Source organism: Cinclus cinclus, chromosome 4 (genome assembly GCF_963662255.1).
Source record: "Cinclus cinclus chromosome 4, bCinCin1.1, whole genome shotgun sequence".
NCBI lineage: Eukaryota > Metazoa > Chordata > Aves > Passeriformes > Cinclidae > Cinclus > Cinclus cinclus.
The window spans coordinates 60,899,620-61,002,301 of NC_085049.1; the positions used below are offsets into that span (position 1 = coordinate 60,899,620).

At 44.8% G+C, this 102,682-nt stretch overlaps 20 protein-coding genes, 1 long non-coding RNA gene and 1 pseudogene across 27 annotated transcripts; 12 read left to right on the plus strand and 10 right to left on the minus strand.

The window, feature by feature from the left end:
- Positions 1 to 526: 526 nt before the first annotated feature.
- Positions 527 to 1,349, plus strand: LOC134043674 (histone H2A type 2-C). Of its 2 annotated transcripts, XM_062492293.1 has the most exons (2): positions 533 to 613; positions 719 to 1,349. In XM_062492293.1, exons 1-2 carry the CDS (start codon positions 533 to 535, stop codon positions 920 to 922), a joined length of 285 nt encoding a protein of 94 aa, XP_062348277.1. In that variant the 3' UTR covers positions 923 to 1,349. The 2 variants fall into 2 exon arrangements, with proteins under 2 accessions (XP_062348276.1, XP_062348277.1); XM_062492292.1 differs by having other exon boundaries at positions 527 to 1,349.
- A 354-nt stretch (positions 1,350 to 1,703) lies between these two features.
- Positions 1,704 to 2,015, minus strand: LOC134043795 (histone H4). The gene has a single exon (XM_062492526.1). The coding sequence runs from the start codon at positions 2,013 to 2,015 to the stop codon at positions 1,704 to 1,706; it is 312 nt and encodes a 103-aa protein (XP_062348510.1).
- An 812-nt stretch (positions 2,016 to 2,827) lies between these two features.
- On the plus strand, positions 2,828 to 4,578 carry LOC134043692 (uncharacterized). Its single transcript, XR_009933178.1, has 3 exons — positions 2,828 to 3,261; positions 3,683 to 3,773; positions 4,102 to 4,578. It is a non-coding gene; the product is annotated as an uncharacterized LOC134043692 (long non-coding RNA).
- A 3,516-nt stretch (positions 4,579 to 8,094) lies between these two features.
- Positions 8,095 to 9,028, plus strand: LOC134043662 (histone H1.03). The gene has a single exon (XM_062492277.1). It carries the CDS (start codon positions 8,095 to 8,097, stop codon positions 8,794 to 8,796), a length of 702 nt encoding a protein of 233 aa, XP_062348261.1. The 3' UTR covers positions 8,797 to 9,028.
- Positions 9,029 to 15,909: 6,881 nt separating this feature from the next.
- On the plus strand, positions 15,910 to 17,721 carry LOC134043687 (histone H4). The gene has a single exon (XM_062492312.1). It carries the CDS (start codon positions 15,922 to 15,924, stop codon positions 16,231 to 16,233), a length of 312 nt encoding a protein of 103 aa, XP_062348296.1. The 5' UTR covers positions 15,910 to 15,921; the 3' UTR covers positions 16,234 to 17,721.
- Positions 17,722 to 18,132, plus strand: LOC134043670 (histone H3). The gene has a single exon (XM_062492286.1). It carries the CDS (start codon positions 17,722 to 17,724, stop codon positions 18,130 to 18,132), a length of 411 nt encoding a protein of 136 aa, XP_062348270.1.
- Positions 18,133 to 22,089: 3,957 nt separating this feature from the next.
- LOC134043669 (histone H3) lies at positions 22,090 to 22,712 on the minus strand. Its single transcript, XM_062492285.1, has one exon. It carries the CDS (start codon positions 22,498 to 22,500, stop codon positions 22,090 to 22,092), a length of 411 nt encoding a protein of 136 aa, XP_062348269.1. The 5' UTR covers positions 22,501 to 22,712.
- A 1,098-nt stretch (positions 22,713 to 23,810) lies between these two features.
- LOC134043796 (uncharacterized) lies at positions 23,811 to 48,816 on the minus strand. The gene is made up of 6 exons (XM_062492528.1): positions 48,485 to 48,816; positions 47,398 to 47,557; positions 47,236 to 47,346; positions 46,864 to 46,877; positions 45,882 to 46,224; positions 23,811 to 24,212 (listed from the first exon to the last, which is right to left on the minus strand). Exons 1-6 carry the CDS (start codon positions 48,786 to 48,788, stop codon positions 23,885 to 23,887), a joined length of 1,260 nt encoding a protein of 419 aa, XP_062348512.1. The 5' UTR covers positions 48,789 to 48,816; the 3' UTR covers positions 23,811 to 23,884.
- On the plus strand, positions 34,635 to 36,552 carry LOC134043663 (histone H1.10). The gene has a single exon (XM_062492279.1). The coding sequence runs from the start codon at positions 35,745 to 35,747 to the stop codon at positions 36,411 to 36,413; it is 669 nt and encodes a 222-aa protein (XP_062348263.1). The 5' UTR covers positions 34,635 to 35,744; the 3' UTR covers positions 36,414 to 36,552.
- On the minus strand, positions 36,734 to 38,201 carry LOC134043682 (histone H2B 1/2/3/4/6). Its single transcript, XM_062492307.1, has one exon. The coding sequence runs from the start codon at positions 38,181 to 38,183 to the stop codon at positions 37,803 to 37,805; it is 381 nt and encodes a 126-aa protein (XP_062348291.1). The 5' UTR covers positions 38,184 to 38,201; the 3' UTR covers positions 36,734 to 37,802.
- Positions 38,460 to 44,348, plus strand: LOC134043671 (histone H2A.J). 3 transcript variants are annotated; one of them, XM_062492288.1, is made up of 2 exons: positions 38,460 to 38,814; positions 43,449 to 44,348. In XM_062492288.1, exons 1-2 carry the CDS (start codon positions 38,515 to 38,517, stop codon positions 43,521 to 43,523), a joined length of 375 nt encoding a protein of 124 aa, XP_062348272.1. In that variant the 5' UTR covers positions 38,460 to 38,514; the 3' UTR covers positions 43,524 to 44,348. The 3 variants fall into 3 exon arrangements, with proteins under 3 accessions (XP_062348272.1, XP_062348271.1, XP_062348273.1); XM_062492289.1 differs by lacking the exon at positions 43,449 to 44,348 and having other exon boundaries at positions 38,501 to 38,595; positions 38,701 to 40,189; XM_062492287.1 differs by lacking the exon at positions 43,449 to 44,348 and having other exon boundaries at positions 38,460 to 40,189.
- LOC134043685 (histone H4) lies at positions 44,477 to 44,970 on the plus strand. Its single transcript, XM_062492310.1, has one exon. The coding sequence runs from the start codon at positions 44,492 to 44,494 to the stop codon at positions 44,801 to 44,803; it is 312 nt and encodes a 103-aa protein (XP_062348294.1). The 5' UTR covers positions 44,477 to 44,491; the 3' UTR covers positions 44,804 to 44,970.
- Positions 47,065 to 47,659, plus strand: LOC134043689 (histone H3). Its single transcript, XM_062492315.1, has one exon. It carries the CDS (start codon positions 47,071 to 47,073, stop codon positions 47,479 to 47,481), a length of 411 nt encoding a protein of 136 aa, XP_062348299.1. The 5' UTR covers positions 47,065 to 47,070; the 3' UTR covers positions 47,482 to 47,659.
- Positions 48,817 to 51,722: 2,906 nt separating the features above from the next.
- On the minus strand, positions 51,723 to 61,363 carry LOC134043676 (histone H2A-IV). Of its 2 annotated transcripts, XM_062492297.1 has the most exons (3): positions 60,754 to 61,363; positions 59,243 to 59,369; positions 51,723 to 55,441 (listed from the first exon to the last, which is right to left on the minus strand). In XM_062492297.1, the coding sequence occupies exon 1, from the start codon at positions 61,235 to 61,237 to the stop codon at positions 60,848 to 60,850; it is 390 nt and encodes a 129-aa protein (XP_062348281.1). In that variant the 5' UTR covers positions 61,238 to 61,363; the 3' UTR covers positions 51,723 to 55,441; positions 59,243 to 59,369; positions 60,754 to 60,847. The 2 variants fall into 2 exon arrangements, with proteins under 2 accessions (XP_062348281.1, XP_062348282.1); XM_062492298.1 differs by lacking the exons at positions 51,723 to 55,441; positions 59,243 to 59,369 and having other exon boundaries at positions 60,745 to 61,051; positions 61,157 to 61,363.
- Positions 61,364 to 61,579: 216 nt separating this feature from the next.
- On the plus strand, positions 61,580 to 62,088 carry LOC134043681 (histone H2B 8). The gene has a single exon (XM_062492305.1). The coding sequence runs from the start codon at positions 61,631 to 61,633 to the stop codon at positions 62,009 to 62,011; it is 381 nt and encodes a 126-aa protein (XP_062348289.1). The 5' UTR covers positions 61,580 to 61,630; the 3' UTR covers positions 62,012 to 62,088.
- Positions 62,089 to 63,151: 1,063 nt separating this feature from the next.
- LOC134043666 (histone H3-like) lies at positions 63,152 to 73,163 on the plus strand. Its single transcript, XM_062492282.1, has 3 exons — positions 63,152 to 63,493; positions 70,392 to 70,401; positions 72,846 to 73,163. The coding sequence occupies exons 1-3, from the start codon at positions 63,165 to 63,167 to the stop codon at positions 73,161 to 73,163; spliced, it is 657 nt and encodes a 218-aa protein (XP_062348266.1). The 5' UTR covers positions 63,152 to 63,164.
- Positions 73,164 to 73,435: 272 nt separating this feature from the next.
- On the minus strand, positions 73,436 to 74,259 carry LOC134043695 (histone H2B 7). Its single transcript, XM_062492322.1, has one exon. The coding sequence runs from the start codon at positions 73,814 to 73,816 to the stop codon at positions 73,436 to 73,438; it is 381 nt and encodes a 126-aa protein (XP_062348306.1). The 5' UTR covers positions 73,817 to 74,259.
- Positions 74,260 to 74,319: 60 nt separating this feature from the next.
- LOC134043696 (histone H4) lies at positions 74,320 to 74,660 on the minus strand. The gene has a single exon (XM_062492323.1). The coding sequence runs from the start codon at positions 74,629 to 74,631 to the stop codon at positions 74,320 to 74,322; it is 312 nt and encodes a 103-aa protein (XP_062348307.1). The 5' UTR covers positions 74,632 to 74,660.
- Positions 74,661 to 74,708: 48 nt separating this feature from the next.
- LOC134043694 (histone H2B 1/2/3/4/6-like) lies at positions 74,709 to 78,438 on the plus strand (annotated as a pseudogene).
- A 672-nt stretch (positions 78,439 to 79,110) lies between these two features.
- LOC134043693 (histone H1) lies at positions 79,111 to 82,371 on the minus strand. 3 transcript variants are annotated; one of them, XM_062492319.1, is made up of 2 exons: positions 82,022 to 82,371; positions 79,111 to 79,348 (listed from the first exon to the last, which is right to left on the minus strand). In XM_062492319.1, the coding sequence occupies exons 1-2, from the start codon at positions 82,369 to 82,371 to the stop codon at positions 79,147 to 79,149; spliced, it is 552 nt and encodes a 183-aa protein (XP_062348303.1). In that variant the 3' UTR covers positions 79,111 to 79,146. The 3 variants fall into 3 exon arrangements, with proteins under 3 accessions (XP_062348303.1, XP_062348302.1, XP_062348304.1); XM_062492320.1 differs by lacking the exon at positions 79,111 to 79,348 and having other exon boundaries at positions 81,691 to 82,185; positions 82,291 to 82,371; XM_062492318.1 differs by lacking the exon at positions 82,022 to 82,371 and having other exon boundaries at positions 79,111 to 79,847.
- Positions 82,372 to 83,824: 1,453 nt separating this feature from the next.
- WBP11 (WW domain binding protein 11) lies at positions 83,825 to 94,981 on the minus strand. The gene is made up of 12 exons (XM_062492324.1): positions 94,895 to 94,981; positions 93,696 to 93,814; positions 92,870 to 92,901; positions 92,169 to 92,262; positions 91,566 to 91,762; positions 90,599 to 90,732; positions 89,680 to 89,879; positions 88,678 to 88,872; positions 87,514 to 87,615; positions 86,321 to 86,632; positions 85,544 to 85,726; positions 83,825 to 84,919 (listed from the first exon to the last, which is right to left on the minus strand). The coding sequence occupies exons 2-12, from the start codon at positions 93,757 to 93,759 to the stop codon at positions 84,486 to 84,488; spliced, it is 1,947 nt and encodes a 648-aa protein (XP_062348308.1). The 5' UTR covers positions 93,760 to 93,814; positions 94,895 to 94,981; the 3' UTR covers positions 83,825 to 84,485.
- A 4,161-nt stretch (positions 94,982 to 99,142) lies between these two features.
- SMCO3 (single-pass membrane protein with coiled-coil domains 3) lies at positions 99,143 to 99,820 on the minus strand. Its single transcript, XM_062491394.1, has one exon. It carries the CDS (start codon positions 99,818 to 99,820, stop codon positions 99,143 to 99,145), a length of 678 nt encoding a protein of 225 aa, XP_062347378.1.
- Between the last annotated feature and the right edge of the window lie 2,862 nt (positions 99,821 to 102,682).

A 102,682-nucleotide genomic window follows, 5' to 3' on the forward strand; every position in this document is an offset into this window, starting at 1 on the left:
TGCCTTGCCAGTCTGCGCATCCCATCCGTCTCCTGTTTTTGCCGCTGGCTGCCGGCCGGCCCCTCATCTCCCTCTTCCGGTCTATTCCCTCGCCTCATCGCTTCCAAACCATACTGTGCAGGCATGGGGCCTTTAAAGCAACTGACAAAGCCCGAGAGAGCAAAGACGGCTCGGGACGGGGCAGCGCGGTCCGGGCGGCGGCGGCGGCGGCGGCGGCGGCGGGAACGAGCGGTCCTGGGGAGCGGGGCCGGGAGGCGGGGCCCGCCCTCTGCGGGTCGTCATTGGCCGCGCGGAGAGCGCGGGCGGAGCCTGTCGGCGCTGCGGCGCTCGGGATTGGGCAGCGCGAGATTCGTCGCGCCATTGGGCTGCGCGTGCCCCGATGGGCGCCTCGGCCTATCAGGAGGCGGCGGCCGCGCGCAGGGAGGGGATATAAAGGCGGAGGGCTCAGGGCGGCTCTCAGTGGTGCGGTGTGTGCCGGTGTTGGTGGTCGTTGTCGGCAGGAGCGAGCGAGCGAGCGAGCGAGCGAGCGAAGATGTCCGGGCGCGGGAAGCAGGGCGGGAAGGCGCGCGCCAAGGCCAAGTCGCGCTCGTCGCGGGCCGGGCTGCAGTTCCCCGTGGGCCGCGTGCACCGGCTGCTGCGCAAGGGCAACTACGCGGAGCGCGTGGGCGCCGGCGCCCCGGTGTACCTGGCGGCCGTGCTGGAGTACCTGACGGCCGAGATCCTGGAGCTGGCGGGCAACGCGGCCCGCGACAACAAGAAGACGCGCATCATTCCCCGCCACCTGCAGCTGGCCATCCGCAACGACGAGGAGCTCAACAAGCTGCTGGGCAAGGTGACGATCGCGCAGGGCGGCGTGCTGCCCAACATCCAGGCCGTGCTGCTGCCCAAGAAGACTGAAAGCCACAAAGCCAAGAGCAAGTAAAGCAGGCGGGGGAAGCGTCGCGAGCCCAGCAGCGAAACCCAAAGGCTCTTTTCAGAGCCACCCACAGAGTCGCAAAAGAGCTCGAGATGCTGCGAAGCGGGTGCCGCTTGGGCGGTTGCTGCGTTCGTGTTTTTCTCGTGGGGGTTTGCGTTGTTGGGCTTGTCTTCACTGTGTGCAGCCCCGGCCGGTTGAGCGTGGCCGAATTTTCGTCGCCGACGGGGATCAGTGGGAGCAGTGTGTTGCCGGCGCGCGGGGAGCTGCTGGGCTGGCATGAGCGCGGGAGGAGGGGAGCGCGGAATGGGATCGGCGCAGCCGATGGTGGCCTGCGCGCGGGCTTTTGGAGATCGCCCGGGGGTTTTAGTCTCCCCAGTCACGGGCCCGCGTAAGCGGTGCTGCTAGCGGCGGCCGGGAGGAGTTGGTGGCCGTGTTCTCTCCAGGGCTTTCCCCTTAGCCGTGCAGCGATCCCTTTCCGAGAGTAAAGGGAACAAAGCTGCGGCGCCTGGTCGAGAGGTTAGGCTAGCGAGGTTTTCCGAAAACTATGGTTTTCACCTGTCTGGGTTGTGGTGGGTTAAGGGCTGCTCAGGGGCCGCAGCGGGGCTTACCGGAGCTGAAACACACGGGGCTAAGTAAAGCAGTTGTCATGGGAGGGAGAATACTGGAAACCAAAGCGCTTATAGACGAAGCGCTAGTACAGCAACGCAGCTCTTTTGAAAGACAAAGTGGGTGGCTCTTAAAAGAGCCTTTGTGTCTTTGTCGCGGTGATCCGGGTGGAGCGCAGAGTTTAGCCGCCGAAGCCGTACAGGGTGCGACCTTGGCGCTTGAGGGCGTAGACCACGTCCATGGCCGTGACCGTCTTCCTCTTGGCGTGCTCCGTGTAGGTGACGGCGTCGCGGATCACGTTCTCCAGAAAGACCTTGAGCACGCCGCGCGTCTCCTCGTAGATGAGGCCCGAGATGCGCTTGACGCCGCCGCGCCGAGCCAGGCGGCGGATGGCGGGCTTGGTGATGCCCTGGATGTTGTCGCGCAGCACCTTGCGGTGGCGCTTGGCGCCGCCCTTGCCGAGCCCCTTGCCGCCCTTGCCCCGGCCGGACATGATAACGCTGCTGCTACTGCTGCTCTCAGCACTGCTGCTGTAAGGCAGCGCGGTCCGCGCGGGAGTTTTTATGTGGAGCGGTCCGACCTGGTTGAGAGCAGGGGCGGACACGGCGGGCGGGGCCGGGCCTGCGCCTCCGCCCCTCTGGCCTCTCGCGGGCGCCTCCCCGGGGCCCCCGCTGCTCTCTCCGCGCCCGGCCCCGCATCCGTCTCCGTCCCCCCCGCCTCGCACCGATCTCTGCCGCTCGCTGCAGCCTTGCTCTGGAGTTCGGCCGGTCTTGCCGTCTCCGCGGACCTTAAGCGTGTTTTTACCCCGCCTTCTCCCGGTGCCATGTTCTCGAAAAGCCTTTGGAGCTGCTTTCCTGGACTTTGCCTTGTTCTCGTCTATCGCTAGGTGCGCATCGTGTCATTTTCTTTTAGCTTTGTCACATCTTATTTTCTACTAGTTGTCGAACAGTTAGAAACCTGTATATGCCTTCCTGTTGTTGTTGCTCCGACAGATTTACAACGAATATCTTCTACCTTACTGTGCTGTTTTACCAACAGCGCGATATATTTTTTACACCTGTAAAATTTGGGTATAAGTAACCTATCTCCTGTGAGTACTATTTTTTTTTTTCCAAGCATAGGACAGGTCTTATGCTGTGATTTTTTTTCCCTTATTGTGTAGCACTAAATCCTCTTAATCTCATGTTCTTCTGATGCTCTTAACTGTATACTGTAAACTCATAGACAGTACTTTATAAAAAAGCTTAACCAGGTATAGTTCACAATGAAACAATTGCCAGAAAAGTGTATTTCCATTTCATTGGACTTTCTCCTTTTGTAGGTATGTGTTTTGGGCCTATATATGTTCTGGAACCCTTTTAGGCATTGTTTCATGCAAATATATGTATACTTATTAGAAAGTAATGAATAATTTAATAATTTGTAAAACCATAGGATAACCATGGTAAGTATTGTGTTAAATAATTGGAAAAATTCTAAGAGAATTTCCTATGGTACTCCTTAATTCGTTCCCCCTGTTTAAGTTTTCCGAGATGTCATCTGTCTGGTAGGTATTCTGTTTTTTGAGGGGTCTGGTGGTGTTTGATTTTTTTTTTTTTTGCTTGGTTTGTTTTCTTTATTTCAGAAAACCATCACAAAAACATTATTTTATGAGGAAGATACTTTGAATTGTGTGTCACAAGCACTAAGGTGATGTCTTTATATTTTGCCAGTGAGGACCAGAACTGAATATGTGAAATGTGAGTATTTCAGCTGTAAACTGAATCCCAAAATGACTCCGAGGCACAGGAAGCAGTGGAAATCACAATGAAATGGCTGCCTTGGGCTTTATATGTCCCTAAATATTTACAGATATATAGAGCCATATAAAACAAGGTTTCAAGCTTACAATGTATTTTATCTAGTGCTTTTTAAAATTATATTTTCACTTACGTATGAGCAATCTGCTTATCTTCCCCCTTTTATCTATTTCGAAGCATGCTGAAGAATCCAACTGATAATCTCCTTTTAATGTGCAAGGGTTAAAATTTTCACAGAACTGCAAAGTGGAGGGGCACACTTTTTTTCTCTGAATTTTGGTTGTTTACTTAAAAATTCCAAGGACTGGATTAAAGTTCTCTTGGAAGTTTTGCTTCATTCATCTGCAATTTACATCCTTAGGTTGAAAAGAAATCTTCCCCTTTGGTAATGCTCAGTAAAGAGGTTTTAATGCAGCAGTACTATGACAAGAGGAACATAAAAAATAAAGGAGGTATGCAAATCAATATTTTAAGTTTTTTTAATAGAAATTTAAAGGGAAAAAATGTCCTGTATGTTTTAATGTCACAATGCAAGGTGTTTGTATTTTGCTGAAACTAGAGCATCCATTTAATAAGCCTTCAAACAGGCAGGCAGACATTTCATTCCATGCAGAAAGATGTGCAGTGTTGTCACACAGGTAGAGGAATTCAGATAACTGGTATTGACAGAGCTGGGGAACACCATGAACTGGTTTTACCATATGGAGGAAAAGGAAAAAAAAAAATCCACATAGGTGAGAAATTGTGCAAACATCCTTGACTTCCCTCACTACACTCTAGGAAAACTTTCTGTGCTTGTGCTGTATCCAGAGTTTCCAAAGGGCAACTCTTCTTCATCGCTTGTAGACAAGAAGACCTCGTTCACCTCCTACCCCTACAGTTCTGGAAGGAAATCTAACACGGTTCCTAGAAAACCTCTGGAGGTCACAGCGTTCCTCAGTCAGCCTTGGGACTCTGCCCTGGAAGCTGGATCTTTCTAGTCCACGCTCATTTCCAGATCTGCGCTGTTGACTATGCACCAAATATCTCCTCATAATTTACATCTTTTTGCCAGCTCCAGCAGCAGATTTAGGTCTAATGCTGTGTCAGAAACTCCTTGTGTTCCCAAAAACCCTTAGTCAATTTGTGTTTCTGCATGCTGAGCAAGAGGATTTCTGCCCGTAATAAATATTAGTAGACAAAAGCTGACATACAGTGATGTAGTTTCCTTATGTATTTGAATGTTGTGGATTTGAATTTCTGTGATTTAGAAATAGTTTCATCCCTTGAAACTTGGGCATATTCTATTACAAGAGGGGGGGAAAAATAAATAAAATATGTCTTTCAGATGTGGAATACGGACTTTTTAAACATTCTGAAGTCCATATCTTTAGATGAGCCTTGGCCCATACCCAGAAATTTTCAGGTAAATAGGATTGCTGTAGAACCAAGCCAAGACCCTCACCAGTGAGGAAACCACAACATTTAGTGGAGAATTTGGGTGCTGTTCATTTAGGCATGGTGTATATGAAAATACCAAATCAATACTTCTTACCGGATGTTTTGGCTTTACTTGTCATCCAGGAAAAAAATGCCAGTAGGCACAGAGGAAAATAATGGCAGCCTAGCACTCTTTTAAGCAGAAGGAGCAGGGATTCATTATTTATTTTACATTAGAACACCTGTGCTAGGCAACAGCTTTGAATTTTGGCATTAAAATACAGACAAACAATCTTTTTTTATAACCTACCTATTCATCTTTGGAACAGGAGCAAGGGTAGATGTCCTATTTCTGTAAACAATCTGCATAAAGTTGAATTAATTTACAGCATGTGTGGGATTTTGATGCAGAATATGAACCCACTTGACAATGTTTCTTATTTCCCCCCTCCCCTATTAAACTTCTAAAAGAATTCTGGTTAGAATATCTGTAGGCCTGTGCTAATTCATAAACCTGTTAATGTCCTGGAAGGAAAGGCAAAATATTTTACTAAAATATTTCAGTGTTTCTATAGACATTTACCGATTTTAAAAATATGGGGAAGGTGAATAGGGTAATAATAGCCAAATACAACTTCTATGTGAAGACATGGACTATCAGAGCCTTGATAAGCTTTCTTGCACCAACTTTCATTGTTGAGCACATGTTCTCTTTGTTGGTTTTTGTGGTTTTTTTCAATAGTTGCTGAAAAAATAAATTTTAGTCTACAGTGGCTGAAATATTAAAACTCGCTCGATTACAATACAAGTACTTGGATGATTCTAGGCTATTGTGCTTGAATACCCAAAATCAAAACACATCTGTAGAAAAATCAGGCAAATTATCCTTGACTTGCATCAACTCTGGGCTCTGCCCTTCCTGTCTCCAGGTTAATGCCCACCTTTATTTTGGTCTCCAGTGATTAGGAATTCATAATGGTTCATTTCCTGTGAGCATCCACTGCCTGACACTGCCCACCAAGCTGTCATTTCTTGGTCTCTCAGGGTAGGGAGATATTATCTCCAAGGCTCAGTGATAACTTACGTGAAGGAAAGATGAGTTTGGTGGAGTAGAATCACAACTCTGAACATTTCCCCTTTTTCTAAGTAAAGCAATACACAATCACAACAATGAAAGTAAATAAAAATACTAATGTTCTGTTCATATTTCCAGGAATCTCAGAATCCCTTTCTCCCATAAAAAAAAGTAGGAAGAAATACACGGATTACCCAGTCTTTCAATGATTGATAAAGATTACAACATTTCTTGTACAAGCCCAAAATGTTCACAGGAAGGTGCTATTAAATGTTACTATTGTGACACAAACAAACCATGTATACACTAAGATCAAGGGACTTGAGAACTACAAATTTTATCACTAGTGCCTCTGGAAGGTTTTGAACTCTGTCTTGGCTATGGGGTTAGAACTACTAGTTTAGGAAAAAAAACAACAACAACAAATTTTCAGCATTCTGATAGTGCTCAGTAGTGTCACAGAAGGCCTTAATCCTCCCCCAGTACTGGACATTGGTATCAGATTAAATGTGCGTTAAATGCATTTTCCTATTTCTGTATTTAATCAAGAACCAACAGAACATTCTGCAGGGTCACACTGCAGTTTTGTTTTGCTTGTTATTACAGCCAGATCATCCAAAAAGTGCATTCACCTTTTATTTTATAGGTTTACCGAGGGAGACCTTACTAAGCTGTATTTTTTTCAACATTTATCTTCGAGCGGGGGGGGGGGGGGGGGGGAAGGCATTTCAAATTTCAGGGATAAATTCAGTACTTCCTCTGATTTTAACAGTTTGGATTTCACAATTAAACTCAAGTAATAAGAAAAGAATGTGACATTTCTCAAACGACTCAAGTCACTGTGTTTCTTTATTTTTACACTCTGAAACAGCGGGGACTCTATGTTTTACCGGCATTTCATCCATCGTTCCTCACCTGCTTTTAGCTCTGAATATAGCAGTTCACACTTTTTTTTGGGAAGTTATGATAGGCCGGATATGGAGGGTATGGAACACAATACCGCTGCAGGCAGACTGTTAACAGCTTGGTATTTGAAAGAAAGCAACATTGCATTGAAAAGGAAGAAAAAGAAAAAAAAAAATAGAGAATTCATCCATTGCTTGTAATATCGAGCTGCCACTTCCCGGGTCAGGAATCCAATTTATAAGGTGTAGGTTCTGCTCTTCTGAAAGTAGTGAAGTGGTGAATCACCACATAGTGTTCTAAAAAATAAATCCACAAACAACATTTATTAATAAAAACCGAGAAAGCAAGTTTGCGTAAACTGGCTACCCAACATACCCTCAAAGGAGGAATTTTCTGGTTCAACTCCCTGTACATTTCAAAATTCAGTACACTCCAGATTTTGCTTCCCAATCGGTTTGAAATAATTACAAGGCGAGGGCGAACAATCAGCGTACGGATTAACACTAAAAGCAGTTATACTATAACTGAAGCTATCCTGATTCCCGAATTTCACAAACGAATGCCACTTTGTTAAGGTTATATTGAAAATGCAATGACAAGAGTATCAGACCTCACACGGGCACGTCGCTGCTTTGTTCCACTGAAACCCCGAAGCACAGGGAAAGTAAAAACGACTCTCAAACACGATGGTAAAGCAAAAACATCTCCCCAAAAGGCAGTAGCAGAGAAACCGAGATTGCTGAAGGGACACACGGAGCGGGGTAATTTCGGAGGGAAGCGGCTCAGCCGAGGGAGTCAGCTCTGAATCAGCGGCTGGGACCATGGGCTGAAACTGTGTTACTTCCTCGGATTTAATATCAGTTTTCTCTGAGACCAACTTTTTAAACCGCCCTGGTTTTTACGTGCTCTGTAGAGAACCTTCCAAAGAACAAAATTCCATGCCGGTTGCGCCCATTTAGCTCACGGTAAAATTTTAATTGAAAATATAAACCGAAGATTTCTCTCTGCCGAGGTCTCTGCGGCTGGCCGCCGCCGAGTTTCAGCGGTCGCGTTTCCCTCATTTTTGCTCTTTCTGAGGAGAAACCCCACTAGCTCGTAGGACAGACTCCCCCTTTTCTTCCCATAAAGAAACGGGGTGCACGGGCGGCAATTTTTGTAAGGAAAAACTCCTTTTTGCATCCCGAAGAAACACAGCGGGCGCGGCGGCGGGCGGCGGAGCGGAGCGGCGCGCACCAATCAGCGCGCGCGGCGCTGCTATAAAAGGGAGCGGCGGCGGCCGCGCTTCCATTGTTCGCCTCCATCTCCGGTCGGTTCGGATCGGATCGGTTGGGATCGGATCGGATCGGATCGGATCGGATCGTGCAGAAGCCCAGATGGCCGAGACCGCTCCCGTCGCCGCCCCCGATGTCGCCGCCGCCGCCGCCGCCGCCGCCGCCTCTCCGGCCCCGGCCAAAGCTCCCGCCGCCAAGAAGCCGAAGAAGGCGGCGAGCGGCTCCAAAGCCCGCAGACCCGCGGGGCCCAGCGTCACCGAGCTGATCACCAAGGCCGTGTCCGCCTCCAAGGAGCGCAAGGGGCTCTCGCTCGCTGCGCTCAAGAAGGCGCTGGCCGCCGGCGGCTACGATGTGGAAAAAAGTAATAGCCGCATTAAGCTGGGCATCAAGAGCCTCGTCAGCAAGGGCATCTTAGTGCAGACCAAGGGCACCGGCGCCTCCGGCTCTTTCCGCCTCAGCAAGAAACCCGGAGAAGCCAAGGAAAAAGCTCCCAAGAAGAGAACTGCTGCGGCCAAGCCAAAGAAGCCGGCGGCGGCTAAGAAGCCCGCCAGCGCCGCTAAGAAGCCCAAGAAAGCGGTGACAGCGAAAAAGAGCCCCAAGAAGGCGAAGAAGCCGGCGGCCGCTGCGGCCAAGAAAGCGGCCAAGAGCCCCAAGAAGGCGACAAAGGCTGCCAAGCCCAAAAAAGCGGCGGCAGCAGCGAAGAGCCCGGCTAAGGCGAAAGCGGTGAAGCCCAAAGCAGCCAAGCCCAAAGCGGCCAAACCCAAAGCGGCCAAGGCAAAGAAGGCAGCGCCCAAGAAAAAATAAGTGGTGCGGAAGAAACCCTATCTGCTTTGCAGATAAACCCAACGGCTCTTTTAAGAGCCACCCACTTTTCCACAAAAAGAGCTGAAATTATTTTAGTATTTAAATGCCCGTGTAACGCGTGTTCATTTCAAACCTTTTTTTTTTTTTTTTTTTTTCTTCATTGCAGTTTCTTAGGTCCACCGGGTAATATTTTTGCGCTCGTGTTCTTCGCCGGTGCAGATCAGCATCGCAGCGGAGCTCAGCACGGCACATCTCATTTAAAAATAAATTAAATCCCCGTGCGTGGGTGCAAATACATTCCCTTTAGCCGCACGAAATCGGTTCCAACCGAAATTCCTCTGGGTAGCGAGGCACCGCTCCGGGCGACCCAGGTTTTGGGAAGGGGGAATGGAGGTGGGAATGCTGCGTGGTGTCCTGCAGGCGGAGAGCTGTGCAGGGAAGCGCCTCGGACCGCCCCCAGAGCCCGGCGGATTTCGAAAAGCCCGCGCTCCGCCAAGATTGGCAGTAGCTATCGGGCTTTTCTTCTACCCGGCAATTTTCAGGTTAAAAAGGGGGCTCCACCTTTTTCGCCGCGTTCACTTGGAGGAAGACGCTTACGAACTCCCTGGTAGGTTTGCACCGCCTCTCCCACCTCCCCAGTCCCCTCGGGCATTTTCACTCCCAGTCCAGCTTTGTGCCCGCTTTGGATACCGTAGGGCCAGCGGGGGTCTCAGAAATTCGAGGCTTCGAGCTGCCCTGGTGCTGCGCAGTGCTCCACTTCGGTGCTCACTCTCTCGCTCATTTGGAGCTGCCGCGCTCAGTTCTTTGCCGGGTGTTCATTTTTGCACTCTTCGAACCATAAAAGCTTGGTATTTCCTGCACGCGTAACAACCTATAGCTCTGGTCACTGGCAATTCTCCAGTCTCGGTTTGAAGGTTGCACAGTGCACACTTCTTTTTACCGTGATTGCTCTACGAGAAACTGGTTTATTGTGAGTATGAGGTGATCATAGCTTATGTGTAGGGATTTAACTCGTTAATGAACACAAAGTTCGAGAAAAGTTGATCTTTCCGTTCAGAGGTAACTTAAATATTTTAAGAAATTGTTCCATGCAGCAGCAAAGTGAGTATATGCGCAGGAACACTGAATGCACTGTGTATGTAAGTTCCAGTGGTTATACTGTCCATTACAGGAACAAAATTACCATCAAACCAAAAATTCCTGTTCAACCTGTAAAGCTGAGTTTGGCAGCATAGCACAGATACCCTCTGGAAAAAGGGACTGCAGTGGCAAAGAGCAAGAGTGGTCTGTGAAAACTCATGCTGGGGGAGGGATAAGTGTAATGTCATCTTTATGCCAACTGCACCACTGGCATATCAGTCAGTAACCCTTATTCATCGTTTCTCACCTGCCTTTCCCCTCAGCTTCTCCACTGCTAGCCCTGTCTCTGCCATCTCATCTCATCTCAGCTATGGGAGAGCAGTGCACAGTTTCAGACTGATTCTCCCTCACAATAAGCTTAGGTTAAATTACCAAGTCGCTGACATGGTGTCTGATCCCTGTGTGTCCCTCAGGACACCACATCACCTGCAGCATGCTTCTCTAGCTAAGTAAGTTTCCTAATCCAGACAAGAAGAGTTAATATCCTAAGAAAAACTCGGGATATTATTATTTGGCTATCATGCCTGAAACTTCTTGCTAACCTTCTGGCTGACGTTCAGTTGTAGGATTTATGATTGCAGTGGAGTGGGAAGACATCTCACTCTTCTATAACATATTTCTTGGACAAATGGTGGTTAATTTCTTTAGTCAAACATGTCAAGATGCCTCATGATACAGGCAAAAGAAAGAAAATGTAGGAGATCTGCTCAGTATTTTCTGAGGTGTGCTATGTGCTGGTGCTTAGTGTCTGGTCATACTTTGACAAAAAAACAAAAGTATATACTTTATGATTAAATGCTAAGCTGCCCCAAAATTAGAAGGAAGGTAACCACCCCCAGAGTTCAGTATTGCAATTTATTACAGGAAAGACCTGTTTTGATTTGTTTTCTCTTCCACAGGGTCAGTTGTTTATTTGACATATGTACTTCCTCAGTAAATATCAATATCAAAATCTATGATGTTCCAATAATGGCAAATGAACCACTGAATTAGATAAAAATCTACATATAGCAGAACAGACATAGGAACCTGTCAAGAATTTTGTTTAAGTTATTCCCCTTAGAATAACAAATCACTTTCTACTGATGAACACATTTTTAAGATGGGGTTACAGAATTTTTCATAAACATTAGTCACCACAAAGCCGAATTGCCTGTCAAATTACCACAAAACCAGGTAAATTTAAAACATGTTTCTTCATATCTTCCTTCTCTTTTACTGGGTTATGTTATTCACATACTTCTTGTGTACTTCTCTGTCTTTTATGGTTGTTGTCAGGTGGAAGAGTTCATTCTTCATGGATCATCACATCTTTAAAAAACAATTTTAAAAAGTCTCCCTTAGGGACTCAATTATTAAAAACATCACAGGTGGAGTTTTGTTGCAAGGGAAACTACTCCACTAATTTATTAAGAAATCTTCTGTGTTTGGTAGAGAAAATTAGAAGCTAGACTTCCATATAAAGCAAGCTATGTTAGCTCAAGCACAAAGATGTTTAAAATTTGTGCTGGAGACAGTGCTGATAAGACAGGGTTGTTTTACTTGTTGCTGAGCAGTGCTTACACAGACCCAAGGCCTTTCTGCTTCTCCCACCACCTCACCCATGAGGAATCCAGGAGGGCACAAGGAATTGGGAAGGGATGCAGCCAGGACAGCTGATCCCAATTGACCAAAAGGAAATTCCAAATCGTACAGTTTCATGCACAGCAGATAAAGTTGAGGGGGAAGAAGAAGAAGGGAGGGGAATATTCCAGTGATGGCTTTTGTCATCCTAAGTGAACATCACGCATGATAGAGCCTTGCTCTCCTGGAGGTGCCTGAGCTCCATGGAAGTGCTGAATCAATTCCTTGTTTTCTTTTGTTTCCATGGCTGTTGCTTTACCAATTCAACTGTCTTTATCTCAAGTCACAAAGTTTTTCTCTTTTTTTGATTTTCTCCCCCATCTCTGGGAATCTGTGAGGGAGCAGCTGCATGGTGTTTAATTGCTGGCTGGGGTTAAATCATGACAGCTGAATAAAGTGGAAAAAAACTCCTTCCTATAATCCTGGGCTAAATAACTTGTAAAATTATGCACATTTAAGTTATGTACATTTCAAGACTAAGTTTGCAGGTTCTCAAAAGGAAGGAGCTGAGTGGTGAAACACCTACAATGTATGGGCAGGAAGCTGGGGACAGCCAGTGTGGAGTCTGGAAGAGTGCAACATAAATAGCATTAATGCCAGGACTGTTCTGTGCTGCTTGCATGTCAGAACAGATTTGAAATAGCTTGAATTTGGGTACAGAACCACTTCTCAACTAGACACCTTTGACACAGTAAGATTCCACAGCAGAGTTTTCCTTCCACAAGTTTCTTTTTTACTATCTAGATCACAATGCACCCAGTGTACTGCTGGACCCAGGGTTATCAGATACTTTTTTCTGTAGGAATTTGAGATTTCTCCTTTACATAACATATTGTCAAAGCATAATGAAGTCATCAGTGTGACTCCTCCTGGGATCCCCATTCACCCTCCATACTCCTTTTTGGGCAATTATTTCTAGATTTAGAGTTGCATTCTGACTTTCATTTTGCACATAGTGTTTTGTTGAGCACTTTGCATTTCCATTCCCATATGAGTTTTGCTCATTAGTCCTGCATGAACTGCTGAGACACCAGTGAAACCTCAGTGAATGCAGGATTTTTATTTTTTTTTCCAATGATTTCAGGGTTGGGCTGCCAGCAGCTGTTGAAAAACTGAAATGTAAAAAATTAATAATAGGATTATGACTTATATCAAACATTGACACTTGATCGAGTAAAAGAAGTCCCTAACTACAGCACAGAGGTGTGAGATGACAACCAAGGGCTGTAGCTCACTGTCTGTGGCCTGCACTGTATCTCCTATGTCATCTGTGCACAAAGGGATCTGTGCATTGCTGATGTCAAGAGAGGATGACTGGGTTGAAAGGCTAGATCCTGTGAAGACAGGATGGTCACAATTTGGCTCAGAAGAACAGAACAAATGGAACAATGTCATGATCTGAACTCTGAAGTACCCAGAGCCAAAAAAGTAACTTTTGCCTGCTAAAGTCAGTTATATATTAAATTGCAGGCTACTGCATGTACTAATAACTTTTATGAAGTGTCTGCTACCACATATATGACTATATTACTCAATTTTCCACCTAGATCATGCCACACATAAGAGGGAGAGTGAGATGAGATTATGCTGTATATAAGGAGGGCAGAAATTTAAGCTGTTTGAGAGGAATACAAAAAGACTTTGAAGACAGTCAACAGGCTGCTCTCCTCTCCCTCCTCCCAGCTGGGCAGGCCTCCTTGGTAAGCTTCTTCACATAATAATAATAATAATAATAATAATAATAGTAATAATATCTGGGTTAACACAACATGAGTGTTCTTGTTGGAGCTCTATCGTTGTGCATTTAGCACTGATAGTTCTGAATTTTAGTGCTGTTGCTTCAATAAACTTCACTGTTCTCCAGTTGGTGATTACAGATTTGCAACCAGATCTATAGAGCTGAAGTGGTTAAACTGCACTGTTTGTGAATCTGTGCTCATTCTTCTTATTTGACACTACCAGGCTAACAGTGCTGAATTTGAAGGAATCAGAAGTTGAGGGCAGCTGCACCCATCCCCTCTGATCCCTGAGGACCAGTTGGAATCCAGGGGTGTTCATTTTCTGCCGAGTTTCTGTACTCTTCATGCAACACAGAGGTTAGTCTCTATGATGTTTGAATTTTCTCTTCTAATGGAAATGATTCAATGTAGTTTAAATTACTGTTTCAATTTTATCAAACAGACCTCACAGAACAGAAGATATTTGATGTATAATTTAAAATTAGCTGTGAGTCAAGAAGAGCAGGAACTCAGCTCAAAATTTGCTCCCCTTTTTCAATTGTGTATTTCTGTCATGGGTTTAAAAAAATAATGCTATGAACAAGCATATATCTATTATTTCTTTTTAATCCTTTTCCAAATGATTTCTGGTATTTAGCTAAGCAAACAGTCAGCAAGAGACAGAGGAAATTATATATATATTCACAAATCATTGGGCAGAAGCAGCTCATTATGGAGCAGGATTTATGTTATGAGGATTGGCTTCATTTTATTCCACTGCAGAAAAAAAACAATAAAGCAGCAGAAAGAAAAGCTCAGCTTTACAGAACTGGACAACTTATCACAAGCTGCTCAGGTATGTGAATTTTCCAGGATTTTGTGACAGCCTCATGGCAGGCATCTGCAAGTGGTAACAGCTCTTAGAGAAGAAAAGACCTGTGATAGAGTCAGTCCCTGAAGTCTGATTGATCAGACTGAAGATATGGATTTTCATAGCAGAGTAATTTCGGGGAGCTCTGCAGCAGGTAGTGCTAAACTATTCTGTTGATAATTTCCTGGGGACTTGCCTGTGTAGTCAGAGATTGGAAAACCTGCTGCAAACGCGACAACAAGTGTAGGCCATACCGACCTTACTTCCAAAATCTGCTGGAAGTGAGAGAAGAACTGACGACAGAGTGCCCATTTTCTTCTGATAGCCTGCAGCAGTCCTGTCACGGTCCCTGAAATTCCCTCCCTGAAAGGACAAAAGTGGCCTTAGGAAAGACAGCACCATGACCCAAGCCATGGCACCTCACTGGATTCCAGGAGTATCTGCGCAGCCCAGATGAGAATACTATCAAGTTCCTCGTGGAACAGAGCCTTTGTTGGAGGTTTGAAATGCTAGGATGTCTCTTTCAGAGTTTCGGTGTTTGTCTTGCCCCATTTGGGATTCCCTTGGGCCTGTGCTGAATAGATGAACATGTGACAGATCCCATTATTACCATTTATCAGTGAGAGAGGGGCCACTGAACAGTGATTTCTCTGCTAATAGGTGCAACATCTCTGTCTGTGGGAAGATGCACTGGTTTTTGTTCAATCTTTTGTTGTATTCTCATGAAAGCATTCATTACATAAAGCTGCCCAGCCAGTAAGATAAAAACCACGACCAAGCAATCAAAAAACATCCATGAGAGCGCAGCAAACACTCAATAAGTGAAACGTTTTCATCCTTGCAGACAATTTTCAAGTAGAAAATATTTTAATTAATAATTTCTTGCTAAATACTGCTTGATTTCAGCAGCAAAATCTCATAATATTTTCCTCCGCCTAGGAGAGCAAACCTAGAATTATTAAAAACCTGAGAAATGCAAATCCACTCGTATTTTTGATCGCTCTAAAAATAGCCATTCTCTTCTCTATCCTACTACTGCACTGGAAAATACTGTAAAAATATTAATCCAAAAGAATACTTTCACCTTAAAAAAATTAAAGTGAAACATGTAAAATCTCAGTTAGTATACCTGTACTGCTAAATTCACCTTGAGATAACATTCGGAGATGTCGGAAATTAAAACATAAAAAAACCCCGAGGATAGGTAGAAGTTCTGAGAAACACAACTGGACAGAATTTGCTGCAAGATTACCCATTTAAAAAAAAAATTGCAGTAACTGTATAAACGGAGAAGCCACACAAGGGAATCTATACGAGCAAGTAAACCTGAAATACATAAGTCATACCTCTTTAACAATATCAAATCAGAGCATAATTTAAGTGAATCAATGAAATGCGGTGACTTTCTATGAATGAGCCTTTTCTTCTAAACGATCAGGACACGTAAAAACTTTTAAAAAATACACCAATCATTATAAAAACCATCCGTGGAGTCCTTACTGTCTGAAGCACAAGAAACACACGAGAAAATCGACAGAAACACCGAACCCTTTGTGCCTCGGGAAAGGGAAATTCCCAGAAATCCCGACATTTTCTGCTGGCGGGTCGAGCGGCGCAGAAAGAGCGGAGACGCGGGCGGCGAGATGGCAGCCCCGCCCCACCCCCCCCCCCCCCCTTTGCTCTGCAGTCCTCAACCAGGTCGGACCACACCCTAGAAAAGCCGCGGCGCGGGCAGCGCTGCCTCACGGCGGCAGCGGCAGCAGCAGCGTTATCATGTCCGGACGGGGTAAGGGCGGCAAGGGGCTCGGCAAGGGCGGCGCCAAGCGCCACCGCAAGGTGCTGCGCGACAACATCCAGGGCATCACCAAGCCCGCCATCCGCCGCCTGGCTCGGCGCGGCGGCGTCAAGCGCATCTCGGGCCTCATCTACGAGGAGACGCGTGGCGTGCTCAAGGTCTTCTTGGAGAACGTGATCCGCGACGCCGTCACCTACACGGAGCACGCCAAGAGGAAGACGGTCACGGCCATGGACGTGGTCTACGCCCTCAAGCGCCAAGGTCGCACCCTCTACGGCTTCGGCGGTTAAAGCTCTGCGCTCCACCCGGATCACCGCGACAAAGACACAAAGGCTCTTTTAAGAGCCACCCACTTTGTCTTTCAAAAGAGCTGTTTTACAACGATACCGGAGGTTGGAAGACGACGATGCTGTTCGGACTTTGTACTAAAACTGTTGTCAAACCACCGAGGTTTTGCGGGTGCTGTCATCTCTCTTAATGGGCAGTTGGTTTTTGCTGTGTAAGCTGGGGTTTTTCTGTGTTCGAAATTGTGTTATGATAATCATTTCAGAACCTCTGTGATATTTTCCCCATGTTCGCCTACGGTAAAATGTCTTGATTTAATAATCTTGCATTTCAATAACGTACGAAGAAATTTTAACTGATTTTTTTCTGTTGGAAAAATAATTTGTTCTAAAATAAATATTTTCTTCGTGATACTTTTATTTCCCTTCTTACTGACTTTTAAAAATAAAAGTATAAATTTAATACAGTTTTCTAGTGATGATTTGCGTTGGGGCGGGGGTGGGTGGAAGGGAAGGCTTAGGAGGGGAGCGAGCAATAGAAGCAACTTGTGAACCTATACGTACATTTTTAATCAAATGTATCCAGAAAAGCTTTGCATTAACATTATTCTCAGAAAAGGTGCTCCAGTCTTGGGCTCGCTTCAAAAATATTTTTGCTGGTAATTCATGACCAAAGGGAAAAAAAGCAAATTTAACTTTATATAAAACTTATGAAAATCATTTGGCCCTTGCAAACAATTATACCACTAAATATATGTGTGCGCACATCTGGTTTTCTCACACCTTCCTGAGTAGGGGGAAATTAAATAGGAGATTAATACCATATTCCTTTCCAATTAATTTCACAAAAAAACAAAAACAAAAAACCCCCCCACAAATTAATGGCCTAAGTATTATCGTCATCACGATGTTGCCTGATGATACGTAAAGCTTCTCATTAAGATTTTCCATTTAAGTATGAAAAACGTGGAAATAATAAAAAGCAAAAAAAAAAAAAATCAACCACTACAGCTTTTTTAATACTTGTCAGAGCTACCAATTTGTATTACTGGTATTTGTGAGCTCTTCTGACCATTTGTCCTTTGTGTCTTTAGGGATAACGTAAGGAGCCGAAACAACCTTGTCATTCTTTTGCAATCAGCCTACAATTCACAAAAAAAAAGCAAACCAAAGCAGAACAAAGACGCGAAGAAAGAAGAGCAAAGTGCAAGTGAGGCTGTACGCTGTCCACGATCTGTCAGGAGATGGGCAGAGATGAGGAGCCGGAGAAGCAGAGGGGATGCGAGCCCCGAGCGCGCAGCGCTGGGAGCGGGTCCGGGGCTGCGGGGCCGAGAGGCTGCGGGCGGAGCTTCAGCCGGGATCGCACGGCAGCCAATGAGATCGCGCCTCTTGCTGTCCAATCAGAGACGCGACAGCTCAATAAATAGCGGTGTTTTCGGCCGCGCGGTGCTCATTTTTTTCTTCTTTGTTTGGGGCTGTTGGTGCTGCTTTGGAATGGCGCGGACAAAGCAAACGGCGCGGAAATCCACGGGCGGGAAGGCGCCCCGCAAGCAGCTGGCCACCAAGGCTGCCCGCAAGAGCGCGCCGGCCACGGGCGGCGTCAAGAAGCCGCACCGCTACCGGCCCGGCACGGTGGCGCTGCGCGAGATCCGCCGCTACCAGAAGTCCACGGAGCTGCTGATCCGCAAGCTGCCCTTCCAGCGCCTGGTGCGCGAGATCGCGCAGGACTTCAAGACCGACCTGCGCTTCCAGAGCTCGGCCGTCATGGCGCTGCAGGAGGCCAGCGAGGCTTACCTGGTGGGGCTCTTCGAGGACACCAACCTGTGCGCTATCCACGCCAAGCGAGTCACCATCATGCCCAAGGACATCCAGCTGGCCCGCCGCATCCGCGGCGAGCGCGCCTGAGTCTCTTCCTCCTTCGATCCACAAAGACCCAAAGGCTCTTTTAAGAGCCACCACATCAACGTTAAAAAGAGCTGCAGCGCTGCTTAAAATTAATTTCGGAATTTTCCTGGGGTGATTTACTAAACAGTAAAGCAACAAATGCTGTGCTAGTGCTTAAGGGGCAAAGGAGACGGATGGGGAGAAATGTGCGATAAGTCTCTGTTAGGGGATGGTGATTAGCTAGCCTCAGGCCGGAGGAAGGGATTTACATCCCTGTGGCTGAATGCGACACAACTCTGAAGAGAAGAGAGGGGCGGGGGGTGGCGGTAGCCGGCAGGGATATTCCTGTGTCTGCAGTGGACTCACGCTCAGGAAAGCACCTTAAACCGTGGCTTGTTGGTTCAAGGCAAGAGCAGAAACTTTCTGTGTTGCTGCCAAACCTAGCTAACACAGATTGCTTTAAAGGGGGCTGCCGCCTTGCCCCAACAATCCTTAACACCAGGAACAAGAATATCAATCTCAACAGATCAGTTTTGACTGTCTCAGATTTGATATGTATTGTTATATCTGTCAAAACTATAGACAGCCATGCTAATGGTACGCGGTTCATGAGGCTTCTTATAGCACAGGGAAGTAAATGAAACGGCAAAAAACTGACTGAAAAATACTGTGGAGAGGTATAACTTAACGAACTTCCAGATTTGTTGCCATAAAATACAAAACTGGGGGAGGAAAGGTTGTGGGTGGGTTTTCATTTGTTTTTTTGTTTGTTTTTTGTGGAGGGGATATTCTCAGTAAGTCATAAAAACCTTACTAGTTGTAATATATGAATTTTAATTAGTTTTAATATATGAGTTTTAATTCCATATGTATTTTTATTACTGAAAATGTATGTATTCTTGCACTAATGAGAGTAGAAGTGTTTGTCTTTCAACTTGCTTTTCTCTGGTAGTGATCACCATATCTGATGTATGCTGAGTTGTTATTTATTCAGATAGTTCCTTAGGATTCTTCATGAATTTCTAAAAGGACGTATATATACACCTGAAGTTTTCAGCCTTCTAGGGACCTACCTTTGCTTGAATTCTTACTATGAGACTAGGTCAAACTAAGAATTGTCTGAGAGTCAAAATAGGAAGTTTAAAATTAAACCTCAGGTTTATTGGTAGCTGTTGTTACTCCAGATATTTTTGGATCCGTCTCCCTTTCTTATTTCCATCTGCAAACATTCACATCTGGTACTTGGGATGCAACAGTCCTGAGGACCGGAGAGCACCTGAAAGCTGCTGATAGAAGTCAGAGTGGCTGCCTGTTGTCATTAGAGGCTTCTGGGCACTATTTACCTGCTTAGATAATGCTGCATTACAGACCCTGTCTGTCAGAGACAGCACTTGGGTGGTTGGGATAAGAAAATAGAAACACTTGTTGAGTGTACCCATCAGACAGCATAAAGATTTGCTTGGGGAGTTCCGCCTATTATCTCTTTTTAAATTTATTTTCTCCCATCTTTTTTCTTCCTCCCACATAAAGCCCCCTGAATGAATATATTTAACGTCATGGTCTGAATTTGGAACAAGTTTGGAATGGAATGGAAGTTGTATATTTTAGCATGATGAAGATTTCTCCTTGTCTTGATTAAGCAGCATGATGTTATAAGAAACTTTTAACGAACAGCCTGGGGAGAGAAGGAAATATTTCAGTAGGCCATAGAAGTTCCATGTTTTCCTAAAAGTCAGAGAAAAGAATAAAAAAAAGGATAGCCTCCGTCTTTATTTCTTTATTCCTTCTGCTTCAGTTGCAATAGAGCATATTTAACACTAACTAGGAAAAAATAACTAAATCAATGAATTCTGTATTATTTCCAACCAGTAGCATCATATCAATGCCGTTAGATCCTATGTATCCCCTTTTAGCAATTATACTGAATATCACTGATATACAACCTGGGAACACAGAGAAGATATTAACAATTTACCAGTCATAATGAATAATTTCTTCATTCTCTGTTGAGAGCGGATTCCACAGACTGGTATCAGGGAAGGCTCTTTATAGAGTCTAGGTGTGCACAGCAAGCAGGCACCAGTCACCCCTGCCTCTTTCTTTACAGTTGTAACACTTCTAAGGCTTAGCCCTTTTAAAATCTTTGCTGACCTTGACTTCGGGCCTAGTTATGAAGTTTGAGTCAGTAATCAAGTAGGCAGAAATATTGTTAATTTTAATATTATAATAATATAATTATTTTAAAATTACAGCTAGGTAGGCACAGTCTCCGTGCTCTTCTGGCAGGAGCGTTGCCATTGCATAAATTCTCTCCCGTTACTCTGCAAGTGGTGATGTACAAACAAAAGGATAAAATATAATAGAACCATTTCAAGTGAAAGAGAGTTAGAGTGATCATCTTGTACTAGGTGTGGAACACTTCCTGTTATTTAATATGTTGGAACTGCAGAAAAACATGCCAGGTGGTGCTGAGGCAAAGGGGAGTGAGGAAGAGATGGATAGATCTGAAAAAAATTAACATTTGTGAATGGAAAAAGAGCACATGGAGGTATACAGGTATATAACATTTACATATATATGTTTATATTTACTTTCATACCTATATCAGCGTGCTATGAATACTTCTTGTCCATAGCGTGTTTACCTTGTGTGTACTGTTTCAGAAAAATATCATATGAAACCTGCCACAGGGCTCCCCACAGGATATACTCAAATAATTGAATTTTAATTTCAGAACTATTTGGCTGGTAGCATTTACGGAAGGGTTATGGACAGGCTGGCGTCCATTATCAAAGATAAAAAAGAAAAGATGTTGTGACAGCAAAGAAGCATAATCAATAGAAATCTCAGTGCTTCATTTGTGAAGCTGTTGAAACCTTGACCTCTCTAATTTATTAGAACACCGACAGTCTGTAAGACCTGACACAACCAAAAATTGAACTAAAGGCCAAATATAATTGCCTGACTACAGTTTTATTGAAGCAACTAAATTCTGCTAAGACTTGGCTTTTGATCTCCCTGTGCATGGTCCTCTACTGACTCAAGTTTTCTTGTCGTCAAATACAAAACACTTTAAATCTTTAAATCTCAAAACAGTATAAGCCTATTCCCTCGAGGTGCCCCCTTGGCTAAATTTGCCAAGCCTTGATAGCTACTTTCTTGTTGTCAGCTGATGTGGTCCGGAACAAATAGAACAAAACTTTCTCTGTGCCAGTGGTCTCCATGTATTGGGAAAATAGGAGAGGTGACTTGTCAGAGACAACCACTGGATTCTCCCTGCCTTTCCAGGTTCTCCTTAATCATCTTCTCCAGCTTGTCCTCAGCCAAAACACACACACACACACTCGATTAAATAACTGAATTTTTCAATTTTTAATCCTGTCATCAATCTTATACTCTTACCACATTTTTATATTTTAAGTCATGTAATAGAGGTAGGGCTCTGAGATATCCAGATACAATTTCAAGAGAACATCATAGTAAAAGCAACTAGCGTATAGTAGTAAATAAACTAATGTTTTTATTTCATCACTAGATCAGGCTATACCTTCCACAAAGCTTTGAAGTAAAACATGGACTATTCCAAATAAGACTATTATAAAGAAAGTATCAAGTTGGGGGGGGGGGGAAGAGGGGCAGGGGTGGGCTGTCTGTCCTAGTCCTAGTAGAATTTGTCTTTTGCTGCGTTTGAACACTGCTTTGTGTAGTTTACTTACTCTGTACAACTGAAGGACGTTAGCAAACACCTCACTAAAGCAACATAAAACATTACCTGAACAAGAAAGCAATTGAAGAAAAGTAAATAGAAATTGCTGTCGCACATTAGAATTGCAATAACTTTTAAGGACTTTAGAAACACTATTTCTCAAGCATAAAGACAGTGTATCAACTCTCTTGTGCGATGTAGTGGCTCTTAAAAGAGCCTTTAGGGTGAGGGAAGAAGAATTCAGGGTCACACAGAGCGGACCTGCGGAGGACTCAGGCGCGCTCGCCGCGGATGCGGCGGGCTAGCTGGATGTCCTTGGGCATGATGGTGACGCGCTTGGCGTGGATGGCGCACAGGTTGGTGTCCTCGAAGAGCCCCACCAGGTAAGCCTCGCTGGCCTCCTGCAGAGCCATGACGGCCGAGCTCTGGAAGCGCAGGTCGGTCTTGAAGTCCTGCGCGATCTCGCGCACCAGGCGCTGGAAGGGCAGCTTGCGGATCAGCAGCTCCGTGGACTTCTGGTAGCGGCGGATCTCGCGCAGCGCCACCGTGCCGGGCCGGTAGCGGTGCGGCTTCTTGACGCCGCCCGTGGCCGGCGCGCTCTTGCGGGCAGCCTTGGTGGCCAGCTGCTTGCGGGGCGCCTTCCCGCCCGTGGATTTCCGCGCCGTCTGCTTTGTCCGCGCCATGGCTGAAGGGGCGCGCACCGACCTGAGGGAGTCGAAGGGAAGAAATAGCAGCGCTGCTTGCCGAGAGTCCTTTTATAGACCGCTTCCGCTCTCTGATTGGCTGACAGGAATGCGCCGCTCCTATTGGATGGATTCAAATTCGAAAAGCGCGCCTCGAAAGCGCGCGCCTTCACCAACGGCTGCCCGCTCTGAGCCCCCACCCCCCTCCCGCTCGCCCCTCGCCGCTTTTGTTTTAAGGGTGCTGCCTTTCTTTCTTTATTTATTTCTTATTACGATTTTCACAGAGCCCCGCAAAAATGAGACCTTTACGGTGAAACGTTCATACGGGAAATTCAGCATTGCAAGTTATTCTGAGCTGAATGCATAGAAAATTCATGTTTGTTTTTTTTTGTTCTCTAATTGACTTTTTTTTTTTCTAAATAGGAATTATTTTGGGGCTTGGATTTTGGTTACTATGGGGTGTGAGGCGTGGGGTTGTGTCGTGTGAATGAGTTTTGGTTGGAGAGGTTGAGTTCCACTTGGCATAATTTCCATATAATAGGATAAATGTCTTGGGATCAAAATTGATTGCAAATGAAAGTTTTCTTAATCCAAGAGAGCGCTTCAAACGAATGAACCTTTCAACATTCCAAGTATCATTAGGTTGTTTCAGGAGTACAGTAAGGTGAATCTCACTGTACATATTTGCAGTATTTTCCCATTCGGGTGAGGTGTGGCTGGAGCTGTATCCCAGAAGGGCCTTCAGGGGAAAGGCAGGTACTGACACCAGGAGAACACCACTGGCACCCCCAAAGTAAAAGCGCATTCCTAGCCTTAAACACAAATAATGGGTTATTTCCTACACACCAGAGGACCAAGCGGATCGTTTGGTTAACATTGAGAAGGGACTCAGGAGCTGATACCTCTGTGTTCCGTTACAGTAGATGTTAACTTTGCTTTAATGTAAATAAGTATGTACTCCTCCTGTTGACACAATGAGGTGGAAAATCCCCCCACATGAGATGCCCGCAGGAAGATACACACATGCCTTTAAGCCGTCAAATAGACTACGCTTAAGTTGCCTTGCTTCGCTTTTGGCTTTCTGAAGATAGCAAGGGCACAATCGTGAACATGCAATGTTGAAATATTACCAGCATTTTCTATATTGAAATCTCAGTTCAAGCGGCCTCCAGCGTATTAGGGCAACTAGTTTCTTACATAATAGTGGAAGTTAAAACTTTACGGGGCTATGTAACAACGATTGATGAGCAAGCAAAATAGTTAAGTTTAAAGAAATTCTAACCTTTCACATCGAAGCAAAACAGCTCTTTTGAAAGACAAAGTGGGTGGCTCTTAAAAGAGCCTTTGTGTCTTTGTCGCGGTGATCCGGTTGGAGCGCTGAGCTTTAACCGCCGAAGCCGTAGAGGGTGCGACCTTGGCGCTTGAGGGCGTAGACCACGTCCATGGCCGTGACCGTCTTCCTCTTGGCGTGCTCCGTGTAGGTGACGGCGTCGCGGATCACGTTCTCCAAGAAGACCTTGAGCACGCCGCGCGTCTCCTCGTAGATGAGGCCCGAGATGCGCTTGACGCCGCCGCGCCGAGCCAGGCGGCGGATGGCGGGCTTGGTGATGCCCTGGATGTTGTCGCGCAGCACCTTGCGGTGGCGCTTGGCGCCGCCCTTGCCGAGCCCCTTGCCGCCCTTGCCCCGGCCGGACATGATCACGCTGCGGCTGCTGCAGCTGCTGTGAGGTAGCGTTGCCCGCTCCGCGGCTTTTCTAGGGTGTGGTCCGACCTGGTTGAGGACTGCAGGGCAAAGCGGGGGGGGGGCGGGATCCCGCCAATTTTTCCCTGTTGCGTCACCGATGATGTCACATCGTTCGCTGTTACCTTTTAGGGTTCTCTGAGGTCTCGCAAGTAAACGAAAGAATAAATCCCGTCCACGAAAAATATTCCAGCGATCTACGTGTTCATACCGTTGGAAAACTCCCTCCCCCCATTAGGTTTCAATAAGCCATTTGAATTTATGCGCATATTATATTTTGTTGTACTGGTAGGGGGCTTGGTGCGAATTAATTCCAGTTCTCGTTATTTTCATTCTGTTGTTCATTAATATTTTTGGTTAATTTCCATTCAAAGTGCTATAAACGTTGGTTTATAGCATTTTTAATGATTTGAAACCTCTAAATAGCTTTAAATATTTTTTCACAGTATTTGATTTTATAGGTTTTTTTATTTTCATTTTCACCTGCCATATCTTAAATATTCGAATTTTAGAGCAGCAGCTTTTTCTCTGTAGACACATATTAACCAGAAGGTAGAACAGAATTTTTTTTATATTACTAAAGTTATATTAGTTTGTGGCTTCTGCTAATTTTGCTCACTTTGACTTTCTGCACTGGGGTAATTTTTTTGATTCTATTTTTTTTACAGAATGACCTTTACTATAACTATAAACTTAAATTTCTGCCCCTTGATGGGTTAAAAAAAACACTCTTCTTTTTATTATAGATTAGGCTTTTCAATTTTGGTGTGTTTGTATGTGTTTGTGTGTGTGTGTATATAAAAATACTGGAAACAAAGGATATACTGAATTACTTTCTATGAAGGTAAGGAGTGGTCTTTGTCTTAGTATGTTCCAAATATCATCATGTATAAAGCATCCTAAGCTGGTACAAGTGAAAAAATGATACCTAAATAATGTTATTTTTCTCTTGACCTTTTATGTACAAAATCAAACCTGATCTGTTTTAAAATTGCAAAGTTCAAAACAACATTCATTATATGCTACTTGTGCTTCAGGGTTTGAATTTAGGTCAACGTTAGTAAAAAAAAAATGTTGCCAAACATTGTATTTTAAGAATATATATTAATAGAATTCTGGGAATATATTTGTTTTTTAAAACTAATAGTTTTGAATTTAGTGTAAGTATTGGATATGTTTTAATATTCCTTATTTTATGCACACTGGCAGCTTGCGCTTCCTTCCTTCTTTAAAATATTCCCTGTGACTCTCAACAGAAGTGGAAATACAATACAGTCTCTGTGAATGAGAACAGGTTGTACAGATCCCTGCTTTTCACTGTATTCATGCTCTTGTGTTCTGCCACGGTGAAAAGGTAAGATCTCATCTGGTGGAAAGAAATAAATTCTTCCCCTGTGCTGAAAACCTGTACTTATTTGGCGGAGCAGCGTATTCCAACAAGAGAGGAGAGCTCAGAGGAGAACTGCAAAACCACAGTGAGCCGGAGTAATAATGCACTGTAAAGAAAATTTCATTTATTTCAACATCAGGGTGACTGAAGTGTTACCATGGTTCTAGACAAGAGAGCTGCACCAGTGAATCACCAGATTTCCTCAGATTTTTAACAATCACTAAGGTCTTCCTGAGGGGTGGGGAGGATGGGCCATGAACCTGTGAATCAGCCCAACATAACTTGTAAAAACTGGAGGACAAATAGAAAACTTTGGAGATAGCAACAGGCTTCAGATGATTTCAACCAACATATTCCTTCACAGGGACTGAGCAAGGGGTCCAGCATTGATATTGAGCATATAGAGACCAATAATGAGAATTTAGTTTCTACACTGCTTGAACTATATATTGCAAATGCTTTATTATGATTGGCTGCAATTTCAGTACACTATCCTTCTGGTAATTAAAAATACAATGTAACATTGAATACATTCATTAGGAAAATTTGAAATTAAACATAAAAATCTCCTCACATAATATCTGAAAGAGCATGGATGGAGAGTATTCAACTCCTACAGCTTGGAGATGGGATCAGCTGGGACCTGCCTCTACACAGGACAGTAAATTGCACAAGATCTGAATTCTTTGGCCATCCTAAAGCTACTAAATCTACCCCAGTGGTCATTTTGCTCTGTATCCCCGTGCCCACATACCCCACCTTCAGTTCAGCACATAAGCTGTGCTTGAAAGCTGTGCTTACTAAAATACAGCAGCCCAGCACATCATTTTGGTAAGAAATTTTTTTAAACGCAGAAAGCTCTGATTTTAAGACTAAGGCACAGAAGTCAATATTTGCATATGTGGATTTACCATTTGGAAGGAATCTTCTGGCAGTAGCATAGGTGCAGAAATACTTTAAGCTGTCCAAACAAAACTAGTAAATACCACTAATTTAGTTTAATGACTGTTACAGTGATAAATAATTCAGTATTTTCCCCACCTTTCCCTGCTAATTCAGTCAGATGTGGAGTGACCATCCTCATGTTTTTATTTAACCACTCCAGCTGGTCAGAGATATGAGAGTTTGGGCTTTAGCCCAGGTTTGGGCTCTTTCCAACTTCCTTCTTGCTGCCAAATTCAGAAACTACGCAGGGACTGATAAATCAAGAGAAGACTGCTGTCGTGGTCCAGCATCTTAGGCTGCACTTTTGAGGATGCAGTTTGCCATTCACACTGAGTGGCTTACAGATCAGATGATCCAGAGAGAGGCAAAATCTTCCAAAAAATTGTCTTGTGGGCATGTTTGAGTCACTGCTGTGAAGAAGGCTTGCATGGTCATCACTCCTTGCACAAGCTGAATTCACGCAGGCTCACCAAACAGCTGGAACAGCAGGTATAGCTGAATAGGTCCAGGGAAAAAGGCTGGAGGAACTCCTAGATCAGGTTTGGGGTGTTGAGAAGTTAATGAAATACTCCATTCTTCACATGAAACTTCTATAAGATATGGTAGAGAAGGGACAGGCTCAATAACCTGCAAAGGGGGGGCAAAGGTTACAATGTGTAGCAAATTCTGGCCAAGGCCATAGCGTTCCTGGACTTCTCTGAGGAAGACACCAAAGAGTGCACTAACAAGTGCTCCAGGGTGGCCTGTGGAGCTCCCAGCTCAGAAGCACAGGGTGCAAATCTGCTCCTGCATTTCAGGAGAGACACGGTAAACAGCAAACCTGCCACTTCAGCATCCCTGGCTGACATGGATGCTCAGGAGCCTCGCTTCTCTCAAGTCCCTTCTCTTCTTTCCAAACTGGCATGTGAAACAGCACAGGTTTCATGATGCACTGTCCCTTGATAAAGCTAGAGAGATCAATCCAGAAAGAACTGTAAGCAGCATATTTTTGCACAGCTGAGACTGAGCAGCTCCTCTTGTTGCCTGGGCTCATGCAGAGGTGGTTTGGGCAGTATGTTTTTCAGCTGAACTTTTCCAACCCTTATAGAGCTGTAAGTACTTAAAAGCAGCTGAACTACCACCAAAGTCCAAATGGTCTTTCTGGGGCATAATTTTCCAAGCACAATCCCTGTAGGGATTTATTGAATATTGTCTTGGGCTATGAGTTTCTGGAGGAAGCCAACTCTGAAAAATGGTGATATGCCTTGTGTTAGTGACTCCAGACACTGCTGCTGTTCTCTGTTTTTCTTACAGCAGCACTTGGTTGGAAAACCAAAAAATTCCAGTTGAAAACCCCAGCCACTTACAGGGATTTATTCATGGTCATGCTCTGGACAAAGCAGCTTGTCTTTAAGGATAGAGCACTTAGGAAAGTCACCTCAGTGTCCGGATCCTGTCCAGGTCACATCAATCATTAACTGGAATATGCTGAGACAATAGCATGCAAGAATCTCCATGTGCAGAACTTGGCACTTCTCTTTGACAAACTGCACGAGATTTGGCCCATACCTCAGGTTTACTAATGTCCCTTTTGTCTGAGAGCATTAGTTTTGACCCTGTTTAGAATTCTTCACTCGGTGCTACGCACAGAGCTAAGTGTTCATTCTGTCTTATTACCCAGGTTGTTCCAGAAAACACTAAATAATACCAGTCCTGGAGAACTGTTTTGAATACTTGTTGTCTGCAGAAACTAAGTTGTTAACTATAACCCTTTGGCCCTGTGCTACAGACAATTTTCTGTCTTTTACAGACAAAATATACATGAGACTGCTGATCCTGCCTGTAGTCCCCCTGATCCCAAACAAGAACCCTTGGGAGATGGCTCCAAAAACACCATAAAATATCAAGTATATTGCATACAGCTTTCCTCCTTTGTCCACGCAGATATTCTTTAATCAACAGATCTGTGATCATTACCTAAACCTAGACATGAGCAATTTTTGAGGCACTCCATCCACTCTCAAGTCAACAGAACCCATTTTATTTCTGAGACTTCCTCAGTCATTCTGTTTCTTGGAGACTGCTGTCATTCCCTGTAAGATTTTCTACTCCATATTAGAAGTTATTTTCTTACTGCTAACTTGCTTCAAAGAACATCTGTTCCTGTATTTTCTACAATTTTCTGCAATAAGGAAAAATTGCTTCCTTTCTCATCACATTTTGAGTGTTTAAGAAAAAAGCTTTAGTTTTTCAGCATTCTGCTTCAGAGTATTTCAATAATACACACCTTTTCATCAGGGAAGAATTTTTAGACGTCTGATAATTGCAATTTCTCTCTTCTGTGTATTGACTTTTTGTTCAATTCTCATTACCTGAAATTTGGAGCTAAAAACTAGGCCTAAAACTCGAAGTAGGAGTTTTATACCATTAGTTATATCCAAAGTTATATACACCATTCCTGACTACAGAGGAAGGTCTTCTTCACCTGTCTTATGGAAGTGGGCACCGTGATCCTTTTCCACTCAAATACTGTTTTAGATTAATTACCAACACAGAACTACAACCTGAAGATCTAGATCTACTCAGGCATTTGTCACCTTCTGCTGACAGTATCAATTTTGCAATATTTCTTAGTATTTGTAAAACTGATACAGTCTATTCCAGATGAAGAATCTAACATATCTTTGAAGACAGAGTCTCTTATCTGGCATTTTTCAATACATAAAATGTCCTCAATCATTTAAATCACTTTTCTTAGTTGATACTCATAACATTTATATACAAGGTCTGTAGAATTTAATTGAGATCATAGGTAAAATTATACCAGGCCTAGGACTGATGCCTGCAGCCCTAGGATGTTTGAGACTGCAGTTTAATTTCATAGTTGGCAAACATGAACATTTAGATACAAATTTCTACCCTACCAGGGTTGGTGCTTCTGCTAGACCAAATTTTCCTTATTATTACTTTCATTCTTGTACTTTTCTAAAATTAAACAAAATGACACTGAGAGAAAATCTGCAGAGTATCAGCAGTTCCAGGGTAACCTTGCACCCTGTGCTGAGACTCTTCCTCAAGTAAATTTCAGAAAAAGCCTATTAAATATGGTTTTCATTTTTTTTCCTTTGTATCTGTTTTGAGTACCATGTTTTCTAATTTTTATTCATATCTTCCCTGAAGTTGTTTGACCTTGTAATTCATACAATTCAACATCAAAGAGTTGCACCTTCCTCAGTGTCTGCTGAGTTTGTAACCTGAGAAATGCATTAATCTGTAACCCAAAATGACTGATTTTGTACTTAGGTCTTGGCCATACTCTTCAGATACCTAAAAACTGAAAGAGGCTTCATAGGCTGGGTGCATATCTGGGCCTACAGCATGGAAATTTTCAGCATCCCATTTACCTCCATGCAGAATGAAGGGAGGCATGGAAATGGCATCTAAAAACGAGTACATCCTGGGTCTCACTGAAGGGGTAGGACAGAGTTATTCTGTATTGATGGCATAGTTTCAATTTGCATTTACGAGTGAATCAGTATTTACTCCCCCCATCACAAAAAACAAACAAAACAAAACAAAACAAAAACAAAAAACTCCAAACAAAACAAACAAACAAACAAAAATAACTAAAAAAGAAAAGCATTTGAGTCTGTGGTGCACCTGGGAGGATAGACAGCATGTCACGTAGTTTGAAACACCACATTCCAGTACTTTTCAGGCACTTTGTACAAGTTTCAGGTAGGGTTACATTTCAGTATTTTTGCATGGAGTTCTCTGTATTTCTTTATCTTTCTGCACTTATCTTCTTGCCCTCTTATTTTCAACTGAAATCAATCCAAAGTTAGTTGATCTGCAGAATAAAGTAACACAGAATCCTGCTCATAACTGAGGTTCCTGAGCATACTAACACTACTACTACTAACAGTAATTCTCAGTACCATGGATGGATGGAGAGAAAAGTAAAATCTGGTTAGAAGAGGATCTCTGATAGAAAGGCTTTCAGAAGCTAGGAGGAATATTTTGATGCTTTAGGCTTTCAATATATGGAGGAAAAGAGAAGATTGGGGAGGGGGTTCATTCATTAAAATGCACAGCCCTTTTTTGCTTGTTGGCAAACCTTTAGCAGAAGAGTCACTTCTTTGATCAGCCAGTCACCTTTTGATCACTTCAGATTGTAGGAATTTAAGTTTTGCTGACATTCTAACTAGCCTTAACAAATCCTTCAGTCATATACAGCATGAGCACTGAGACAGATCAGGGTTGCTCAAACTCACCTTGACAAGCCTTGAAATTAAGGACCGTGTGAGAAGTTAAAGTAGTTTTTGAAGCTCTCTCTGTTGAACTACCAAAATTTATAAAGTCGTGGGATTGTCATTTGGGGTTAATATATACACAGGCTTCACAAATTCACCCAGAGAGGGACTGTGCAAAATGCTACTGAGGGAAATAATAGTTTAACTCCACTCAGCACTGGTCAGAGAAACTGGAATGCTCTGTCCAGTTCTGGCCTTCCCAGTGCAGCAGAAATGTGAACAGAACTGGAGTGGGACCAGTGAAGGGCCAGAAAAATGATGAAGAGACTGGAGCATGTCTCATGTGAGGAGTGTCTTATCAACGTGTTCAAATAACCTGTGAGGGGAATAGAGGACACAGATCGTCTGTATCCAGTACTGCCCGTGGGCACAAACTGAAACACAAGATTTTCTATTTAAATGAATTTTTTTTTATTTTTTTTGGGAACATGTGCCCCATAGAGGTTTTATTGTCCCCCTGCTCTAGCTTATCCTTCTCTGAGCATGGCCAGGACCTACTGCCTTAAGTGTTAGATTAAAAGATGAGGTAGGTTTTTTAGGGGATGTGATTGTCCTAATGCTGACATAGCTATCAGTATATTTTTGTTAGCTTAGTTAAGTACAACTAAAAGGATATAGGCTTCTTTAATGCTGAAAACTCTTTGACACCTTGAATCTTCCCTACATATAAACTCTATGGTTGTTGAATCAGTATTGTCAATTTATTTTCAGCATGACAGAGACCTAACTAATGGCTTTTGACCTTGCCGTAGTGTTCTTATTGTTAATATTGAGAGTGATTACTTGAACGACTGCAGAATTATCATTTATGAATAAGACAGAATGCTTCAGTTAATAATTGTCAATTTCTCTGTATCTTTACCGTCCTAACTATAGTAATTGTAATTGAGTGTAGGCTTTTAGCTAAATTTATCTGATCAGCTTATCTGGATTATGCTCCTCCTGCAGTCTGAATGTTTTATTTGCCTTTATTTGTCTACTGTTTTTCCTCCTTGAGAAACTTCTCTCTCGACAAGAAGAGAATTTAAGGATTTTCTCTGTTATAATATTTTAGGAATTCTTACATTATATATTAACTATTTTTTTGTTGTTGTTGTTATTGTTTTGAAGATCCCCACATTAGAAAATACTCTGTCATTTTGTAGGTTCCTCTGTAGTCTGCACTAGCACCTCCACAGCTGAGTAAGGAAGCCAGGGCATGTGTGTGATGGTGCAAGGGAATGAGGCCGTGTTCTGGATGCATATTTAAAGAGGGCAAAAAATCGGTTTGATTTCCTCAATAAGAGATAAACAGAGACAACAATTGTACAGGGTTCTCAGAAAGGAAATCAGGGAAAATACTGAAAAATGTTTGCTGTTTAATTATTAAATGAGTCACGTTTAAATGTCATCTCTTCACATGGAAACTGCAAACAATTTTTATTACCAGCTCATTCTCAAAACTTTTTTTATTCTCAAGTAATTTTGTTCGACAGAAAGAAAATTCCTCTCTCTGATTGAAAAAGTGTTTCCTAATCTACCACTGATTTGATAAACTGTGTCCTCACGTGCTCACTTTGCTTTGTCTTTTTTTTTTTTCTTATCAGTAAAACACCCAGGGCAATGTCAACGCTCTTTGTAATTAACAGTCTCTAAAATATGAGAATTTTCACTGCGGTTCAGTGTTGCATTTAACAGCTATTTCCAGCAGTTTAAACTTGATAATTACTCAAAGCTCCAGACAAGTTTGTTTCACCCGATTAAGTAGAAAATGTCCTTGATTAGCCCACAGTGCAGGAATAACCCCTAAAAAGCTTCCCCTTTTCAGACCACCTTGTATTTATAAATCCTTCTTTTTTTATTAACGCACAAAAAAAAGAAAAAAAAAAAGTCGCCTCCCCCATAAATGGATGGTGAGAGATGGTGAGAGGAGGAACATTTTGTCATCTCAGAAGTAGGCCAGGGATAATTCTCCGCAGATAAGAGCCAGTCTGATGGTTAAGCAAAAAGATACAATAAAGGATGCTGACACACAATGCCCGGGGCCAGCTGCCACGACTTCCAATGTTTCAGGCTACTAGGAAAAAAACAAAGGACTTCAGAAGTGCAGCTCAAAATAAGGAGCACGAGGATTTACAGGGATGCACCGGGAACTAAAAGTGAGGGAAGTCCTGCGTTCTACCCTCGAAACACTTCGAATGGCCGTCTTCACAATCTTCTTCGTATGCTTTCCTTACAAAAACAGAACAGAAGCAAACAAAGGAACCCCAAAGGTCCTTTAGAGCTCAGCACGGAGTGGGGACAGCGATCCTGCTCGGCTGCAGGTGGAGGAGCTCTGGGGAGCGCGGCGCTTAGAGAGGCAGAGCCAACATCTCCCAGCACCTTCTACCTCCTTGTCTTTATCGCCGACCTCCGGTCTGTTCTACCGGGGGGGGAGGGAAGGAAGCCAATCCTCTCCTGATGGCCTGAGAACAGCTTTACTAAAAAGCAAGCTGCAAGGGAAACTTGCCCAAAGGTGTGAATGCGAGGGAGGTGCAAAGAGGATGCACCCCCGGGGGCTGCAGCCGCATTCCTGGAGGAGCGGCGATTGTCCACTCCCAATTTCTCGCCGGGTTTCAAGTGTAATAAACCGGTCACAAAGCTCTAGCACCAAAGTGTCAAAGCTGCAGGCATTGAAGCACGTTAACCCTAGTGCAGTCTCTATTCTCTGAATGTACATCGCGTTAAACGCACCCGGATATTTGACAACCCTTCCCGGCTCTCTTTTGTATCACTTACAGTCAGATTCTGCTTTCTTTTTGTTCGTCTAGACTGGGAAATACGCGTAATGCTCTCGTTCTACCACAACCGACTATTATTTACCTCTTAAACATATTCATACTCTTCATACGACTTGCCACACTGAAATATGAAAATCTATGGCTACTGTGGACTTGGTGCAGTTGTTTATGTGGGATCAGTGTCAGGTCCAGGAGAAGCATGGCAGATTTTACAGCACACTTCAATATGCATTTTGTTCTGTTTTTTTTAACGTGGGTTACTGACAAGCCTAATTTTTTTTTTTTCCAATCTCCCCTTTCTGTTCCTCTCCTTCAAAGTTTTTATTACCTCACCTGCAGGCAAGCACAACAAAATAGAAATAAAAGAGAATATGGAAGAGTCAGAGTTTAATGTTTGCACTTGTAATTTAAATGTATCTAATATATCACTGTCATTTTAATCTGTCTCATTTAAATTAAAACTGCTTGCTATCAAATATAACTTTATTGTGTCTTCAACATTCAGTGTATCAAAATACATGTCAGGGCCCATTGTTACATACCTCATGTCATCTTGAATCTGAAATTTCTCCAGCCTAGAAAAGATGGCCCGTTGTTGAAATAGGCCCCTGACATTTTGCATGATAAATTTTTACAAAGTGCATTGTGGTAAAATAAAAGTTTGATCTTAACGTGTTCTTTCAAACCAACGGGGAAAAAAATCTGGCTGCATTTGAATTAGAAAGCAATTGAGGTTTTTGTCTTCTGATTTAATAAAAAAAATTAGCCAAACAATTCATTGCAGTCCTTAAAATTTTTAATTAATTTATACTGTCACTGAATGAAACTGAATCATTAACTGAGACTATGATAATTAAAACAGATTCTGATTTATGAGGATTGTCTGAAAATAATTTCAATATTTTAGGCTTGGGATGGAAACCTCAAAAGCAAGGGTTTTTTTCCTTTTTTTTTAAACAGAAGAACTGGAGGAATATGAAACCAAGGGAAAAAAACCCAAAACAAACAAGCAAAACACAAAACCACAACATTCAGTGCTCAAATATTTTTAAGTTATATTGAAACTGAAGCATTCTATTCATGAAGAGCAGATTTCCACAGTATTTAAATTATGCTGATGACGGATGTTTTACCTGGCTCCATAACTGTTTAAGTAGAATATAATACATATTAGTGTATCTATACCTGTTAGACATTTTCCTTTCCAACTCTGCCTCTGATGTTCCTCAGTCATAAAGAATAGCATTCACTATTGTGACCGAAAAAGCGTTAAACTAGCAGTTTATCTGGGATTTCTAGGCATTATCTAGGCATTAAGGGCTTCGTTTTACAGACGGGCTATTTGTAAAAATATCAAAATATTTCTATCCACTTAGAGAACATCACACAAAAAAACAAAACAACGCCAAAAAAAAAAGATGTCCAATTAAAAAAAAAGCACCACAGCGCTGGCAAGTTCCAAACAATTTTCAACAGCATACATATTCCTCTTAAGGTCTCTTCCCTTCCTAAAACAAGAAAATATGTTGAAATAGGGTATCCTTAATAGTAAAAGATACGGTTAAGAGAGCCGAATCTTTATCCATATTGAAAGCTCAGCCATGAAATTGTGTTACTTCCTTGTCTTTGAAATCAATTTACGACAAAAATACTAAAGCTGCTCGCTCGGTTTCTGTCCTGATGTGAAGAAAACCCCCCAAAGAGTAAGCCTGCATTACGGGGGAGAGTTTTTATCTACGTGATTTATTTTAATTTAGAAGGAAAAACAAAAGTTTGCCGTTCCCGGGGTCTGTCTGGCTTCACAACGCGGGGTTAAAAACAGCTTTTCTCTCCCATCCGTAGTCCAAACAGCAAGAAACTTTCCCGAATGAAAGTCCACCGTCTTCTCTTCACTCTCCGAAGAAACTGGGGTGATTTCGCTGCACTCGTTTTACGAAAAATATGAATTTATAACTCCGAAGAAACACAGACTCGGAGGAGGAAAAGCTCTTCCTGGCTAACAGTTAGGCGGGCTCTGCAAAGCACCAATCACAGATCAGCGCTTCGCTATAAATTCAGGCATCGGGGTTACTGTAGCCCAATTACTTTCTTTTGATTAGGAAGAAGTCTCTGCAGCGATGTCGGAGACCGCTCCCGCCGCCGCTCCCGCTGTCGCGGCCCCCGCCGCCAAGGCCGCCGCCAAGAAGCCGAAGAAAGCGGCGAGCGGCTCCAAAGCCCGCAGACCCGCGGGGCCCAGCGTCACCGAGCTGATCACCAAGGCCGTGTCCGCCTCCAAGGAGCGCAAGGGGCTCTCGCTCGCCGCGCTCAAGAAGGCGCTGGCCGCCGGCGGCTACGATGTGGAGAAGAACAACAGCCGCATCAAGCTGGGGCTCAAGAGCCTCGTCAGCAAGGGCACCCTGGTGCAGACCAAGGGCACCGGCGCCTCCGGCTCTTTCCGCCTCAGCAAGAAACCCGGGGAGGTCAAGGAAAAAGCTCCCAAGAAGAGAACTGCTGCGGCCAAGCCCAAGAAGCCGGCGGCGGCTAAGAAGCCCGCCAGCGCCGCCAAGAAGCCCAAGAAAGCGGCGGCGGTGAAGAAGAGCCCCAAGAAGGCGAAGAAGCCGGCGGCCGCTGCGGCCAAGAAAGCGGCCAAGAGCCCCAAGAAGGCGACAAAGGCTGCCAAGCCCAAAAAAGCGGCGGCAGCAGCGAAGAGCCCGGCTAAGGCGAAAGCGGTGAAGCCCAAAGCAGCCAAGCCCAAAGCGGCCAAACCCAAAGCGGCCAAGGCAAAGAAGGCAGCTCCCAAGAAATGAAGTGTTGAAGTGGAAATAATTTTAAACCCAACGGCTCTTTTAAGAGCCACCCACTATTGTCCCCAAAAGGGCTGAACACTCCGTCACTGAGCTGCCTGCCTGCAGCAGAGCCGACTATTCGCCACTATCCATGTGGGACGCTCGTCTGTGGAGTGGATGGGACGCTAAACTTCCGGCCGTGGCTTTACACTAAGACTTGGAAAAATAAAAGTTTACATTCTCTGCGAAAACGCTTTCTAAAGGCTGCCTTTTTTTTTTTTTTTTTTTTTTTTTTTTTTTGCACCGCATGCGGGTGTGCATGTTAAAGGGACTGCTTAAGGGCGGGTACCTTTTTGGTGCGTGGAGATTCCTTTCGTTGCTCTAAATCGGCGCCATTCCTGACAGCACGGATGCGACTGCCACACCTCGTACTGACCGTAACAGGGAACTGTCAGCACGGCTCCTCCGCTTCCTTGGCAATGACCTTTCCGCTTGCCAGCGCTGTCGTGGGGCAGGTCTTAATTTCTGCGCGATTTGACCGACTCTACTTTTTTTGCGAGGAGGCGATTGCAGGGGAGGGAGGAGGGTGGAAGGTGGCGCGGCAGGGGCTGGGCCGGGCGGGAGCGAGAGGCGGAGCGGCCCCGGGGCTCCTCCCGGTACCGGGGGCTGCCCGGCGCCGCCTCGGATTGGCCGATGGGAGAAGCCGCAGCCGCTTATTGGGCCGCGGGGAAATTTGGAAAAGCCCGCGCTGCGCTGGAAGGGGAGGGAGAAAATGGGGAGGGGGAAGAGTGAAGAATGGGGGAAAGGGAGGGGGGCGCGGAACGCTGCCCGCGCTGGCTCCGTGCCTGTCAGTGCTCCCGGCTCCCCGCGTTCCGTGGGATCTCATCCCGCTAAAGCGTCCATCCCAGCTCAGAGATTTTCTCCCCTCCCCTAGTCCCGGACTCCTTGCCTACTCATGCACAATGCAAAATATGCCATCTTAAAATAAACCCCAGACATATATAGGAAAACTGGAGAGAATCGATTATTTTCCCTCCGCCTATCTTTTGGAAATAAATAAATGTTTTTATTTTCTGGAAGCATGTTTTCTAGTTTCAACGTGAAGCTCCTAATTTGGTTGGAATTTAAAAAGTCTTGAATCTTTTGTTACCACTTATTTAAAAACTATTTAAGCGGCTATATTTACAAGTAGTACGTGCATTTGAATTACCTAAAATTGCAAAACCCTAAATATTTCGCAACTACCATTGAAAGATTAAGTACCTAGACAAACATTTGTTTAAAATTCTAACGTTTCTTAAGCTTCCGTACCCATGAAGTCCGAAGCGCTAGTGTTTAGAAGCTCTTTTATAGAGTATGTGGGTGGCTCTTAAAAGAGCCTTTGGGTTAAGCGGTATATTCAGCAGGCATTTACTTGGAGCTGGTGTACTTGGTGACAGCCTTGGTGCCCTCGGACACGGCGTGCTTGGCCAGCTCGCCGGGCAGCAGCAGGCGCACGGCCGTCTGGATCTCCCGCGACGTGATGGTGGAGCGCTTGTTGTAGTGCGCCAGGCGCGACGCCTCGCCGGCGATGCGCTCGAAGATGTCGTTGACGAAGGAGTTCATGATGCCCATGGCCTTGGACGAGATGCCCGTGTCGGGGTGCACCTGCTTCAGCACCTTGTACACGTAGATGGAGTAGCTCTCCTTGCGGCTCTTCTTGCGCTTCTTGTCGCCTTTCTTCTGCGTCTTGGTCACGGCTTTCTTGGAGCCCTTCTTGGGCGCGGGGGCGGACTTGGCCGGCTCAGGCATGGCTACAGCAAGCTCGTACTCCCGGAGAGAACTCCACACGTAAAATGGCCGCAGCGCCCGCCATTTATAGAGACACGATATGCAAATTTGAGGTCTCATAACCGTGCAACGCTATTGGACCTTCTTCTAGTGGGCGTGTCTTTATCGCCGATTGGTCACAATACGATCCGCTTGCTGATTGGTTCTTTCCGCAGCGACTGGTTCCAGCCAATCGCCGAAGGCTGAGCCCGCCCAGAGAGGGTATAAAAGGGCAGAAGCGGTTGCGTCAGCGGGATTATTTGGGTTTTGTCTTGTTTCTGGGGCTGCCTGTCTTTTATCTGGTGCTTCCAGCATGTCCGGACGCGGGAAGCAGGGAGGCAAAGTCCGAGCTAAGGCCAAGTCGCGCTCGTCACGGGCTGGGCTGCAGTTCCCTGTGGGTCGCGTTCATCGGCTTCTCCGTAAAGGTAACTACGCGGAACGGGTGGGTGCCGGAGCTCCTGTCTATATGGCAGCCGTGCTGGAGTACCTGACGGCCGAGATCCTGGAGCTGGCGGGCAACGCGGCCCGCGACAACAAGAAGACGCGCATCATCCCCCGCCACCTGCAGCTGGCCATCCGCAACGACGAGGAGCTCAACAAGCTGCTGGGCAAGGTGACGATCGCGCAGGGCGGCGTGCTGCCCAACATCCAGGCCGTGCTGCTGCCCAAGAAGACTGAAAGCCATAAAGCTAAAAGCAAATAAATTCGGCGGGTCAAGCAGAGCCGAATTCCGCGACGTAATATTTTAAACCAAAGGCTCTTTTCAGAGCCACCCATGTAGTCAAAAAAAAGAGTTGTGTTGCCTTTTTTGCGAACGTGCTTTGCTGCTGAATTTTCCTACAAAGGTGTTTTAAGACCAGGTTTTTACCAACGGAGACTGGTGCGCTTGCTTTCTAGACCGTGTTTCTAAATGAGTGCTAATATTCGTGTAGTGATGGTTACATCTGAGTTTAACACTCAGAAGCGAGCTGCTTTTTTTAGGATTCTGCTCACCTTTCGTGGTTCCGGTGCTTGTTCAGTGTGTAGGATACGGGACGGTGGCTAAAACAGGTGGAATGAGCAAAAGGTATGCGGCATGAAGATAAATAGGGAAACCATCCTAAACAACAGTTGTAGCTACATCTAAAGAAAAAGATTTTTTTTCATTCCCTTAAAAGGCCTTTATTCTTTCGAAAATTTCAAGTTCCCTAAATATTAAATTTATGTATAAATAAAATGAGGAATGAATGCCTTACAAAAATGGCATTTGATCTACATCTCAGTCACACCTGCACTCTAAAGCAACAGTGTAAACACTTAAAGCTTCACCTTGTAGTGATATATTTCTATTTCAAGTAGTGTTTTCAGACTTTCTACTCATAAGTTCTCTGTTCATTGCTACTCCTCTTGTTCTATCAATTAAGAGCAGGCAATATGATTGAGTTTGTATTGTTAGCACTAATATCACCCAAAAGCACAACCTTATATCTCTTCATTATTATAAATGAAGAGAAAATCTGCCTGGCTGATTCCCCTTGCTAGGATATTCCCAGAAACCTCGTCTGATGGTCTGTAGCACACTGCATTGAGGTGATTGCTTTAATCTTTGCTGCACCTCAGCTCTTTCCATCCCCTGGAGAGAAGGAGGAGTGCTCAGGCCTTGGGGTAAGGCAATACTCCACTCCCACCGTGCCTCTTTGCCATCCCCAAGCTGTAGCTGAGAGGCTTCTTAGGCAGCTTTTTAGAGGCAGCATTGGACCATGGACAAAGCAGAGCATCAGGGATCATAGGTGGGAAGAAACAAAGAAGAGAGCTGCTGGAGCACCAGACTCATCATTTATAGTGATGGTATCTGTGTCTAATGGTTTTGTTTATAAGTGGACACGTTTAGGCTCGTAGTGGTTTTGTTATGTTTGTTTTATTGATCATCATTTTATATAGCTAAATATCGCCTGGCCCGTACTCTTCTTGTAAAACTGCTGTGGTAATTAAAAATTTATTTTAATATGCATGAGCCTTCTAAGTTTCCGGAAGAGATTTTTACATGTGTGTTTGTCAGAAAATTTCAATGTCAGAATGGTTTGGGTTGGAAGCTTAAGATTAAAGATCATCTTGTCCAAAACCTGCTGAGGGCAGGGTCACCTCTCACTAGCCCAGGCTGCTCAAAGCCCCATCCTGATTCACTCTAGGGATGACATCCTCTACGGATGGGGCATCCACATTTTCTCTGGACAGCCTTCTTCAGTGTCCCACAGGCCTCCTTGCAAAAAAATTCCTTAATTATATTCAATCTCAAAGCAGCCTCTCTCAGTTTAAAGTCGTTGTCCTTCCTCCTGTGCCTACAGGCCTGAAAATAACTTTTTCTGTGTTGAAAGGCTGCTGCAGGGTTTCTTCAGGACCTGTTTTTCCCCTGGCCAAGCAACTGCCACTCTCTCAGCCTTTCTTCATGGGAGAGATGACCTAGTCCTCTGAAATTTTTTGTGGTCCTCCCTGGGCCTGCTCTAACAGATTCATGGCTTTCTTATGCCAGAAGATCATGGGGCTGCACACAGCTCCCCAGGTGGGGTCTCAGAAGAGCTGAGAACAGGAGAATCACCTTCCTTGACCTTCAGTTCAGGCTGCTTTTGACGCAGCCCACATTAGGTTCAGGATTGGCTTTCTGGGCCACAAATGTGTATCTCTAGATCGAAGCACTGGAATTGCAGAGAAAGGCTGAGGGGTAGATGTGTCTAAACAGAAGTGTGCTATCTCTGTGGACAAACTTCCATATATATGGAGGTCAGAACTGATACCACAAGAGAGGGCCCCCTCCTCTGAGTGTGGAGCTAAATCCAGTATATCCCTCCAAATTCTTCCTGTCATCTGACCAGAAACTCATTATTTACTTCAGAATTTCATTCCAAGTACCTATTACAGTCATTTGTCTTCTGACCTCAGTACCTGGAGCTTCATCCTTTGTGCAGCTTAGATCTACTCCTTAACACTGCCTAGATTTGCCTTAGCCAGTAGTGGTTTCACCAGTTTCTAACCCAGTGTTGCCATCAACACCCATGTGATCTCAAATATAAAATTCTGGTAAATCAGATGGATCATATGGTAGGAGTGCTGGAAAATCTCCTGGTGTTTAAAGACAGCTTTCAAGCAAATTCCAGTGGATGAAGGAATGCAGCTAAGCAAGTTGAAATAAATGAACTTATCTCATTTGTATAAGCAGCAGGCAGTAGGAAAGAGGAAATCCACATCACATGGTGCCTTAGCTCTGTCATGAGGTTGCAATGCACCTTTGCATTCTAAAGAATTTGTGATAAAAAAAAAAACCCTAAAAAACCCAAACTTGCAATCAAGGTCCCTGAAATGTTATCGATCACAGTTATGCTCAGAGATAACTCAGTAATGCCAATCTATATATCAAAAGACTTAAAGCTGCATAGTTAAAAATCCAAAGAGCTTTTCTACATCTTTTCATCTATATTGCTTGCAATGCTAGGAAAAATTTACTTATATTATATTACTTATATTACTCTTATATTACTCTTATATTACTTTAGTTTGCATAATATTATACCTATTATGACAGTTGTAGCAATACAGCTATGGATTTAAATTGCCACTTAAGCTCTCAAGAAAATTATGAGCACCTTTGAAGTTGGTTGTAATATACTGATGCAATGATTTTTTTAAAATATATTAACGTACCCTCCTGTGCAGTCATGGTGAGATGTTGCCTTATTGTAATAAAAAACTGCAATTTCCTCATTATAGTTTAATGAGGAACTAGAGCAACTGTCCTAAGTAATGCACACTTGAAAAGCTACAGATTTTATTTTATTTTTTTTAACTGAGCTGAGTTTGGCAAAGATTATTTTTCTCATTTAACCCCTAGCTCTGTGCCCAAATCCATTAGGAAAATGTAATATTTAGTATCCATAACATGCAGATGGGACACTGAACTTTGATCCAAAAAGAATTATCTCAAATTAACAGCAGAAGCAACTTTTTTAGGGATTATATTCAGCAGCAAATTTTTCTTTCTTTTATTTTTAAAATTATTTTTGCCTAAGAAAATTCTCTGCTCCATAAAGGAACTGAATATATCCTTAACAGACACACCTGGGAAACATGTCCATGCATACTCCCAGCAACACATAGGCAAGGCACCCCTCTAGAAGGCATGAGGTTAAATTATATCTAATGTATTACACTTATTGAAGAAAGGCGTTTGCAGCTGTTTCATTTAATTTAAGATACTCATCTCAGCCTCTCCACCACCAATCTCTGGCAGAAATGGAAGGGGATTTTTCCAAGCCTTGCAGTGGTTATATTGCTGCATTGAAAAGTTCGACTAGGATCCTCAGTCTGCATTTAGGGAGCCTTAGGAATAAATTATTATTTTGGTATTCCAAAAGATTTTGCATAATTTATTTTGGCTTTCTAAAGTAATCAGAATGTTGTTTATAACTGCCTCAGGAAACATAGCTAGACACAGATTTTCAGATATAAAGAGCAAAACAGACTTTGTGGAGCCAAATGGGAATGTTAGGCACCAGCCTGGCAGGCCCAGCAGTGACTAATCTTCCAGTTAAGTCTATCAACAGCATTAGTTCATTCTGTTTAGTCAAAAAAAAAAATCAAACCTAATCGAAATCAAACCTTTATTTTCCTCCTTTTACTATATATATGAGTAATTCTTTAAATATGAAAGAAAAGTGAATTCACAGTGGTACTGATAATATGATCTGTGTCTTTTTGGCACCTGTGACTGGGCACATTACTATCTAAATTGCATTTCCCCCTGAATTTAGGGAGTATTTTATTGCCATAAATATTTTGGAGATGTTGCCAAGGTTCTCTGAATTATATTAAGAAATAAATTTAAATAAATAACTGCACAAATTTTAAAGGATACGAAAAATGTTATGGCAGTAGGCATGTTTAAAGGACATATCATACTAACAATAAAAGAGTTGGCAAGAACCTTTGGCATATCAGTCCTATCTGTACAAGTAATATTTCAAATCTTAACAGATTTAATTTAGAAATACAGTCTCATAACTCAGTACTTATTCATTCACTTTGCATATACAGTCCAACATACTGTATGCAGCAAGTATGACAGGTTTTCCGCAAAAGCTTGAAACACGGGGGGGAAAAAAAAAATCTGGATTCCTCATTGGAATAAAAACTGTTCGGCAAGCGTTCATTCTTCAGATGTCATACTGACATTAGTTGGCGATTCCCTAATGCCTTCTTTCGCTTGCTGGATGTCAGTGGACGCTTCTTTCCGAGGCCGGCAGCTGCCCTGAGCGAGCCCGGAGCCCTGCTGCCAGCGCAGGAAGATGTTGAAAGACGCTCCCTTCCGCGCTCTCAAACAGCCTCCCCCAACTCCCTTCAGGGAGTCTCCGCTCCGAACGCTTCCCCTGCAGCCCCTCACTGACCATTTCCCCTGCGGGCAAAGCCTCGCTCCCCGCTCCCCCTCGCACCGACCTGCAGCCGCTCCGTGCGAACACGAAAGCGCGGAACGCTCGGTGCCCACACCGCAGCACCGCACGGAGCAGGGAGCAGCTCTGCGAGTGTCCCGGTAGACAAAGAAAACGTGAAGGCGAAGCGAACAAAGGCGGCGCAGGCCGGGAATCGTTCCTCCGTCGGGGTCCCCCGCGAGCGGGAGGTGGAAGAGCGGCGGGGAGGGGCGGGAGCGCCGAGAGAGGCCCCGCATTGGTGGGATTTTGCCGCAGACCTGCGGGGAGCGACGAGGAAGGGGCGCAGCAGCCCGAAACCCGGGCCGGGGTTCGCAGATCCAGCTCTTCCTACTGACGGAGACCCAGAGCTGCCACGCAATTGTCTCCAGTGCACAGGGCAACGGGGAGGGACTGGAAAGCAGCAAAGGAACGCGCAGGCTGACAGCGGGCAGGGACAGCGTAGCGCGGCCCGACATTAATTCAGATGGCTAGAACCCGGTGCTAAAAAGGCCAAGATTGTACGTTCACTCCTTGTATGAACCAAACACTTAAGAGTCGGGCTGCATGACCCTTCTGGCTCCCTACCCTTCTCTCAGAACACACTGGGCTTCCATGACTGCGAGAATCTCGCAACGAGATGAGACCCGGGAGAGGCGGGGACGCGGCCGGGAAAGCTCCACGGCCGCGTCTCCCGGGAAGCCCGTGAGGAGGAGCGAGGGAAGGGGAGAGGGGGAGGGGACGGGGCACGAGACCCCGCCTCCCTCCGCAGTCCTCAACCAGGTCGGACGGACGGCAATATAGAGAGGAGCGGGGCGAGCGCGTCCTCAGTGAGAGAGCTTCGGGTGTTGTTTCAGCATGTCCGGCCGGGGCAAGGGCGGTAAGGGGCTCGGGAAGGGCGGCGCCAAGCGCCACCGCAAGGTGCTGCGCGACAACATCCAGGGCATCACCAAGCCCGCCATCCGCCGCCTGGCTCGGCGCGGCGGCGTCAAGCGCATCTCGGGCCTCATCTACGAGGAGACGCGCGGCGTGCTCAAGGTCTTCCTGGAGAACGTGATCCGCGACGCCGTCACCTACACGGAGCACGCCAAGAGGAAGACGGTCACGGCCATGGACGTGGTCTACGCCCTCAAGCGCCAAGGTCGCACCCTCTACGGCTTCGGTGGTTAAGCTCGCTCGTTTCTACGGCTTAGCATTTCTACAGCACAAAGGCTCTTTTCAGAGCCACCCACCCATTTCAGTAAAAGAGCTCCCGATCGCTGCCGAAATACCGGCGTTTCTTTGGTTTTTAGTCTTTCGTTCATCGCTTGGCTGGGGGACAGTAGCCTTGGGGCATTTAGTTCAGTTGGTTTCCCAAAAAACCGCGCTTTACTCCCCTTTTGCGTTCTCAAGACAAAAAGTCTTGGATCTTAGTAGGCGGAAACACCCTGATCTTAATTTGGGGAACCAAACTGGGCCACGGCCTGTAGCGCTTTACTTGGAGGGGGCTCCTGCATCCATAGCGAAATGGGCGCTGCGTGTTAGGCCCTTCACTCCCCCACTCCTCCACGTACAGCACCTCCCTCTCAACCCAGACCCTCTTTCGAAAGGGCAGGCAATAGAAGGGACAGACAGGCGGGCAGGAAGGGGGACAGAACGGCTCGGGGCTAACCGCGCTTGCCCTAGCCGCTCTCGCGCCACCAGTTTGACCGCCACAGCCTGGAAGGGGAAGGAAGCTCCCGAAATGGCGGCGCTCTTCTGCCTGCCACTCCGTGCGCGGGAAGAAGGAACAGCGAAGAGCATTCCTTTAGTGCCTGCACTGTCGCCCGGTAGTGACTGCAGAGCAAAGTCCTCCCAAGCCCTGTGCTCTAAAACCACCCCCTCCCGGCCCCGAGGGCTGCCTGTTCTCCAGGCACCGCTCTCGCTTACACCCCCCGCAGCCCCTTACGCCCTCCCAGCGACGGCACTTACACCGCCAGCCACAGAAGGACCGACACACGGAGCGCAAAGGGAGGGCGAGCCCCAGCTCCTTCTACTTATCCTGCCACTGGCAACGCCCTGGGCATTATGAAGCGCTTGCAACGGGGCTGCCCGTGCCTGCTCCCTCACAGAGATAACAGCTCTCTCTGGTGGCCTTGTGGTGGCTCTTAAAAGAGCCTTTCGGTTTAAAACAGAACGCCAGGAGACTCAGGCGCGCTCGCCGCGGATGCGGCGGGCCAGCTGGATGTCCTTGGGCATGATGGTGACTCGCTTGGCGTGGATGGCGCACAGGTTGGTGTCCTCGAAGAGCCCCACCAGGTAAGCCTCGCTGGCCTCCTGCAGCGCCATGACGGCCGAGCTCTGGAAGCGCAGGTCGGTCTTGAAGTCCTGCGCGATCTCGCGCACCAGGCGCTGGAAGGGCAGCTTGCGGATCAGCAGCTCCGTGGACTTCTGGTAGCGGCGGATCTCGCGCAGCGCCACCGTGCCGGGCCGGTAGCGGTGCGGCTTCTTGACGCCGCCCGTGGCCGGCGCGCTCTTGCGGGCAGCCTTGGTGGCCAGCTGCTTGCGGGGCGCCTTCCCGCCCGTGGATTTCCGCGCCGTCTGCTTTGTCCGCGCCATCGCAGCACAGCTCTCTACACACACCAGCCAAGAACCCAACTGCTTTAAAGGGCTGCCCCCCGCTCGTTTTTATATCCGAGCGCTGCCCTTCGATTGGCTGATGGGAACCGCTGCTCTCGGGATGGTTTGAAAATCCCGCGTTAACCCTCTCTGGGGCTGAGACCGCCTCTGAAATCCCTAGCCGCTGTCAGCCCTTTCGCTTGGTCAGCTCTTCGTTCTGAGCCGGCGTTTCTGCTTTGTTAACCACTTGTCGTAATTTATTAATTAATTGCTCTGCTTCTTAAAGTTGGTAACAATATAATAAAGTATACCTCGGATTACTGATAAAATAAAGTACTTGTAATCAGGTTTGCTTATTGATTTTCTATATAAACCGCTTATATTTTGTCATCCTTTTAATAGAGATAGGTACAAAGTAATCGGGTGCTTTGTAAGCAATCAAAAAACAAAACTTTCTGGTTTTTTACGGTTTTGTCTTTTTTCTTGTTGTTTGTTGTTTGTTTGGTGTGAGATTTTGAGGAATTGTCATTCTCTTCACTTAAGGCATTTTATTTAAGTGTATTGTTTAAACTGAAGAGCAGCGTGTACCGGTCGGAAACAACCCCAGGAAAATGATATGTTAGAACTAGATAGAATACCAATAAAATACTGACGTATGTTTGCGTTCCTGTATCAAAAATGAAACAGCTCAAGATTTGTTCGGAAACAAGGGCTCGGAGCGACTTCAGTTGTTACCCAATGAAATTCTCCGCTTCCTTGACCAATCAGCGGAGGGGAGGCGGGGCCACCGTGGACTATAAATAGCGGTTCGCTGAAGTATTTCCTTACTGCTCCTTTTACAGTAGCAGGTGAGTGCTGCGATGGCGCGGACAAAGCAGACGGCGCGGAAATCCACGGGCGGGAAGGCGCCCCGCAAGCAGCTGGCCACCAAGGCTGCCCGCAAGAGCGCGCCGGCCACGGGCGGCGTCAAGAAGCCGCACCGCTACCGGCCCGGCACGGTGGCGCTGCGCGAGATCCGCCGCTACCAGAAGTCCACGGAGCTGCTGATCCGCAAGCTGCCCTTCCAGCGCCTGGTGCGCGAGATCGCGCAGGACTTCAAGACCGACCTGCGCTTCCAGAGCTCGGCCGTCATGGCGCTGCAGGAGGCCAGCGAGGCTTACCTGGTGGGGCTCTTCGAGGACACCAACCTGTGCGCCATCCACGCCAAGCGAGTCACCATCATGCCCAAGGACATCCAGCTGGCCCGCCGCATCCGCGGCGAGCGCGCCTGAGTCTCCTGGCGTTCTGTTTTAAACCGAAAGGCTCTTTTAAGAGCCACCACAAGGCCACCAGAGAGAGCTGTTATCTCTGTGAGGGAGCAGGCACGGGTAGCCCCGTTGCAAGCGCTTCATAATGCCCAGGGCGTTGCCAGTGGGAGGATAAGTAGAAGGAGCTAGGGCTCGCCCTCCCTTTGCGCTCCGTGTGTCGGTCCCTCTGTGGCTGGCGGTGTAAGTGCCGTCGCTGGGAGGGCGTAAGGGGCTGCGGGGGGCGTAAGCGAGAGCGGTGCCTGGAGAACAGGCAGCCCTCGGGGCCGGGAGGGGGTGGTTTTAGAGCACAGGGCTTGGGAGGACTTTGCTCTGCAGTCACTACCGGGTGACAGTGCAGGCACTAAAGGAATGCTCTTCGCTGTTCCTTCTTCCCGCGCACGGAGTGGCAGGCAGAAGAGCGCCGCCATTTCGGGAGCTTCCTTCCCCTTCCAGGCTGTGGCGGTCAAACTGGTGGCGCGAGAGCGGCTAGGGCAAGCGCGGTTAGCCCCGAGCCGTTCTGTCCCCCTTCCTGCCCGCCTGTCTGTCCCTTCTATTGCCTGCCCTTTCGAAAGAGGGTCTGGGTTGAGAGGGAGGTGCTGTACGTGGAGGAGTGGGGGAGTGAAGGGCCTAACACGCAGCGCCCATTTCGCTATGGATGCAGGTGCCCCCTCCAAGTAAAGCGCTACAGGCCGTGGCCCAGTTTGGTTCCCCACATTAAGATGAGGGTGTTTCCGCCTACTAAGATCCAAGACTTTTGTCTTGAGAACGCAAGAGGGGAGTAAGGCGCGGTTTTTTAGGAAACCAACTGAACTAAATGCCCCAAGGCTACTGTCCCCCAGCCAAGCGATGAACGAAAGACTAAAAACCAAAGAAACGCCGGTATTTCGGCAGCGATCGGGAGCTCTTTTACTGAAATGGGTGGGTGGCTCTGAAAAGAGCCTTTGTGCTGTAGAAATGCTAAGCCGTAGAAACGAGCGAGCTTAACCACCGAAGCCGTAGAGGGTGCGACCTTGGCGCTTGAGGGCGTAGACCACGTCCATGGCCGTGACCGTCTTCCTCTTGGCGTGCTCCGTGTAGGTGACGGCGTCGCGGATCACGTTCTCCAAGAAGACCTTGAGCACGCCGCGGGTCTCCTCGTAGATGAGGCCCGAGATGCGCTTGACGCCGCCGCGCCGAGCCAGGCGGCGGATGGCGGGCTTGGTGATGCCCTGGATGTTGTCGCGCAGCACCTTGCGGTGGCGCTTGGCGCCGCCCTTCCCGAGCCCCTTACCGCCCTTGCCCCGGCCGGACATGCTGAAACAACACCCGAAGCTCTCTCACTGAGGACGCGCTCGCCCCGCTCCTCTCTATATTGCCGTCCGTCCGACCGGGTTGAGGACTGCGGAGGGGCCGGGCCGGGGCGGGCTCTTTGCGCGCCCTCCCCCCGCGGGCCGGGCCTTTGGCGCCATCGCTCCCCCCGGTTCCGCGCGCCGCCGGCTCGGGCCCGGCCCCGCCCCCGGGAGGCCGAACCGGGCCGGGCCCCGCAGCGCCTCCCGCCCGGGGTCCCCCCGTGCCCTTCGCGCTCGGCCCGGCCCCGCTGCCGGGGCTCTCGGTGCCCATTGGGAGCGGGGTCCCGCCGGCCGCGGGGCTGCAGCGCGACCCGGTCAATGGCGGCGGCGGGGCCGGCAGAGCCGCTCCCCTCCGCCATCGATCTCAGCCCCAGCAAAGGGCGCGGCCGGGCTGGGGAGAGAGCGGGCACTGCGTCCCGCTTCTGCGGTAAATGCACCCTTGTCTACCAAGGGCTGAGATGCGGAGGTAATGCGCTGCGATTTTTTTTCTATATTTCTTCATTTTATGATTTTTTTATTTTTTTTTCCTGCAAAGGAAAGCCCTGCGTGTCCCGCGTCTCTGACCTAATGATCACGTGTCTTCGCTGTGTTTATGGGACTGACGTGCTCATTAAGGAACTGCTTCGTGTCTGTTATTGATATACCTATGAAATAATCTGCATTATGTCTGCGCTTTTAAAGAGGTTGCAAGTCTTCTTTAATTTCCTTGTTCCTCTCCCTTATTGAAATATATTAAAGCATTACCTTTGCCGTTTATTTCTTCGCATTATTTTGGTTTTTTGAACACAAAAAGTGGTGTGGATTTTATTTTGTGCTGGGTTGCCTGTGTGCTCCTTGAGTCCATTCTGCTGCAATGACTCCTGAAAGCCTTCAAGACTTGCATGCACACACCTACTTCTAATTTTTTCTGAGTTATTTCAATTTACCATAAATATATATTTGAGGTGTTTTTACTTTTTTTTGCAAACATTATAATATAAATGCTATCCCATAAGGTTGCTATAGACCATCTTTCTTGGCAGGAGTTTTCCTCGGGTTAATAATATCTGCGTGCAGTACACAGGTTTAGGGGTTTTCCCACTGGTCAGTTATTTCTCAATTTATTTGGTCCTCCCCATCACTTCCCTATTTCCAATGGACGTCTATTACTGCACAATGCTTCTTGAACATAAAAAGGTTTTGCTTGGTAATTTTACACACTTTTGCATATGAGGCCATCACTGTTTCGCTGTTGGTTTTGTTTGTCTTTTTCTACCATCTTTTCTCCCAAGTTCTTTTTCTCAGGGGAGATGATCATGAGGACTTTTAAGATTTACTTTCCCCTCTCTGTAGACCTTTTGCATGCACGTTATTTAATACAAGGTTATGCTTGGCTACCACTGTGATAGGTATTTTCATGTGTAAATATCCACCCAGTGTTTACATCAGTTTATACCTATTAATATCAAAATATTTGTTCTACAGGTACATATTTATCTTTGCATATCAACATTAATGATGCCTGCAGAACAGATGAAACGCTTCTAGTTGTTGTGGTATAATCACAGCCAGCAACCAAGAACCATGCAGGCACTTGCTCCTTCCTCCACCAGTGGGACTGGAGAGAAAATCAGAAGGTTGAAAGCAAAAAAACTCACGGGTTGAGATGAAGACAGTTTAATCAGGAAAGCAAAAGCTTTCCGCACACACAAGAAAACCAAACCAAAACATTAAATCACCACTTCTCACAGGTAGGCAGGTGTTCAGCCATCTCTGGGAGAGCAAGGCCTGATCACTCTAGCGCTTACTTAGAAAGATAAATTCCATCACTTCAAATGTCTTGCCTTTCTTCTTTCTTCCCCCCAGCTTTATACACTGACCATCGAGTGATAAGGTCTGGAATATCCCTTTGGTGCCTTGTGGTTACCTGTCCTGGCCGTGTCTTCTCACAATCTCTCAGGCATCCACAATTTCCTCACCCATTATGGCAGCACTAAAAGCAGGAATGGACTTGGCTCTCTGTGAGCCCTGCTCAGCAGAAACAGAAACATCACTATGTCATCAACCCTGTGTTCAGCACAAATTCTAAACCTAGCCCCATATAAAGCACTGTGAAGAAAATTAACTCCAACCCAGCACATTTGGAATAGCTGTCTTTGCACAGTATTTATCATTACACTTACTCAAGGAAAAAACCCCAAAGATTTATATGCAGACTTTTCCCTGCTGTCATTGCATCTATGGGATACAACATAGATAGAACAGAATAGAGAACTCAGTGAGACTCCTGCATAACCATAAAACATATTCTTACCTATTACTGCTCTTGATGTTTGATATCACATACATGTTCATTGGCAGTGGTGACTGTGGCTTTCTCTCTATTTATCTATATTCAGAAGACCTGTTTTGGTCTCTTCGGGACTCCTGTAACAATTACTTTTTCCCTTGTCATGTGGCACATTTGGTCTTAATCAGGTTATTTTTGGCACATCTTCCCTACAGCTTAGCTTTAATTTAATTTCAAATGTATAGCTGATAATATTAATGTATATTATTCAATTAAACAATTTAATTTTATTTATGTGGTTACATGAGAATAGTTATTCTGCCTTGCAAAATGCCCGGCTCACTTCCCTTGCCCAGTGTTAATTAGCATTTTGTCCAAAAGTTTCAATTTCTTTTAGAACCCATTTCTTGATGCTTATTAGTTCACTAGATCTCTTTTTGCGGCGCTTATTGTGGAGTTAATAATTTTTTCCATTAAATTTAAACTTTTCTTACATTTCAGTCATATTCTATTGATCCTTTCTGCATTAGACCTCTTTAAAGAATCAATTTTTTTATCATTATCCAGGGTCCATTACTTCTTAAGTATTCTTCTGACAAACTCATATGAAGAACTACAACAGGTAACAGGGTAATCTGCTCCTAAGCAATACCTTAATTTCAAAGGAATAAATCCCACAGGTTATGTAGAGTAAATTTTTATTATGGCAAATTTTACATAGAATCCTTGCAGATATGATAGCAATATACACAGAATAGATTCATGCATTACAGTGTGTGGGGGTTATTTGAGGAAATATTCTATGGTTGTCCAAGTAATGCTTACCCAAATTTGTGTTTTCCACACCAGGTAGCTTAATTTTCTTGTTTTTATTTTTGAATACTTTACTTGTGTGTTACTTTTCTAAACTTCTTACCAGCATCTGTGGGTATAAGTAACAGTGTGTATATTACTGAAGTATCAAGACACTTCTGAAAATAGGCAAAATTATTATGGAAAAGAAAAATGAGTTCTAAACAACCTGCATTCCTTGAATTCTGAAATAACTCTTCACTTCCTATATGACACCTTTTATTTTACAGCCAGTCTCATGTTTAATGTCCAGTGTTTATCCTTCACTCCTGGTGGTTTATCTACATAGATTATTTTTTTTACTCAGAACCAACAAGTGAGTATATGGACTACAAATTTTTTATCTATCCATCCTACTATCTCTCCCTCTTTTCCTGTTAATTAAGAGGAGAAAAACAAGGGCGAAAGTTTTTTTCCTGGTCAGGTAGCATTGGTTGGAAGAGCCCTGATCTATGTCCTGTGATGTGGGCAGGCAGTCAGGGCATCTGGGAGTGCAGGAACAGGTTGGGTGATGGCAGGAGGGAGGGAGGGAGTGAGTGAGTATGAGAGTGAGTATGAGAGTGAGTATGAGAGTGAGTATGAGAGTGAGTGAGTGAGTGAGTGAGTGAGTGAGTGAGTGAGTGAGTGAGTGAGACTCCACTTCTTTGCCCACTCTAGGAGGGTCAGCAATTTAGCACCTCTCTTCCCCTTTTCATCTACTTTCAATCTGTCATCCTGACATTCCTGCCAACACTCCTGTCCTTCCCAAAAAACCACCATCCCCTTGAGGAGGCTGTTGAAATAATGTGATTTTCAATGTTGTCTTCTCTTTAATGATCAGCTTTTTCTTTTCAGGAAAGCTGTTTGCTGAGCTGAAGAAGTTACTATCTCTCAGTGGATCTGCCAGCACATGTAGTTTTGCTTCCTTAGGAGAATTATTATTAACTTAGAAAATCTCTGTGGTATGTTTTTTGAATCAGCTCAAAGTATTCTGATGTAAATACTGAAAAATTGAGATACAGATTTGGTTCATCTCCTAAAGCAAAAGCTTATGATAGTGCTACTTTATTTAGATGAAACACTGGTGAGAGAAAAGAATGATCTTTTTTTGCATCATCTTCCTAGGGAAACGAGCATCCCAGAGCACTATCTTATGGAATGTACAAGCCTAGCTAAAAATAGAGATGGATTTTTGCAAGAGTGACAATCAACATGACTAGATGCTACAGAAGTTGTCTAATTACACGGAGAGGAAAAGAAAATAGTTTTGAAAGTTGCAGTACAAGCAAAATTAAGGCTGTGTGCACTCTGCTGACATGGAGACTCCAACCTGCCCATCCCTGCACAGCCCACGATCCAGGATGCTGGAGACAGGCTGGTCAGCATGGCCAGTGGTTATCCCCACACTATAAGGGGGAAATCACACCTTTCACACTTCAACATGCACCAAAATTACTGCCAGACTCTCCGAAGTTTGGCCAGCTGGGTCCTAATTTTCATTCTCATTCACCGGGGCTGATCTGATGAACCTGGGGCAGGGACTGACTGCTCCTGGGGGTCTGTCTGCCCCAGGGCACAGCAGGATTTCTGTGCATCTGCCTCCAGGCTGGACCTGCAACTGTGTGCTCAAGGGCAGAGCTGATGCACTCAGAGCTGAACTCCTCTAGGTGGAAGCTGGACACCAGCATGGATCACAGTAGCTCCTGTCCAGTCACCGTGGAGTCTGTCTCTGACAGAGCATTAAAAATCACATTAAAATAATGCATGTATTTTTTACCTGTGGTGCTGAAAAGTGTTCCTTTTTTGTGCATTGATGTGTTTATGCAGAAACCCTCAGTAGCTCTTGCTGGTTATCCCCAAATGCAGAGACACAGACGAGGGACAGTTTAGCCTGAAAATAAATAAACAAAAAGCCCAGAAGAACACCACACAAGAGAAGGAAAGTTACCAAGTCATTTACAAGGTAAAAGCATTTCTTCACTCTTGTTCATTTTTCTATTAAGTATAGTAATTAATTATTGACCTTATTAACACTGTCCCCTTCTGGTTCTATTCTGTATGAACTTCTTGTGGCTGCAAGGTCCTTCAGCAATTAGCAGTCTACACACACACAGAGGATCAGAAACTAATGGGAACTTCACTGCCTATAGACATGTGGACATGGACTTCTGGATCATTATGATTTTGGTGATCAAATGGCAAATCCAACCGTCCTTTTGGTGAGGAGCAAAATAAATCTTTGTTTACCTGATATGCAACAGGGTACTTGCCATGGCATTTATAGCATAAACTTTTTGGATTCTCGATCTTTAGGTGTTTGGGTGTCATTACATAACACTGGCCTCCAGAGTTTTCATTTATTTGCTTTATTTTACAACCAGTTTTCAATTTCACTGCCTATCTTCCCCTTGTGCTTGATTCCTAACCTTTTAGAACTGTCTCACCACCATTTTCTACCTTTACTGTACCTCCCAGATTGATCCTAATAGAAATAAAAACACAAAAAAAAAACCCAAAACAAACAACTTCATACATCTGAAAACCACAAATAAATAAAACAAACATGTTCAATGCTCAGAGGCACTACAGTGAAAGTTACTTGAATGTTTAGAATCCTCAGAAAAGGAACAGTATAAAACAGGGTTTTGTATCTTCGTGCTATTGTAACATGGTGTGTGAAATAGTTCCACCCAGCAGAGTGTGCACATTTCTGGCCTCTAAATATATAAACTATTACAAGAGGTAAAGAAATTTCTTAGAAAAGTGGTAAAGGTGATTTAATGCTTAAAATGGCTTCTCTACTAAGCATACTAGGACACCTTCAGAACAATGACCTCTATTAACTGAAGATGGTATTGCTTATCCTTATTACCTAGAAGCTCGATGGTTAAATCTATCAAACTTAGTGAAGTCTAATCTATTAGTAACATTAGTTACAACCAAAGGGATTTACTGGTATCAGAAATGCTGTCTAAAATTCATAGGCAGTTTTAAGTAAATGGATCCTTGCTCTGTAGGCTTTTTTCAAATCAGAGAGAAGAGAGAAAGATGATGTGAGGAAAGAAGAAATCTTTCTCCTCACAGAAATCAATTCTGAACTACACAGCTTGCTTGCACAAGTGCTAACAGTGGTGGTAAATAGTTCATAAACAGATCCATTTAATTACATGCCTGTCCTGTGGATCAACTTGAATTTTTCCTTAAGGGGGAAAAAAATAAAAAGAAAGAAAAAGAAACCAAACCAAAGAAATCTCCTCCATAAAAAATAACCAATCCCCCCCAAAAAAACCCTGACTGTACCCTTCCCCACCACCAACCCGGGCCAAAACACAAAACCAAACCAACAAACAAAAAATTTACCCTCAGAAAAACTCCTATTCTCGCATTTAATTACTTCTTTCTTTCCTGGGCTTCCAAGTTGCTAGCATCATGGTCTGTGCTGGCGTTCTCATGATTCTCTCAGGCACTACTGGTGAAGGCCATAGAGGAATCCCACGACAGGGAAAACCTGTGGATCCTATGGGAAGAAGACTTGTTTTCTATTTGAAAGCTCTCCCCACAGGAGAAAAAGAGGCAGCATTTGTATGCAGAGCACAGAGGCCTGAGACAACGAGCTTCTCAAAGATGTGATACACAGAGGTGCCTCCCGGAGAGGAAAAAGATTTGCTTGCATCAGCCTCGTTACTATGGCAGGGTTCTTTCTGTACCATGCAGCCACGCATCAAAGTTCTCTAGGACAGAATGGACGAGGGGAGCAGAAGGATGTAATGATCCTGATGGAAGTATTGTATCGTGTAGGATGGTCTGTCGCTCTCTCAGCCTTGATGCCTGCACAACCAAAACAGTATTTTCTAACAGAGCAAGCTGGAATATCCCAACTACTCCTTGGGTTGCTTTGGTTTCGCGGTGGGTTGTTTAGGGTTTTGTTTGGTTGGTTTTGTTTGATTGTTCTTTTTCCCACCTCCCCCCCAACCCCCTACCCCCTTAGCCTGGGCAGTATCCACGGTATAAATAAACAGCGGTCAGAAAACACAAACCAGGAGTCGATAAAAGGAACACTGGAAGCAGTCAGAGCGAGATGCTCGGTGTGAATAAACAGCGGTCAGAAAACACAAACCAGGAGTCGATAAAAGGAACACTGGAAGCAGTCAGAGCGAGATGCTCGGTGTGAATAAACAGCGGTCAGAAAACACAAACCAGGAGTCGATAAAAGGAACACTGGAAGCAGTCAGAGCGAGATGCTCGGTGTGAATAAACAGCGGTCAGAAAACACAAACCAGGAGTCGATAAAAGGAACACTGGAAGCAGTCAGAGCGAGATGCTCGGTGTGAATAAACAGCGGTCAGAAAACACAAACCAGGAGTCGATAAAAGGAACACTGGAAGCAGTCAGAGCGAGATGCTCGTCTCTCCTCGTGGTGCCGCCCTGCGCATTCATCTTCTGGACAGCGGATTAAGGCAAAGAAAATGACTGGGGGGAGCGGATGGTGGGAGGACGGGAAGCGGCGGGGGGAAGGTAAGCACAGGGAGGCAGGGGGGGAAAAGAGGGGAAAGGGAGAAGCAGGAAAGGAGGGAAACAAGCGGCTTCCCGGGCAGGATTGGTCGGGAATTGCTGCAGCCCAGGCGGGTGGGTTTTTTGTTTTTTGTTTGTTTTTTTTTATTATTATTTTTTTATTTTGACCTGCAAGCCAAAGCAGTTTTCTGCTGGGTTTCTGCAGTCGTAGGAGCTGGATGGAATTGGCTTCACACAAACTTTCGGAGCGCCAGCATCAGCGCCTTCGAAACTCTGTGAATGGACACAAGGGAAATTCTTGCACGTTTGCCAAAGTCCGGAGTGATCTTGTACTATGTGTTTCAGAGGGATAAACAGTAACTTATTCTTTACAAAGTACTTTTGGTGTCTAAGCAGGTCGGGGTTTAAGCGTTTAAGAAAAGTAAATTACTAATTATGTAAATTACATAATTTAAATGATGTATGCAGAATAGCACCAGTTTTGTAAGATGTTCCAACTGCATTTTATTTTTGGCATGCTATGTAAGGTTGCAGGAAAATGCCACAGAAACTAAAAATTTGCGTGAAGGAATTTGAGAGTAATTTGATAGAAAATCTATAAAAGCTTAACCTTTGCATAGATTATGTGATGCAAATGTTCATTTAAGTTTTACAAGGAAGAGCCTGGAGCATTGTGAGGATAACATTGGTATTAGGTAATTAATTAATTCCATTCATGTTTGTTCTATGTTAATACTCTACTCTAAATATTCTATTATGGGTAAAAATTCTAGTCTAAAGCAAATTCGCGTTAAGCAAACAAACAAACAAAAAAGTTAAAATCACATCTTCCTCTAAGACTTTGGAAGACTGCTTACTGCCAAGGGTGTTGGAACAGTATTTCTATCCTGTCCTCAATCAGATCACTAGAGAAAAATCAAGCATACATAGTCTTTTCATTAAACAAACCAAAAAAAAAAAAAAAACCAGCAAAAAACAAACCAAAATAACACGAATAAGATTCTTGGAAGGAAATTATTATCCAATGAATTTGTTTGGTACTCTCTGGTTACTAAGCCTAATAGTAAACTTTTTTATATAACATCACTTTCTTTAAACTGGATTCTCAGCATCCTTTTGAATGTTTCTGCAACTGGTCATAGTTTGATTTGGTTTTTGGGGTTTTGTTTGTTTTGGGTTTTTTGTTTTGTTTTTTTTTTTAATATTGTCTTGCAATATATCTCTCCCTGCTTTATGGAAAAACAAAAAGTTATTGGGTAACTACAGGTAAAGTAATATTTACTTGGAGGCAAGCCATCTGAGAGATTGCACTACTTATGTTATGGATAGTGCTTTACAGCTAAAGGATATATTTTGTGTGGACTTATATTTCAAAAATAAATTAGGGTCATATGATACTGAATGTTTATTTCATGACCATAAGCATCTATGATACACTGTTCATAAATCTAAGGCCTTCCTCATTTTTGAGAATTTAGGTTGGCTGGATAGATGGAACTAAATTTGGGAAGGTAAATTCCACATCTGCAATGAAATAAAATATCGTGTTTCAAAAAACCACCACTTTTAATTCTCATTTGTCACATACTCAAAGAGGTCATAGAATATATTTCTCTCTTCTATTTCAAAATATAAAAAAACCCCTTTTATTTAACTGTGGTATGCAGACAAAGAATGTGTTCATTTATAACAAGCAGTTGCCCAAAGAAGAAGATCATATTGCCTTTCTACATTAATTGAGAATAACTGGTCAGAAGAAATACAGATATACAGTAATTATACAAAAACATTCCAGGCATAATTTAGCTGAAGAAAAGGATATAGCATACAGAACTCATAAATTCTCCTGTACTAACAAAAACATACTTAAACCCATCATGAAAATCCGGTTGGGGGCATGAAGAATGCAACAATATTTCAAATCTCTGTATAAGGCAACCGAGCTCATATGAGAAGTATCAAAGAGGGAACATGGCTAGAAAGGCAGAGAATGAAACTGTGAACTTAATGAACTAAATACTGATCTAAACCAGTCTCTAGTGAGGAACAAAATAGGAAAACAAAAACACTTTACACTAGATTGCAGTCTTCCCCTATCTTATTTTAAAATTGTTAAAATACATGTGTTTTCAAATGATTTTTAAACATAGGCAGGGGGAATAAGAAAAAAACCCCAACAAAATCAAAACAAGCAATTTGCAAGAGAAGCAGAACATAAATACTGAAGTGCCTGAGAAGGAAGTATGAACATTTCTCTTGAAAAGAAATGCACCCTCCTCACACCTTGTTTTCAAGGGCAAAAATGAAACCTGGGAGGTCTCTGTTTCAGGATTTTCAAATGGCCCAATCAGAACCTTGTGCAAATCAATTCCCTTCTCCAGGCCCACGTAATCTCTTCCTTCTCTACTAAATATAGACCAATAGAAGGTTATTTTGCCAAATATGCAAAATACGGCAACATTTAGATTATGAAACAAACAAAAAAAAATCCAGAAGCGTTTCTAACCTCAAATTTCAGAATGGTTACTAATAAAGTCCTGCAGTTACTGCTGTTTCAAAGTCCAGCTCTGAATGGTAGATGATTAATGCAATTTCTTTCAGCAGAACAGAGATGATTAAAAAGAATGAGAGGGGGGGAAAAAAAAGTCCTCTGCCTATTCAAAATAACAAAGGAGGAAAATAAACGAAAAAACCCCATATGAAACAAAGCAAAAAAAAAATAAACTAAAACAACAAACCAAGTAAAGGAAAACGGCTCAACCTGAAAATTGTTTGAGAATCGTATACCACTTAGAAACAAACCCACGATTCTTATCTTGTTTCCAAGCAAGCCTTCAGCCGGGCACTCCCACGTTATCTCTCTCTGCTGGAAAAACATTTTCCATTAACACAACGCCCCAGTGACTCACTCCTCCGCCTCCTAAGGGAGAACACTGAAAAGAAAAACAACAAAAGAAAAAAAAATAGAAAAATAAGAGGGGAGGGGGTAAAGGAGGAAAAAAAAAAAAAAAAAAAAAAAAAGCAGAGTTTTCCTCGGCTTAGTTCTCAAGGATTTTAAAGAACAAAGAAAACGCCCCAGCCCTTAGGCAGCCTCATTCGGAGGCTCCCAGCGTCTCGTTTCTGCTTTCCCTTCGGGCAATTTTCCGCATAAAACATTACTGAAAGAAAGACAAATTAAAGCGTCATTTATCTACATGCATTCTAGCAAACGAGGGGACGCGGGGTTCTTTACGGCAGAAAAACAAAATAAAATTTAAAAAAAAAATTAAAAAACTTTAAAAAAGCTCTAGAATCAAGTCGTTCAGAGGAAAGAAAGAGAGGAGAGAGAGGAACTGTCGCTGTCTCCCAGCAGCGAGGCACCAATGGCGGAGAAGCTCCTCCCTGTAAATCCCGGCCGTCCCTCGCGTGTTATCGTGATTTAGGAGCCCCTGACACCCCAGGGAAAGGGATGCGGTGGCTGGCGGCTTCCTACACCACCATTTACCACTTCAGGCAGCAGTACCCAGGAGCCCATACTCCACAAGGAAAGGAAACTTCGGCAGAAATAGCCCAAGAGCACTTTTGAGCGCTACTCGTTTTGTTGGGATGAAGAGGAAAGAATTAAAACGTCAGCTCAAGTCTAGTACACCATTACTCCCTTTCCCGTGTGTGCGTGACTTTCTGTAGCGCCTCTGCACGAACCCACACTCGAGTCTATTCTGCAACTGCTACCACTCATCACCTAATTCAGAATTCCTGACGCTACCTTTTGGAAACCCTCCTGGACTACACCCCAGGCAAGCACGCAGTTTTCTCTACTACAGCCCGGAAGCTCCGAGCTGCGGAAAACCGCAGCCATCAGTGCGCACAAAGCCCTGGGATCCCTCTTCCAGCCGCAGCACCGGCCGGAGAGGGGCCCGGCTGTCCCGGGCTTTGAAAGCCGCGCGTTCCGGCCGGATTGGCCGGCGGGGACCCCGAATCCGCCCCGTCCTTCCCCAAACCCCCCAGCCCGGGGTGAGAGGCGCTTCACCCCCACGGGATCCACCGGCAGGGGGGCAGCGAGCTCACCCTTGCAGCGTTCGCATCTCAAACCACACAGAGGCGACCGATTTCATCCGTGGCAACCGCTACCTTTTATCGATCTCTTTTTTTGTTGTTTTTTTTTTTTTTTTTAAGGGGAAAATGAAGCTCGTTCACGTAAGTACTTTAACTTTTAAGATCACGAAAAAAAGGAAGCTGCAGATCAACAAGACAGAATGTAAATATGTACACAAAATTTTATACGCGCTCCCCCCCCCCCACCCCCTCGAGAGATTTCAAGATTCCAAATATATTTACACAGCATGTATTCATAGGATCAAGCATTCCTGCTCTTTCTGGAAAGATGTGGGTGGCTCTGAAAAGAGCCTTTGGGTTGTTTGTCAGACGAGTTCTACTTGGCTTTCGCCTTGTGGCTGTCGGTCTTCTTGGGCAGCAGCACGGCCTGGATGTTGGGCAGCACGCCGCCCTGCGCGATCGTCACCTTGCCCAGCAGCTTGTTGAGCTCCTCGTCGTTGCGGATGGCCAGCTGCAGGTGGCGGGGGATGATGCGCGTCTTCTTGTTGTCGCGGGCCGCGTTGCCCGCCAGCTCCAGGATCTCGGCCGTCAGGTACTCCAGCACGGCCGCCAGGTACACCGGGGCGCCGGCGCCCACGCGCTCCGCGTAGTTGCCCTTGCGCAGCAGCCGGTGCACGCGGCCCACGGGGAACTGCAGCCCGGCCCGCGACGAGCGCGACTTGGCCTTGGCGCGCGCCTTCCCGCCCTGCTTCCCCCGCCCAGACATGGCTCAAAATGCGAAAGAATGGAGCTGAACGCGGCACAAAAAAAAAAAAATAATAAAACAAAGTAAAAAAAACTGCGCAAAGTTCAGCCAGACACAGCGTAGAGGATGATTACAGCCAGAGGTTCAACGCTGCCCTTTTATAGCTTCCTTCTGAGGTTCGCTTGGAGTTGTGATTGGTGGATACGAGGATTGAGAATTTACCCAATGGGAATGCAGGTGGATAAATTGACCAATGGAAGGTGCGCAGTATTTGACGTCACGGACCCGAGTTGTCCAATGGAGAGGGACAGTGTTGAGTCATCTCATTTGCATTCCGTCCCTATAAATAAGGGGGGGCTGCGCTTCTCTGTCTGCATCCTTCCTGCGCTAGTCAGGTAGAGTCAGACCCGTAAAATGCCGGAACCAGCTAAATCCGCTCCCGCGCCCAAGAAGGGCTCCAAGAAAGCCGTGACCAAGACTCAGAAGAAAGGTGACAAGAAGCGTAGAAAGACCAGGAAAGAGAGCTACTCCATCTACGTGTACAAGGTGCTGAAGCAGGTGCACCCCGACACGGGCATCTCGTCCAAGGCCATGGGCATCATGAACTCCTTCGTCAACGACATCTTCGAGCGCATCGCCGGCGAGGCGTCGCGCCTGGCGCACTACAACAAGCGCTCCACCATCACGTCGCGGGAGATCCAGACGGCCGTGCGCCTGCTGCTGCCTGGCGAGCTGGCCAAGCACGCCGTGTCCGAGGGCACCAAGGCTGTCACCAAGTACACCAGCTCCAAGTAGGGCGTCTCGCACCGGCACTCTCAACCCAAAGGCTCTTTTAAGAGCCACCCATATAATCAGTAAAAGAGTCGATCACGTTGTTACTTTTCGGTGAGTGGTATTTTTATCTGGTAATGTTTTAGGCCCTGGGCTAGAACATGGTGTTAAAAGATTAGGGCGATATGCTTATCCCGTTTAAGCATCCGGATTTAGGTAGTCTTGTCTGTCCCATTCTGACAGTTGGTCTCGCAGGTCTATAAAAAGCATCTCAAATGCATAATGAGTATTAAAGGTTTCTTTGAAGGTTACTTTTTAATTATTTCCTCATTCGTTTTAGAGTATTTGTTCGTTTTAATTATTCATAGTGGCGGTTTGTTGTCTTTAAATAATGGGTGTCATTCTGAAGTGATTTGGCTATAAGCCAAAGTGGCTTGTTTACTCGGAAAACTAGGTGTTAGTCTGCAATAATTTAAATATTGTATTTAATGAAATCTATAGCGGCAAGCACAGCGGATGCATAATGATATAGAAAACAACCTAATTCTATTAGTCCTAGGGATTTCATAAGGAAGTGGTGTGTTTTAATAATGTCTCCGGCGGACTAGAGAATTAAGAAATCCCTAAATGACGGCACAACAGGAAATTACAAGTGGCTATAAGGGACACTAGTGGGGAAAAAAAATTAAAAAGGCGGAAAGACGAGTGCATTAAAGAACCTCAGCTCGGGATGCGCAGGGAAGGCTGTATTTGGGTAAACGCCTTTTACGACGAGTTGAAATCTTGGCTATCCCGGGCAGAGGCCGCGAGAAAAATACTGCAGAGCCAGAGTGAGAAGTCCGCGTCTGCTTCGGGCTGCAGCTGCGGGAGCGCTCCGAGCCGGTCCAGCTCGGCAGGGCGGAGCAGAGGGATGAGAGGAAGAGGAGCGTAGCGGCTCCCGTGGAAGGGGGGAAGGGGGGAAGGGGGGAAGGGATCTGCGGGAATCTGCGGCGGCCGCCGCCCGCCCCCTCCCCCACCTCCCAGCGCGCGCGTTTTTCAAACTCTGCCCCTCGTCCAATGGCTGCCGTCTCTTGGCGCTGGCCAATCACAGCGCGCTGCTGGCTATAAATAGCGGCCCCAGGGGCCGCTCCCCGCTCAGTGTCCTTCCGCTCGCGTGTCGGGGCTCTTCTGCTTTGGGATGGCGCGGACAAAGCAGACGGCGCGGAAATCCACGGGCGGGAAGGCGCCCCGCAAGCAGCTGGCCACCAAGGCTGCCCGCAAGAGCGCGCCGGCCACGGGCGGCGTCAAGAAGCCGCACCGCTACCGGCCCGGCACGGTGGCGCTGCGCGAGATCCGTCGCTACCAGAAGTCCACGGAGCTGCTGATCCGCAAGCTGCCCTTCCAGCGCCTGGTGCGCGAGATCGCGCAGGACTTCAAGACCGACCTGCGCTTCCAGAGCTCGGCCGTCATGGCTCTGCAGGAGGCCAGCGAGGCTTACCTGGTGGGGCTCTTCGAGGACACCAACCTGTGCGCCATCCACGCCAAGCGCGTCACCATCATGCCCAAGGACATCCAGCTGGCCCGCCGCATCCGCGGCGAGCGCGCATAAGCTGTTGGCAAACGGAAGACCATCGAAAACCCAAAGGCTCTTTTAAGAGCCACCACAGCATCACTTAAAGAGCTGTAAATTCCTATTTGTGGGTAGGACGTTGCGTTGTCGGGGTGGCTTTACAGTCAATAAGCATCTCCCGTGTCACAAGTAAGTACCAAACACCGTGTGAGTTGTATTTCATAGGAATTCTGACTTTTCGCAAAAATGCGGGGCGCTTAGTTCCTCTGAAATGATTTTGCTGTAGCAAGTTTTCGTTTATGGCGGTAAACTGCTTTCTACGTGTTTTTTTGGCATGTAATTTCGGTATTTAGGAAACATAGTCCTTGCTGCTCTGAAAGGGAAGATCCACACTGACAAGATAAATGGGTTTAATCTCTTGGCATAAGTCTTAAAAATTTGCTGCTGTTTGAATTCGTAAAGGAAGGACCTTCCATAGAATCTTGCTCTCATGATCCGTGAAGTTAAAATCAGTCGAAAGGCCTTCTGTGTCATGTAAATATTATGCTGCCTTTTCTTTCTATTCCTCGTTTAACTTCACGGTTTTTCAGTTTGTTGGTTTGTTCTGCCAGCATCAGTGTTCTATGCTAACCCCCTTTTTGTGTGTGTGGTGGTGTTTTTTTTTTTCTGTTCTTTGTAAGGCGAGTACTGCTCGCTTTGTTTCTCAAGGCGCTCGAACTCCCTTCCCGCCATCCCTAGAAGCACTCTTAGGATTTTCCTCAGTGTTTTATCACTCCCGGTCGTGAGTGATATCCCGCAGGCATGTTCAGTCCATCTCAAGCACTACTATTTATTCCCGAGATAAATATATAGCCGATAGTGGGGGGTGTGTGTGTGGAATATAAGGTGGAGGCAAAGATGTTTTCTCAGTTCCTTTTCCGCGTGGAGTGTTCCCTGCTGGTGTCTTGTCTAGGACCACACGCGTGACATCTTTAATGGTTAGAGGTTTTAGGTTGTGTCAATTCTTTGTCACTGGGAGTCCCAAAAAAAAAAAAAATGGTTACCACAGATCAAATGTTTTCCAAGAAATATCAGTGCTTGAAAACTTTGCAATTCTAGAATAATTTTAAATGGCGGTTCTTCCCTATTCACCGTGTTCAGTGATTTTTGTGAACCTACCTTGAAAACGGATTTCTCCCTTACTGTAAGTTCAGTCACACACACCCCCTTGCTCTCCTAGTAAATGGATCTGTAGTTGCCTGAATAAGATACACTCCTAAAATTATTTCTGACTTCATGACACTTTTACAAAAATTAATACTACGGGCAGTTTTATGTAATTCGAGGCGCCTGTTGTTCCACTGAATTATTTGGAATAATATATGCAATAAGGGATATATAATATCGCTTTGGTTTTTCGATGTTACAAACGAGTACCTGTGGCTTTAAGAACCGTTTGCATTGAATTAAACACATCCTTCTTTTAAACTAGGAAACAAGGAACCACTGAGAAATTATCAGAGGAAATATTTCTCCTGGAAAGCCTAAGATTTCAAGACCCTTGGTTTACTCTTCACTGTTGATGAGCTTCATTTCAGGAATATTTCTTTCTCTTTGTTAGAAGCTTGGACTCTGCAGCAAAATCTGACCAATCAAGGGTCTCGACACCATTTTCTATCCTCTGTTTTTCTCACTTTCAGCCATCTTATGTTGCTGAGCCCCGGAGGGTAAAAAGCAGAGAAGGGGGGAAGGCATCGGGACTAATGCTTTGGGAATTAAGAAATCTCTGCTGTGATTCATTCCTCCCCCCCCCCCCCCCCCCCAGATTTGTTCTTTGAGGTAGGACTCGTGTTTTTCCAGATTTTTTTTTTTTCCCTTCCTATGGATTACCACCGGGATTGCAGAAATTAGTTTTAGAGAAAGCGAACTCGTTTTGTTTTATTGAGATGGTCAAAGATATGTTTACCTGGAGCTGTTTGAGTTTACTTATCATTAAAAATTTATCCAATCAAGTAAAATAGCCTTTTCTAAGAGTTTATTTAGAAGATATTTTGTATCTTATATAAGGCATAGGTCAGAGTAGTTACATTTCAGCAGAATGTAGCATCAGAAATGTTGTTTTGGGCTTTTTTGCATGTTCAAGAAACAAAACGTTGTTAAGCAGTGAGACAGGGAAACAGGTTTTATTTGCCTTAATCTCTTGCTATTTCTCCTCTAGTCTTTTGAAGACCTACCTTTTTACTAAATTAAGTATTATTTGGATTTATTCAGAGAGTTGTGTGCTCAAATGGTAAAAAAAAAAAAAAATTAAAAACACACTTCATCAACTGAGAAAGACGTTCAATGCACAGGTGATTTAATGCAAGATTCCCTAAGCCCAAGCGAGACTAAACGTGGAGGTTCCTGCGGGGCAAGCAAGGTTCAGCTGCATTTCTTTGCTTTTTGCAGGGGAGCCTGAGATAAAGGAATGCCAAGTCAGAGCTGGATGTGTGCAAGACCTCTGTGCTGAGCAGCTGAGGATTCATTTGAGAGCTGCTGTTTGTAATCAAGGTGCTTCTGCAGGTGATTTTAGACGTTCAGCAAGATATCTGGTTAAGACTGTTCTGGTCTTTTAGCCATCCATCCATGGATGAAGTGGCTCAAAATCATGTCTTGAAAGAAAGTTCTGATCAGTCCAATGGGTAAAATAGAGCATAGCTACTGATACCCTGGTGAAACACTTAAGTTCATCCAAATATATAGAAGGTTTGATGACAGCATCTTTCTAGAACAAAAATATTTCAATCAGTCCTACTTGACAGCTATTCCTGAAAAAAATCTGAACAGTTATGTATCCATATGAAAGCAGGGTTTTAATTTGAATTATCTCTTGTAATATAAGTCCTTTTGTAAAGGTGGTTTCCATACAAGGTAGGTCTTAAGCAGGTTTTCATTTGCAAGTCCCTCTTGTGGGCTTCTTCACCATCTGAATCACCTGTTGGTTACAGTCTTCAGGAACCAGCAACAGTGAAGTTTGAATTCTGCCAGCTGCAGTTCTACAGGCCTGGCCAGCACTGCCCTGCTGCATCATTGCCTCTTTCCCAATTTCAAGTTGTGCTGTATCTTCAGGGTGGGTATCAGCATGTTTCAGATTGTAATGTGCAAACAGTGTTGTCACAGCAGGTATGAACTTTTTTTTTTAAGATTTTATATGATCTCTTAGAAAGTACTTTGCCAGCTACTCCTATTACGGAATTAATTTCACTGGCCAAAATAACAGGGTATGACCCTAGGATCCTGCTGATTAATGTACTTTTCCAGGTGAAGGTTTTCAATATGTCTTTTGTTAGTTCTCAGGCTACAGCTTGAGCTGGGTGTATCTGTAGAGTGACCACTACACCAAGAATTAACCTTCAATCCCACCCAGGCCATCCAGCACTCAACTCTCAAGCCCATCGCTTGCTTCTGGTCAGTTGTCTCTTTTTGTTGTTGTTTGTTTGTTTGTTTGTTTGGGTTTTTAGGGGAGTGTTTGTGGCTTTTTTCATCTGATATTAGCTCAATTCTTGAAGTTGTGTCCTTGGTCCTTCCTTACCTTTTTTATTCTGCTTTGGGCTAGTTAGGTTAGCAGCAGTTTGGTTAGCTTTTAACCAAACCTTTTATTTTGGTCAGCTCTTGTAGCCTAACACTACAACCAGTCCAGCCACTAATGCTGAACTACTTAATCCCCTTGAGAATATGGGGAATACAGTTAATGAAAATTTCCTGTATAGGACTGAAGTAACACCAGATGGAAAGCTCTGTTCTCAGTGAAGCTGTTATGGAAATACGATGGTTTAGTAATTAAAAGACAATGAGCTAAAAGAACATTAATATATAAAGCCAAGGAAAACAGAGTTTGCATTAAACCCATTTGTACATAAAAAATGTGCATTGGGGTGGCAGAAAGCATGACATGGACAGTGTGGTCCTGCCCCAATGCTGTTCCCTTCTAACCTTTCTCATCTGGGTCACCTGTGGTGCTTTCTTAAGGCTGCATGTATTGACAATGTTGAGTTCCATAGCTGTTTCCCCAGCCTTCATGTTCTTTTACCCTTAAGCACTCTGAGGTTTTTCTAGTACAATAATAAGATGCTTTTTTTGATGGGCTTGATCACTTTGTCTTTACACATCAGCCAAGTCTGTGCTGTGCTTCATCTGTTCTCATGTGGAAGTTTAAATGTAGTCAAGATATTTTTAAAAATATCTGATTATATATCCTGTGTGTCCTTATTGCTTCTCTCTCTGCATTTTATTCTTATTCATCACTGTTTCTGGAGATCTTCTGTTTTATTGCATGCTGTCCCCATGCCATAAATATTTGATGTATTTGTGAGTATCCCCTTTCTCTCTGCATATGGATTTTTATTTTTATGCTATTCCAAGCACAGCATTGACCCATCTAGATGGATCTGTAAAGCTATACAAAATTTTAGCCTGTAAGAGCTTCAACTTGTGATGCTATCAATAGGAAAGTAATTAATCCAGAAGGCACACGATATACTTTTCTGTGAGTGTTCCATATGATCCCATGGATTTTTAGGGCAGTATGCTAATGTTGTAATGAACATAAGGATCTAGAGCCTTAAGGCATGATGTAAGAAACATGACCAAAAAAACAACAAAAAAAGAAATACAAACAAACAAACAAAAAAACCTAAATAAACTAAATAAAACAAGGTGTTTCTGAGACATAGCTTTTCAGGAGCAGCAAAAAGTCAAATGTAAATCTTCATGTGTTTTAGATGCCAATTCAGTGTGCTGAGATCTGAACATTTCCTGAATTAATTCAGACTATTGATAGTGTATGAAAAACAGATAAGATCTCCACTGCACCAGTGCAATAATTAGTAGCTCTTGAGAATTTCTGAGTTCTTTGCTGCATTCAGCTAGCTCTGTCAAAATCATTGTCACACTGAGATTGAAGGACTCCTAAGCAACAAACAGGGCTAGCTGCACTTCAGGTTAGTTATGTTATGAAATAGAGCATTAAGGAAGGTTTTTCCCCTCGTTTTTCTTGAATTAAGTATGCTGTTAGTTGATGAAATTGAATGTTTTTTTCCTTATTTGGGCCAATTTTGATCTTCCCGTCAGTTCTCCTAGGCAGACTCATCTGACAGGTTGTGGTTGGGTTTTTTTTGTTTTTTTTTTTTTTTTAGGAAGAAGGAACATGTTTGGGAAAAGTGAAGATCATTGCAAGGATATGGACTACTCTACTTCCAGGAGAGATGCACTTAAAAGTCTAAGAGTGGTTACTCTGCAGACACCAAAGAAAACTGGAGGGGTTGCCAGCATTTGTCACTCTGATTCCTTTGGCATTCTCACTCTAGGACAGAAATTTTTCCAGAAGGAAAGTGTCACCCCATCTCTGCATCCAATGCTTGAAAGCTGTAACAGAGTCAGCAGCATTTCCAGGCCAGTCCTTGCTGTTTTGCTGGTTGTTTAGGCCAGTGCATGCAGAGCTTGAATTTACCTTACAGCAGCAGCATGAGTGTAGCCTACACAAAGATAAAATGAAAAGGGAGTTCAATACTGATTTTGTGCTGTGAGGGCTGAATTACAATTGTTATATGTGTGTACATGCAGTCATTATACATTTTCAAAGATCTATAACTGGGATCTTTACATGGGAAGAATAGGAATTTCTTACCATCCTTCTAAAATTTTAGCTTAATGGCCCTGAAATGCATGGCTGTAAGACTACAATAGAGATATGCCATAATGCACAGTGTTTTGCAAGAACCTGTATATGTTCTATCTTGAAAACACTTTCAAGTACTGAAACATTTATCCTCAAGTATTTAGGGGGTGGGACTGGTTTGGATGTTATTTTAACGCATAATGTTTAAGAGTTACTTTTGTTATAAATGAAAAACAAAGTCTCAATATTTATCAAAATTGAGATTGCTTTATTTGATATAGATGGAGCAAGCAGCTCTGGGGAATGTGAGGGGTCACTGCCCACTTGGCTTGCTGCTCCTTTTTATAGTATGGCTTTCCTTGTAGTAATCAATAATTTTTTTTTTTTTGTTGTTGACATAATTCTGCCAGGTAAGCAGTGGTGGTAAAAAAAAATTGTGGGACCACTGTGTGAAATCTCTGGAGAGTTTATCAAGTAACCATCTGGTCTTGGTAGATAAAGAGCAGCAGAAGTGGGAAGTCTGGTCTTAGCAGATAGGTTGTAATTGATTGCAACCTAGGAAATCTGATTTTGCAAAATTTTTCAGGCTGTGGCAAACTCTCATTTTACAAACTGGTATCAGATACAGTTTACTTAGAAAACACAATATTCATAACAGGGGGATTTAAACAGAATGATTTAATCATATATATTTTTCTCTATCTAATTCCCATTATTCACTTCAGACCTTAGTACTCTGGTTTATACAAATCCCAATACTTGTATGATTAACACGACTCTTTTATCAATTACTGCACTTTTTATCCTCAATTTATCTGAAATCTACACTGTGAAGTTGGCACTAATTCACCCAACTGTCCCAGGATAAATTCAGAACTCAACTATAGAGCAGAGTCCCCCTCACCCCCATTCTCAGAAATGTAAAGCAGAGCTCCCAGAGCCTCCCTGAGTCCTTCCACGAGCCTCCAGCAGGTATTTTGCAAAAGGGATGGGGTATTCTGCTCCTCCTTCTCCTGGATCTTTCCACAACTGAATCCTTTATCCATCAGTGCTAATGATGCTTTTATTTAACATTCTGGTTTTTGGGTTTGGAGTTGCTAATTGCTTTTGCTTTGCAAGTGTGACAGGCTCATGTGACTGGAGGGTGTCACATCTGTGCCAATGGATCAATCACTTTCCCGTAGATGACTCCAGTTTAAACGTAGGAAACAAATGGAAAGTGGGATAGTGGTGCTTATAAAGGAGGTGACTGACCAGGAAAGCCAAGAGGGGCTCATGTGAGGGAAGAATAAAAAATCAAATGCAATATGATACAACCCGAAATGCTGGAGTCACAATTCCAAAACAGGCAGTTGCCTAAACTATAAAATAGATTTTATCAGTAAATTTAAGGTTTCATAAGGGAAGGCTGAAGAGTTTTTTCAACAAAGTTGTCTGCTGCAGACGGAAATGGAAAAAGAGCTAAAAGACAACCACAAACATTAAAACAAACAAACAAATGAACCCCAGCAAAACCAACTAAGCCCCAGAAATGTTTCATTACTCTCCTGTGTTTGGAGAAAGTAACTTGGGTAAATCTGTCTGTCTTACAAAAAGATAGCAAAATCCTTTTTGAACATGTATCTACTACACCTCTGAGAGGATAAGAGAGAGGAGGTAAAGCTAGAGATTTCTTACTCTAAAATGTGACTCATTAATAAGAAAGAAGGATGCTGGGGCATGAGGGTATTGTTACAGCAGCACTTTGTCTTCTCTTTTTCAAAGAAGTTACACAAAATTATGACAATGAAAATGTTTTATAATGCTAAGAGTTCTCAGAATACGAAGACTAAATGCAAATTAAAACAGAAACCATGCCAAAACAAAATCCCTAAAAGGTTCTTTGGGAAATTATTTTCACACTTCTTGAAGACTTTCTTATTTCTATGTCAATATTCCTCTATTATCCGTAAAGACTATTATTACCCAAAATGAATAGAAATTTGTGATAATTTTTGCTGTTAAAAATTAGAAAGGGAACATGCCAAGTGGCCCCAAATATTTTTTTAATTGTGACATTAGATTAATCTCAGTATAAAGTAGTTTAATTGCATCTGTCTCAGAAAGGAAAAACTTATTAGTTTATGCAATTCTACCTTAATCCAGGAAACTTAGTAGTACAAGAATATTGATGTGTATTTTAGTGTTGACCATTAAAAATATGAGCAGCATTCCTATTTTAAATGGTGCATGTTTAGCAAAGAGATAACCTAAACATTAGCATTGTTAGTATAGGGTTAAATGTTTCTAAAAATCATGTAAAACTCGGCCAAAAGAATGCTTGGTATTTGGGATAGTTCAGCAAGCTAAGATGTTTATAGTAACGGGGATTGGTACATGGGGTCTCCAAGATACTTCTAGATAAGATTTGTACATGTTTGTATGAGCACGGGCTAAGTTCTAATGAAGCAACATTGCTAAGGTTTAATGAAGCAATAGTGATAAGGTTGCTGTAGTAATTAGTGTTACAGCTAAAATTGTATAAATATGTGCACTTTGGACAAAGACAGGGGAGCTAGATTTGGGTTGCTAATACCTAGGTCCCTCGAGCTCCTACTAAAGCAACCGCATATACTCAATCTGTGATGATGTGTGGTCACTAACACTTAACAGCATGAGAACCTTGAAATAGTCTTTCATTTCTGTTAAGGTGAGGACCAAGGACAGGTGTCCTCCTTCCCTAGTATGAAGCCTTCCCAGAAAATGTTGCAACCAGCAGCTTCTTCCTTATGCCCTATCGTTTTAGAATTCTCAAGGCTCTCAGCTTTCCTACAAATGGTCAAAAATAGGCTGGATAGGTAAAGGTGTGACAGACAATATTTGTATGTAAACACGTGTGTGCACTTGTGTTTCCAGGGAAACAAGTAAAGCCCAGTAAAACAAATACAGGCCCCAGAGCTGTTTGCGCTTTAATATTAATTAATACCAAAAAAAAAAAAATAGCAAGAAGGAAAAAATCCTCTTGCCATGACAGGGCTTGAGTGTGTGCTTCCTCTCATACAGTTAAAAAAAAAAAAAAAAAAAAAAAAGGAACTTAGTTACAGAAGCTGTAGGTCGCAGAAAACGATGTTAGTAATGATTGTCTAAGTTGTGCTGAGGCAGGTGTCTATGCTGGCAAATGCTAATAACAAGAAAATTAAAAAGGAGCGCTTGAAGCGTCCAAAGCAGAAGCGGGGATGAGCGAGCAGAGAGCAGCGGAGGGGAGGGGCGGGAGCGCCGGGCAAGGCCCCGCATTGGTAGGATTTTGCCGCAGACCCGCGGGGAAGGAATGGGAAGGGGGTGCCAGAAGAAGGGACCGCAGTCCCCGCTCCTGCTACCGGCGGACGCGCGGAGTCCGTGGGGAACTGTCGCCGTGCAGAGGGACACGGGAGGGGACGGGAGGGCAGCACCGGGAGGCGCGGACTGAAAGCCGGGCGGTCTCGGCTCCGCTCGGGAGAGGCGGAGCCAGCAGCAGAGCCCGGGAACGCGGCCGGGACAGGCGGGGAACCCGTGCGGGGGAGGGCGGCAGGGAGCGGTGGGCGGGGACTGGGGGGGTGACCCCGCCTCCCTCCGTAGTCCTCAACCAGGTCGGCTCCCCGGGAATAAATAGCCGCGGAGGGCGGTGGGGGCTGTGAGCGGTTGTGTTAAACGGAGAGGCGGAAATGTCTGGTAGGGGCAAGGGCGGCAAGGGGCTCGGCAAGGGCGGCGCCAAGCGCCACCGCAAGGTGCTGCGCGACAACATCCAGGGCATCACCAAGCCCGCCATCCGCCGCCTGGCTCGGCGCGGCGGCGTCAAGCGCATCTCGGGCCTCATCTACGAGGAGACGCGCGGCGTGCTCAAGGTCTTCTTGGAGAACGTGATCCGCGACGCCGTCACCTACACGGAGCACGCCAAGAGGAAGACGGTCACGGCCATGGACGTGGTCTACGCCCTCAAGCGCCAAGGTCGTACCCTCTACGGCTTCGGTGGTTAAGCTCGCTTGTTTCTACGGCTTAGCATTTCTACAGCACAAAGGCTCTTTTCAGAGCCACCCCCCCATTTCATAAACAGAGCTTGTTATCGCTCGAGTTACTCATTAGGAGGGAAATTAACCTCAAAACTTAGGTGCTTCATTATTAGTCCTAGTTATTCGTATTACATAACCCCCATGAAAAACAAAACCTCATACTGCATTTGCAATCACAGCTCTGTTGGGAAATTGTGGTGGCTCTTAAAAGAGCCGTTTGTTTCATAATTTAAAACCCTCTACTTGGAGCTAGTGTACTTGGTGACAGCCTTGGTGCCCTCGGACACGGCGTGCTTGGCCAGCTCGCCGGGCAGCAGCAGGCGCACGGCCGTCTGGATCTCCCGCGACGTGATGGTGGAGCGCTTGTTGTAGTGCGCCAGGCGCGACGCCTCGCCGGCGATGCGCTCGAAGATGTCGTTGACGAAGGAGTTCATGATGCTCATGGCCTTGGACGAGATGCCCGTGTCGGGGTGCACCTGCTTCAGCACCTTGTACACGTAGATGGAGTAGCTCTCTTTCCTCGCTCTCTTGCGCTTCTTGTCACCTTTCTTCTGAGTCTTGGTGACCGCCTTTTTAGAACCTTTCTTTGGTGCTGGAGCAGATTTCGCCGGCTCAGGCATCCTTAATGCTTTTCTTTTTCCCCTTAAGATCGTCCCCGTAAGCACAACATCGAAAATGGCGCCTGCCCCCCCCTATTTATAACAGCGTTATGCAAATCAGAGGATTGTAATTGTTCCATTCCTATTGGAGTAAAAAGGACCAACGTAATTTCAGGCACTTCCGTCCTGCAACCGCCAGTGCACAGGCGCCAAATTTACACAATCCCAGCTCCAACTGGGGCTTTGGATCTAAGAACTGAAAAATTCAGCGTGCGATGCACACTGCACTGAGTGGGTATTTACTAGTGCATTTACTGTCGCAAATCTCAACCCTGAGTATTTCGTCATCTATTTAACTTACGACTCCCCCACTTCTACTATCAACACTACGTTTACATCTTATGAAAATGTCAGTCACAGACAAACGCGGAACAGTAATTAACAGCCCTTGTCGTGAAATTTGTGGGTGGCTCTGAAAAGAGCCTTTGTGTTTTAGACTACGTAAGAACTTTAACAAATTTGATTTAACCACCGAAGCCGTAGAGGGTGCGACCTTGGCGCTTGAGGGCGTAGACCACGTCCATGGCCGTGACCGTCTTCCTCTTGGCGTGCTCCGTGTAGGTGACGGCGTCGCGGATCACGTTCTCCAAGAAGACCTTGAGCACGCCGCGGGTCTCCTCGTAGATGAGGCCCGAGATGCGCTTGACGCCGCCGCGCCGAGCCAGGCGGCGGATGGCGGGCTTGGTGATGCCCTGGATGTTGTCGCGCAGCACCTTGCGGTGGCGCTTGGCGCCGCCCTTGCCGAGCCCCTTGCCGCCCTTGCCCCGGCCGGACATGCTGAAACAACACCCGAAGCTCTCTCACTGAGAACGCGCTCGCCCCGCGCCTCTCTATATTGCCGTTCGTCCGACCTGGTTGAGGACTGCGGAGGGGCCGGGCCGGGGCGGGCTCTTTGCGCGCCCTTCCCCCCGCGGGCCGGGCCTTTGGCGCCATCGCTCCCCCCGGTTCCGCGCGCCGCCGGCTCGGGCCCGGCCCCGCCCCCGGGAGGCCGAACCGGGCCGGGCCCCGCAGCGCCTCCCGCCCGGGGTCCCCCCGTGCCCTTCGCGCTCGGCCCGGCCCCGCTGCCGGGGCTCTCGGTGCCCATTGGGAGCTGGGTCCCGCCGGCCGCGGGGCTGCAGCGCGACCCGGTCAATGGCGGCGGCGGGGCCGGCAGAGCCGCTCCCCTCCGCCATCGATCTCAGCCCCAGCAAAGGGCGCGGCCGGGCTGGGGAGAGAGCGGGCACTGCGTCCCGCTTCTGCGGTAAATGCACCCTTGTCTACCAAGGGCTGAGAAGCGGGGGTAATGCGCTGCGATTTTTCTTTTTGTTGTTGTTGTTGTTATTGTTGTTTTCTTTCTTTTTCTATGTTTTGTTCCCTGTAAGGGCGACACTTAATTTTTTTTTTATCGTGGAGGATTTATTTTGCTTGTCCTGTGTCCTTGACTTAATTATCATGCAGCTTTGTTTTGTTTATGGGATTGATGTGTTGATGAAGGAGCTGCTTTGTGTCGCTTGCTGTCATACCTATGACAAAAACCTATGCCATTTCATATTCTTTTAAAAAGTAGCATGCGTTTGGTCGTTTTCAAGGTCTCACTGCTGGGTTTACTGATAGCTATTGAACAATTCATTTCTCTTTTGTTTTCTTTTTCTTTACTTAATATTACTTTTTGAGCACAAGCCAGTATTTTTCATTTACTGTAGTTCTACAACTACATTCATTTTCATGAGTTCTATCACCTTTAGTAGTTTCAAGTGTCCATGTTTGGAGGTTTTTTCAGAAATGCATGGTTAGCTTCCTCACCTTATTTATTCTTTCTTTTCACCTTTTTTTTTTTTTTACTACGCTTATTTTTTTTTTTGCTGTTGAAATGTGACACATATATTTAATGTTTCTCCAGGGAGTTATAGGGTCTTCAGATTATAACACTTGACAGTTTACAAACCTAGAATACCTGCAGCTGACAAAGTACGGAGCAAATCACAGAATTATACTTCATATTTCTGTCTCAATAACTAAAAGATCTACACTAGCTACCCACAGCCTTGCAACCCCACTTCTCAAATGTGATTCTAAGGTTTGCTTTACAAATTTTCCCAAATAATTCTAACCACACAACACATGTGTCTCATCAGTGGTAAATTTGTAATTTTTCCTATTGCTGTGTGGTCTCTCCTCTTGATGGCCGATTGCTCTTTACCATTTCCTGGGACTTGATTCTTTTCTCTGTGTTCCCCATAGACAAGTACCAAAATGAATACTTGAAACTTTACCTCATACTAAAATGAAGTTATGTTCAAAAACTAATCTAAATCTCCAACATATATCCCTGTTCTGGATGAGAGGCAGCAGAGCTGTGAAGGGAGGGGAAGATACTAAAACACAGCAGCAGGATCACTGAGGTAACATTAAGTTGCTCTTTTCAGCACTGCTTTCTCTCCACAGTTTAGGAGAAATGTACAGCAGACGCACTTTCCAGGAAGCCTCTCTCACTGGCAAGGAAAAATATCTCACCCTTTCTTTGTCTCCTTCCCTCCAGATACCACAATTTTGCATACAGGCTGGATAGCTTTGTAGATCTAATGCTTCTGCTCAGCACGATAAAAAGGAAGAACTGAAGCCTGATCTGCTTGCTAAGATTTCTTTTTTCATTTGTGCCTGATAGGTGGCATGGGCCAATAAAAGAAACCTTTCTCTTCTGATCTCCAGTAAATCCAGTCTTTGAGTAGTCCTTAAGGTTTCCAAAAGGAAATAGCAACATGTTTTCTTCTTGTGTAATGAAGTGATACTAACAAGAAAACAGCTTGATTTTCTGTTTCATGATAATTTCAAACTGCAGAATAAAATCCACATTGAATTTCTAGGGTTATCACGGTTTTTGACTTAAATACATACTTTCAATATTTATTGCATCTTTGGAGAAATCCAATTGTTTAATGTTACAAATCGAATCACAGCTTCCATCTCATTTAAACTGATGGAAGTCACGCTCTGTGGGCCCAAAAGATTAATTCTAGACATGATTAACAGTGTTCGTATTCCAGACTCCTCTGTATCTTTCCTTCTTACATCTTTTTCCCTTTTACATTTATCTTGTGGCTGTTAAAAATGCAGATTATTCTATGAAGCGTGCAGGTATGCTCCTTCCTGTAGGGGAAAAAAAAAAAAAGTAGCGGAACCCATCCCGTGTCTTTTTTTTAATATTTTGTTGTTTTGGGGTTTTTTTTCCACATAGAAATGCCCATAACTATAATTCGTTGTTCCAAACCCGCCGCCTACTGCGGCGGACACGCGAGCCGGGGAGAGGCCGCGCCGCAGCGGACGAGCTTCGGCACCGGATGCTGGGATTGAAAGAGCTCCTTCTGATTGGCTGATAGCATCCGAAGCATTGACCAATCTCAGCGCGGTGTTTAAAAAGGACCAATAGCAAAACACTTCGTACAGCGGGCAACGTCACTAGGTCTGTGTCCAATGGGAGCGCTGATTTCTGATACCCGAGATTTGCATAAGAGCTCTATAAATAGGGGAGTAATCGCATTATCCGGCACTGCGCTGTGGCAGAGCAGACAGCGACCGTGCAGCCATGCCTGAGCCGGCCAAGTCCGCCCCCGCGCCCAAGAAAGGCTCCAAGAAAGCCGTGACCAAGACGCAGAAGAAAGGCGACAAGAAGCGCAAGAAGAGCCGCAAGGAGAGCTACTCCATCTACGTGTACAAGGTGCTGAAGCAGGTGCACCCCGACACGGGCATCTCGTCCAAGGCCATGGGCATCATGAACTCCTTCGTCAACGACATCTTCGAGCGCATCGCCGGCGAGGCGTCGCGCCTGGCGCACTACAACAAGCGCTCCACCATCACGTCGCGGGAGATCCAGACGGCCGTGCGCCTGCTGCTGCCTGGCGAGCTGGCCAAGCACGCCGTGTCCGAGGGCACCAAGGCTGTCACCAAGTACACCAGCTCCAAGTAGGGCGTCTCGCACCGGCACTCTCAACCCAAAGGCTCTTTTAAGAGCCACCAATTTTTTCAAGTGAAGGGGCTGAATCAGTGGTTTTTATGGGGAGGTACGTAAAATAGCATAAGGTTTGCGCGTTAATTGGTCGGGTGCTCTCTACCAAGCGGAAATTTGACCTTTTTCATATCGGGTACATGCCTTGTTGGAACCTGTTAGGGTTCCTTTTTAAAAAGATCTTGAATGCGGCTCCCACTCGACCCATTGCAAGTCCCTTGAAGAAGATAAGTCGTTAAAATTTTCAACGGGTTAAATGTTTTTAACTTAGAAAACCTAGCATTTACTTCCAGTGCACTACAGCTGTAAAATAAAGGGTCTTTAATGTTTTGGCGGTCCAATCTTTGACGCGGGTTTGTATGTTTTGGGTCTTACTACTCGCACGTACCCTAATCTGCCATTACCCCTGTCTATGCTGGCTGCTTTTATTCAAGTAGGTGTCCGTACTCGATTAGGTAATAGGAAAATAATTTCTTATATGTTTTCGCTCTTAGAACACCGATGTCCCAGTGTTTTGCGGGTCATGGCGCTTTCATAATACATAAGTAATCTGCCGAGAAAAGAGGGCGATCAGCGATTTACACGGCAATGTTTACTTGGAGCCAGGGAGAATCGGAGCGTGCGGCCGCAGCCTTTCCTGCCCCGCTGCGGGAGCGGATCTCCGCAGCATCCTCCGCCGGACGGAGCCGCGGCACGGCCCGCACGTCTCCCCCTCCCTGCTCCATTCCCCCTCCCCGCCTCCTTCATCCACCCCCGGCTCGCAGGCGGTGCGGCGGGGAGGGAGGGCCGATGCTGTGCCCTGCGTGCCCGCCCGGCCAGCTCTGGCTCCGTGCGTGGGCCCGGCCCCGGAGGATGCGGGGGGTGAGCGCCCCGGAGGGCGGGACCAGGCGGGAAGGCGGTGCGGGGCCAATCCCGGCTCGACGCGGCACTTTTAAACTCCCCCGGGCACCGGAGCGAGGGGCGCTCGGCGCTCCGCCGACACCGCCTCTTGTCTCTCCGGGCTGAGCCGGACGCTGAGCTGGGGTGGGGCGGGCGCAGCTGTTATCGCAGGGCTCCCAAATTGCACGTAGGGACGCATTTCCTATTAAAGGAAGCCCCTATCTCCCACGCAGGCGATACCGAACGCACGCGTACCAAAAATCTGAACTTTATTAGTGCCGTGTGAACTCCTACCGAAATCCCCAAGTGATCTTTTGTTTGCTGGCGCATGACGGTAGTGTTCCAGCTCTTTTTGAGAGTAAGTGGGTGGCTCTTAAAAGAGCCTTTGGGTTTATTTAAATGAATAGACTCTTAATTCCTCTCAGTCATCTTACTTCTTCTTGGGCGCCGCCTTCTTTGCCTTGGCCGCTTTGGGTTTGGCCGCTTTGGGCTTGGCCGCTTTGGGCTTCACCGCTTTCGCCTTAGCCGGGCTCTTCGCTGCCTTTTTGGGGCGGCCTGCCTTCGCGGCTTTCTTGGGGCTCTTGGCCGCTTTCTTGGCCGCAGCGGCCGCCGGCTTCTTCGCCTTCTTGGGGCTCTTCTTCACCGCCGCCGCTTTCTTGGGCTTCTTGGCGGCGCTGGCGGGCTTCTTAGCCGCCGCCGGCTTCTTGGGCTTAGCAGCCGGCTTTTTCTTGGTTGCCTTTTCTTTTGTCTCACCGGGCTTCTTATTCAGCTTGAAGGAGCCGGAGGCGCCGGTGCCCTTGGTCTGCACCAGGGTGCCCTTGCTGACGAGGCTCTTGAGCCCCAGCTTGATGCGGCTGTTGTTCTTCTCCACATCGTAGCCGCCGGCGGCCAGCGCCTTCTTGAGCGCGGCGAGCGAGAGCCCCTTGCGCTCCTTGGAGGCGGACACGGCCTTGGTGATCAGCTCGGTGACGCTGGGCCCCGCGGGTCTGCGGGCTTTGGAGCCGCTCGCCGCCTTCTTCGGCTTCTTGGCGGCGGCCTTGGCGCCGGGAGCAGAAACAGCGGGAGCGGCAACAGGCGCGGTCTCCGACATTGTATCGGCCTCGGTCCGGGAACCAGGGAAACCACTGGGCCTGGAGCAAGTCGGCGGCCTCCTATTTATAGAGCGGAGGCGCGCGGTGATTGGTGCGCTGCAGAGCCCGCCCCGCTGCACGGCGGAAAGGTCCCTTCTCGCCGCTCATTTTGTGTTTCTTAGGAGCCAAAAACGGCTGGTTTTATCAGAATTTCCGCCACCGACCCCCCCCCGGTTCGCAGCGGCGTGGAAAAGAAAGACTCTTGTTCCCCTCGGCCAAGTTTCCTTGCGAAGAGGCAACGGGTGAGCTTAAAAAGAGGCGATAAACACTGAGTCCTGGACCTGAACAGACCTCCGGAGACAGAAACTTTTGTTTTTCCTTCTAAATAAAATCCGCGATGTGGGGAACTAGATTCCCAAAGTAACTAATTAGTATTCTTTAAAGGGTCTTCTGTTAATCTGAACTGAAAACCAGGGATTTAAATCGATAGTTTAGCCGCAATTTGATTTCAAAGAGAAGGAAGTAACACAGGCTCATCTTGAGCACTGAATATGGATTAGAAATTAGTTCCTTTGTCCAAAATCCTGTATGTCTTTAAAAATAATTAAGAGAAATTAAATTAGTGCATTATGCAGCAAGGCAAGGAGCAGGTGATAGTCCCGTGAAGGGCTTTTTGTCCTGCCAAAGGAGGTGACTTTTTACTGCACAGCACTTTGTGCTGTGCTGCTCCGTGTACACAATGCAGACATGGTTCCCTCATCCTCTGCTAGAAAAATGCTTGCTTTCTTAATGAATTAGGTGGCACGAAAACTTAACACGGCCGATTTCTGTTAATAACGATAACCAGTGCCCTATCGTTCGATAATATGTTAGTGGTTTTATTTTGATATGGCTGGATTGGCAAAAAAAATCTGAGTCATCATTGTCTAAGGAGACACTGCTGCAGATGATTTTCCCATTACATGGACATAATAAAATTTGCTCAAGTGAGCAGTTAGGATTCCTCTTTCACAGCAGTTTCCCAAATATTCCATTTTCCTTCTGTCCAGCGATGGACCCCCATATTAGAATTAATAAAAAAAAAAATATGGCACGATGTATCTGCTACACCAAAACAGCTGGCTGCTAAGCAAGAGAGGGGCAGTCTTCAGATGTACTTTTCCAAGAACAAGTTTCAATTAAAAATAAATGCCCATTGTTTTTCAGAGTAGAAAAAAATTAAAATAAGTATTCTCTGTTATGTTTATTAATGCCTACACCCATTGTTTTGACAAAGGCCTGTAAACTCCTTTTTACCTCTTGCTATTGTAACTGCTGGTGATACTAAAATTCTGGACGGTGTTATGATTCAAGTGATTTGTTTTCATATGGATAATTATTAAAAATATGTTTTTGAGCAATAACAGCAGATTTTGTTTCTATTTCAACATACTTATGGATTACATTTAGCACTATGTATAAGATAGACTCAAAACTGGCAACAGTTCTTTTCACCTCAGGTTGCCTCTGCTTTGTGAAGAACAATTATTCTCCAACTCTCAGGTTTGAGGCAGAAAATGAGCTCAGCACCTCAGTGATTTTTAATAAAGAAGGATTAGTAACTCAGAACGCCTTTTAATACAAGAACAACAGAACCAAACGGCATAACAAAATACGTAACAAAACAAACTTCCAACAACGTCTCTAGGTCATAAAGTTGTTTGGAGGGCGCAGGGTTGTTTTTAAAGAAATCAGTGAATTATCTGAACTTCACACAGGGCTGAGCTGATTAAAAGGAGAGGCGTAGTCGGCGCTGTGGATTCTTTCCTACGGTTTTAACAAACTATGTGACTTTTCTCACCCCCACCCGCACAAAGTGACTTATTTCACATTAAATAAATCGCATTAAATTTATTAGGCACACGTCAGCCACATCTTATTATACAAGCGGGTTTTAAAAATTTTAGTCCTAATCTATGAACTAAAATACAAAGTTGTTTGGGGAGGTTTGTTTCCGGGTATTTTAACAGCCAAGATAAAAAGTATTTGGGATGTTTGGGGGACGGGGTAGTTCACTTTAGTTTCTCCTCTGGCTTCTTTGAGGAGACGGAAGTTTTATTTTTTCATTAGGATGTACAGCTCCTTTTATGAGGAAGTGGGTGGCTCTGAAAAGAGCCTTTGGGTCACTTTTGAGGTGGGAACGCTCCTCGGATGTTTCACTTGCTTTTTGCCTTGTGGCTGTCGGTCTTCTTGGGCAGCAGCACGGCCTGGATGTTGGGCAGCACGCCGCCCTGCGCGATCGTCACCTTGCCCAGCAGCTTGTTGAGCTCCTCGTCGTTGCGGATGGCCAGCTGCAGGTGGCGGGGGATGATGCGCGTCTTCTTGTTGTCGCGGGCCGCGTTGCCCGCCAGCTCCAGGATCTCGGCCGTCAGGTACTCCAGCACGGCCGCCAGGTACACCGGGGCGCCGGCGCCCACGCGCTCCGCGTAGTTGCCCTTGCGCAGCAGCCGGTGCACGCGGCCCACGGGGAACTGCAGCCCGGCCCGCGACGAGCGCGACTTGGCCTTGGCGCGCGCCTTCCCGCCCTGCTTCCCCCGCCCGGACATCTTCCCTCGCTCGCTTCCGCTCCGCCGCCGCCCGAACCGACGCGGTCACGTGCTCCTCCGCACCGAGCGCGACCGCTTTTATAACCCCTGCGCTCGCCCCGCCGGCTCTCTGATTGGCTGCGGCGCCTTCCAGGTCGCTCCGACCAATAGCGCCGCGGATCCAAATCCGACCAATGGGAGCCGCCGGCGGCCGCTCCCGCGGAGCCGCCCCCGCCGCGCGCTCCGAGCCCGGCCCCGGCCCCGCAAGGACCGCGGCGCGGGAAACGCCTCCCCGCCAGCCCGAGGAGAGAGGAGAGAGGAGAACAGAGAGGAGAGAGGAGAACAGAGAGGAGAGAGGAGAACAGAGAGGAGAGAGGAGAACAGAGAGGAGAGAGGAGAACAGAGAGGAGAGCAGAGCGGAGGAGCGCAGCTGCCTCCCCGCAACCCCCGCTAAACGCCATCGCTGTCGGTTTACACGTAATCCTGTATTTAAAACCTCAGATATGCTAGTACAGGGCCACTTTAAAAGTGTGCTATTGTTACGATAAAAGAGAATCTTTGCTTTCAGTAGGCGCATTTACACTCCAGCACTACTGATCCATGTAGAAACCAGGCAGGAGCAGCACAAAACGATTCTCGGATTCTAGAGGCAATTTACTTCAGTATTGTTGTAATCAAACTCATAGTGATGTTTTCAAGCTGAATTATCTGTCTCCGGGCTGAATCTTCTCAACTTTTGTAAACATAACTGATGCCATCAGGTAACTTCTACAAGAGAAGCCGCTTAATAAAGAACTTTAGTGTTTCAAGAATTGTGTAAAATTACATCACACATTATGCATTAGGTGGGCGGGTTCATGTAAATTATACTGTATAGAGAAATGCAGTGCAAACGTTTTGATTGTGTCCAGAATTCGTGAAAACAGATTCAAAGTTTTCAAGTGTAAGTTCAGTCAGTGAATAACTTTGTATCCTTAAAGCAGATTTAACCTCAAAACATGGTGCATTCAGCTGTGCCTGAAACTTACAGCCAACTAAATGTATTGTTTGAGCTATCTGCTAGTCTGGTATCTTAATATTATTAGCCATAGTTATCTGTCAGTCAATCTTTTAACATTAGAATTGTTTAATAATTTTTACTTAAGGTAGCCTGTCCATGACACACCCTGAGGCTTGACATGAAGCAAACCTTCCAATCAGAGTATATAAAATAAATTATTTTGTAATTATCAGTAATATTTCAGGACTTAAGTTTTTACTAGTTACCAATAAGGGTTAAAAGGGATGTTTAGGAACTCAATGATATAGCAAAAGTCCAGTGGGAAAAAAGTAAGCATATGTTATTTACAATGTGATTATCGGTTTTCTTTTCTGAGGTTCTGAATGCCTCTAATTGTCTTCCAAGGTGAGCGAAGAACCCTCCCCCACTCTCCACCTGCCTGCTAGTCTTACACAAACCACAGGAAGAGAGGTATTCTGATACACTGAACATTTATTGTCTTTCACAAGACAAAATGAACTTTCCCCAGCCAACAAAAATCCACCAAGATGACCGTAAAGGGGATAGGGTGCAAAATTCCAGTGTACAGTATACGCATCGAATTACCTCCCTGACTACCCTGGAAGAAAGATGATTGATCAACCTCACTGCAACTAAAAAACATGATTATAAAATATTTACAGGAAAAAAAAGATACAGAAAATAAAAACTGGAGAACCATTTGTGTATGAAATGCTGTTAACACTTTTCTGGCTCCTTAAAAACCTGTTCCACTACCCTCACCAGAAAACTCAGGGTGTGTAAGGATTCAGACAAGGAATAGTCACCCCTGTCCCCAGAGTATCATCATCTCCCTCCAAGGAATGGGGGGAGGACTCGAGGGGAGCAGCATCACCTTCTTCACTGCAATTTCCTTTCACCAAGTGCACGTGGTGGCTCTGAAAGGAGGAGCACCAGGCACACCTCAGCTGCAGCGGTCTCTATTCACAGCACACTGGCAAGTTAACCTGTGGGTAGGGAACTATTTCCAGTCATGCCCTTTTTGTTGCTTGCAGGAGGACTTTCCCCTCTTCTCCCTCCACAGCGATCTGATCGGTATTCAGAGGGCAGGAAAGCGGACTACGACTACGACAGGTCACAGGAGACCTTCCATTTCTTTCATGAAGGCTTCATACACATCATCCTTTGTCTGCACAGAGATCGGGGCAGATGATCCAGCCTTAGGGGCAGCTTTGGTTAACGGGAGGGCAGGCTCATCATCTTGTTTTCTCTGGGAGGCAGCGGAAGCCCCTTTATTCTCGCGGCGCACTCGCAAGGCAGTGGGCACGAAGCGCGTGATCTCCGCCTTGGGGTTGGTGATCTGCGGCTTGGCACTGATGGTGGCCGTGGCTTTCTTCTCGATGGTGGCCGCGCTGGTGTCATCCGCCTTGGGCCGCTGAATCAAGCTGGGGGGGGCACTCAGTACCCCAGGATTTGGAATGGGAGCTGGTGGAAAGAGCCCAGGTGGGGCAGGTCCTAAGGGAGGCACCAGAGGCGGCCGTAACATGCCTGGGCGAGGAGGAGGGATACCTGTAAGGAGGAAACAAAGCGTCCAGGAATTTCAAAATATTCGAACAAAACAGCGCACATGCTCAGAATGCCAAGAAAAAAAGCAAAACAGAGCAACTCCCAACAAGATGCAGTAGCACTGGCTTTAAAAAAAAAAGCTTTCAAATCTGCACTAAATGCTGGGTTGAAAAAATGCTGCTCTTCAGACTCTGAAAGACACAGGAGCTTGTTTATTGCTCCCTTTTCAATTTAAAGTTATAACGTGAGAATAAAGTTTCTTGACAATCTATCCCACTGGAATTTCAGAGTCATCAGAAATGTCTGACCCAGGCACAAAAAAATAAATATTCAGATCTCCAACTCGTTTAGTGGAGCATCATTACAGCATTCAGAGGCAGTTCAGAAAGAGTCCAGCAGAGCAAAAGTTTAAACTCTGAAATTCCCTTTCTGAGGGCATATTTCTTGCTACCAAACTATGCACAGCACTCACTTGCTGTTGCACAGACTAATACAACAGCACACAGCACAGTGCAGCCACAGACAGGAACAAAGGCAGACTGGCAGCCAGTTACACCTCACTGGCTTGATCGCCACAGCCAGGACTGCAAGGAGAGACTTGGCACTGAAACAAACAGAACCCCTTACCTGGTGGGGCAGGAGGGGGCAGACGAGGAGGAGGACCACGTGGAGGAGGACCTGGGGGCAGACCTGGTGGGGGGCCTGGGGGAGGACCAGGTGGTCGCCCCGGGGGAGGACCTGGTGGCAGCAGTCGAGGCAAAGGCCCACGTAATCCTGGTAACCCGGGAGGTCTCAGGAACGGAGGAGCTCCTGGAAGCATTCATGTAACAAAAGAGAAATTTAATCCACGGCTAAAAACGTATCTCAACAGGTAAGAATAAAGATCTTCAACATATGAATGAAAGCTGTATTACCCAGCTGCCACCACATTAAATAGAATTTCTAAACATCTCAAGCAGAGGCAGATTTAGCAGTTAAAGCATCTTTATGAAAGTGTATCATGGAAAAAGGGTTCCTCCCCATATAATCAGGTAGTAACCGTTAACAGCTTCTGAGCTGAGTTTTTCAGAATTTAAACAGCTAAAAAACCCTTTCCCTATGGAATTTGATTTTTCTCCTGGCCTAAAAATAAGTACCTTTGCTCTTTTATTCCACTTCATCTACTGGCTCTGATGCTGCCTGCCACTGTTGGCTCTAACAAAGACAACCATCAGGAAAGCTACAGCTACAGGAGCCTGATGCCTCAAAAACAAAGTACAGCAATGATGATGTAGACTGATGACAGCCAGGTCTCAGCAGCTGGGTACATACACTCCAACATATTCTGCAGCTTCCAAACTCCCAAACTGATACCACTGCCTGAGAGCTTGCATCCCTCAAAGCAGAGTAAAATCAAGAATTCACCTGGTGGAGGGCCCGGAGGAAGGCCAGTGGGTGGGCCTGGGGGCCTCAGTGGAGGGGCTGGAGGTGGTCCCAGCGGAGGAGGCCCAGGCATGGGAGGTGCCTGTATCTGAGTTGGAGGCACAGCCTGTGCACTCTGCTGCTGCTGTGCCTGTGAAGTTGCAGTAGATGACCCAGTCTCTGCAAGTGCTTCCTCACTGAGTTGTTGCTGCTGCTGTTGCTGTGATGTCTCTTCAGACTCTGAGTCCTCTTCCTCCTCTTCCTCTTCTTCTGAATATTCCTCCACTTCTCTCCCTTCTTCTGGAATTTCCTGACCTGGATATGGAGATAAACTTATAAAATCTGTCTACACATAACATCCTTGTGAACATCACAGAAAACTGAATACAGAGAATAAAATAAAAAAAAGCAAGACTAAGATAAACCTTACTTCCAAGGGAAGAAATCTGACCACTTTTTACTATTTAACATAAAATGAAAACAAAGAAAAATCATAACAGAAAAATCAATGCTGTTCTAGAGAGCTCTGACAACAAGAGTTATGTGTTCCTCTAGGACCTGAAACTCGCACCCAAACTGCTGCTATTTAAACTCTGCCTTAAGGCAGTTTGTGGGGAGGTTTGGCAACAGGGGATTGGGGATACAATGCCACAGCAAACATAATCCCCACGTCCAAGAAACTCCTGCATCTTTGAAAGATACTGGAGTTACTTCTTAAAACAAAGTTTGTTTTATTGGTTAAGTTACCTCAGCAGAAGGGTATTTTTAGGGAGCACAAATCCTTACAGGTTACATGCTGAGCACATAGACAATGTTACCCTTTCTCTTTCACCAAGAGATTCATATTTCATTTGAACAACTGTTTAAAAATTAAGCAAGGAAAGACTTAGAAGGAAAAAAACAGTAAATTGCTACTCTTAACTTCAATTCTGCTGTGCAAAACACACTCATTACTTAAACAAAAATAAATATAAAAAACCTACAAAAAAACCCAAACAAACAAACGAAAGAAAAAAAAGCAAAAACCACACTACAACTCAAATACCTAACGAGAGCTGATACTCTCAGCAGGGCCTACATTATGACAGTAAAATATTTACTCCATAAAATAAAAACTGTGCAAAGTAAGCTGCCCACAGAAGACTTAACTAGAAGCCTAATGGCTTATCACCACATATTATATCCACCTTACTCACCTGCCATCCGTAGCATCATGGCCTGGAGTGGAGTCAGCTCTTTCATGTTCTTTTTCTTCTTTCGTGACTTCCCAGGCATGTCTGCAAACCGGACACTGTGACCTGGGGAAAGCAGGGTATGGATAAGGGTGACAGGAGGTGGGAAGAGAATAAGAAAACTCCAGATAGTTAGGTGGATACCCGGCATGGACAGTGTATCAGTCTAACATAATGATACTCCTTAGATAAGAGTGAACATTGCTGTTTGTCTTGCCTCACAATTCAGGATGTTACCAAAAGTATGTATTCTTATCACCATCTTTTGAAACCGCATGGGGCAGTGATCCTTATCTCAGGGGGGTATATCTTCTGCTAACAGACCATCTGTTGAAACCAGGTGGGGCAGTCATCTTTATGTTTTCCACAACCCATCCTTCCTCCAGGGAGGGATCTTCTGTTAATGAGCCATTGAGTCCCACTGCCTGACTGATAAAGTTACATCACCCCATTGTGAGATGCTGCACCCAGGGGAAGGAACCAAGCTTTTCCTATCTAGATGAAATCTGAAATTTGGAACATCAGAACAGCCTTTTTCCACCAGATTCCAGAGGAAAACCAGACCTTTCCACATCATCACTGGACCTTTGGAGGAAAACTGCACTCCTCTATAAGACCACTGCTTCAGCTGAACCACATCTGTCACTCCAGGAGGACTGCAGCCATCATTTAATGGGACTGCTATCAACACCCTGACTGACAGGGTGTCAGGTTGTATTCTGACTCTGTCAGTGTTTTGGGTTTGTTCTTTGTAATACTGTATTTCTATTGCCTGAGAGCTCCTTCATTTCTAAATTCTAATAATTTAGAGGGAGGGGGTTTACATTTTCTGTTTCAAGAGAGGTTCCTGCCTTAGCAGATACCTGTCTTTCAAACCCAGACGGTGTTTCTAACAGTTTGAAGTTTTGCTAACCTAGTATTCTCTACCAATTGGTCTCCCCCAAGCAAGTGAGCATATTTCACACCGAGGCTTAATTTTGACCCATTTATTAATGAAAATCCTTTAGCTGGAATTTAGGTGAGTTAGAACACAGTTGACTAAATAAATTACACACACACCCTCAATGCTATCAAGTAGTGTTTTTCTTTTGAAAAATCAACCCCCAGTCTCTCATTTCCCCATCATACCTGATTTCTTTTCTTCTCCACCTTCCCTCTCCTTGTCATTATCACGATGCAGGAAGTCCTCTCCTTCACTGTCTGCATCTGACCTATCGCTGTCACTGTCATCGCTGCTCTCATCGTGCTTATCTTGATCCATATCCTCAGGATAACCTTCATCTTCACTAGTGCTGGACATGTCATCATCATGGCCTCGCTGTCCTGCAAAAAGCAGAGTATTAGGAAGTGCATGAACTCCAAACACAACATATTCTTTCACACCAGTGTATGTTAACAGTCACAACATTCCCCTTAGCAACAGCATGGACAAACCACCATCCGTTTACTTCACGGCACATATCCTTGAAGGGTATTTTGGAAAATCTGTAAGATTCCTTATTAACCTGCTGATTAATTTGCGCAGCAAAAAAGTGAAGGCAACTGCTACTGCAACTCATTCATTAATTTCTATTCAGCAATTACCCACCACTGAAATATTTTAATGCCTTCTAACATGAAATAAAGCTAATCCATCTAGTCACAAGTTTCTAGGGATGATACAGTAACTGTATGAAAAAGAGGACTTATGTTCTTCTAGCGTATGCATACTCAGGGCTGGTTGTGGGTTTTGTTGTGGTTTTGTTTTGGGGGGTGCTTATTTGATGTCTTTTTTAAACAGATTTCTCTGAAACCAATTGTGTTATTTTAAAGAGACAATATGAACAATATTTCAGCACTGTTAAGGGTTCACCCCAAAAAAAATCTAATCTGTGAAACCTTACAAAAGAAAAGTATCTGAGACATGCAATTAAAAGTTTTAACATTTAAAAATACAGCTGGTAGCAAAATTGCAGATATTATGAATATATCTGGAATACCTCAGAGGAGCAATCACTTAGTGATTTCAAGTAGTGCTAACATTCATATTGCCCAGAGAACACTTTGTCTAGAGCACACTGTATTCACAGCAGTACCATCCATAGCATAACAGAGGTCAAGGAAAACCCCAGAGAATAGGAAAGTCCTTACCTGCTTCAGAACTGTAAGAAATCTCCTCCTCTCGCCTTCGAGGAGCCACATCCAAGGTGAAACCCACTTTACGGCCATACATCTGTAGGACCTGAGGTGGGGGTGGCCCTGGTGGAGGTCCAGGGGGTTTCCTGCCTGGAGGTAAACGTGGAACACCAAGCCCAGGAGGAGGAAGCACAGAAATGGACCGAACTGGTGGTCTGGAAATAAGAAAGGAAATGAGAAATGTAGGAACACAATTAAAGGAAACATGCTTTTTAGTAAAATTCTTTAGCCTTCTCTCACCACCGCTTATGCGGACTTTTAAAAAGAAACACGAACATTTAAAAAGGACAGATTTGACACAAGGAGTTTACGACCTCATACAAAGACATGACTGCAGAAGATCAGACAAAAGCTCCTCAGAAAGCAACTGAAGACAATACTGAAAAGAATTAGCTATTGAATCCTACCACAGAAAAAGAATGAAATAATCACAGACTTGGTGAAAAAGAAGGCTATTCAGAAAGAAACAGAAAAGCACTAGAATGAAAAAAAAAACCCCAAAAAAACAAACAAACAAGCAAACTAAGAGTTTATATGAACTATACATACACACTGAATATGCCAGCAGGACAAAAGAACACACATAAGGAAATTTAAGGGGCATTTATAGTCAAAACAGTAGGGCTCTAAGTCTTCCTGATATGAAAAAGACAAAAACTAAAAGGCGTAACATATTACTCAGAGCAATTTTAACAAAAAGCTGCAATAGTGGGGAAAGATTAAAAAGGACTTTGATTAAAAGAAAGCACAGTTCACTGGCACAGAATTCCTGACATCTACAGGTCAATATTACTCCTGCTTCTACCCCTAGCTCCTCCCTCATAATATGAGTGCTTCCTTTTTACTTCCCCTGTAAGTTTCTTTTTCCACTTACCCATAGGCTGATGTCTTCTTGAGGATAGAAGGTGGTTGAGCCCCTGGAAGGGGAATGTCTTGTATGAGGATGTTGGAGGGAGCATGAGGCATATCTGGTAGGGGGATACTCTCCACTTCAACATGCTGAGCATTCTGGGGGGGGGAAGAAGAATGGGTTACTCCCACAGAAGTTACTGCACAAACTCATTACTTTTTAAAGTACAGAATGTATGGAACCTGCCACCACTTGTCAAATGTGTCTGTTCTTAGGGTGTGTTATCTTGCAGCAGTCCGTGACAGAAATTTGGGAAAGTGTCAAAAGTAAAAGCTTTCAAGGCAAATCAAAATACTTGCAACACACCCATGAAAAGCTTTAGTATTTCGGTCAAAACTCAGTCAGGTTTCCATCTTCTTTTAGACCTTCAGTCTACAAAATGAAGAAGCTGCCGACAAGTATGTCTGTGCTTTTGTGTGTTTTAAGTATTCAAGTCACAGACTGCTACACGTTCTGAAGGAAAGGAAAAAAAAGTCTTCTGTACAGATCCTTGCATTTGCACAACACTATCTTGTATGGTATGGAGGAATATTAGAGGAAGATCTTTAAAGGAAAGCCAGAGGATTCCCATTATTTCCAGCATGAGATTTAGCAGAAATTCAAGAAATATCAACTGCACACTCACAGGCTTGCTCTCTCTTTAACACAGAAAACAAAAGGCTGATATTGTTGATTTGCAGTACAGATTTTCCTTTCCTCCTTTCATGTTGAATGAGATCAGCATATCAGAGACAAACAGTGACATGACATCCACCACACTGTCTTCACTGAAATGCTCTAAACTGAAGCACCACGCAAATTAATATCTCATATGGGCCACATGATGCTGAACTCTATATATAAATATCTCCCTTCCTCTGTAACTGTCACACTTAATGAGTGAAGACAATACACTACCACAGTTACAAGACTGAAATACAGTAAGCATTACCTTGACAGCATCGAAATACTGGCTGAGCTGTGCTCTCTTCTGCTCATACTCCACTTCCAGCTTGCGCAGTTCTTTATAGATGTCAGGATTTTCCTTCTCATAGAGCCGCAGGATACGCTCAAAAGTCTCACGGAGCTTTTTGCGTTTATCCTTCAGCACTTTTTCATTTAGTTGTGGCTGCTGTACTGGATTAAACTCTGATCCAAGACAGGAAAAGAAAAAAAAAAGACAAAAAAAGGTGCAAATTCTCTACTGCGTAACTATGATGAAACTATTTCCAAGCAAGTTCCAATCCCTGTTTTCAGGAAGTCTTCAGCCTTATGACAAACCCCCCCTTACCCCCCAAACTCTGCATAAACAGCACACATACACACACTACTCATTCTTCTTATCAATCATCTTCTGGGGAAAAAAGTCCTCTTTGATGGCACCACAACACCTCAAATCATAATCAATCCCCAGATGTTCACAGAATCTTCCCTTCTAACAGGAAAGGAAAAAAAAAGATTACTCTCTTTCAGTCTCCCCTGCTGGCTGTTAAAACTACACTGTGCATCTCCATAAACCACTGCCTAAGCCCAGCATCTGGTACCTCTGACTCACCCATCTCATCCAATTTTTCCATGTCCCGAATAATCTGCTTTGGATCTTTCATCTTCAGTACAGCTGCTCGTACCATCATCCGTTGCTTTTTGTTCTAAGATTAGAGATCAAGCAGATAGAAAAGTTTCACAGTAGAAAGACACAAAACATCTGCTACCCCTTTCTCAGTATTTCCAGTCTGAAGAAAAAAAATCATACCTCAGAATGCCCTGAAAATGTACACCATGACACAAATCAGCAGCAAATGTAGTTAAAACTTCTGGTAATTTTAATTCTACTATCTTGGTAATTGCAAATGCTACTATAATTCCTTCACTCCAACTAGGACACACACAATCAACACAATAACCACCTGACAAAATACAGTAAAACACACTAAGAAGTGTGTGAGTCTTGGATGCTTTATTTGTTGTTTTGGTTTTTTTTTGTTTTTTTTTTTTTTTTGGTTTGTTACTTGCTTCTTTGCTTTGTTGTTTTGGGGTTTTTTAATTACTAAGTACTTCCAGCAATGTTTCAAAAATAATTACATGTTAAAAAACAACTGGGGATATGTTTACTCCAAACAAGACTTCTGTGACTTTTTTTAAACTACACACTTGGATAGTATTTCCAAGTCAGTCTATTCATGGTCCTTTAAAATCACACACACGATACATAGTATAGATAATGCCAACTAAATGTTCCCTAATATCCTTATTTACCTTCTTTAGCTCCCTTTTCCGAGCTTCCTTCCCTAGAGGGGAAAAGAAAAAGAAAATAACAGCTTAAAAAACAAAATCAAACTAACAAAGAACCTTTCCTTCATCGAGACTAGGGCTGTTTCTCAACAACTCACTCATTTTACAAAGACTTACTGTAACTCAGCTTCCAAATGAAAGAGAAATAGATTTCTATTTCTTGTCTTTTATAAAGGAAAAAAAAAAATACTGCAGTCTTCACGTCTCCAGAAGCAGGGCTTTTACCATACAAAAAAGAACAACAGGCAAGCAAAGTCATAGTGATAGGTGCACTCATGAGAAGACTGCTGATATAGAGTCATCAGACAACACACTTTAAAAATATGTAGGCTTTCAGAAAGCCTCTGAAATAAAGCCTGTCCACTGTAGGAGTCTGGATTTTCTTTATTCACTGAGCATTGATAACACCTGGCACATTACCAAAAGTAGAAAAAAAATGGTAAGACAACTCCCCCATCTAACCAGAGCACCTGCAAAATTTGACATGTTCCTCAAATTCCTGCCTGGGACAGATTAGCTCTGTCCCAGGAAGCAGCCTGCAGTTTATCCAACAGCTAAGTACAAAGGCCTTCCAACACTGATAACCAGTGGAAAACCAAGAGGTAAATACATAAGAGAAGCAAGAGCATGAAAGCAAGCAGCCTTCCCAGACAAAACTGAGATAATATTTTTCAAGTTAGAGAAACTCAATTCTGATCCACAAGTGAGGATTCTATCCTCAGAGAAAGCTTTTTATCTGCTCCTCCAGGCACTCCCCATTCCCACCTGCTTAGCTTTTATGGATACTTACGGGCCTGATCCGTGGGATTCATAAACTTCCCACTCTTGGTGGATGATGTAGATCTCCGCCCCATTTTGATCTTTTTTTCTTCTGCCTCAAAAAACAAAACTTAAAAAAGAGGGAGGGACCTGGAAAAGATGACATGGTTTCAGGTCCTACATACTGCTAGCTTGAGGATGCTTGTTTCTCTTCTACCACCAAGTTTCTCCCTCAAAGAGCTCAAATACCTTTAAGGTCCACAAACCTGACTTTGAGCTCAGCACCTGTAACAAAACTGCACTACTCAAATAAAGTACTACTATTTAACTAAGTACCTACTTACCACTGCTTTAGCAGATTATAATTTTAAACCAATTGATGAGTTTGTTATTATTCCCACCACAACTCAAACCAAGAAGCTTTGTGCTTACACTGTTGAAGGGTGCAGGGCAGGAAGAAGTGCATAATCTGTTTTTCTAAGAGCGTGTCAGAGTTTAGCTTCTCATTCACTCTCGTAAGTGCTCTTCAGTTTTCACCCTTCTGTTTCAAACGTTTCCCCACAAATCTCTTCCCTTCCTCAGACTTCTAACTGCCCCGATATCTCTCCCAGCACCCACTATATCAGCAAGCGTAGGATTCTTCTACAATAAATTATTTCCTGTCTTTAGACACTTCTTCAGCTTACAGATGACGGCATAAGTGTCCAAACTACAGCCAGGGATGTTTCTTGTCTCCCTCCCTCTCCACACCTACTTCCCAGCCAAAACACCGGGGTGGGTTTGTTTTTTTTGCTTTTGCAAGACACTATGGCTTCTTTAGGTGGGAGGCTCACCAAACAGAGCTAGGAGTTACATTCACACCCCGTATTTCTAATATTTAAAGGCTAAAGGGAAAGTGAACAAACTTCTGAAACCGCGATTTCACATCTTCCAAGGACCCAGACTAAAGAGTTCCAACGCAACAAGTTAACGGCCGAGGGCAAAAAGAAAATACAGAAAATCAAGCACTAAATTCATTATTCTTCTGGCCACAGGGGAACGGGGCAGAAAGCCCTCCCTCTTATTCCCGCCCGATGGAAGGAGGAAGAAAATGAGGCAGCGCGAACTGCCGTCCTCTCCTCTCCTCTCCTCTCCTCTCCTCTCCTCTCCTCTCCTCTCCTCTCCTCTCCTCTCCTCTCAGCGCAGCCCAGCCCAGCCCAGCCCAGTCCAGCCCCGCCGCGCCCCTCTCACCCCTCCGCCCGGCCGGGCCCGGCCCCTCCGGCTGCAGCGGCCTCGCTCAGCCCCGCGCCGGCCGCCGCGGCCCCGCCGCCATCTTGCAGCCGGCACCGAGTGGCGGCGCGGAGCTGCGCGCCGGAAGCGGCGGCCGCAACTCGATGGTTCCGCCGCCCCTCGCTCCCCCTCGGAGGCTCCAACTCTATGGTCGGGCCTGGGGAGGGGCGGGAAGGCGGGGCGGAAGTGGGGACAGGCCGCTACCGGGAGAGATAGAGAGGTGTTCGAGAGATAGATAGAGATGTAATAAATGTGATTGGTGCTAACTAAATTGTAACTACATTGGCAAAATTGTATTCGTGTTAATAGAAAATAATTGTTACGGAGCAAGGAAAGGAAATGGTGAGGAAAAAGCAGGTGGACTCCCTCAGATGTTAAGTGGGGGTAGTATAAGGATGGAGGTTTGATAAGCCACATCTAGAAATAAAAGTTTTGACCTTGGACTGGGCCAGATTGGGATGACTCCAAGCATGGAACTTGAAAGTACATAACACCAAGCTTAGTGCACCTGTGCTACCTGCAAGGTTACAGAGCGGACACTGATGAAGACAAAGAGCCTTCATCGGAAATAAGAACCCCAAAAGGATGAGAGGCCCCTAACTATTAGTAGAATACGCGCAGCACAATATAGTGACGTAGATTTTAGGAAAAGAAACTAGGAGGAGTTTTCCAGAAAGTTTTGTATTAATATGTATTAGGATAGAGTATATAAGTGGGATTTTTGTCCTGATTGTTTAATACGTGAGGAAGGGGGAGGCCCTCCCCGTATCCCCGGTTGGTTTTGCTTATGCTTTATACGAACCTAAGTTATACTAAATTACTCATTGTCAAATTTTGTATATTTTTAAATATGTACATTTAATACATTTGATTGTATTCGTTTATGTACAATTATTACTATTTTTAAAAAATTGCTGCTAAATTTATTTTTGTTCTTTGGTAAATTGGACAGATAGAATAACATTTATAACAGAGATGATAGAGAGAGAGGGATAGAGATAGAGATAGAGATGATAGAGATAGAGATGATAGAGATAGAGCAGCGGCCAGCCGTGCCTGGCAGGCTCTGGGAGCAGGTGGACACACACAGTGCAGGAGTGATGTTCCCATACAGCCAGTGCTGGAAATAGGGTCAGCACAGCCTCTGCTCCCCTATACTCTCCAGGGGAGATCTCCCAAAGTGCTCCCAAAGTGCCCTGAAACAAGGGAGAGCCGAGGGGAGGAGATGTAGGAAGCAAATTTTTCTCTGTGCGGGTGGTATCTCAGAGCAGAGGTGGTCAGATCTCTGGGCAGGATTTCTGGATTCCCTGCTCCTGGTGAACATACCATGCAACACAATGTTGTTATAGTTTTTTCAAGTTATGGAGACTCAGTTTGCTAATTTGTAAGGATCATTGCAGGATGGGCAAAAGGCTATACATCGCATTAATGCCAGCATTTAGTCACAAACTGCACAAAGTCAAGGAGCATCCTCAGAGCCAAGGCTTCAGGATCTGTCAGTGCCTAGGGAATCTTGCTAACCACATGCACAGCATAATCATCCCCACCTTGTGCCTCTTCGGTGTGTTCTCTTTGGATTATTCTTGTCACCAGAAAGAATGTTCAGCCAGGCACATTTTGGTTGCAACCGTACTGTTTTTCCACATAGGTTTGGAAGCAGCTTAGACTGGTTTGCAGGTTTTTTGAGGCTCTTATTTGGAACACATATATCACAGTTTTAATTCTTAACCCTTTGTCCAGAGCAACAGCTTGAGCAAAGGCAGAATGCTCAAGAGGATGTGATGGAAAGCTGTGGCCGTACACACCCCTGTCAGGTGCCATGTCACTGTAGAGGGGGATGGCTGAGTCTTTGAGGATTTAGCTGCATCTCACAAGCCTTGGGGTCTTCTGTCCCAGCAATACTGGGCTCACTGGGAACAGTGGTACTGCCTCAGCCATGACTGCTTTCTCCCAGCAGTGTCTGCTGATTTGGAGGACAATGGTCCTCTCACATTTTTCACTTGGTACTTTTGTCACACTGAGATGCAGCTTGAAGGAGTCTAGAGGGGAAACATCAACAGACTGGTTATGACATCTTTGGAGCACCAAATGTAAGACTGGCCAGAGAATTAGAGAGAGTTGTAGGGAAAACCCATTTTCCTTTAAGTCCACCACAATATACCTAGAGTAACAGTTGTATAATCTCTGTGTTCTTCACTGCATACCTCACTTCCCCTGGCACTGCTTAGCATTTGCATTCAAGAACATGTGGGCAAATTGCTTGAAAAATACAACAGATTTGGTTTTATTTGACTCCACTATTCTCATACAGCAGTAATTGGCAGTCCCTCAAAGAGCTGATTTTAATTCTTAGTTTAGAGTGTGCATTTGCACATAGAAAACAGGAGCCAGAAACTCCTACCTCTCCAACACACAGATATTGCTGTTCTACTGACTGACAGTTTCTTGCCTCTACACAAGTACCTCTAAACTGAGTGCCACTTGTGTCAGGAGACAAGAGATGTTGCATCTTGGAGAAATGATGCCTCAAGTCACCACGGCACCCACCACAATACCTCGTGTAGGCAAGGCAGTGCTTTTTGCCACCACTGAAGTGCCTTTCCTGACTCACATAGCCCAGTCTGCAGCTGGTCCATTTCTCAGCCCCTGGCACCCATCTATGCTTCTGAGCCCTGGGCTTTCTCACTGATGACTTGCAGAGCTGTTGAGTACCAGCAGTTTCATTGCCATCTAGTGGCTTTTGTGCATGAAAGGGAAGAAGAGTCAGAAAATATTAAAGTGATACACTTAAACAGAAATGGAGGAGAGTAGAAGCTCAAAAAACCAAACAAACAAACCCCCCCAAATCCCAAAATGGAGAGGTTGTGAATCTCACCTATCTCTATTTCACAGGCACTATCTAGTTATTAATAAATTAAGATTGCTAATATTGAATATTAGCAATCTTATGAATTTGGACATGATTTTTATATGGGGGAAGCAGGTGCTGAAAAGGAATCTCTGCACAACCCTACTAGATTAGCCTATCATGGGTTAAAAAAATTATGAATTGCATGTATAATGAAGCTTTTAATACTTCCTTATTATTTGGTTTAAGATTGGTTTTCAGACAAAAAAGAAAACACAAAGGAAACAAGTACAGAAAAGAGAGGTCTTCCAATACTCATGCACATTTTTATTAATTCTTAAATTACCTTTTCTTCTAAGATCAAGAAAAAAACAGTCAACAGCAAATCAGAGCAAGGCAATACAAATAATATTATTGCTTCCAGCTTTGGTTTTAAATTTGAAAAATAAGGACAATTGGTAGCATATTGTGAAATGCAGAATCTGAGCACATTCTTGGCAGTTGCTCATTGGCGGGATCAGATAAAGCACTTGAAAACAACTTTAGTACATTAATAAAGCTGCAATCCTTCAGGCACTTGTACATGTGTATAATACAACTTCAATCAACAAAAGAGCAGCTTTGCACAGAAATTTTTACATGTGGGTTGGCAGGAGCAGAGCATTACAAGCATAAGGGGGTATTCATGACCAGGCACACCCGGAACACAGCAGCTGGTTTCTCTCAGTTGTGGAGCAAGATTATGTGTTTTTGCATGTAGGTCCAGGCTTCTCTTTCCTGCCAATCTACTGGGATTAGAGTTTATTTAAAGAAGATCTCTGGCTGGCTCCTTAGGAGGGCAGGAAATAGCAGTTAAATATGCTTCAGCTAGTCCTTGTAATGAACAGGGAATTCAGTCTATCAGATTTATCACTAATCCATACTAAGAGTTTAGCAACCATATATGTCTTCATAAAGCCTCAAGGTGCTGGCACGAATTGCCTTGTTGAAATTGTTTGCTCCCATTGTATTGTCATCTTTGATACAGAAACACACCTACTCACCACTACCACTCCAGCAGTCGGTATTATTGTCTCTAGTATGAATTACAGTTCAAGGTTACCTACAATGCTTCCCAGAAAATAAGCTTAAGGAAAGGTGCAAAGTGTTTGGAATGCTGCCCCCCAAAACACCTGTAAACCAGTTCTCTAATAATTTATTTCAGTGCCAGTTTTCTGAATTGTTACTTTTCTTGCTCTGCTGCCACAAATAAGAAAATACAAAGCCAACAGTTGTTAATTTGTCATAATGAATCAAAATGGTTTTGGCAGGCATAGCTGCTGCAGCTGCTGTCACAGCAGAAGACAGAACTTCAGCTTCATTTACTGAACTTGCTGTCTCACCAAAGAAGTTACTTCATGTATAGCACGCTGGTACTTTTCTGAGGCTGCTTTAAACTCAGCCAGGTGCTTCTCGTAGCTTCTCACAGCTGTCAGAAGCTGACTCCTCTCCACAGCTCCCAGGATGGCATGGAGAATCATTTCAAGCCCAAGCCCAATAATGGTAATACTAACTCCCCCAAGAACAGATGCCCCAATCTGCGCAAGGAGACCGATGAGCTTGCTCACAGTGAGAGTTAAATGACTGGAGCCAAGAAGTTTGATAGCTACCATTGCAGCTGTTGAAGTTGCTTCTCCAAAAATAATGGAAAAAACTCTCTGGGCTATTGCAATTTTCTCCAGCTCAGGCTCTTTGATATCATATAGCTTCTGGTACAGCACTGGCTCGAGTTTTTCCTTCATGTCACTATCGATCTTCTGCACCTGATGCTGAATCTCACTCATCACTTGAATGATAATCTCACAGTTTTCCTTGACTGTACTGTTCTCTCGCATCCTGATGGGGGTAATAGTACAGCCCAGGTGTTCATTCAGCACTCCAACCAGCTCGTTTGTTGCATGGAAATTTGTGGACATACAGTCAAGCAATTCCTGATGCAGATGAATCAGTTCTTGCTTCCTCTTGGGATTATCTGGGTAAAGGAGGTCACTCAATGCCATTCTTCAGAAATAGGCTACTTCAAAAGAGAAAATAAATTTCTTATTCTGTTTAACACCCAAAACCATAGTCCTTAAAGTGCAGTGAGATGTGCTTTGTCTCAGCCCCACTGGTTCTTTTCATACTGAGCAGGTCAAATCCCAAGGCATAACTTGGAAGTGTAGGAATTTTAATTCTTGTTTTGGATCCTTGCCAAATGACTTGAAAAGAACTTTATAAGACATTGAGTATGCTCAGAGCAACAAAAATAGCTAACAAGTGTGTAATGACCAGACTGGTAAAATAGATGTGGGTCACTGGCAATTGAAGATTGAAACTGAAGCGGAACATTGGAAACTGAAGATGATAGAAGCTGAACTAGTTCACTAAAAATTGAACAATCTCATCTAATCAGCAATATTAAAGATGTGGCTTAAAGATTAAAGGGTTGTTCCAGGCACTCTTTTGTATCTGCCTTTTGTTTCCATTTAGTGGCATCCAATTGTTCAGCGACCATGATGGTTGGTGGATATGGTTTTTGTCACAATAAGGATATTTTCTTCTACCATTCAAGAGAAAATGTTACTGATAAGTAGTCTGTACTTATACTAAGAAGCTTACCCTTGGGAATTTATAGTGAATAGTAAAGTTGTCCGTAATAATGCCATCTTAACTTGTAACACCTTACACACATCTCTCATTGTATTTCCTTCCCAGATATTTATGTCTTCATAAACTGCATGCCAACACAGAGAGCCCAAAGAGACTGAGTTAACAGTGATCATGGAGTTATTCCTCATAAATAAGATTCTGTAATCAACATTGTCACTTCCCTTTAAACTATCACCACCTGCAAAGTGAAAATGCTTTAGCATAATTTCAGCTTAAATGCAGACATCTTTGCTAGGGGGGCAAACAATGAATAAGTAGGATGACTTGTTTCCTTGTTGACACTTTTTATGTTCTCTTATTGCAAATCTGGGCCACTTTTGTGCAGTGCTTTGCATTTTCCTATGATAAAACTCTTCTTGCTGTTGGTGCCTGCATATCACAGTTAGAGCTACAAACAGTTATGTTTAGGGGACTACCCAGATTTTTCTTCTTAAAAAGATACCTTTGTGCCATTTTGGTCCTTTGTAGCTCTTGCACTATCTGTTAGCTGCAAATCATCTGACACTGACCCATCTGTATTTTACTAAACACACCCTCCCCCACAAGGTCACAGTAGAAAACCAGAATGATTTCCACAGTCCCCCGCCAGCTTCTAATCTCAGTGCTGAAATACAAGCCAGTCAGAGAAGAGTTTTTTTCCCCCAATATATTTTTTTTGTACCTCTGCCAAGAGAATAGTCTCTTTAACACATTTTATTATACAAGTTGTAGGGAGCAAAACACATATACAGTAAAGGTTTGTGATTTTCAGGTAACATAAAGCCAGGATCATGCAGGCTATGATTTCATATCAATCCTGCCTCAGGATTGTTCCTGGCTTGCCCTCTGACTCAATATGATACTAAAACCTTCCTACTCCAGTAGTGTTTTGTTGTAAAGTCATTCGTTTTCCCTTATTGGTAGAAACTGAGAAGACAAATTGCTTTAGAAGGGATAAGCTTCAACAAATACTTTACATACTAGATGGCTGTGGAGAAGACTTTTAGAATCTGTTCTTTACATGTGATTATTTTGGCTTCTTATAGCGGCTCCAGATTTTACATCTCCTAATGCTAAAACTACTTCTTACACTTCACATTAGCACTTCCATTTCATATTTTCCTTCTAGAATGAGGCAGGCCACACATATTTCTGTATTTCTGTTTCTCCAGCTCCAGGGAGATTTACTACAGAAACTTTTCCAATTAAACATTTACACGGCCTACCTGATTTGGTCTGAATTCTCCTGTTGAAATGTGTATGGGATAACATACACAATAACTCCAGCCTCTTTCCCCTCTGCTCGCCTGGTGTTTTCCAGCAGCATGTGATGAGTTAGGAATCTGGAGGCTGGGCTTCAGCTGCATCCTGTGCCTGCCTGCCTGTCATTAATTCTATTGTGTGATGTTTACCCAGATTCATCTCATTTTCTTCCTCCTCCCCCCTTCCTTCCAATTTTAAGAGAATTCAGTTTACTTAATGCTAGTTTCCAATTACTAGATCCTCTGAAGGATCCTTCTGTTCCTGGAGAGAATAGGCACAGCACAAATCCCTCCTGCCTGCAGCAGAGGCACCTACAGCCATAGCTGAAAGGGGATGGTGTTGCTTGCTGCCCCCAGAACATAAAAGGTGTAGGACAGCACTTCTAATTCAAATAGATCAAGACTATGTTTTTAGTGGGATTTATAAATTTCTATTTTTATAAATATAAGCATTAATGCTTGCACCTAAGCCTAGAAATAATGATTTTTTCCAATGGCTGCTTTTGTACACATGCGAATTACAGAAAAAAAATTGAATGGTCCCACATAAACAGAAAAATAGACATCACAGACAGGTGGAAACAGGCTTTGTTCCAGTAAGACCAGCTTGTACATATGCCTTCAACCAAGCTAGACATCTTTCATGCTCTTATCCTTAGAAAGGTGGAACCTGCAGCCCACAGGGGTCTCACCAGGAATACTGCTTCCACTATAGAGGATGGCTGATTTCTCAGATGAAAACATAAGAAGCATAAAATGAGCACTCTGCAATTGCTGAGGTGTTTTCATGTGAAAGCTGAGCTGCTGTATTCAATCCCAATGAACACAAGCAGAGTGCCAAACTCTCTTGTTGTTGGAGCTGTGGGCATGAGAACATAAGCTGAAAGAGAACACTAAATGATTGAACTGCTATATTTCTAGAAATGTCAATTGGTTGTGACTGCTGAGTGTTTTCCACTGAGAACACCATGT

Bases quoted from the DNA above. Each gene is read 5' to 3' on its own strand.
- LOC134043685 (XM_062492310.1), top strand. From the start codon at position 44,492: ATGTCCGGCCGGGGCAAGGGCGGTAAGGGGCTCGGGAAGGGCGGCGCC.
- LOC134043796 (XM_062492528.1), bottom strand. From the start codon at position 48,788: ATGTCCGGCCGGGGCAAGGGCGGTAAGGGGCTCGGGAAGGGCGGCGCC. The intron at 47,558-48,484 runs GTGGTTAAGCTC...GCTCCCTCACAG, and splicing joins TCGCACCCTCTACGGCTTCG to AGATAACAGCTCTCTCTGGT. The intron at 24,213-45,881 runs GTGCGCCATCCA...CAGCAGCTGCAG, and splicing joins CTCTTCGAGGACACCAACCT to CAGCCGCAGCGTGATCATGT.
- LOC134043674 (XM_062492292.1), top strand. From the start codon at position 533: ATGTCCGGGCGCGGGAAGCAGGGCGGGAAGGCGCGCGCCAAGGCCAAG.
- LOC134043666 (XM_062492282.1), top strand. From the start codon at position 63,165: ATGGCGCGGACAAAGCAGACGGCGCGGAAATCCACGGGCGGGAAGGCG.
- LOC134043671 (XM_062492287.1), top strand. From the start codon at position 38,515: ATGTCCGGACGCGGGAAGCAGGGAGGCAAAGTCCGAGCTAAGGCCAAG.
- SMCO3 (XM_062491394.1), bottom strand. From the start codon at position 99,820: ATGGCATTGAGTGACCTCCTTTACCCAGATAATCCCAAGAGGAAGCAA.
- LOC134043695 (XM_062492322.1), bottom strand. From the start codon at position 73,816: ATGCCTGAGCCGGCGAAATCTGCTCCAGCACCAAAGAAAGGTTCTAAA.
- LOC134043669 (XM_062492285.1), bottom strand. From the start codon at position 22,500: ATGGCGCGGACAAAGCAGACGGCGCGGAAATCCACGGGCGGGAAGGCG.
- LOC134043795 (XM_062492526.1), bottom strand. From the start codon at position 2,015: ATGTCCGGCCGGGGCAAGGGCGGCAAGGGGCTCGGCAAGGGCGGCGCC.
- LOC134043689 (XM_062492315.1), top strand. From the start codon at position 47,071: ATGGCGCGGACAAAGCAGACGGCGCGGAAATCCACGGGCGGGAAGGCG.
- LOC134043687 (XM_062492312.1), top strand. From the start codon at position 15,922: ATGTCCGGACGGGGTAAGGGCGGCAAGGGGCTCGGCAAGGGCGGCGCC.
- LOC134043682 (XM_062492307.1), bottom strand. From the start codon at position 38,183: ATGCCTGAGCCGGCCAAGTCCGCCCCCGCGCCCAAGAAGGGCTCCAAG.
- LOC134043670 (XM_062492286.1), top strand. From the start codon at position 17,722: ATGGCGCGGACAAAGCAAACGGCGCGGAAATCCACGGGCGGGAAGGCG.
- WBP11 (XM_062492324.1), bottom strand. From the start codon at position 93,759: ATGGGGCGGAGATCTACATCATCCACCAAGAGTGGGAAGTTTATGAAT. The intron at 92,263-92,869 runs GTAAATAAGGAT...CTCTAATCTTAG, and splicing joins GGAAAAGGGAGCTAAAGAAG to AACAAAAAGCAACGGATGAT. The intron at 87,616-88,677 runs GTATGATGGGGA...TGCTTTCCCCAG, and splicing joins TGGAGAAGAAAAGAAATCAG to GTCACAGTGTCCGGTTTGCA.
- LOC134043676 (XM_062492297.1), bottom strand. From the start codon at position 61,237: ATGTCTGGGCGGGGGAAGCAGGGCGGGAAGGCGCGCGCCAAGGCCAAG.
- LOC134043681 (XM_062492305.1), top strand. From the start codon at position 61,631: ATGCCGGAACCAGCTAAATCCGCTCCCGCGCCCAAGAAGGGCTCCAAG.
- LOC134043662 (XM_062492277.1), top strand. From the start codon at position 8,095: ATGGCCGAGACCGCTCCCGTCGCCGCCCCCGATGTCGCCGCCGCCGCC.
- LOC134043663 (XM_062492279.1), top strand. From the start codon at position 35,745: ATGTCGGAGACCGCTCCCGCCGCCGCTCCCGCTGTCGCGGCCCCCGCC.
- LOC134043693 (XM_062492318.1), bottom strand. From the start codon at position 79,806: ATGTCGGAGACCGCGCCTGTTGCCGCTCCCGCTGTTTCTGCTCCCGGC.
- LOC134043696 (XM_062492323.1), bottom strand. From the start codon at position 74,631: ATGTCCGGCCGGGGCAAGGGCGGCAAGGGGCTCGGCAAGGGCGGCGCC.